The sequence below is a fragment of the Garra rufa genome, chromosome 25 (genome assembly GCF_049309525.1).
Source record: "Garra rufa chromosome 25, GarRuf1.0, whole genome shotgun sequence".
Lineage (NCBI taxonomy): Eukaryota > Metazoa > Chordata > Actinopteri > Cypriniformes > Cyprinidae > Garra > Garra rufa.
This window is the reverse complement of record NC_133385.1, coordinates 28,430,093-28,571,083: the sequence shown is the minus strand read 5'-3', so window position 1 is coordinate 28,571,083 and position 140,991 is coordinate 28,430,093. Positions and strand designations below refer to the sequence as shown.

Sequence of the window (140,991 nt, the reverse complement as noted above, 5' to 3'; positions counted from 1 at the left end):
TAATTCTAAAAAAATTTATTCTAAAAAACAAAAATTATAAGAAAATATAAGCTATTATAATGACACTATTATAATAATTTATAACAGCTAATTACATAAATATAAAAACAAATCACTAGTAATGATAAAATATTATTTTGGTAATAATTCATAACCATGAAAAAAGTAAAACATTTTTATTGTAATATTGTCAACAATAATTTATAACACAGCTAGTCACATAACTATAAAAACAATAATAATAATAATAATAAATAATATATAAAAAATTATATATATCTTATATTTGGAAAAATTCATAACATATATGTATAAAGGTATATAAAATGTATTCTAAAAATTTAATAATAATAAATAAAGTATGTAGATATGTCATTTTAACTATATAAAAACATAGGCTAGTTATATATAATGGTGTGTATATACAAAAATGTGTATTAATTAATAACATGTTATATGTGTAAATATAGGCTATATATATATATATATATATATATATATATATATATATATATATATATAATATTGTCAAATGACAAAATATCATTTTTAACTGATTACCATGTAATAAAAAAATTAAATTTAAATGTATGATTAAATAACCTTTTAAAATGTTTTTGTTATAAAATACTGTTTCATTATTATAATATTGGTATATAAACAAATCTTTTATATTATATGTACTATATGTGTAACTACCATAATTATTAAACAAAACAAAAATTATAAAATGCTACAACTAATTGTAGTAATTAATTGATAACCTAGTTATACATCTGAAAAGTATTGTGAATATATTTGTTAAAGCAATACATTCCTAAAATATTGTTTTTTATATATGTGTGTGTGTGTGTGTGTGTGTGTGTGTGTGTGTGTGTTATATATTCAATTAAATATATTTTTTAAATGTATGATTAATAAATAAACTTTTAAAATATTTTTATATAAAATATTTTATATATTATAAATATATACAAATGTACATGTATAGATATATTTAAAAAAAATGTATTATATTGTCAAATGACAAAATATCTTTAATGTATTTTTAATTAAAATAAAATATTTTTTAAATGTATAATTAATAACCTTTTAAAATATTTTGTTATATTAAATAATATATTCTTGTTATAATATTGATATATAAAAATATTATTAATAACTCGCCGTGCACCATATTTTGTGCAAACAGATTGAACTCCCAGTACACAGAGTTTAACGGAACAGATTAAACTCATCTACGTTAAATGCATTTCAAAACAGAAAGCAGTGCAAAATGATGTTAGATCATCTGTGTCAGATCTCTGACTGAAGCTGAGATTCATATTGATCTGTCTGATTTCTCTTGGGTGATTCATGTCTGTATGCAGAGACGGTTGGTTGGCCTTGTTTTTGGAATAATTGATTCATCGTGGTGCCCTGCACGCAGCAGGCGAGCGTTCCCGCAATCATTACATTTGTCAGGAGATATTGGGCCCTGATGTGCAATAACTCACCCCAGCCCTGCTGCTGCTCAATCAGATCTGTCAGAGAGACACGGACGAGTCCATAGTGTGAACATCCTATGCGCATTCACACTTCACACTGCTCATCTGCTTTCATTTAGCAGAGCGGAGATCAAATTAGAGCTTAATGTGTATGTCTTCTCAAGTCAAAGTCAGATCTACCAGTGTTTACAAGATGATAGGCAGCAGATGGTGTATTTTCAACAGTAAACAGCCCTATCTTTTGTTGATTTTACACCTACAGATATACGAATGCTTGTCGCATTCAAAATGTTGTATTTGCATACAATATTAATTATCATCTGAGGGGAACTGTCAAAACTGGTAGGTTACACACACACTCAGCTTGGTAATTGAGTGTTTTATATGTGTGTGACTCATAGTTTTTACACTCTGTATATGGTAATTGCACATTGCCTTTGTTCCAACTGTGATGTTGTGGTTTTGTGTTGCAGCACTGTAAAGTAGCGCTTTTTGTTAACCTAATATGGACGACATTTTGTTTGCATTAAGTGCCTTTTTTTGTTTCTTTTTTTTAAGAATTTGGAAACTTGTTTAAAAGCTTTTTTAAATTTGCTGCACTGGTGCTGATTCTTCGGCGCTACGTCAAAAGAAATGTGCGTTATGAATATGTTCCCAGTCTCTATTGCATCATGTAATGCGATTAAAAATAAGACCGCACTATTTGAGTTTGACTTTCGAGCTTAATGTCTCTTATGAGCCGGTTCTTTATAATGAATCCAAGTAGGCTATACAGCGCGACCAGTATAGTGCATTTTCCGAACAAATGATTGAAGTCCAAATCACAAACTGAGGAGCCGTTTTTTGCAGTGAGTCATAAACTGCGTTACTGCAGGTTTGATTTCCGAACGAATGACTCTTATAAGCCGTTTCTTACTTATGAACGAATGATTTTTTTTTTTTTTTTTGTAGTGAATTATAAACACACTGCGCTACTAAGTTTTGATTTCCGAACAAATGACTCTTTATATGTCGGTTCTTTTTTAGTGAACCATAAACAGACCGTGCTTCTGGAGTTCAAGGTTCAAACGAATGAGTCGGTTCTTTGTAGTAAATTATTTACAAAGAACCGAATCACTAAAAGTCACTTGTTCGTAAATCGCTCTCCGCTTGTCTATGATTTTAAATCATAGACCGCGCTAGTGGAGAGCGATTTACGAACAAATGACTCGTTTTTTTTTTTTTTTTACTGAATCATAAATAGAATGCTAATGGAGTGCGATTTGCGAACAAATGACTGGCCGGTTCTTTTTAGTGAATCATAAACAGACAGGCTATAGTGTTCGAATTATGAACGAATGACTCTAATGAGTCAGTTCTTTGTAGTGAATCATAAACAGATCGCGCTAGTGGAGTTCGACTTCCGAACGAATGACTCTAATGAGTCGGTTCTTTGTAGTAAATCAAACAGACAGGCTAGTGGAGTTCGATTTACGAACGAATGACTCTTCACGAACCGGTTCTTTTTTGTAAATCATAAACAGACAGCACTATTCTATTGGAGGTCGACTTCCAACGAATGACTCTAGTGAGTCGGTTCTTTTTAGAGAATCATAAACAGACCCCGCTAGTGGAGTTCGACTTCCGAACGAATCATTCTCGTCAGCCGGTTCTTTGTAGTGAATCATAAACAGACAGCGCCAGTGGAGTGTGAATTACGAATGAATGACTCTTACGGGCCAGTTCTTTGCAGTGAATCATAAACAAATAATTATACCAGTGGACTCTGATTCCCACTGCTCCGGGTGTGTGTTCACGGTGTTCACTACTGTGTGTGTGCGCACTTGGATGGGTTAAATGCAGAGCACAAATTCCTAGTATGGGTCACCATACTTGGCCTCACTTCACCTCCTTTCCCGAATGAATGATTCTTTATGATAAACATACCGTTCAATTTCCGAACAAATGAATATGAGCTAATTCTTTTCAGTAAATCATAAACAGACAGTGCATGTGGAGTTCGATTCCGAAAGAATGAACTCTTACGAATCGGTTCTTTGCAGTGAATCATAAACAAATAATTATATCAGTGGGCTCTGATTTCTGAACGAATGACTCTTTATGAGTCGGTTCTTTGTAGTGAATCCTAAACAGATAATTCTACCAATGGACTCTTATTTCTGAACTAATGATTCTCATGAGCCGGTTCTTTGTAGTGAATCATAAACAAATAATTTTACCAATGACTCTTATGAGCCGGTTCTTTTTAGTGAATCATAAACAGAACGCTCAAATGTGTTTTTTTTTTTTTTTTTTTTTGTAAATCAAAATATACAGTGTGGCAAGCAAGCCTTATTATTCTTGTAATCCGGTTCTTTTAATAGATGAACCAAAAAGATGACTTACCTGTCAGTCTGATGATTGATTTTTTTTTTCTTGTCATTTACAGATACATTTAGTGAAACTGACTAAGCTTTATCTACATGTTGGTTAAACCTCTTTCTTACATGTTCAACATTTTAAGGTATTCAACTGGTCCAGCAAGAGAAGAAGCAGAACAAGGTGTCCAACGCCAAGAGGGCACGAGCGCACTGGCAGCTCCTCTACACACTGGTCAACAACCCGTCCTTGGTGGGCACCAGGAAACACTTCCAGCGCCAGAGCTCTGAAAGCTTCATCAACGGAGCCCTCAACCGGACCTCCAAGGAGGGCAGCAAAAAGGAAGACAACATCAAGGAGCCCAGCAAAGAGGCAGAAAGCGCCGCCACCAACAATTGAGGACTGAACATCACCATGTGGAGAAGGAGATCTGCCCTCCCTGCCCCCCCCCCCCCCCCCCCCCCAAAGTCTCTTCATACTTAATGGCTGCTGGCCAGATATTGATGATAGTATTATTTGCTTTGGTGTAGCAGAGAAGCACATGTGTTTTAGCTAAGTGCACTTACAGCTCAGTGCCTCAGGAAGAACTTCATGCAGTCGTAGTTAACGGATCCTTTGCACATGTGTGTGGATGCATGGATGGATGGATGGATGGATTGTGTCTTTTGTTGCGTGTGTGTGAGACCATCTTTCCATTTTGGACTTAGCCTATCAGGAAATTTAGTTTGGCACTGAACTCCCATCTAACCGCTTGATGCGAGGTTAGTATGTGTGACTATTTATGAATGTACAGGTTCTGCTCTTTTGCAAATTGACGAATTATTCATTTCCACTCAGTGTCTTCATTTTTGCACTCGGTGGTGAGAAGCTTCTTATCATAGATGAAACCAATAATGTCCATTATGGGTTAATCTGTGTCTGTTTTCATAAAGACAGCATCTACTGTAATTGTTTTACAATTGTATGACAAAATACGAATACAATCTGTCTCACTGTTACATCGACACTTAATTTTGATATTTCCTTCTATTACGTCTTGTTCTGCTCCCTATGGCATAATTGTGATTGAAAATAAATATTATAAATAAAAGTATGTTCACTGTGTTGATTAAGGGAAATGGTGTCATCTCCTTCGTCGCGTAAAACGCATGATTTTATATTTGAATGTAACCAAATAAAGGCAATTTAAATCACAAGTATGTTAGTTTTTCAGTGCAGCGATTAAAGAAACTCAAACGTATGATTCACGAATATTTAAAATAAATATGACTAGACAGATGTTGAGAAAGCGCATCTGTCCGCAATCGCATCATTTTTGTTCTACAAAATAGTCTTCATTACAATGCCCATAACGAAAAATAAGCGCTATTACGCACTGTATTGTATTTAAATGTATAAAACACAATTTCGTTAATTTATCCTATATTCAGACTTTTTATGTAGTTGTTTTGAAATATTCGTTTCAGAAAAACAAAAAACTAAATGTATCATACATTATTCGAGTCTATTAATTTTGCAAATTAAAATAAAAGCAAAAACATATATGTTCAAATGTTTGTACCCGAGCTCTTCCTCACAAGACCTTCCCTTTCCATCGTATATCCAGCGAACGGACTTGATTTTACATATCTACTGATATGTGCAATTTCAATAGCTTGTCCCCATTCATAAAAACACTGTTCTGCGTTTTCAAACAATGTCCAAGACATTTCTTCGTTTGATATTTTATTAAGGTCACGTACATAAAATCATATCAAAATCTTTAAAAGGTTTGAGAGTATTTGAACAACATCATTGGACAGTTGGACACAAAACAAGCCACTATGCGTCAATTTACTGGACACTCGATGTCGTTTTGACGGATGGTAAAAACGGACCATTATATTTATATAAAAAAAGAGAGAACATCTTCTCAGGTTACCTGGCTTACATCACAAATCGACATTTAATATCTACACTCTATAGTATCCTAATAAAACACACTGGAAAATACTTTTGTGTGACATGCCACGAACAAGTAGGCTATCTCAAAGAGAAGAAAAGACACGTTCATAAAGGTCTGTTCATAAAGGCGAGAGATATTTTTTAAGCACCCGTTGGCAAAGAGATCAAAAATCACACATTTTGGGATCCCACATTACACTTGACAAACGTTGTTTTTTTTTTCTCAAGGTGACCTGGTTGGTTTTCCAGACACGCACATGCTGTGAGAAAGAGTAACAGGGTGATTTTAGGGTGATTTTATTTTCCCCTCAGAAGCGCGCTGTCCACTATACAATAACGTACTTCGATGACTTAAAATGAATGCTACTTGAGACGATATCCGTGCTAAAGTTAATTGTTTTATGAGGTTTTTTTAAGATAGATTTGTCCATTTAAGTCCGGTCCACTCGATATATCTTAACTCTATTTGTAATAATGAACACTCATCGCAAGCACTGCTAACTTACTGAGGTAAAAATGAGCGCGCGTTTTTCGCGCGTCTGTGTTACGTGAGATGACAGTCCGTATTCACCTTGTGTTTGAGAGTAAAGGAATAGCAAACATCTCAACGGGGTTGTTTGTAATTACCGTTGATCTCCGCAGATATGTTTACCGCTTCAGCCCCGAGCGGCAACCGATCGCTATACTCGGATCCAGCTTCAAAATCCTCCTGCGTTTTGGATTGTGATTCAGGAATAGACTCGGTCACCACGCTTCCCTCGACGTCCTCACCTTCTCCATCTCCCTCCTCGCCATCAACATCCCCTTCTTCTTCTCCAAGTTCACTCGGGTTGAAGTTCTTCTCAGATCCCACAAAAGACGCCCTAGGGTCGAAATCCGTCGCTATTTGCTTTTCCATCTGATCTGGGTTTTGCGTCTTCATAATCAACTTGTAGGTCTTTCCTTGATACTTGTAGAGTAAATGGCAGCAGGTGGCGCCCAGCAGGGGAACGGTTGCCAACGCTAGCAAAAATATGCTAACGACCACTATAATTAGCAAAGATGGGATTTTCTTTCTAGTTGTGAAGACCACTTGGACTTGACAGTCCTGGCCCCCATAGGTGAGGCACAGGGTGTAATTAGTGCCTGGCTTGAGGCCCTGGAAACGATAGGCATTGACGCCCTCCTCGATCTTGGACCATTGCACTACTGAATGTCCATTGCCAGTACTGACGCAAAGGTACAACATATCCAGGGGTGACTTTTTGGTGGAGGTCTGGAAAAGACTAAAAGGCTCCTTATTCACAGTTTGGAGGTCTTGTTGTTGGCTGAGGTGAATGTTTGACTTCGCGTTCGCCATCTGGAAAGGATTGAGCTGAACTTTCGCCTCAGTTTCGGAAACCTCCAAAGCAATAACTCCGAAATCAAACGTGTATTGTTTGAGTTCATCCAAGCTGAGGTTAAAAGCATGGTTGGAGATATACTGCGTGCCATCGTTTATTCCGCATTTGCCGGCAAATGGCAAAGTATCGGTTCCTTCTTCAACTTGCTCTTTATCCACCGTAATGAGAGATGTTCCAGTTGGAAGGCTCTTTGTCTTTTCCTCAGATTTAGGCCACATGCTAATAACGCTATTTTTGGAGCCTTTTGAACCAAGTTTGTCTTCTGGTAAATGGCTGGACGCTTTTGGGTCCAGCATGGAATTGATAGCGTGCTTTTTAGTGCTCGCAACAACAAGTCTCACCAAGCGCTCAGCTTTCCCCACGTCATTAATGGCAGAGCAGGTGTAGTTTCCATCTTCCTTCTTGCTAATGCGAGGAATGATCAAAGTGCCGTTTTGAAACACAAGGAACCTGGTGTTTGTAGGTGGCCCGTTAACCGGAACCTCAACTTTTTCAACAACAGCCGGTAAAGGAAATGTAATTAGCTGGTTTCCAGCATATATCTCCCATGTGACCTCAGGTTTTGGGGTTCCTTTTGTTTCACAGTAAAGCATGACCATATATCCCTCATAGAGTTCAGTTTTCTCTATGTTTGGCTGATATGTGATGGACACTGTCGGAGCCTTGCAGTCCATTTTGGGCATGCTAGTGACCTGAGTACCTTTCAGGTGAGAGGGAGCTTCGCAGACGATGTTGTTTTGCTCAGGAATGGAGATTGAGGATTTGATGATCCAGTCCCTGAGCCACTCAAGGTTGCAAGAGCAGGTGAAAGGGTTATGAAAGATTTGGAGGTGCGACATGGAGACCAAAGCATCAAACGTTCCTTGTACAATGGTGGTAAACTTGTTATTGTTAATACGCACCGAACGCAGTTCCTTCAGGTTGGCGAAAGTATCCTTGGGGATACTGACCATCTCATTATTGTTCATCTTCAACAGCTGCAGGGCAGTGAGATTGCTCAAGTCCTCCCATGGAAAATGCACGATTTTGTTGTAGCTAATATCCAAATTTTTCAGCTGGATCAACAGAGCAAAGGTGCCCCGCTCGACGGTGACGATTTCATTGTGAGCCAACCAAAGAGAGGTCACCTGGGTCACATTTATAAAGTTTTTGGATTTCAGCACTTTAATCTTGTTCGCTGAAAGACTCAGGGTGGTCACATTGGATGGCAAGCCCACAGGTATTTCCAGAAGGTCTTTGTAGGCACAATCTGTAAACTGGTGGTTCATTTTATCTGAGCATTTGCACTGCTCAGGGCAACTGTGCGCACTGCCAATCACTGCAGTTCCCAAGGCAATAAGCATCAGGTATTTGGTTGCCATTTTCAGCACCTGCCAAGCACACATGAAGGTGCAGATTAGTACAAATGATTTTTTTTTTTTTCATGCTGGAAAACAAATGTAGGAGTCATATAAAGTTATAACGCAAACTGACATTATTCAGTCATGCACAAAGTAACCAAAACCAAATTGTTTTATATTATCTCTCATCTTTTTTTGTGTGTGTTCAACTATTCGAGATGAATAAGAGGAAACAAAAAACATCGGACATCCCCGAAGCGCCCTGCTGTATTACCGCAAAGACTCGAGAACGGAACGCTTGGACGCGCTGTCCAGCGTTCTGAAAACGCTTTTCACTTTTTAATGAGACGTTTGTTTTGTGAACGTTTTAAACTTCTAGACATTCGCACAAAGTTTCAAGACGAAATACACTTTTACAGTTTCTCATATTTCCTTACCTGTAAGTGATATTCCTAACACTCCCGTGGATTTCAGTCAACACGACACTTGGTGAAATGTAAAAATAATATATTTAATGCTCAGATGTCAAATTATCCCAAAACATGATGCAGCATTTTATATCCCGGTGGAAATTTCTGTTGTTTTGGTTAGCAGACGGCACATGATACATTTTAGTCTCCGTGTGAAGCTGAGCAGTCCAGAGGCTGTTTTCTCCTCGCGTTTGAGTTCGGACAGAATTCACTGCGCGCTCCCGCCTCCACAGTGGAAGGGGAGGGTTTGTGAACGCGCAGCCTCTCCCTTCAATTCCGCATTGAAGCCATAGGGAGTTTGCCGTCCAGATGAAGGTTATTCATAATTTAGATACAGTTGATAATTTAGCCTATATCACATGACCTATAACCTTGTTTATCTTTTCGATGCGAGTATTACCGATGATACTTTTTCCATGTATTAACTATGTATTTTCTGTATAAATTTTACAGGTTAGTATTTTCTTAGATGGAAAAAACGCCCATTATTAAACAAAGGAAGTTAGTCATAAATATTCTTAATTTATTTCAGATTTCAAAAAATGAAAACAGAGCAGAATGACTAAAAGGAACTCTGCTAATTTTGTCTAATGACCAGGCTTATTCTTGTCTGTTTAAAAGAAACAGACAATCGTATAAATGATTGGAAATTTGCTGCTATGAGCAAAGCAGTTGGCATTAAAAAAAGAAATAAACAAGTGAACTGAGCTGCTTTAACAATGACAACGTGATGGCGCTCAGCAACAGCTGAATTTTCTGCTTGTACTAATTTTTAGTGACTTTACAGTGAAAGTTGTTTATTTGTTGACAGATCTGGAAGGAGCCTCGATCTTACTAAACGAAATACAATGAAAATCTGAATACACTTGACTTTGAAGGACACAACCCTTGTTTATGTCTCTTCATCGCCTTTTATCTTGTTGCGGTTTGCGGTGGTGACCCACGAAACCTTTTTATTTGCTGCCATCTAGTGGTCATTTTATATGCCTCTGACATTTTTGCTGTTGTTAGGCTGCAGTATTCATTTGAGCAGATACCGGAGTTCCTTCATTTCAATCAAAACATAAGCTGTTTTTAAGGCACATGGCCTTTAATTGTTTTTCTGTACTTTTCTGATGATTTATTGTAATAATACATAACATCAGACACATAAAAGTAATATGTTCAGATCACATTCAGATGTAAACGTTTAAGGACAAGTCTGGTAGCCTATAAACACACAGATCAAAAACTTTGAACTTTACAAGAAGAAGAAAAAGATTCTCCCACACCCACAGCATGTGAAAATACAGTCGAAAGCATCAACTTTTAATTTCATATTTACCACTATAATAAATGTATCAACTAGAAAACATGCAACATGAACATTCACACATATACAGAATTGGTCAGAAAGTCAGAGTTAGAAACATCTTGAAAAAAATGTATTATTACACACATTTTGTATGTATGCAAATTGTATAATATCCAAGGTACACATTTTCTAGTAATTGTGCAGTCAGTTCTCATATTGTATTTTCAGTTTCAAGTTTTAGAATATTTGTCCTCTCCCCAAATTTGTCACTACCGAAACACAGTAATAATAATTGAATTAGAAGAGTTATATTGACCTAAGATTTAGCTTATCTACCTTGTAAATATACATTTTTGCTATTTTATTAAAAAGTTTTAAGAGGAACATCAATAACAATTACAATTTTAACAATATTTCAAGTGTGATTTATGAGATTTGTAGTATTTTGAATCCATTTTTTCTTTGTAAAAGGCTGATTTCAAACGTAAGGATTCATTAGTTTGAATATACATTGAACTAACAATTAACATCTTAGTTGATATTTCAGTATAATTTATTTTTGACAAAACATCCTATGTTTTGGTTGTGACTGCACATTTTCGGTAGTGACAGTAATGTTTTGGTAGCGTCCACATCCCATTACAGAATTTTAACATACTAAAACACTACTAAACATACTAAAATACAAAAATGTGCATAACTGTACTAAAAAAAAATTTCTTTTCCCCAAATAAAGGATTATGTGTTCCCCTTTGTCATGACCAAAACATGTCATTGGGCAAATTCCAAATGGAAGTGCGCATCCCTACGCCCTACTCCCTCCGAAGGGCAGATCCCTTTGAAGTGAGTTCTTTTAAGGGAGTAGGGCATTTCTGTCTCTTTTAACCGTTTGGAACTCCCTTGGCGAAGGGAATGACTGACGAAATGTTACCTTGACAACGCTGCGCAAACGTGATCACTAACGGAAATCACTTCCGTGAAGTGACCATGGAATGTTCCCTTCGCTAACGGCCTTCTGGAAGGGCCCTTCGTGAAGGGATTAAGTTGCTCACTTTCGTTTGGAACGTCCCTACAAATGGCGTCCCCTTCTAGAAGTGCCCTAGCTAGCTCAAAGATGCTAATCTGCACATGGTTAGCTAGCACAGCTCTGAACAGCTGTACACATACAAAAACTAAATGTTATGGAATAGCTCCCAAAAAAGTGTTTAAATTATAGAAAAATGGTGTTCGGTAGTGACGCTCCTTAAAATTACACACAGATTTTTCATACTTTTGAACACATTTACCTCCAAATTATAGGGCCTATATACTCACCGTGTAGCTATGAAAGACAGTGACACATAAATATTTCCTAATCATAAATGTAGGAGTGTATAGTTAAAACCAGTCTTTTACATAAAATTTCATAATTTATAAAGAAAATGTAAAATAATTTTTTTTGAACTTCACTTTTTAAAAACAACAATGGAATAAAATATAAAAATGTTTTTAATATTGTTTTCATAAGCTGTAATGTACCCACTAAATTATGATTTTAAATATATATTAAGCTTACTGATATTTTAAATATTGGGTTTCAATAGATAATGGAAGGATCTAAGTAAACTTTAAAGGTTTCAATTCATTAATGCTTTTTTAAATGTGTTTTTTGGTTGTGGGACAGCAGTTTACACCAATTCTGTAGAGTGGCCTAAATATGTTCATTCTCACTGGAGTTACAGGAGTGACAGCATTGCACCATTGAATTTTACGTTTAGAAGTATGTTTATATTAGTTTTGGAATAGTGTTTTTTTTTTTTTTTTACTTTAGGGGAACAGGAAGTGTTTTATGTATTTGTTGTTATTTCTCACTGTATAATAAATGAGTGATTTGAGTTGAATGGGGCGCGTGAACGTTCTACGCGCGGTTTATGTCGTCACAGTGCGCTGTTGGAACTGAATCATCGACGGTTAAACTTGTGCTGCTTCAGTTTCCACATCTGTGTTTACATCTGCAGCTGCTGGTGAGTCGATGATAAACTTACTTTTCTAACGTTTTCATATTGCGGAAATGGTATTATTTGCATATCAGTCATTTTAATCGTTAATGGTGCTTTCCGTATGAACCGAATTAGAGCCAAATCACGTTTATTATTGATATGTTGATGTGTTTCCATGACACCCGATGACCCAAATCTATACGATTAACGTTAACTACTGCTATTTGTACTTTTTGTTAAACATTTTCAAATCACTTCACCTCAATCCAAAACGTTTTGTTGGTTTATAATCTTATGGCTGGATCAGTTGAAATGTATGGCTGTATTTTAAATACGTTTGCAGTATAATGATAGAGACACAAGATGGCGATCAGCGTCTTTCCATTATTACTACACAGTAAACAAACACAAAACTGATGTATTCATTTATATATTCAATATATTTATTTACCAAGTTGCACATTTTAATTCTTCTGCTGCAGGATCTTCAGAAATGTTGCTGCAAGTCAGAGATGTGCTGCTGAACACTTTGTGAGCAATTATTCTCATCCAAGATCAGGTAAGTGCTGTAGGAGAAAAGTATTTCACTACAGAAGTGCTTTTCAATCCTGAGAGAGCTTCATGAACTGAACCGAGTGTGTCAGACAAGAGACACATACAACAGGACTCGACCAGAACTGAAAACAACTGCGCTAACGGATGGAAAAAATACTAATTATTAGGGCTGGGTATTGTGACCAATTTGGCAATTCGATTTGATTCTTATTTTTATGGGTTCGATTCGATTCGAATTCGATTTCGATTCGATTCGATCAATATTTCATTTAAAATGTTAGTTTTGCAGACATGGGATCCATATTTTTGATATAAATGCTGGTAACTGAAACTCTCCTACTTTAAATGAACACTGTAACAAGAAGTCATAAATATGTGCATCCATTGTACACCATGTAAACAAACTGCAAAATGTGCAACAGTGAAATCTATTAAGAGCTTCAAACATGTTTAAGAAATAAAACATTTTTCTAAATTCAAAACGTTCAAAACAGGCCCATCATAAAGCCCTTGTCTGCGTATACAAAACATTCTAACTGTCCATAAAACTAACAGTTCTTAACTACAGGCGAATCATTTTTGATCACCAGATTTTTCTGCAAAAAGAGCAGCTGATCAACATGTTCTGATCTGATCTAAGGCAGCTCCTTTGCGCGGGATGCACTTTTTTCCAGGGGTTTCAGTACAGCGTAATCGATACTGCGTCACCAGGCAGGCGTGGCCTATTTGAGAATTTGCATAGGTCACCGATCATGCGCAGTTTCGTGCACTTCATATTCATATATCATGAAATACCTGTCCACGATCGCAGGGGTTTCGTGCACTTCATATTTATATACAGTGTCTTGAAATACCTGTCCAAGATCGCAGGGGTTTCGTGCACTTCATATTTATATTCATATACAATATCTTGAAATACCTGGCCACGATCGCAGGGGTTTCGTGCCAGATACACTTCATATTTATATTCATATACAGTATCATGAAACACCTGTCCAAGATCGCAGGGGTTTCGTGCCAGATACACTTCATATTTATATTCATAATGAAATACCTTTTCACAATCGCAGGGGTTTCATATTTATATTCATACACAGTATCATGAAAATCGCAGGGGTTTCGTGCCAGATACACTTAATATTTATATTCATAATGAAATACCTTTTCACAATCGCAGGGGTTTCATATTTATATTCATACACAGTATCATGAAACACCAAGATCGCAGGGGTTTCGTGCCAGATACACTTAATATTTATATTCATACAATATCGTGAAATACCTGTCCACGATCGCAGGGGTTTTGTGCCCTTCATATTTATATACAGTGTCTTGAAATACCTGTCCACGATCGCAGGGGTTTCGTGCCCTTCATATTTATATTCATATACAATATCTTGAAATACCTGTCCACGATCGCAGGGGTTTCGTGCACTTCATATTTATATTCATATACAATATCTTGAAATACCTGCCCACGATCGCAGGGGTTTCGTGCCCTTCATATTTATATTCATATACAATATCTTGAAATACCTGGCCACGATCGCAGGGGTTTCGTGCCAGATACACTTCATATTTATATTCATATACAGTATCATGAAACACCTGTCCAAGATCGCAGGGGTTTCGTGCCAGATACACTTCATATTTATATTCATAATGAAATACCTTTTCACAATCGCAGGGGTTTCATATTTATATTCATACACAGTATCATGAAACACCAAGATCGCAGGGGTTTCGTGCCAGATACACTTAATATTTATATTCATACAATATCGTGAAATACCTGTCCACGATCGCAGGGGTTTCGTGCACTTCATATTTATATTCATATACAATATCTTGAAATACCTGGCCACGATCTCAGGGGTTTCGTTCACTTCATATTTATATTCATATACAATATCTTGAAATACCTGTCCACGATCGCAGGGATTTCGTGCCCTTCATATTTATATTCATATACAGTATATACAATATCTTGAAATACCTGTCCACAATCGCAGGGGTTTCGTGCCCTTCATATTTATATTCATATACATATACAGTGTCTTGAAATACCTGGCCACGATACCGTTGTAAAACATGATTTATTTTCGTAAATAGACTCTACACGTTTTACATTTCTGGCTGTTTATTTGTTTTCGAAAATCGTTTAAATGTAAGATTTTAAAACATAAAAATAACCTGTATGACTGTGTTGTCCTTCATTATCCATCAGTGCTGATCCTAGGTTTTGAAATGCCCGCGCAAAAAAACTTCCTTACTGCGCATGATCGGTGACCTCTCTTAATAAATTTTTTTTTAGAAAGGGGCGTTTTCCCAACGCCCCCAGGGACGCCCATTTTACGTCGTGGTAATGAAACCCCTGGAATTTAGTGAGTCCCCCTTTGCGCTGTGATTAGATCACCAGCGATTGAGAAACTCTCTCAGCAGGAACACTAGTGACACCTTCAGGACGAGAGGTGAATATTCATATCCTCTTACATGAAGCACGTGCATTAAGAATCGATTCGAGGATTTCCCGAATCGATATCGTTGCGTTAAACTGAAGATCGATTAAAATCGGAGAATCGATATTTTTTACCCAGCCCTACTAATTATGAGTTTGCCTGTCCATCCTGTCCTGATGGATAATGGCAAACGAACTTGGCTTGCTGTCCTCAACGGAGACTACAACCTCAGGTTCAGCTTGAGGTTCGAGTTCAACGCCACATTGTGGTGCTGCATAGAGGAAGAACAACAGAAATAGAAGAGGAAACGGGGAGGTGGAGTGATACCTGAAGAATCATTGCTAAGAGTTGTGAAGAGCATAGTAAGAATAATAAAGTAAGTAAGTAAGTAAGGTAAGTGCTGTAGGAGAAAAGTATTTCACTACAGAAGTGCTTTTCAATCCTGAGAGAGCTTCATGAACTCAACCGAGTGTGTCAGACAAGAGACACATACAACAGGACTCGACCAGAACTGAAAACACTGCACTAAAGGATAGAAAACTGCTATTCACAAGTTTGCCTGTCCATCCTGTCCTGATGGATAATGGCAAACGAACTTGGCTTGCTGTCCTCAACGGAGACTACAACCTCAGGTTCAGCTTGAGGTTCGAGTTCAACGCCACATTGTGGTGCTGCATAGAGGAAGAACAACAGAAATAGAAGAGGAAACGGGGAGGTGGAGTGATACCTGAAGAATCATTGCTAAGAGTTGTGAAGAGCATAGTAAGAATAATAAAGTAAGTAAGTAAGTAAGGTAAGTGCTGTAGGAGAAAAGTATTTCACTACAGAAGTGCTTTTCAATCCTGAGAGAGCTTCATGAACTCAACCGAGTGTGTCAGACAAGAGACACATACAACAGGACTCGACCAGAACTGAAAACACTGCACTAAAGGATAGAAAACTGCTATTCACAAGTTTGCCTGTCCATCCTGTCCTGATGGATAATGGCAAACGAACTTGGCTTGCTGTCCTCAACGGAGACTACAACCTCAGGTTCAGCTTGAGGTTCGAGTTCAACGCCACATTGTGGTACTGCATAGAGGAAGAACAACAGAAATAGAAGAGGAAACGGGGAGGTGGAGTGATACCTGAAGAATCATTGCTAAGAGTTGTGAAGAGCATAGTAAGAATAATAAAGTAAGTAAGTAAGTAAGGTAAGTGCTGTAGGAGAAAAGTATTTCACTACAGAAGTGCTTTTCAATCCTGAGAGAGCTTCATGAACTCAACCGAGTCTGTCAGACAAGAGACACATACAACAGGACTCGACCAGAACTGAAAACACTGCACTAAAGGATAGAAAACTGCTATTCACAAGTTTGCCTGTCCATCCTGTCCTGATGGATAATGGCAAACGAACTTGGCATTCTGTCCTCAACGGAGACTCGAACCTCAGGATCAGCTTGAGCTTGAGTTCAACACCACATTGTGGTACTGCATAGAGGAAGAACAACAGAAATAGAAGAGGAAACGAGGCTGAGGGGTGCCTGAAGAATCGTTGCTGGGACAGCGCAATGACTGCTGCTCATAATGATGATCGACAGGACTGAATGATTTGGTTCCTCCAGAACCTATGTTTGGAACTTCACTAAGTAAGAGTTGTGGACCATAGTAGGAATAATTAAGTAAGTAAGGTAAGTGCTGTAGGAGAAAAGTATTTCACTACAGAAGTGCTTTTCAATCCTGAGAGAGCTTCATGAACTCAACCGAGTCTGTCAGACAAGAGACACATACAACAGGACTCGACCAGAACTGAAAACACTGCACTAAAGGATAGAAAACTGCTATTCACAAGTTTGCCTGTCCATCCTGTCCTGATGGATAATGGCAAACGAACTTGGCTTGCTGTCCTCAACGGAGACTACAACCTCAGGTTCAGCTTGAGGTTCGAGTTCAACGCCACATTGTGGTGCTGCATAGAGGAAGAACAACAGAAATAGAAGAGGAAACGGGGAGGTGAAGTGATACCTGAAGAATCATTGCTAAGAGTTGTGAAGAGCATAGTAAGAATAATAAAGTAAGTAAGTAAGGTAAGTGCTGTAGGAGAAAAGTATTTCACTACAGAAGTGCTTTTCAATCCTGAGAGAGCTTCATGAACTCAACCGAGTGTGTCAGACAAGAGACACATACAACAGGACTCGACCAGAACTGAAAACACTGCACTAAAGGATAGAAAAATGCTATTCACAAGTTTGCCTGTCCATCCTGTCCTGATGGATAATGGCAAACGAACTTGGCTTTCTGTCCTCAACGGAGACTACAACCTCAGGTTCAGCTTGAGGTTCGAGTTCAACGCCACATTGTGGTACTGCATAGAGGAAGAACAACAGAAATAGAAGAGGAAACGAGGCTGAGGGGTGCCTGAAGAATCGTTGCTGGGACAGTGCAACGACTGCTGCTCATAATGATGATCGACAGGACTGAATGATTTGGTTCCTCCAGAACCTATGTTTGGAACTTCACTAAGTAAGAGTTGTGGACCATAGTAAGAATAATTAAGTAAGTAAGGTAAGTGCTGTAGGAGAAAAGTATTTCACTACAGAAGTGCTTTTCAATCCTGAGAGAGCTTCATGAACTCAACCGAGTGTGTCAGACAAGAGACACATACAACAAGACTCGACCAGAACTGAAAACCCTGCACTAAAGGAAAGAAAAAGGCTATTCACAAGTTTGCCTGTCCATCTTGTCCTGATGGATAATGGCAAATTAACTTGGCTTGCTGTCCTCAACGGAGACTCGAACCATGGCTTCTGAGATACCTGTGTGGTCGCTTAACGGCTGCTGTTTGCTGAACTCCCTGTCAGGTATATTGCCTCTCTGAAGTCCCTGTCTTAGCCAACGCTCCCTGAGGTCCCTGTGACGGCCGATGCCACTTGAGGTCTCCCCTGTCATGTCCATAGTTTCTGAGGTGACATGTACATACAAACATCATTTTCTAATCTTCATAAAGTAAGATCTGCACACTTTTACTTTTACTAACTAGTTGAGAAAGAATGAGTGTAAATGCACATACTTTTTACATTTTACTGTTAATGTTAAAATATCCTTTTATGCCCAACAAAACCAGGCATAATAGTCAAATTTTGACTCAACTATGTAAAATCAGTGTAGTAAGTTGATGTTGTTGTAGTTGAATGGCTGTTGACAATGTAGTGCTGAATGTAGCGTTCCTGAGTCAATGTCACAGTTACCTGTTCTTAAGCCACTGCTAGAAAACACAGTACAAGAGCCACAACCCAGACATCCCTCAGCGCTGTGGTCAAAGTACAGGCACCCCTCAGTGCTTCGGCGTCAGTCTAGGCACCCTCAAGCCGCGGCCACAGGTACCTCTCAGTGCTCAGGTAAAACCCAAACAGCCTTTAGTTCAGCACACACAGCCACAGACCACCACAGGACCATCTCAATGCCATGGCCAACATACAGGTGCATTCAGGAAAGTTGCTAGGGGGGTTTGTAGAGTACAGGTAAGAGTTGTACACCAAAGGTAAGAGTTGTACACCAAAGGTAAGAGTTGTAGAGTACAGGTAAGAGTTGTACACCAAAGGTAAGAGTTGTACACCAAAGGTAAGAGTTGTAGAGTACAGGTAAGAGTTGTACACCAAAGGTAAGAGTTGTAGAGTACAAGTAAGAGTTGTAGAGTACAGGTAAGAGTTGTACACCAAAGGTAAGAGTTGTAAAGTACAGGTAAGAGTTGTGCACCAAAGGTAAGAGTTGTATAATTACAGGTTAGTCCTGTGAAATGCAGGTAAAATAGGCAGTATTTTTATATGTGCCGGCCAGAGGAGGATGGGTCCCCCCAGCTGAGTCTTGGTTCCTCCCAAGGTTTCTTCCTACATTTAATTTTGTAGGGAGTTTTGCCTTGCCACTGTCGCCTGTGGCTTGCTCACTGGGGGTTTAAGGCATTGTAATACTGCCTTGAGGTTTCTGTCACTATTTGCGTCTTTAAGGTGTGTCTGTTAAGGCCCATTCATAACCAGCAATATTTATTCCAATCTACAGTAACACGCCAAAAGAAATCATATATTTAATACGTATTGTGAATGCAGTCTAATTTGAATGTACTGACAAAAAAAACGCATCTTTATATTGTCTTGTGGTCATCAGTAGTTTCATTCGCTAGCAAATAACTAGATCCAATTATAAAATCATTGAAAAAAAAAATCTTGAACTTAGGAGTTACTAGTTTAGACCAGTCTGATAAATCCTTAATCAATTAATCTTAATAACTTAACCTCAGTATAACACAATAATAAATAAATTAATAGTAATTCAAAAACATACAGATCAATCAGTGTAGTCAGTGTAAATTGTTTGGAAAAAAACCCCCACAAAATTAGGAGTTACCAGTTTAAAACAGCCTGATGAGTCTTTCACTTAATGAAGTTAGTTCAGCATAATAACTTAAACTCACTATAATGTCATAACATATAGAGCACGAGCAGTGTCTGATTCACGAGCAAATGACTCTTATAATCTGGTTCTTTTAATGAACACAATGAGTCACAGCCTAAGAGCCTCACTGTCTCACTACAGGTTTAGCTCCGGTCTACAGCTGCGATCCTGCTTCACCGCAACGATTGAAATTAACAATTGAAACTGAAAATAAACAATGTGAAAATATTTCTGAATAAAGAGTGATTCTTCCACAATACACAAGTCTCCACTGTTATTTCCACCTTAAGAAGGCAGAGATGTGCTCAGATTGTTTTATTAACATGAGACAAATTCACACTAACAATGACACAGTTTCACACTGTATTACTAACTTGAGTTTATTCAGATTGTATTTTCACAGGATTTACAAATTGGTCCAGTAAATCAGTAAATGAAAGTTTAAAAAAAATCACTTTTATATTATTTTAGATTTTATTTTAATCTTAAATTGAAACAATGAGCTCTCAATAATTGCAGTCTCATAGTTATGTTGGGCATATCTCATACATTCACTCGTTGGTCTGTTATGATAAAAATCCAAATTACATTCTCTTGTGGTCATAAAAGTGTGTAACACCCTTCCATACAATGATCAAATATAAACATATGGTAAAACTCCAGCAGTAACAGATGTAAAACTCACAAAACCTTCTGAGGGATTTGACATAGAAGGTCATTTAATATATTTTCCTAAAGCAGTCTGTGGTAGCGTTAAAACAGACAGGTGCTGTAAACGGTGACTTTGTGACTGATCTCCTGAAGCAGTTCTTTCACAGCCTTCTCCAGATCCACCAGCTCATTGGCTTTGTCCTCCAGCAGCTTCTGATTTTCATCATAGCTCTTCTCAAGATCTAAAAAACACAGAAATTTAGTTTAGAAATCACTTTTAAGCAGTAATATTTGCTTCACAGAAATTAGAAATGCAGTATTGCTATACTTTTCAAAAGCTGAAGTTTGTCGCTGGCTTGTAGCAGCAGATTTTTGGCCTCCTGTTGGAGTTTCTCCGCTCTTTTCTTGGCCTCGGCCACTCCTTCAGCCTTCTGTGTGATCAGCTCCTCAACACTACTGTACTTGTCTTTCAGCTCTGAATCCAGATCCTTTTTGAGCTGCTCAGCCAGCGCGTTGATGCTCTCAGCCTCTTTCTCTGTGATGTTGGCGCTGGTGGAGGTATTGAGAGCTTTTTCTTTCAGCAGAGCTACATCGCTTTCTAACTTCAGGAGCCTTCGGGTGGCGTTACTCAGTTTTAGCTCCGAGTCTGAGGTCTCGGACTCCACCTTTTGTACAAAAGAGACATATAAAGTGGCTTGAATTATTCATTCCAAACTGTGGCAAGTTGATAATGACCAAAAGAAGCTTAAATGTAGACTTAATGTAGACTTACCGAAACCAACAAGTCTTGTGTTCCCTTGATGTCAGCGCTTGCCTGTTTCAGTGCCTCGGTTACTGTACTCTGGGCACGCTCAGCATGCTGCAAGGCCTCCTTCACCATCTCAGCTGTGTCTTTTACATCTGTCGCCTCCTTCCTGTGAAAATGTGAATATACAAACGTGTTGTTCAATGAACTGGCCACTAGGTGGCAATGCTACCACATTCCATAGATAAGGAAGTGCATAATTTCAGTGCAGTGGTTCTCAACCAGTGGCCCAAGATGTTCATGTCTTTCTTTCTTAAGTCAAAAAGAAATGAAGGTTTAAGAGGAAAACATTCCAGGATTTTTCTCCATATAGTGGGCTTCAATGGTGGCCAATGGGTTGGAGGTCCAAACTGCAGTTTCAATGCAGCTTCAAAGAGCTCTACATGATCCAAGCTGAGGAATACGGGTCTTATCTAGAGAAGCGATCTGTAATTTTCTAAAAAAAAAAAAACATTTATTTACTTTTTAACCACAAATGCTCATCCTGGATTAGCTCTGGACTCTGCACGCATTACGTAATTACGTTGGAAAAGTCACAAGCGGTTAGTTTTTCGACTGTGGGCGATTGACTTTCTTTGCACATTCGCTTTGTAATCACTGGGTCACTACTTCCACCTGCATCACGCGTGACCTTTCCAACATGATTACATAATGCGTGAAGTACATCTAGTGCAAGACGAGAATTTGTGGTTATAAAGTATATAAATTTTACATTTGTTTAAAAAAAGATCTATCGTTTCACTAAATAAGACCCTTTTTCCTCGTCTGGGATTGTGTAGAGCCTATTGAAGCTGCATTGAAACTGCAATTTGGACCTTCAACCCATTGATCCCCATTGAAGTTCACTATATGGAGAAAAATCCTGGAATGTTTTCCTCAAAAACCTTAACTTATTTTCGACTGAAGAAGGAAAGACATGAACATCTTGGATGACATGGTGTTGAGTAAATTATCAGGAAAATTTTTATTGAATAAATCTCAGACCTGGCCTTGCGGGCTTGTTCCAGAAGGCTTTCTGCTCTGAGGATGTCAGCGGCACTCTGGTTGAGGATGTCCTCGACGTCTGTCAAGCTGCCCACGCGCTCCCTGATCTCCGCGGTGAGGTTCTGGAGCTGGGCTGGTGTGGTGGGCATCTGCATCTGCAGAACTTCATTGGCCACAGCCTCAATGCTTTCCAGGTCCGCTCCATCCTCTAGAGAACCAAATAGAGTAGAAGTTAAAATTCAAGGATTTGATCATCCAAGCAACTTATCTCTAAAAAACTGAAAGTGCGTCTTACGAGTGAGGAAGTCTCTGATCTGTTTGATGAGTTGACGTAGCTCCTCGTTGCTGCCGTCCACACGTTTTTTAGTCTCATTGGTTTTTGCAAGCACTTCTTGAGCGTTAAGTTTAGCTTCATCTGCTTTTACCTTTGCCTCTGACACCTGAACATAAATGAAACACTCCTTAAAGAAAAGAAATCTTTGCAAATCCTATAATAAAATGAAATCTGCAAAGTCTACACAGAAGCATTCAGCAGTTATCAAGTGCTCAGCAGTGAGAAGATCCGAACAGAATCTTTTATCATATCAGTAGCAGATACAGTATCAGCTGAGAAACCTCACCATTTTGGAGAGCTTGTCCACTTCCTCCATAGCGCTGATAATCTCAAAGTCAAAGTCCTTGGATTTCTGCCAGGCATTGTGGGCCAGCGTGGTGAGGCCATCACATCCCTCTCCTCCACACTTCCTGTTTCCTTCCCCATCCAGACAGCTCAGGCCTCCGCACGGGGAGTCGGCACAGTTCTCTGAGCCAGCTGGACTGCCACATGTCTATCCGGAGAGAGATCACAAAGTTAAATCTAGGTTTTTATATTAAAATATGCACAACTCACTGCCATGATGCTGGAGAGTTGTGTGTGATTGCAAGAGCTTTGCTATGCATTTGTATTCTAGGTGGTCTCAATGGCATTACTATTCAGATTACTAGCGTGATCTCGGCATAGATATGCATAGGTAGAAGCCACATTCATCCACCATCTTGGAACAGTCAATATGTGGACACTCACACTAAAAATTATTGAGTTTTCGAAGATGCAACAGCATTGCACAGCCTTGGTTGTTAAAAAACACCCAAGTTTTAAATTTCTGAAGAAATGTGATAAGCTTTCACAGGTAAAAATGTCTAATTCAATATTACAGGTTTTTACACTATGGTAACTTTTTAAAGGAAACCCTGGTTAGTAGGACTTGTATGGCTTAATATAACGTAAATGATGTTTCTTACTGAAATATGTAGTAGAAAACCCATGAAAGATTTATGTTATTTTTTAAAAAATTAAAAATTTTGGACTATGGGGGCGCCATTATTTCGATGACATGAATACCTGTTGCTATTTTAACGCAACACAACTCTAAAAATAATATACTGATACAATGACCACAGCTTCTGAAAGAGCATACAAGTGGCGATGTAAATAAGTTTAGGCTTAAACCAAATGCCGTACCATTAATTTTTCCTCACAAGGAGTCTAAACGCTCACGGATATAGAGTGAAATCCGCGCTGAGAAACTGCTTTAGTGGCTGCGGCGTCATGACAAGTGTCTGCAAGTTTACATCCTGCCAGGATGGCATCTAGCGTTTCTTGTCTCTGCCATTTGTAAGCTCTTTCAGTAGCTGTGGTCTACTAAAAGCCTCAAAGGCATCAGGGCTAAAGTTGAGAGAACAAAGACACAGGTCTTTAGAAAGTTTTATTCGTCCACAGGCATCTTCCTATTCTTCTTATCACTAGGAAACTATCACTTGTTGCCCTTTAACTGAAAATGACAACCAAAACCTGTGCAATGTTGCATTGTATCAATATTTTATTTTCTGAGATGTGTTGCGGTAAAAATAGCAACAGGTAGCGCCAGTAGCTCACCAAGTGCAAATCTTTCATGGGTTTTCTACTGCATATTTCAGTAAGAGACATCAATCTGTTGACTACTTTACCTTCTCACTAAGCTCAGACAGGTCCAGAGTCTCCAGCTGTCCAGCGAGGTTGTCCAGTTTCTTCGAATAGTCATCCTGCCTTTGAATGAACTCTTCTTTAGTCTGGTTCATCAAGTCCTCTGTTTCTGTCCGGAGGGTGGCAGACTGATTAACCAGGTTATAAGGGTCAACAGTGGAAGCATTCGCACGAATCTCCGCCATCTGGGACTGCTCGTAGTATCGATTCACGCTGGCTCTAGCTCCTGTGGATCGAAAACCATGGTACATTGATGCTTTGTTTGGATTTGTTGAAGAAATGTGCTCAAGTGATGCTACTCACCTCGAATGTCTGAATTCTTCACAAAATCCACTTGTTCCTGCAGATCTTTCACCGTCTGTTCCAGTTTCTGGGCTTCTTCTTTGAGGGAGTTCAGTTTGGTGTCCGTGCTGTTGTTGTCGGATGAGATCTCTGACAAGGTTTCCTCCGTCAGATTAAGGTTGGTGTTCATTTCAGCCATCAAGGCACTTCAGAGAGAAGATAAATTCAAACAGATTATTTGAGAAGACCTGATGAGAACGATTTACACTTGCTTTCACATCCTGAGCAACTTACGTAGCTTGTTCGAGAAGTCCCTGGATCTCCGTTAGAGGCTGAGTGGCTGGATTCTGGGCCAGGATGTTGCGGATTGAGTTGGCGCTGCTTTCAACGTTATTGATGGTGGTCTGGTAGGGTCCTGTAATGCCGGTGGCTTTGATGGTATTGACCTTCTGAACCAGTCTGTGGGTCTGGTTGGTGAGGTCGCCCACGATTACATCCCATTCGGCAAAGCACTGGTGGCAGCGCTCGCAATGTGGGAACTCGCCAGTGTATCCTCGAGCGCACGTGTCACATCGGGGCCCGGAAACGCCCTCCATGCAAACACAGTGACCTGTGACCTTGTTGCACTGCTGCTCCGCGATGCCTCGTGGGTCACAATCACATGCTGAAAATATACAGGGACAAGGTGTAAGTACAGCTGTACACAGATGGACTTTTATGCAGGGTTCTTAAAGAAAATATGCAAGATGTTTAAGACAACATCTCACTAACTATGGCATTTTCTCTCAACGGGTGCAAACTTTGAGTTACTGTGACCTTATTAGGCTGGTGTTGAAAGTGTGAGCGATGGAGTCAGGGGGAGGTGGTGGGAGTGGAAGGATAAAGGAAAAGATTGTTTGCGCACTTTTAGTGCTGCACTGCTAGCGTCGTCTCAGAGTGTTTGGTGAACAAAAGGCAATAAGTGCCCCACAATGACAGACGAGACACTTAGCAAACACCACGCTAGCAATGACCTAACATGAGGCCCCAAAACAAACATACTCATCCACAGAAAATTCTAGGAGTTGCAATGCCTTGTTAACCTTCATCAAAACCCTTATATTCCAAAACCTACTTCATAATATCTTCATAAATTTGTAGCTTAAGTGACTGATTTTGAATGTTCTACATAGGCAGCAACTCCATACACCACACCAATATAGCTCCTCATGCAATGTGCAATTGCTTCCAATAGAGTTTGGCATTAGCATGTTGCTAAGCTAACAATGTTCTACTCTAATAAAGGGCTTACATCATGATTTGGTCAGTTTCCCAGATGCACAGCTATATTGGAGATACCCGGATGTAAACAACAGCAATGATTGCTCGGTTAATGTACTACTGAATACATTGTTCTGCTAATTTATGATGTCTAAACCAGGGAAAAAACATGTGGACGCTGCTAAATCATATAGAGAAGGACTTAGTAAGCAGGTAAGGGCAATATTTTGACAAATTAAAGTCAATAGGTGGAAAAGATACATACGAGCATAATTAATTAAGATATCAGCATAATATTTCACCTACCTGACTGGAAATGATAAAAACACAAATGTTGTCAAGATTCTTGCCCTGGAAATCCTGGTAATAATTACCATTTTTAGCACCAATAATCAGCTAAATTTGTGCATTTCGTTTGGTTCAGTGCAATTGTTTACGTTCAGTGCTGCCAATATGGCCGATTGATAAAATAGCACTCAAATATTGTGTAAAATAGTCAGTCAGACTGAACTAATTTATGTTCAAGCCCTACTGGGAAGTTAGTATGCATTAGAAAGTCATAATTTTGTACATGTGGGGTACCACAGGGTTCTGTTTTAGGCCCTGTTTTGTTCTCCCTCTATCTCTTTCCTTTAGCCAAGATTTTTTGTAAGCATCAGATCTCATATCTCTCCAGTCTCTGTTTGATTGTTTGAGTCAAGTTTAAATTTGGATGGCGGACAATTTTTTTTACAGTTAAATGACTCCAAAAGTGTTGATTTTTGGACAGCCTGAACGTGCCGCTACCCCTTCAAAAACCCTGCGTCCTATAACTAATACTGCAGGCACTTGTGCTCGGAATTTGTATTATTTTTGACCTGGTTCTTAAATTTGATAAACAGATTAATTCAGTTGTAAATTCAGCATAGTTTGTTTGTTTGTTTCTTTCTTTTAAGGGTCTGGAAACTATTATTCATGTGTTCATTTCAACAAGTAATTCATTGTACTTAGGGATCACTCAATCTTGTTGATCTTGGCTCCGGCTGGTCCAAAATGTTGCGGCCAGACTTTTGTCAGGGACCAGAAAGAGAGAAATATCACTCCTGTATTGATTAGCTTGCATTGGCTTCCTACCGAGTTTGGAATTCAGTTAAATTCTTTAAAGTTTGGCTAAAACAAGTGATCTTAAGGCATCTTTACACAGCTTACAAGTTAAGGCTGCTCTGTGCCTGCTCAAAAATCAACGTAAAGACATAGTGCCACATAAAAGGCAATCTAAATTATACCTGCTCTGACCCACCTCATACCCTTGTATCAAAGTATACTTCTGTAACTGCAGTGTAAATGCATTCATGCCACATCTTGATCTGCATTATGCAGTCTGTGTAAAGACACACAAATGCCAGTTCAAAAGCGCTTCTGTGTCACCTTTGCAGTGTAAATTTGTCAGGAGAATAATGCTGCCTAGGTATGTTGGTAGCTCACTAACAGAGCACATCTTTACTGGTAAATAGGTAACCAGAGACGGACACTTTTCTGACCCCCGAGGACAATACATGTGACACATATAATACGTGAATGGGGACCCTTGTCTGGACGGTTTGTTTGCTTAAAACGCATTCCAGTGTGACGTGATCACACACACATTCCTCAGAAAAAGACTCCTTCACCTAAGGCCACTAATGCATACAAGCTACTAGAGATAGGGAATTATCTCTGAGGCTAATCCCTGCTATTATCCAGGGGGCCTCAGGCGGCACCGGGGGTGTTTCTTGTTGGGACAATACTGTGAATGTGACCCCTGGAGATGGTAACAGGCGTAGGAGCTTTTGTGTTAGTGATGGGTAGTATTTAGTAGTGATTTATACTTTTACAATAGACACAAAACCTCTAGGACTGGACTTTTAGTGCCTGAGGAACACACCTGCATTTGAACCTTTGAAAAGCAGGCCTAAAATAAAATAGGCCTTCTTTTTGAAGACTGAATTCAATGCAGTCATTTACATAGACTTATATGGCTAAGGCATGGGGATGTAAATCTTTAACATCTTACACGCCAGCCGAGGAGAACCACAGACTCCCAGCTTGAACCACTTGAGAGGTACTTCTGTAATAACAAAGTCCATTTTACTGCTGTTAAACATTCATGACGGTGTTAACAAGCTCTAGGAAATTATGCCTCTAAAAACTCACCAACTTCTGGGTTGGTGATATATTTGCCAGATTCATGTAAACAGTAACCAGCCATGACAACATCCAATTTCTGTCCATTAATTTTGTCTCAAACCAAACAAGGATCTGCCGTAAATGTCAGTAGGTTTTCATTTACAAATATATGTTTGACATGGTTGTTAGATGCAGGAATCTATCCTAAAATGCAGATAAGGTTACTGTAAAAATGCACAGGAGGAAACGTCACGTCTTGGTCCAAGTTAAAACAAATATATCTGGCTATCATTCCTTTCACAGGGGCTTTTAGAGTGAAATTCAAGGAACATTTCACCTAAAAAAATCTTGACCACTAGTTTAAAGCAATAGACCGACACCTCTAGGCAAAATGTACAAGTTAAACTACAACCTACGAAATCTCTGAGGAAATCAGATGTGAAACGCAAAGCTTGAGATTTCGCAAGATTGTCAAACTAGTATTTAACAGGAAACCACACGAAGGACTGCTCGAGCTGAACTAACACTCAGTCTTGTGCTGGAAGAGCAAAGAGTCAACAAAGGAGGGTTATAGAGGGGTAACTGGATCTTAGAAGAACACAGGGGGCTTCCTGCTCTATCAGGACTCTCCAAACAAACGGAGGAGTGCGGGGGTGGAACAGATCTCTGTCAGCACACCGCTTTATCTGCTCAAAGAGAGTCAAAAACCTGCCCAAAAGGTCTATTAAAAGAATAGTTTGTGCAAAACCTTCATGTCGTTCCAAAAATGTAACATAAAAGTTGTTTATTTGACTTTTGTGGCTTTGTGTGAACAGACCAAAATGTTTCTCACTGGAAATCTCTTCCGCCAGCTTGTAAAATGTTGGAAATGCTGATGGTGGGTTGGATTTTACATGCATCACCCTTGATAATGAACTGTTAATTGGCCTGAGATTGTATTGAAGTTCTAACAAAATGCGTCACAACCAGAACTGTAGGCGCTCGTTACCATTATAATCCTGCACTTTTCTTGTGTTCAAGACCTCAAATTCTTCAAGTTCAAATAGATTTCCAAAGATATGGTCTGCATAGCCACAAATGCAGTCTGAGAGAGGACAAAGCCTCTTTTCTGAGGAGGAGCACTGCGGCGGACAGTAATGGCCCCGTAAGGGGAAAGCCCACGAATACAAAGGTGCATTGTGGGAGTAGAAGGGATATTGCGAGGCTTCGACAGATCCCCCCTCGAGCTCGTCATGGTTGTGCACATCTGGGGCGAATCAGAGAGTGGGCCGAGGGCTTCTGCATTCTGCTACACATTCCGACAAAACTGGGTTGCCTTCAGTTTTTATGGTTTGGGGTATTGACAGAACAAAATAACTGGCGTGTTTGTAATGTCAGCAAAATGGGTTTAGTTGTGTTATTTGGCTTTACTTTCTAAAGTTAAATTAAAACAACTACATCTCCTTGGTCTTATTGTGCACATTTAATTAGTGTGATATTTTCTAAATACAACATAGTTTTCAGACTACTGTCATAACCATGTGGAACCCCTTTTCCACCACTGAATAAAAATAAACACATTGCGTTTTTCTCTCACAATTTTAGATTCTCTCTCACAATTTAATTCTGACTTTCTCAGAATTGCGACATTAAATTCGCAATTGCAAATTATAAAGTCAGAATTACGAGAATTAAACTCGCAATTCTGAGAACATATCAGTCTTTTTTCCCATCAAATCTACTTTATAATTTCAAGTTTATATCACACTGAGAAAAGTCAGAATTGCGAGCTATGAACTCGTAATTAATTCCGAGTCAGTCAAACATATCAGTCTGTTTTCCCCCTAAAAACTGTACTTTAAAACTGGCAATTGCGAAATAATGTCAGAATTGTGAGATATCAATTCACATTTTTTTAAGAAAAAGTCAGAATTTAGATATAAACTCGCATTTGTGAAAAAAGTCAGAATTGCAATATAAAAACGAGAATTGTGAGAATTTCAGAATTTATATAAATCCGCATTTGCGAAAAGTCAGAATTGCCAGATATAAACTTGCAAATGTGAGTAAAAAAAGTCAGAATTGCGAGATATAAACTCACATTTGCAAGAAAAAGTCAGAATTGTGAAATAAACTAGCAATTGCAAGATACAAACTTCTGATTTTATTTCTTGCGAATGTACATTTAAATATAACGTAAAATTCAGACTTTTTTCCTCACAAATGCAAGTTTATATCTCACAATTCTGTCTTTTTTCTCGCAATTGCAAAATTTATATCACGCAATTCTGAGAAAAAAAGAATTGTGAGTTCGCTGCAAGACTGCATTTATTTGATCAAAAATACAGTAAAAACAGTAATATTGTGAAATATTATTACAGTTTTAAAGAACTGTTTTCTGTTTGAATATATTGTAAAATTGATTTTATTTCTGTGATGCAAAGCTTAATTTTTTTGCAGCATTACTCCAGTCTTCAGTGTCACATGATCCTTCAAAAATCATTCTAATATGCTGATTTGCTGCTCAATAAATATTTATTAGTATTATCAGTATTTATCATTATCAACATTTGTGCTGCTTAATATATTTTTTTAAATTGAGATTTTTTTTAAAGAACAACATTCTTTTGTAACATAATAAATATGTTTCCTGTCATTTTTAATCAATATTAAGCATCCTTGCTGAATAAAAGTATTAATTTCTTAAAATATATATATTACATTAAATAATAAAATAATTAATGTTAAAACAAGTATTACAGCCAACATGTCTAAATATACAAATACAAATAAATCAAACAAACAAAAAATCTATATAATGCACTAATAATTATTATAGGTTAATTGCATTGAAAATTATTGTCAGAAATGACTGGGTCATTTATTGCACTCATATTTTCAGGTTTTCTAAACTCACCGTGGCATTTGACCTCAGGATTCCCCCAGAACAGCTCTCTACACTCTCGGCAGGTTCTGCCACCAAACCCAGGTTTACAAGAACACTGGCCCATAATCTACATCACAGAGAATAAAAAACGAATTAATCCATGTGTACACTTTATTACGACCCCAAACATGACATATCTGTGAATGTGGTCTGACCTCATTGCATGATGAGCTGAAGGAATGGTTAAGGTCGCAGTCGCAGGCCTCGCAGCCTTTCCCGCTGGCTATATTCCACGTGTCCGGCGCACACTTATCGCAGTGCTGTCCCACCACATTAGGAAGACACTGGCACTGCCCGCTGTTCAAGTCACAGTTGCAGTTACCCGGAGAGGGGCACGTGTCCTCAGCAGTGCCCATATGATTACACACACACTCTGAGAAAGACAACAACAAAACATTAGAAACTCAGTGGCCAGGAATCAAATGCATAGATGTACAGTATTGAAACACTGATTTCTTCATAAACATACTTCTGCAGCTCTGGGTCAGTGCATTGCCGTAATAACCCAGCTTGCAGCGGTTGCAGTCCTCGCCCTCTGTGTGGTACAGGCATTTGAGACAGGCACCCGTACGGGCGTCGCAGGACTCCGGGTCCATCATGTCAATGTTGTTGCTGCACTGACAGGGCCGGCATTCTCCTCCCACCTCGTGTGGGTTTCCGTAATAACCAGGGGCGCATTCTTCACACCTGGCACCTATGGGTGACACAACAGGAAGTGTGTTGAATTATAGCTCTTACTGCTGCAAAATTACATATTGCTAAAGAAAATATCACCATAATCTTCCACATACATTATCGTTTCGCTGAAGTTCTTTTGAAAGGAGTCTCTTTTGCTCACCAAGGCTGCATTTATTTGATCAAGAATACAGTAAAAATCGAAATACTGTAAAATATTATTAAGCCAACTTACTTTCTAAGCTTCTTCTTCTGAGACAAAGTTTTAAAATGTATCTCTGCCTAGCGATTTCAAGCTACAACCACCAAACTTGGGTCAGACCTTTAGATTGGTCTGACTCGGGTTGCTGTTTCTTTTCAAACTGATCCGGCCTACGGTTTTCGTAAACCAGACTGTCAAACCACCAAAAATCAGGCCAGTTAACAAAAAAACTTTTGCACAGTGAGACTTATGGTGTATTTAAAGGATAACTATTGCCAAAATGCAACCTGGGCTGTTTTTTTTACTGTAAACGAGACAAACTTATATCTAAAAGCATAATTACGACAAATGAGCCGTTTTTGAGATTGACCGTGATTTCGTTTTGTGGTCAATGGCCGGTGAATGGGAGTACTAGGGGCATAACTTTGAGTGCATCAAAATCAATATTTTAACAACACTAAGAAGGCTTGACACACCATGAAACTTTGCTCGAAGTACCGCCTGGGTCTCTACACATGAACTCCAGCATTGAGAACATTGTTCGTGTACACAGGCTTATATGCCTAATATTAGGCTTATATGAGGCTCTTTTTACGACTAGAAGGTTAATATTGTTTTTCACTTGCGACAAAACAATGAATTAGCCGTGCATTTATATGGAAATATGCTTTAGGAGCTATCCATCTTTACTCTCCTCGCATTCGGAGACCGACACCTCTTGACTGGCAAGACGGCTGTGAGCGGAAACTCAAACAGTGAAAGTGAGTTGTTCAAAAACTTTCTTTTTAGTAAACTCTGTGTACACAAACAATGTTCTCAATGCTCGAGTGCATGTGTAGAGACCCAGGCGATACTTCGAGCAAAGTTTCATGGTGTGTCGAGCCTTCTTAGTGTTGTTAAAATATTGATTTTGATGCGCTCAAAGTTATGCCCCTAGTACTCCCATTCACCGGCCACTGACCACAAAACGAAATCACGGTCAATCTCAAAAACGGCTCGTTTGTCGTGATTATGCTTTTAGATATAAGTTTGTCTCGTTTGCAGTAAAAAAAAAAAAAAAAACAGCCCAGGTTGCATTTTGGCAATAGTTATCCTTTAAGTTGTCTATAGCTATAGCAAAGCTTGACAACTCCTTACTGAAAAATTTTTTTAGCTGCTTTTGCTAGTCTCCCAGGTTGGTTTTAAAGTGGATTTAGCCACTTTTTAGCTTGTCAGGCTGGTCAACTTGGGAGACCTGCTAACAGACCAACCAAACCTAAACCAGCTATTGTCAGCTTAAACCAGCTAAGACTAGACAACCAGCCAAGGCTGGTTTTATCTGTTTTTTTTTTACTAAATCAGCTGGTTTTAGCTGGTTTTTACCGAATCACTTGGTCTTAGCTGATTTTAGCCGGATTTTAGCTTTTTTTTTTTAAATCTGAATCCACTGGTCTTAGCTTTTTACTAAATCAGATGGTTTTACTAGATTTTAACTGTTTTTTAGCTGATTTTCAATGAATCAACTAGTTTTAGATGTTTTTGTTTGGCTTTTTGTTGAATTTTTAGCTGTTTATTTTTCGGAATCAGCTGGTCTTAGCTGGTTCAAGGTGTTTTTTACTGAGTCAGCTGATTTTACTTGGTTTTAGCCGGTTTTTAGCTGTGTTCTCAATGAATAGCTGGTTTTAGCTGTTTCTTAACTTCTTTTGCTAAATCAGCAGGTTTTAGCTGTTTTTTAGTTGGCTTTTTGTTAAATCAGCTGGTTTTAACTGTTATTAGCTGATTTAGGTGCTCTTAGCTGTTTTTTTACTGAATCAGCTGGTCTTAGCTGGTTTTAAGATGTTTTTTTCTACTAAATCAGATAGTTTTACTTGTTTGTAGCTTGTCTTTAGCTGTTTTTTAATGTTAAACTGGTTTTAGCTAGTTGTTAACTGCTTTTTTTGCTAATTTTTTTTTGCTAAGTTGGTGTTAGCTGGGTTTAACTGTTTTTTAGCTGTGGTCTTAGCTAGTTTTAAGATGTTATTTTTACTAAATCAGATGGGTTAACTTGCTTTTAGCTGTTTTTAAATGAGTCAACTAGTTTTCAGATTTTTTTTTTTTTTTTGCTAAATCAGCTGGTTTTAACTTTACTGATCTAGTTATTTAAAATAACTGTTTTCTATTTGAATATATTATAAAATGTAATTTATTCCTGTGATGCAAAGCTGAATTTTCAGCATCATTACTTGTCTTCAGTGTCACATGGTCCTTCAGAAATCATTCTAATATGATGATTTGTTGCTCAGGAAAGATTTTTTTAATAGTGTCAAACTGTTTTGAAAACAGTTTTTGCTGTTTAATTTGTTTGTCGAAATCCTACTATTCAGGAATTTAATTTTATTTAACAAGGCTGCATTAAATTGATCAGAAGTGACAGTTAAGACATATATTTAGTTTGTTACACTAGATTTCTATTTCAAATAAATGCTATGCTTTTTAATTTTCTATTAATCCAAATAAATGTGTGTGAAAAAAGTATCAGCTTCCACAAAAATATAAAGGAGCACATCTATTTTCAACATTGATAATAATAATAAATGTTTCTTGAGCATCAAATCGTCATTTTAGAATGATTTCTGAAGGATTATGTGACACTAAAGACTGGAGTAATGATGCTGAAAATTCAGCTTTGCATCACAGGAATAAATTACATTTTAAAACATGTTCAAATAGAAAACGGTAGTAATATTTCACAATATTATTGTTCTTCCTGCATATTTAATCAAATAAATGTATCCTTGGTGAGCATAAGAGACGTCAACGTTTCCAAAGTTTTGAACACTACTGTAAACTATAGGACAAGTTCTAACTTGTTTCATGATACAGGAAATTTATAGTGTTCTTGACAGATGCTCTTATAAATCAAATAAGATGTCTACTGGTTACCTTTATATCCCTGGTTGCAGACGCAGAACACCTGGCTGGAGTCGTGGCCCTTATAACACGCGCCGGAGAACTGTCTGCCACTGCCAGGACCATCCGGACACATGCAAGGGCGGCAATGATCTCCAGAGCCAAGGACAGGGTCACCATAGTAGCCGCTCAAACACCTGCAAACATGAATTTATAATTGAGGGGTTGTACTTTCATGCTAATTTCGCCTATATAGTTGAACACAGAACACAGTAACTAACCTCTCGCAGTTGTGTCCATTGGTGTGGTCCCTGCAGGACAGACACTGTCCCGTGAGTGTGTCGCACTGCTCGGCGTGGCCATTGCAAGTGCAAGGGCGACAGTTAGGGAAACCCCAGTATCCAGGCAGACAGCGGTCGCACTGGCGCCCATATGCTCCGGGAATACACTCACACTGACCGGTGGCCTCGTGGCAGAAGGAGTGGATGGACCCCTCAGGACTGCAATCACATGCTAAACAACAAGAGACCAGAATTGAATGCTTGTGCAAGACATGGTGCAATCTGTACTATTGCAACATTGATATGTTTAACTTACGCCTGCAGCCTTGCGGGCCAAAAAGGAAGGTCGCTGGGGCGCATTTGTCGCAGTTTCTGCCAACCACGTTGGGGCGACACTGGCACTGGCCACCGCTCGGGTCACAAACTGTGCTGAGAGAGCCCTGCGGGTCGCACTGACAAGCTGAGAGAAACAGAGGAGAAAAAAAAAAGAAACATAGGGTTAACTCAGGATAATTGGGTCTTTCTTCCCAGTCATTTCAAAGGCAAAAAGCTTTCATTTACCTAAATTCACCATAAATAAACTTGAACAATAGTAATGTTTTTGAAAGACACGTAGTAAAAAACCCATTAAAGATTGACTGTTATTTAAAAAATCCACATTGTTTTATACATATTTTGGACTATTTTGACATTATCTTTATGACGTCAAATGGTTGCACTCGGTGAGCTACTGGTGCTACCTGTTGCTATTTTTACCGCAACACAACTCTGAAAATAAAAACACTGATGCGATGCCACATTTAGTGGCTTTTGGTTGTAATTTTCAGTCGAATGGCAACAAGAAGAGCGATGTAAGTCTTCACTGCTTTCCTAGCAATAAGAAGAAGAGAAAAGATTGGAAATATGCCTGTGGACGAATAAAACTTTCTAAAGACCAGCGTCTTTGTTCTCTCCACTTACGCCCTGATGCCTTTGAGGCTTTTAGTAGACCACAGCTACTGAAAGAGCTTACAAGCGGCAGAGACAAGAAACGCTAGATGGCATCCTGGCAGGATGTAAACATGCCGACGCTTGTCATGACACCGCAGCCACTGAACGAGTTTTAGCGCGAGAATCTTAGCGCAGATTTCACCCGATTTGGTTTAAGCCTGCACTTATTTCCATCGCCACAACCAAATCCAAATCTTTTATAACCAGGGGTTTCCTTTAACGTTTACCATTTATTGCACTATTAAAGGAGTAGTTCACTTTCAGAATAAAAATGTACAGATAATGTACTCACCCCCTTCTCATCCAAGATGTTCATGTCTTTCTTTCTTCAGCCGTAAGGAAATTATGTTTTTTTAAGGAAAACATTTCAGGATTTCTCTCCATATAATGGACTTCTATGGTGCCCCTAAGTTTGAACTTCTAAAATGCAGCTTCAAATGGCTCTAAACGATCACAGCCGAGGAATGAAGGGTCTTATCTAGCAAAAATTTTTTTTTTTTTTACAATTTATATACTTTTTAACCTCAAATGCTCATCTTGTCTAGCTCGGCAAAAAGTATATAAGCTGTAAATGTTTTTTGAAAATAACCGATCGTTTTGCTGGATAAGACCCTTCTTCCTCAGCTGGGATCATTTAGAGCCCTTTGAAGCTGCATATAAACTGCATTTTGGAAGTTTAAGCTTGGAGGCACCATAGAAGTCCACTATATGGAGAGAAATCCTGAATTTTTTCATTAAAAAACAGTTTCTTTATGACTGAAGAAAGAAAGACATAAACATCTTGGATGACAAGGGGGTGAGTACATTATCTGTAAATTTTTGTTCTGAAAGTGAACTACTCCTTTAATAATCATCTACATACCACAAACGATACCATTTAAGTGTACATTTTTTGTAAACGCAAAGATATTCTAAAGGCAAAAAACACATTAACATGTTGATGATATGTACGTGCCATTTGCTGCCAGATAGTCTTGTCAGTGTGTTACTCACTGACTAAAATAGCACTGTCAGTTGATATTTCATAATCTAGACCAACAAAAAATATTAATAATTCAGACAACATGCCATTCAACATGCCATTCAAAATGGACTCTAATCTAATCTTTTAGTTTGACAATGTATAACTATTCCAGTATACTATTTAACCAAATAAACAACACCTAAATCCTCATATCAAACTGCAGTTTAAAACTAACGATAACATTTGTGACCCTGGACCACAAAACCAAAAAAATCTGGAATCTGGAAGAAAATTCTTCAAATCAAAAATTAAATTTTGATATATTTATGGTAGTAAATTTACAGAATATCTTCATGGAACATGATCTTTACTTTAATTATTTTTGGAATAAAATAAAAAAAAAAAAGATTAATGTTGACCCATACAATGTATTGTTGGCTATTGCTACAAATATACCTGTGCTACTTAAGACTGGTTTTGTGGTCCAGGATCACATTTATGTAATACGTTTTATCGGTTATAAAATACAACACTGGTTTATCTCTACTACTTTTATGTATATCATCCAACATATTAGTTAATAGCTGTAAAAAAAAAAGTTTGGCTTACAAATTCTCAATATCAATATTAATAGGTTGGAACTTGCATACAGTTTAGCATGGGCTCAGACCCAAAACAGCCTCTCTGGTGGATGTGCACAGCTCATAAATCACACTGAAGTTGAACTCGACACCTCAGTGGCTCCGAGTTCAAACCACCTGTGCAAAAATGCTTGTTTAGTGACTTGGCACGTCATCTCACTATGAAAGAGCCTCAAAACCCAGGAGACTCTGAGAAGTCAGTGGTGCAGGCTAAAAAAGTTTGGAAGTTTTACACAAACTTTTCAAAATAGTCAAGCTTTTAGTTACTAGCCACACCTTCCAAAATGTAGCAGGTCGCTGGCTTTTATATTAGCATCTCCTAAAATATGTCTGATGGTAAAAAAAAAAAGCTAAAAAAATGTCAACGGTTGATATTTTATACATAGTTGCTTTGAAACTATGTAGTTGCTTTTTCTATTTTTTTTTTTTTTTTTTTTTTACAAATCAGACAAATACAAATAATTTGCTTTTTCACTAAAACAAAAGAAGATTATTCAGTTATTTTCATTTATACACCACAATATCAACACATAATAAAAACATTTATTTATATTTTATTGATTTTCTTGCTAAAAATGTAAAATATGAAAAAGTACTTGATCTCAGCTACTGTAACAAAATTTTGTCACCCTACTTGAGACCCTGCTCTGATTAAATTATATAACTCTTAGATATATAAGCTGTGTGGCTTGCTACTTACACTACCAGTCAAAACTTTTTGAACAGTAAGATTTGTAATGTTTTTTAAAGAAGTCTCTTCTGCTCACCAAGCCTGCATTTATTTGATACAAAGTACAGCAAAAACTGTGAAATGTTGAAATATTTTTACTATTTAAAATAACTGTTTACTATTTGAATATATTTTAAAATGTAATTTATTCCTGTGATTTCAAAGCTGAATTTTCAGCATCATTACTCCAGTCTTCAGTGTCACATGATCCGTCAGAAATCATTCTAATATTCTGATTTGCTGCTCAAAAATATTATCATTATGTTGAAAAGAGCTTGCAAAGTAGAATTTTTTCAGGTCTTTGAAGTTCAGAACAAAAACATTGATCTGAAATAGAAATCTTTTCATCAATTCTGGAGTAATGATGCTGAAAATGTGACTTTGATCACAAGAGTAAATTACATTTTAATATGTATTAAAATAGAAAGCAGTTATTTTAAATAGTAAAAATATTTCAAAGTTTTACCGTTTTTGCTGTTCTTTGGATCAAATAAATGCAGGCTTGGTGAGCAGAAGAGAATTCTTACTGATCAAAAACTTTTGACTGGTAGTGTATTAAAGTGTTGCCTTGAAATGTGGCCTACTTTTCCTAGAAGGGAGTTTGACTGTATTTTTTTACATTATGTATCATACGAAGCTTGCCAAGTTACGCTTTCCTAAAGTATGACTTCAAGATTTCTTTCCAGGAGTGGTATGTTACGCTATGTTTGATTTCATCATGTGGAAGTCAACATTTTCACTGATATTTATAGTCAGCGAAGCTCACGTTCTGATTTATGCCTCTAGCCATGTCTTTTGCTTCCCTTCTTGTCCTGACAGTTGATGAAATTGTAAAGTCTCAGACAGGAAGCATGTAGAGCAGTATAATTATGCCAGAGGCCCCGTTACAAGCTCTGACATGAGGCAGGAAAGCACCGCTGATGAGAGACGGCAGACAGAGGAAAATGAAAGCCGAATGAACGATGACAGAATGACTGGCGCGTCTATCATAAAGGGAAAAGGAGATTCTTATGCGGTTAGAGAATGGAGATGAAGTCGTGCAATGATGACAGGCTGAGAATCTGTATGTGTGTGTGCTTTAAACAAAGTTGAAAGTCAATATGCCATAACAGAACTAGATAAAAAAAAAATCTGTCCAAACATAATTAATAATTCTATTAAGTATAGTACGAGCATTTCACATTTCATTTTCAACAAAAAATGTGTTTTTGAGAAATAAACTTGCAACTGCGAAAAGAAAGTCAGAATAGCGAGATACAAATTCGCAATTGCAAGAGAAAAAGTAAAAATTGCAAGAAAAACAGAATTGCGAGAAAAAAACTCGCAATTATAAGAAAAAAGTCAGAATTGCAAGAAAAAAAAGTCAGAATTAAATGATAAAAGTCAAAATTGCCACAAATAAACTTGTGATTGTGAGAAAAAAGTCAGAATTGTAAGAAAAAGTCAGAATTGCGAGAAAAAAAACGTATTGGGAAAATAAAGTCAGAATTGCGAGAAGGAAAACTTGCAGTTGCAAAGAAAAAATTCTGAATTGTGAGAAAAAAAGTCTGAATTACGAACAAAAAAACCCTACTGCGAAAATAAAGTCAGAATTGAGAGATACAAACTCGCAATTGCAAGAAAAAAGTTACAATTGCAAGAAATAAACTCGCAATTGTGAGAAGAAAAGTCAGAATTACAATACAAATGTCTGAATTGAGAGATACAAACTCGCAATTGCTAGAAAAAAGTTAAAATTGCAAGAACTAAACTTAATTGCAAGAAGAAAGTCAGAATGACAAGAAAAAAGTCAGAATTACGAGAAAAAAACCTACTGCGAAAAATAAAGTCAGAATCGCGAGAAATAAACTTGCAATTGCAAAGAAAAATGTCTGAATTGTGAGAAAAAACTTGTGAGAATAAAGTTGGAATTGCAAGAAAAAAGTCAGAATTGTAAGAAAAAGGTCAGAATTGAGAGATACAAACTCGCAATTGCAAGAAAAAAGTTACAATTGCAAGAAATAAACTCGCAATTGTGAGAAGAAAAGTCAGAATTACAATACAAATGTCTGAATTGAGAGATACAAACTCGCAATTGCTATAAAAAAGTTACAATTGCAAGAAATAAACTTAATTGCAAGAAGAAAGTCAGAATGACAAGAAAAAAGTCTGAATTGCAAGAAAAAAGTTTAATGAGCAGCTGAAGTGCAAGGTGATGTCATCCACATTGTTGGAAGTTAGAGATTTTAAGTTTTGAATGCTTACATCTTGTAAATGCAAATTCTGTCATTGTTTTGAAACAGACTAGCTTATAGGCAAACATATTTATACTTAAAGCCAAAAAACTTCCATTTTGATTTTATAGGGACTTTAAGGTAGGTAATTTATTATGAAGTTATAGATGTACCTTTAACTCCCTGGTGCAGAAGAGCTGACACACTGAAGATGTAATTCCTGCAGATATCAGTCATGGGGGTTTTCACCACCGCTTGGCTGTTTTCCAAACAGCGGTAGCGCTGGAAGGTTTCCCAGGCGCTGTTGGTCTCCAAGTCTCCACCCTCTGATCCAGAGCCAGAGAAAATATCCAGGTTTTTGCAGTGTGGCATGAGGACGATCTGAGGGCAAGGATAGAAATCGATTGTTCAGCATTTGAAGATTCCAATACAAATAAAATTGTCCATTTGACAGGGTAAGAGAGAGAGCCTACCGAGTCGATGAGCGTGTACGGAGACTGCACATCGCTGAGAGCCGAGTAGCGAGACAGACTCAAGCGCACGGTGTAGTTCAAGCCTTCTTCAAAACACACAGGCCTAGACAGCAGCACATACCTGATGGGCAAAACCAAGAGAATTCACTTTCTCAGATTCAACATCAGAGACATTAGCTTAATGAAACCTAGTAAACAGCCTTGTAAAGGTGCGGCCACCTTTACAAGGTGCGGAGTCGGTTTTGGTGAAAATCAGACCAACTATCTAGGAGGAGTTTGAAAAAATATATTTTTTTTAGATGAATCAAAATGGCAGACAGGAAGTTCAGTCTACTATGGAATAATTGGTATCTATATTGTCTGGATGAGCCAAGAAATATTTTGAGACCAGTTTCATTACAATAGGTTAATGCCTAATGTAAATTTATTAGCATTTTTGTACATTTCATAATTAATGGTTAATTAATGGTTGGTCACCCTTAAACCAATAGGTGTCACTAATATCAAATTGATGTGGTGTGGTCAGTGTGAGGTGAAAATGGCACATGCAAAGTTTGGTGTAAATATGTCAAAGCTTCGCAGAGATACAGCCTCAGATGCAGTTTGGCATCTTTTCAGCAAATTCATTGATGAGTTAAACGAGAACCATTTTGTATATCAACATGAAATCCATAACTTTTTGCCAGCATGGTCTAAAGATGATCTGAGTCAAATTTGGTGGAAATTGGATCAACAATCTAGGAGGAGTATTAAAAAAATAGGTTTTCAACATGAATCAAAATGGTATCAATGTTTTCGCCATGGCCCATGGAATATATTGCGATCACTTTCATTACAATAAGCCAATTAAATCAAATGTTATTAGCATATTTAGAAATTTCTTTTAGCCAAAAATTTAAATACTGTCAGGGCATTGTGTCCAAGACACATACCGAATTCATAAATTTTCCACTCAGGCTGAATTTTTTTTAACTATTGCAAATATTGCACATTTGCACGCTTAATTGGAAAATTTGCATCTATTTGTGTCTTTGCATTAACTTGCACAAATTTAATCTTTTGGTGTGCACACAACATTACAATACCAAGTTAGGAAGCACACTAGTTAGGTAGCCTAGAGCTATTCTATCATTATTGTGATGGATGAAAGGTAATGTGCATCAGGTGGTCTGTCATTCGTCTCTCATACCTGGATCCGGGATGCAAAGACACCACCTGGTTGTCATCGTCGGGCATTGTGTTTGCACAGCGGCTGTCGGCGGTAATGACACGAGGCCTGATGACAGTCATCAACACTTCTTCCCACTGCTCTGGCAGCTACACACCATGAAAGAGCAAGCAGATGATGTAATGATGTGATGTGAAGATATCTGTTTACCCTTTAACTCAAGAATGATGAAACATGTCTTTACTTAGACATTTCTAAGCTGTAGAAGAAGTCACCTGAGGTTCATATCGGATGATAATGTCATACTCCATAGAGTGGGGGATGTTGTCAATGCTGAACTCAAGGTAGGCACCTTCAGGAACGTTCACAAAACCAATGCCTGTCCACGTAGGGGATCTGTCCTGAGGCTGGGGTCTTGGGACAACCGTCACACCCTACCAATAGACAGATATATAGAGATGCATCATTCAAATACTCAAGGATTTTGACAAATGGCAATAACGAGGACACTTACAGGTCCAAACTTGGCATCCTCTGCTTCGTAAGTGTAGTGGTCCAGAGCGATGAAGTAAAAACCAGATTCCACCTGGTCGCAGCGTCTGCCAAACATGTGCTCACGACACTGACACTGACCCGTTTCAGGAGAGCAACTGGAAAAAGAAATAACGTCACAAGAAAGTTAGATGGTTCCTCTGGAAGATCTGGAGGAAAATAGCTCTGGATGACATTTTCAATGCTGAGACACACACACAAACAGTTAAGACTCAAAACCTGTGAGAAACAGCATCCATCTGTTTGTTGGACTGGAGTTTAAGCCTGCCTTTGTAACTCATGCAAATTGAGTTTTCTTATTGGATGATATTGCCAGTTCAGAACTTAATCTTAATTTCAGGCTTCCTGCCAGTAATTTCTCAACAGGCTGATTCAATTTATTGAAAGGACAGCATAGTAGGAGTATAAAGTAGATTTTACTGAAGTTTTCAGTTCTGAAGAAAATATACATTTTTAAAATCCATTTTATTGTCAAAAATCTAAGTCTGATCACAAAAAAAGTAACAAATTTAACTCTCTTCTGCAAGCGGTATGAGTAAAAGCGTCATTATTGTTAACAAAAACTATTCAAAACCGGTAACTGAAATACAATGAAAAATAAGTATTTAATAAAAAAAAAAAAAAAAAATGTTGCCTTGGCACCTAACTGAAATAAATTTGTTCAAATTGAATTGCTAAAAGTACTAAACCTGAAACTGAAATAAAAATAAATTAAAGTTTAAATACAGAAATTTTAATTAAAAAAGACTAATAGAAATTACAAGAGCATATAACAGAATTACTAAAACCTGAACTAAATTTAAAATGAAAACAAAAATTAAAGCTAATTCAAAATATGAATAAATACTGTACTAGTATATAAATAATACTGATTTAAGATCAGAGTTATAAATATAATATATATATATATATATATATATATAATTTAATAATTTTTATATATAATAATTTTATGAGTAGTAGTAGTACTATCATTACATTGAGTCATGTAACTTGGTCACAGTTTCTGCAAGTTAAACCGAACTTTTATTTTGACATATTTGTATATGATATGGCAATAATTTTTTGTGACACACGCTTCAGTATGTGTGTAGTAAACAAAACCATGCATCTACGCCATTCATTCACATTGTTTTTAAATAGTTTTTTAAAATATTATTATTATTATTATTATTATTTGCAGCTTAATATTCACAGACACTAGTCCATACTGCGTTTTGATGTAAGTGTACTGACCTACTTTTGATTTATTCATCCAAAATTTGGCAAATTCCATGACATTCCAAATTCTACAGTAAATTCCGTTTTTATGACCAGATTCCGCAAATCTGTCTGCGTTTTCCAAATCGTGGAAATCATAGAGCCCTATGACTGGTCAAATCCTTAACCCTATAAACTATAATAATAGTGATAAAAACCTCGATCTGAACTAGAACTATTCAGGCACTACAGATTGAAGCAGTTTTACTCACTTGTTGTTGATTGCACCACCATGATCACAGTCACATGGTCTGCAGCCATCCATGTCGTTACTGAGACCCCAGTGCTGAGGCTATAAGAGAAAGAGAGAGAGAGAGTAGTTAAAAGACCATTTAAACACCACAGGGTTTATGACAGACCTCACAAGAAGCTAAATGCAAACAGCAGTTCTTAAAAGCAAATGGTCACATTTTGCTATAACTGAATGCTAGAAATATGTGAAATAAATAATTAAATTAATTAATCACTTACTTAAAAAAGTGTCACATCACATAGCATAAAAGTTAAATGTCATGTTATTAAAATCATTTACAGTGATGCACAAAGAAATACGAATGAACTCATAATGTAAGCAGAACACACACCAGACACTGGTCACAGTTCCTTCCGGTAACCAGACGTTTACAGTAGCAGTTTCCTGAGTCTGTATCACATGGACTTCCTCCTGGAACCGTTCCCAAACCATTGCATGTGCATGCTGGGTAACAAAAAAACAAAAGCAACGCTCATTTGCAAACTTTTCAAACCATTTTCATATGAATTGAAGAATGATCTGGGTTTGCTTTAGTGTGTAAGGCATGGACTTACGCTGGCATCCCAGAGGGTCGTCGCTGAGTCCGTAATGACCCTGTTTGCACTGGTCACAGCGTTCGCCCTCCACATTAGGCTTACAGCGACACTGACCCGCGATCAGCCCAAGAGACACGTCTGTCAGCGCATCACAAACTCCGCCATTCAGAGAGCCAACTGGATCACAGTTACATGCTGGAAAAGACAAATCCGGACGGTGTACTTAGTGTAATTGCATTAATATTAATGAATTGTATTCCAAGTTTGGAATAAAACTTTGATGTGAAACTCATAGACCACATTTCTCCTTTGTGGTCAAAGAGTTCCAACCTCAGTCACCACAACAAAAGAGAAATGTGAAACCCTAGACGCATGTGGTTTGAGGAAGGGCAGACTACTTCAAAGCCCAGGTGTTTCTGCTCCCAAATCTGCACGAGCAGAGATGAACAAAGCAACAGCTGGACCAGACTCGCATCGCAAACTAGACCAGACAGGTAGAGGAGCAGCGGACGTCTGAAGGGGGGAAGAAAGCTGAGAGGAAATGACAGGAGAGGAAATGAGAGGGGACACGTACGCTCGCAGATGTTAGGGTCGCGGATGTCTTTCTCCGGATGTTGGTAGAAGAACGGCTTGCACTGCTCACACTTGTGACCCATGGTGTTGTGCCTGCAGTCGTCGCACACGCCGCCACTCACGTTACCCGAGGCCCGGTACAAGGCCATGTCGAAATGACAGGTATCAGAGTGATGATTGCAGTTACACTCTGTGAAGGAAGCAAGGACATATCAGTGAGGAAATAGTAGATAATGAAGTAACAACTGTACAACAAAAAATGATGACAAAGTTGTTCAGAAACTATAATGCAGTAAAATAAGTTGCTGTTATGCAGTTAACAACTGTACAACAAAAGGATTACATATAAAAACTATAATGCAGTAACAACTGCACAACACGTTTAAAAACTAATGCGGTAACAGTTGCACAACAAAGATTTACAACATTTAAAAACTATAACGTGGTAACAACTACATGACAAAGAATTACAACGTTAAAAACTATAATGCAGTCAGAAATTTCACGACCAAGAATTAGGGCGTTTAAAAAATGTAATGCAGTATCAACTACATGAAAGAATTACAATGTTTAAAAAGTAGAACACATTAACAATTGCACGACAAAGAATTACAATGTTTAAAAACTGCAACGCAGTAACAACTGCACGACAAAGACTTATGGTTTGTAAAAACTGTAATGCAGCAACTTTTGCATGACAAAGACTTATGGCATTTAAAAATTGTTACGCAGTAACTGTTGCACAACAAAGACTTAAGGTGTTTAAAAAGTGTAATGCAGTAACTATTGCATGACAAAGACTTATGACATTTAAAACCTGTGACAGACGTATGACGTTTAAAACTGTAACGCAGTAACAATTGTATGACAGACGTATGGCGTTTAAAAACTGTGACAGACGTATGGCGTTTAAAAACTGTGACAGACGTATGGCGTTTAAAAACTGTAACGCAATAACAATTGTATTACAGACGTATGGTGTTTAAAAAATGTGACAGACGTATGCCGTTTAAAAACTGTAACGCAGTAACAATTGTATGACAGACGTATGGTGTTTAAAAAATGTGACAGATGTATGGCGTTTAAAAACTGTAACGCAGTAACAATTGTATGACAGACTTATGGCTTTTAAAAACTGTGACAGACGTATGGCGTTTAAAAACTGTAACGCAGTAACAATTGTATGACAGACGTATGGTGTTTAAAAAATGTGACAGACGTATGGCGTTAAAAAACTGTAACGCAGTAACAATTGTATGACAGACGTATGGCGTTTAAAAACTGTGACAGACGTATGGCGTTTAAAACTGTAACGCAGTAACAATTGTATGACAGACTTATGGCGTTTAAAAACTGTGACAGACGTATGGCGTTTAAAACTGTAACGCAGTAACAATTGTATGACAGACGTATGGCGTTTAAAAACTGTGACAGACGTATGGCGTTTAAAAACTGTGACAGACGTATGGTGTTTAAAAACTGTAACGCAGTAACAATTGTATGACAGACGTATGGCGTTTAAAAACTGTGACAGACGTATGGCGTTTAAAAACTGTGACAGACGTATGGTGTTTAAAAACTGTAACGCAATAACAATTGTATGACAGACGTATGGTGTTTAAAAAATGTGACAGACGTATGCCGTTTAAAAACTGTAACGCAGTAACAATTGTATGACAGACGTATGGTGTTTAAAAATGTGACAGATGTATGGCGTTTAAAAACTGTAACGCAGTAACAATTGTATGACAGACTTATGGCTTTTAAAAACTGTGACAGACGTATGGCGTTTAAAAACTGTAACGCAGTAACAATTGTATGACAGACGTATGGTGTTTAAAAAATGTGACAGACGTATGGCGTTAAAAAACTGTAACGCAGTAACAATTGTATGACAGACGTATGGTGTTTAAAAAATGTGACAGATGTATGGCGTTTAAAAACTGTAACGCAGTAACAATTGTATGACAGACTTATGGCTTTTAAAAACTGTGACAGACGTATGGCGTTTAAAAACTGTAACGCAGTAACAATTGTATGACAGACGTATGGTGTTTAAAAAATGTGACAGACGTATGGCGTTAAAAAACTGTAACGCAGTAACAATTGTATGACAGACGTATGGCGTTTAAAAACTGTGACAGACGTATGGCGTTTAAAACTGTAACGCAGTAACAATTGTATGACAGACGTATGGCGTTTAAAAACTGTGACAGACGTATGGCGTTTAAAAACTGTGACAGACGTATGGCGTTTAAAAACTGTAACGCAATAACAACTGTATGACAGACGTATGGTGTTTAAAAAATGTGACAGACGTATGCCGTTTAAAAACTGTAACGCAGTAACAATTGTATGACAGACGTATGGTGTTTAAAAAATGTGACAGATGTATGGCGTTTAAAAACTGTAACGCAGTAACAATTGTATGACAGACTTATGGCTTTTAAAAACTGTGACAGACGTATGGCGTTTAAAAACTGTAACGCAGTAACAATTGTATGACAGACGTATGGTGTTTAAAAAATGTGACAGACGTATGGCGTTAAAAAACTGTAACGCAGTAACAATTGTATGACAGACGTATGGCGTTTAAAAACTGTGACAGACGTATGGCGTTAAAAAACTGTAACGCAGTAACAATTGTATGACAGACTTATGGCTTTTAAAAACTGTGACAGACGTATGGCGTTTAAAAACTGTAACGCAGTAACAATTGTATGACAGACGTATGGCGTTTAAAAAATGTGACAGACGTATGGCGTTAAAAAACTGTAACGCAGTAACAATTGTATGACAGACTTATGGCTTTTAAAAACTGTGACAGACGTATGGCGTTAAAAAACTGTGACGCAGTAACAATTGTATGACAGACGTATGGCGTTTAAAAAATGTGACAGACGTATGGCGTTAAAAAACTGTGACGCAGTAACAATTGTATGACAGACGTATGGTGTTTAAAAAATGTGACAGACATATGGCGTTTAAAAACTGTAACGCAGTAACAATTGTATGACAGACTTATGGCGTTTAAAAAATGTGACAGACGTATGGCGTTAAAAAACTGTGACGCAGTAACAATTGTATGACAGACGTATGGTGTTTAAAAAATGTGACAGACGTATGGCGTTAAAAAACTGTAACGCAGTAACAATTGTATGACAGACGTATGGTGTTTAAAAAATGTGACAGACGTATGGCGTTTAAAAACTGTAACGCAGTAACAATTGTATGACAGACGTATGGTGTTTAAAAAATGTGACAGACGTATGGCGTTTAAAAACTGTAACGCAGTAACAATTGTATGATAGTAACAATTGTATGACAGACGTATGGTGTTTAAAAAATGTGACAGACGTATGGCGTTAAAAAACTGTAACGCAGTAACAATTGTATGACAGACGTATGGCGTTTAAAAAATGTGACAGACGTATGGCGTTAAAAAACTGTGACGCAGTAACAATTGTATGACAGACGTATGGTGTTTAAAAAATGTGACAGACATATGGCGTTTAAAAACTGTAACGCAGTAACAATTGTATGACAGACTTATGGCGTTTAAAAAATGTGACAGACGTATGGCGTTAAAAAACTGTGACAGACGTATGGCGTTTAAAAACTGTAACGCAATAACAATTGTATTACAGACTTAAGGTGTTTAAAAAGTGTAATGCAGTAACTATTGCATGACAAAGACTTATGACATTTAAAAACTGTGACAGACGTATGACGTTTAAAACTGTAACGCAGTAACAATTGTATGACAGACGTATGGCGTTTAAAAACTGTGACAGACGTATGGCGTTTAAAAACTGTGACAGACGTATGGCGTTTAAAAACTGTAACGCAATAACAATTGTATTACAGACGTATGGTGTTTAAAAAATGTGACAGACGTATGCCGTTTAAAAACTGTAACGCAGTAACAATTGTATGACAGACGTATGGTGTTTAAAAAATGTGACAGATGTATGGCGTTTAAAAACTGTAACGCAGTAACAATTGTATGACAGACTTATGGCTTTTAAAAACTGTGACAGACGTATGGCGTTTAAAAACTGTAACGCAGTAACAATTGTATGACAGACGTATGGTGTTTAAAAAATGTGACAGACGTATGGCGTTAAAAAACTGTAACGCAGTAACAATTGTATGACAGACGTATGGCGTTTAAAAACTGTGACAGACGTATGGCGTTTAAAACTGTAACGCAGTAACAATTGTATGACAGACGTATGGCGTTTAAAAACTGTGACAGACGTATGGCGTTTAAAAACTGTGACAGACGTATGGCGTTTAAAAACTGTAACGCAATAACAATTGTATGACAGACGTATGGTGTTTAAAAAATGTGACAGACGTATGCCGTTTAAAAACTGTAACGCAGTAACAATTGTATGACAGACGTATGGTGTTTAAAAAATGTGACAGATGTATGGCGTTTAAAAACTGTAACGCAGTAACAATTGTATGACAGACTTATGGCTTTTAAAAACTGTGACAGACGTATGGCGTTTAAAAACTGTAACGCAGTAACAATTGTATGACAGACGTATGGTGTTTAAAAAATGTGACAGACGTATGGCGTTAAAAAACTGTAACGCAGTAACAATTGTATGACAGACGTATGGCGTTTAAAAAATGTGACAGACGTATGGCGTTAAAAAACTGTAACGCAGTAACAATTGTATGACAGACTTATGGCTTTTAAAAACTGTGACAGACGTATGGCGTTAAAAAACTGTGACGCAGTAACAATTGTATGACAGACGTATGGTTTAAAAAATGTGACAGACATATGGCGTTTAAAAACTGTAACGCAGTAACAATTGTATGACAGACTTATGGCGTTTAAAAAATGTGACAGACGTATGGCGTTAAAAAACTGTGACGCAGTAACAATTGTATGACAGACGTATGGTGTTTAAAAAATGTGACAGACGTATGGCGTTAAAAAACTGTAACGCAGTAACAATTGTATGACAGACGTATGGTGTTTAAAAAATGTGACAGACGTATGGCGTTTAAAAACTGTAACGCAGTAACAATTGTATGACAGACGTATGGTGTTTAAAAAATGTGACAGACGTATGGCGTTTAAAAACTGTAACGCAGTAACAATTGTATGATAGTAACAATTGTATGACAGACGTATGGTGTTTAAAAAATGTGACAGACGTATGGCGTTAAAAAACTGTAACGCAGTAACAATTGTATGACAGACGTATGGCGTTTAAAAAATGTGACAGACGTATGGCGTTAAAAAACTGTGACGCAGTAACAATTGTATGACAGACGTATGGTGTTTAAAAAATGTGACAGACATATGGCGTTTAAAAACTGTAACGCAGTAACAATTGTATGACAGACTTATGGCGTTTAAAAAATGTGACAGACGTATGGCGTTAAAAAACTGTGACGCAGTAACAATTGTATGACAGACGTATGGTGTTTAAAAAATGTGACAGACGTATGGCGTTAAAAAACTGTAACGCAGTAACAATTGTATGACAGACGTATGGTGTTTAAAAAATGTGACAGACGTATGGCGTTTAAAAACTGTAACGCAGTAACAATTGTATGACAGACGTATGGTGTTTAAAAAATGTGACAGACGTATGGCGTTTAAAAACTGTAACACAGTAACAATTGTATGATAGTAACAATTGTATGACAGACGTATGGTGTTTAAAAAATGTGACAGACGTATGGCGTTAAAAAACTGTAACGCAGTAACAATTGTATGACAGACGTATGGTGTTTAAAAAATGTGACAGACGTATGGCGTTAAAAAACTGTAACGCAGTAACAATTGTATGACAGACGTATGGCGTTTAAAAAATGTGACAGACGTATGGCGTTTAAAAACTGTAACGCAGTAACAATTGTATGACAGACTTATGGCTTTTAAAAACTGTAACGAAGTAACAATTGTATGACAGACTTATGGCTTTTAAAAACTGTGACAGACGTATGGCGTTTAAAAACTGTAATGCAGTAACAATTGTATGACAGACGTATGGTGTTTAAAAAATGTGACAGACGTATGGCGTTAAAAAACTGTAACGCAGTAACAATTGTATGACAGACGTATGGTGTTTAAAAAATGTGACAGACATATGGCGTTTAAAAACTGTAACGCAGTAACAATTGTATGACAGACTTATGGCGTTTAAAAAATGTGACAGACGTATGGCGTTAAAAAACTGTAACGCAGTAACAATTGTATGACAGACATATGGTGTTTAAAAAATGTGACAGACGTATGGCGTTAAAAAACTGTAACGCAGTAACAATTGTATGACAGACATATGGTGTTTAAAAAATGTGACAGACGTATGGCGTTAAAAAACTGTAACGCAGTAACAATTGTATGACAGACGTATGGTGTTTAAAAAATGTGACAGACGTATGGCGTTAAAAAACTGTAACGCAGTAACAATTGTATGACAGATGTATGGTGTTTAAAAAATGTGACAGACGTATGGCGTTAAAAAACTGTAATGCAGTAACAATTGTATGACAGACGTATGGTGTTTAAAAAATGTGACAGACGTATGGCGTTAAAAAACTGTAACGCAGTAACAATTGTATGACAGACGTATGGTGTTTAAAAACTGTGACAGACGTATGGCGTTTAAAAACTGTAACGCAGTAACAATTGTATGACAGACTTATGGCTTTTAAAAACTGTGACAGACGTATGGCGTTTAAAAACTGTAATGCAGTAACAATTGTATGACAGACTTATGGCTTTTAAAAACTGTAACGCAGTAACAATTGTATGACAGACATATGGTGTTTAAAAAATGTGACAGACGTATGGCGTTAAAAAACTGTAACGCAGTAACAATTGTATGACAGACGTATGGTGTTTAAAAAATGTGACAGAAGTATGGTGTTTAAAAACTGTAACGCAGTAACAATTGTATGACAGACTTATGGCTTTTAAAAACTGTAACGAAGTAACAATTGTATGACAGACTTATGGCTTTTAAAAACTGTGAAAGACGTATGCCGTTTAAAAACTGTAACGCAGTAACAATTTTATGACAGACGTATGGTGTTTAAAAACTGTAACGCAGTAACAATTGTATGACAGACTTATGGCTTTTAAAAACTGTGACAGATGTATGGCGTTTAAAAACTGTAACGCATTAACAATTGTACAACTTTTTTTTTTTTTACTATGTTGTTTTAAGGTGTTACAACAGTTATAAAAAACGTTTGAACCGTAACAAAGGTTTACTGTATGTTGTATGTAAGTTAGTAATGTACCAAAGTACCAATACCAAGTATTGATATCAAAACTTCATTAAAAACTACAGTGCCGTAACACTTGTACTACAGATCTCATAGAGTTTTAAAAATGTTATATTAATTAAAAAAATGTTAATGTTTAAGTTTTTAAATATATTTTTCAAGGGCATTTTTTTCTACAAATATATTTTCTCAAAAAAGAATTCTTACAAATAAATGAATAGTAGTTTATAAATAGCACTATGTTTTGGGAATATACATACTTTTTAAATAAATGACAGATCCAGAGAAAAAATTAGCATGATTTCATTGACCCATAATTGAACATTGCAAAACATCATACTTTTACAGGCGTTGGTGTTGCGTCCCTCTGCTGGCCTCCAGGGCAGGTCATGGTAAAAGTCCTGACAGCGCTCACAGTTCAGACCCATGGTGTTATGATTACACATACAATGGCCATGGACCTACGGCAAAACAGACATAACAATGATAACCAAGAACAAAATAATTGGAAACACATTGATACTATGTGTGGAACAGTGTATTCAAAGGCACCACAAATTATAAACAAAAGTCCTCAAAATGAATTTCCCTCTCAGACCCTTAAAGGGAAAAGTTTCTTCATACAACAGAAACATAGAAAAAAGACGTAGTTGCTCAGAACGGTCTACAAATCCGGCCCTAAACCAGATGGCAACAGGAAATGTTTATACTGGATGCATCTGGTCTACATTAAACAAACTCCAGTCCTGGCACAGACACAGATCTAGATGCAGGTCTATATGTGAGCTTTCACAGAACTGCTTTGTGCCTGGAGACGATCTAGAGTCACTTCAGTGCCTTTGAATGAAATCCTTGCACATAAAAATGTAGTGAGATTGAGATATGGATGTAATATCTTTTCATTACTTTTGTAAGAGCTGCAACAGACTGAGACGCATCTCAGTGCAGACAGATTGTAAACAGAGGCGACAGCAGACTAAACAGGAACCTCTTCCTTTGGTCTATTACGACTGTGGCTCTAAAAATCATTGATATAAAACCGCAGAAACACATACTACATCTTCAAGCATAAATGAAACAAAACCAAGAAACTTTTGTAAATAAGAGAGTCTGTGTGTATTTTCTCTTCCACATGATTATTTGCACTGTAAACTATTCAATAATGAAACCACGGGGCGGTCCACATACTTTCATGCTAATGTGAAACAGATCCAAACTGAATTAGCAGCAGACTGTGTTGGGACTTCAAACGATTTCTTTTCATGACAAATGTGTGTGAGATGTTTTCTTCAAACCAGAGGTTTAAAAAGCCACGAAAAGGTCTGCTTCATTTAAATGTGGCATAAATCTACATCCTATTAAATTAGCTTTATTTATCTTCAGTTCACCCTGGTATAATACTGCATTAAATTTTCATAATTTCATGCCATGCGTGATTGCTAAGTCCGTTTGTGGTGACTGGAGGGAAAAATTTTGTGTAAAAGTGTAAAAAGTCTTAAATGGAGCTTGGAATAGTAAAAAATAAATAAATAATATATATATAAATATAACATATAAACCATAGCAACCATTTTAGTATATCTTCTCAAGGGACAATACTATAGAAATAAAACTTGGATCTATTTTAGAATAGTCAGTGTGCAGCTTGTATAGCAGTATAGATTTACTGTCCTCTGAAATTTAACATAACTCAACATAACATACAGCCATTATTGTCAAAATAGCTGGCAACAAAAGTGAGTACACCCTAAGTGATAACAGCAATATGTTGTTTAACCATGCAAAGCCACATGTCCTATTCATCATGTTTATGTTTTGGTCTGCTTGAGAGGACCATACAAAGTTGTGTATCTTGTATTAGAGCAGCTAAAATTAGGTGCTTTTAGATACAATTCTCTCATACTGACCACTGGATGTTCAACGTGACATTTATGAATTTATGCTCTCCACAAAGATGGCCAAGGCTATTAGAGGTTCAGTAACACCCTGAAACAGAGTTACACTACAGTGGTCAGGGTCATACAGAGGTTTTCCTTGCAAGAGTCGATCAACAAAGTTGAGCACTCGTTCTGTGCTTCAGGTGCAGAACCTGGCTTTAAAAAACATATGCAAGAGCGCTGCCAGCATTGCTTTAAAGGTTGCAGAAGTAGAAGGTCAGTTTGTCAGTGCTCAGACCATACGCCACACACTGCAAGTCGGTTTGCATAGGCGTCGTCCCAGAAGGAAGCCTCCTCTGAAGCTGGCTCACAAGAAACAGTTTGCTGAAGACAACCAAGTTCAAGAGCATGAATTACTGGAACCATGTCCTGTGGTCTGATGAGACTAAGATAAACTTTTTTGGATCAGATGGTGTCCAGCATATGTGGCGATGCCCTGGTGAGGAGTACCATGAAAATTGTGTCTTGCCTACAGTCAAGCATAATGGTGGTAGCATCATGGTCTGGGGCTGCATGAGTGCTGCTGATGCTGGGGAGCTGCAGTTCATTGAGGGAAACATGGATTCCATTATTTACTGTACATTCTGAAGCAGAACATGATGCCTTCCCTCCAGAAACTAGGCCGAATGGCAATTTTCCAACATGATAAGGATCCTAAACACACCATCAAGATGACAACTGCCTTGCTGAGGAAGCTGAAGGTGATGGAGTGGAAGTATGTCTCCAGACCTGAACCCTATTAAGGACCTTTGGGGCATCCTCAAGCGTAGGGTGGAGAAGCACCATGTGTCTAACATCCAGAGGCTCTGTGATGTGATTATAGAGAAGATGGTCCCAGCAACAACCTGTGCAGCTCTGGTCAATTCCATGCCCAGGATGATTAAGGCAGTGCCAGATAACAATGGTGCTAACACAATATATTGACACTTTGGACAAGTTCACTTAGGGTGTGCTCACTTTTCTTGCCAGCTATATTGACAATAATGGCTGTATGTTGAGTTATTTTTAGAGGACAGTAAATCTATACTGCTATACAAGCTGCACATTGACTACTCTAAAATATATCCAAGCTTCAATTTCTATATTATTGTCTCTTGAGAAAATATACTAAAATGGTTGCTGAAATGTGAGGTGTGTACTCACTTTTGTGACATACTGTAGGTTCGTATTGCTGTGTTTTTATGACTTTGCTTCAGGTATGTATTACTTTAATGTAGTAACAATTTTATGACAAAGAATTACAATAACAAATGGCATTTGCAGGGCATAAAACTCACCATGCCATCCACAGCTTCTCCAACTCCATCGACGGGGGCGCATTCAGATGCGTGACCATAGCAAAAACAGTTTCCTCTGACCACCATATCGTAGACTGCATAGTAGTACTTCTCCTTGATCTCTATACGCGAGTCCAGAAGATTGTCTCCGAGAGTGTGCAGCTTAGTGAACTTCACCCTCAGATTAGTGATCTTCAACATGTCTGTAAATGATAGAAAGCAAAATTTTAGCAATACATTTAATGACAAGTATGTATGTTAAAATATTTTCCTTAGTGTCCTTACTTTGGATTCTGGGGCTGTAGGGATCATCAATCTTGAAAGCTGGATCCAAAACCCTGAAGATGGCCTTCAAAAGCCAAACGGAACAAGAGTCAATGGAAAATCTAGTATTTAAGCATAAGCTCACAAGGAGTGCAGTGCATTTCCAGAACTCACCTCGCCCTCAGTTGAAGGCTCGATGTCGGAGTAGCGAGAATCACAGATAACATCGTCCACTTTGGTCATGGGTCCTTGAGAAACGTAGGGGAAGGAGGACTCGCAGTCGTAGGCGAAGTAACGATACACTTGCCAAGTCTTCCCGAAGTCCGCAGAACGTTCGATTAACATTGCAGCAGGTCTGAATGTCTAGATAGGGAGCACAAGAAGACACTGTCAACTTGGGATTGATACTTCTAATATGGATGATAATACATAATATCTATACTAATTTTTTGGTTACAGTTCATTTTAATGTGAAGTTGTTACAGTGTAATTACACAAATAAGTACTGAGTAATATTAATTAACTGAATGTATGTACTATAGAGTTAAGAGTAGGACTAGTTGCATGTCATTATGCATAATGCATAATTTTTTAAGCATGTAATGTGTAATGTGTTACTCCATCACCATAAAATAAAGTGTCATTCATTTTTAAATAGTATTTGATTAGCATTAAAATTAATGTGTAGTTTTGAAGTTTTACTAAATCATGATAAAATGTGATATGCACTGATATAAAAAACTCATTATTTTTATTAGCCAACAGATAAATGGATGCAATTAAACTACTATTTTGTCTTATTTAAAATAAAACACAAAAAAGTAAAATAAATCCTATTAAACGCTACAAGTGAATTTATGCATTTTAACATCATAATTTAGTTTAAAATTGTATTTTTATTTTGAAATTTGCTTAAGAAAAATGTTATAACATTTAAGAATTAATAAATTATGCAGAAAAAAAACATAGCGAACGATATAGTTTTAATCAATTAATTTTAATATATTTTTTTATTTTACATTTTCTCTTTTCACTAATTTTAAAGTTTTAGTAATTTATATATATATATATATATATATATATATATATATATATATATATATATATATATATATAATTTTATTACAGTTAACGATTATTCAGTTTAGTTGTTTTTATGATTTTAAAAATATTAACTCTAGTTAAACATCACTAGTTTCATTATTTTGTCACAATTTTCCTTTATTTATTTATTTATTTATTTTTAATATAATGTTAAATGGCAAGACATTGAACTGTTATAAATGCTGAAAAATTCTATTTAATTTAAGTTCAATATTGGCAATACTGGTCTGGAAAGTATTTGGTACTGAATCGAAAGTAATGTTATATGTCACCCTGGACCACAAAACCATATATATAAATCTTTTATAGTAAAAAAAAAATTATATAAAATATAATTATTATTATATTTAATATAAATTGAGATTTTTACTGAGATTTATATCTGAAAGCTGATTTATTTAATATAATATTTATAAATAATAATAAGCTTTCCATTGATGTATGGTTTGTTAGGATAGGACAATATTTGGCCAAAATACAACTATTTGAAAATCTGTAATCTGAGGGTGTAAAAAAATCAAAATATTAAGAAAATCACTATTAAAGTTGTCCAAATGAAGTTCTTAGCAATGCAGATTACTAATCAAAAATTAAGTTTTGCTATATTTACGATAGGAAATTGACAAAATATCTTGAACATGATCACGATCACAAGAACATTATCTTTACTTAATATCCTAATGATTTTGGCAAATATACCCGTGTGACTTATGACTGGTTTTGTGGTCCAGGGTCACATCTTATTTTATACTACAACGAACAAACGGTAATGAAAGTTTTGTTCCTGTACAATTTCCCAACAATCTTTGAAATAAACATCCCAAGCACTATTGTTCTCTGATTTCTTTGAACTGTATTGCTGAAGTGAGATCATGCTGAAATGTAATCTTTAGCTGAAGCATTCCAGTCGTCTCAGTCGGCTGCACAGCTGGGTTGATCCCAGACCTCCCACGGCTCCCACACACTGAGCAAAACTTCCCCTCCTGCTAGTGAAATCCACATCAGCCCCCCTTCCCTTCCCACATTCTCTCCTAACGACCGCAAATCTCACCTCAGCCCCGGGACTGTGGCGACACCTTCCCCCCAAAACAAACATCACCAACCGACTGTCCCCTCAGCACTTACTTTAAAAGTCATGATGAGATGGGTAAAGTGGAACTCTGCCTCAAGGTTCAACTGGATTGTGACGTTCTCCAGGCCTGAGAAAGAGAGAGATAAAGATATGAGTTAAGAGAAATAGTTTCTCCACATTTATTAATGTGGTTCCATTTGTTAACTGCCAAACTGTTCTCTATTATGTTCTTTATTGGCATTTGTGGTTCCATGAAGAACTTTTAACATCAATAGAACCTTTCCATTCCACTAAAGGTTCTTCAAATTTTTAAAATGCTTCTCGCACACAAAAAATGGTTCTGAAGAAAGAAAGACATGAACATCTTGGATGACAAGGGGGACATAAGTACATTATCTGTAAATTTTTGTTCTGAAAGTGCACTATTCCTTTAACATCTGAAGAACTTTTCTGTTTCACAAAAGGTTCTTTGTGCTAAAGAAGGTTCTTCAGATTATAAAAAGGTAAGAAAGAGATGGTTCTTTAAAGAACCTTTGACTGAATGGTTCTTTGTGGAACCAAAAATGGTTCTTCTATGGCACTGCTTGAAGAACCTTTTAAAGCACCTTTATTTTTAAGAGTGTACCACTCTATAGTTACTCTAAACATCTGCTTTTTTAGTGGGAAAGTGCTTTGGGAGTCTATAAACATCGAAAATAAGAATAAACAGAGTCGAATCTTTAATTAAGTAGGAGGTCATCCCTTGTATTCCCAGGCTTTTGGCCCAGTTGGCTGCTGTATCTCTCATGGATACATAGTTTTCTGTCCTCCTACTCCATACTCTCTCCTAAACCTTACATTCACAGGCTTCTCTGGTTGCATTCATGGCCCCTCGTTTCCTGTCCTGCTACATTTCACACTCCTCCACTGCAATAACCAGTAAATCTCTGAATTTCCATTTCCTCTGTCTGTTCGTGTCATCGAGGAACATATGGCTTGTAGAACTGTACATTCTGATAGCTTGAAACAGCTGGACCTTGTCCATGTTGGCTGAAGATGTTTTGCAACTCAACTGTGGCTTCATTGGTTTTAGGAAAATGGGAGTGGAGTGTTCTCAAGGAAAATATGCTTTCTTAAAAATCTTCTGAACTTATATGATAGGTTTGTGTGAGGAACAGTATGAACTTTAAGTTATTATTCACCAAATATTGCCTTTTGCTGTAGGTTGTGAAACGTAACATCCAGTGACATTTGTTTAAGGGTCACACAAAAAAATAAGAGTTTCAATGATAAAAAATAAAGAAAATAAAAAAATCTTTTTTAACCATTTTACTGAAGTACTAAATATGTCATGTTTTTTAACCATTTAGTAAAAACATACTTTCCTTACACTTTGAATACATACAATTATACAATTACAAGTATATTAATAAGTGCCATAATAATAATCAATTTTAAGTTTTAAAATATATTTCAAAGTTTTAAGAGAAGTACTGACTTCCTGCTGTAGTCCTGTAATTCACTGTATTTAATATTAATAAGCTGTGAAGTACAGAGCCCCGCACATGACCCGAAAAAAAGTGAATTGTGTGCACTATTTACTAATTCGTTCCCTTTAACTAAACTGTGCACAGGAAATAATCATTTATGCCCTTGTTTCAAGTAAATTGTGTGCACGAAATAATAGAAAAAGTACAGGAAAAGGACAGGAAGTAGAATGAATTATTATTTCGTCAACACAATTTAGTAAAAAACTATAATTAAAAGGAGGGCAAATTGTTATATTGAATGCACAATTTAAGTAAAAAAAGGGAACAAATTCGTAAAACGTGCACACGATTTAGTGAAACGAGGGAACGAATTAGTAAATCGTGTGCATGATATAGAAAAACAAGGGAATGAATTAGCAAATCATGCTCACGATTTAGCAAAAACAGGTAACGAATTGGTATATCATGCGCACAATTTAGGAAAACGAGGGAATGAATTAGTAAATCGTGTGCATGATTTAGTAAAACAGGGGAACAAATAAGTAAATCATGTGCACGCTTTAGTAAAACGAGAGAATGAATTAGTAAATCGTACACACAATTAAGTCAAATAAGGGAACAAATTAGTAAATTGTGTGCACTCTTTTGTAAAACGAGGGAACAAATAAGTAAATCATGCGCACAATTTTGTAAAACAAGGGAAAGAATTAATAAATTGTGCACACTATTTTATAAAACGATGGAATTAATTAGTAAATTGTGCGCACTACTTTGTAAAACGAGGGAATTCATTAATAAACTGTGTGCACTATTTTGTAAATCGAGGGAATTAATTGGTAAATTGCACGCACTATTTTGTAAATCGAGGGAATTAATTGGTAAATTATGCGCACTATTTTGTAAAACGTAATTAATTAGTAAATTGGTTATTTAATTAGTAAATTTTGTAAAACGTAATTAATTAGTAAATGTGGAATGAATTAGTAAATTGTGGGCACTATTTTGTAAAACAAAGGAAATAATTAGTAAATTGTGTGCACTATTTTGTAAAACGAGGGAATTAATTAGTAAATTGTGCGCACTATTTTGTAAAACGAGGGAATTAATTAGTAAACTGTGTGCACTATTTTGTAAATCGAGGGAATTAATTGGTAAATTGCACGCACTATTTTGTAAATCGAGGGAATTAATTGGTAAATTGCACGCACTATTTTGTAAAACGAGGGAATTAATTAGTAAACTGTGTGCACTATTTTGTAAATCGAGGGAATTAATTGGTAAATTGCACGCACTATTTTGTAAAACGAGGGAATTAATTAGTAAACTGTGTGCACTATTTTGTAAATCGAGGGAATTAATTGGTAAATTGCACGCACTATTTTGTAAATCGAGGGAATTAATTGGTAAATTGTGCGCACTATTTTGTAAAACAAGGGAAAGAATTAATAAATTGTGCACACTATTTTGTAAAACGAGGGAATTAATTGGTAAATTGTGCGCACTATTTTGTAAAACATAATTAATTATTAAATTGGTTATTTAATTAGTAAATTTTGTAAAACGTAATTAATTAGTAAATGTGGAATGAATTAGTAAATTGTGGGCACTATTTTGTAAAACAAAGGAAATAATTAGTAAATTGTGTGCACTATTTTGTAAAACGAGGGAATTAATTAGTAAATTGTGCGCACTATTTTGTAAAACGAGGGAATTAATTAGTAAACTGTGTGCACTATTTTGTAAATCGAGGGAATTAATTGGTAAATTGCACGCACTATTTTGTAAATCGAGGGAATTAATTGGTAAATTGCACGCACTATTTTGTAAAACGAGGGAATTAATTAGTAAACTGTGTGCACTATTTTGTAAATCGAGGGAATTAATTGGTAAATTGCACGCACTATTTTGTAAAACGAGGGAATTAATTAGTAAACTGTGTGCACTATTTTGTAAATCGAGGGAATTAATTGGTAAATTGCACGCACTATTTTGTAAATCGAGGGAATTAATTGGTAAATTGTGCGCACTATTTTGTAAAACAAGGGAAAGAATTAATAAATTGTGCACACTATTTTGTAAAACGAGGGAATTAATTGGTAAATTGTGCGCACTATTTTGTAAAACATAATTAATTATTAAATTGGTTATTTAATTAGTAAATTTTGTAAAACGTAATTAATTAGTAAATGTGGAATTAATTAGTAAATTGTGCGCACTATTTTGTAAAACAAAGGAAATAATTAGTAAATTGTGTGCACTATTTTGTAAAACGAGGGAATTAATTGGTAAATTGTGCGCACTATTTTGTAAACGTAATTAATTAGTAAATTGGTTATTTAATTAGTAAATTTTGTAAAATGTAATTAATTAGTAAACATGGAATTAATTAGTAAATTGTGTGCACTATTTTGTAAAATGAGAGAATTAATTGGTACATTGTACACACTATTTTGTAAAACGTAAATAATTAGTAAAGGTGAAATTCATTAGTAAATTGTGTGCACTATTTTGTAAAACGAGGGAATGAATCTGTAAATCATGCGCACGATTTAGTAAAGGGAGGGAACAAATTTGTAAATCATGTGCAGGATATAGTTAAACAAGGGAACAAACTGGTAAACTGGGAGCACGATTTAGTAAAATGAGGGAATTAATTTTTGTTGTTTTAAATTTTTTATATTTGTATAATTTATTATAAGATTATGAGAATAAATTTGAAAAAAAAAAAATCTCTGTTTTTATATTGGTTTGAAACTGTGAGAGATAAATGACACAATCTTCAATTGGCAGGTAGAAAACTCTTTCCCAAGGGAAAAAGAGATGTCATTCCACACTTTAAAAACTGGTCATCACCTTAACTGGTCAGCAATTACTCAACTGCTTTGAAGTAGTTAGTTCCTCCATTGGTCTGATTATAGGGGAGCTAACGGACACGCTAATGAGAGAGAGTTCCCTCTAATAAGACCTCGTTTCACCACCACCCTACATTCCCATGAGAACTGCATGAATAGTGCAGCCTTTCACATCCGTGACTGAACAAACTCCTAAAATAGTACTGAATATTGAAAAGAAAGGAAGATGAGGAATTGTTTGGATTGGAGCCACCACACAACTCACCGTTTTCCGACTGCCACCAAGTCTTAAGGCGGTTTGGGGCAAATGTAGTCACGACATTTTCAATTCTATGGCTGGTTACTTGGTGCATGCTCTCATCGTAGGTTTCCGAGGAATCGCAAACAAAGCACTTCTTCTCTTCCTGTGATGGAGGGGGTGGAAAAGGCACATAATGTTAATGGCATTCTTGTGACGCAAGAACTCCTCCAAAATGAAATGAATGACTGTAAGGGCTCTAAAATACTGAAGTAAGTCAACCCACTTGGTCTGAATTACATGACACAGCTTTTTCAAAGCCTACAGAGAGCACTGGATTCATGTGTTGTCCAGATGTTGAGAGGTGCTTTGCTAAATTTTCTCTTAATATTGTGAAAATTATTCATAAAAAATGCTTTTTTCACTCAAAAAACAAGATCGAATCCAATATTTGGTGATAATAAAGAAAAATGAGAGATTTATAAGCAATTGTTTGGAGTCCGGTTATTTTTGACCGGGAACACCACAAGTGTGACTTTTGCCAATTATGTACAAAATAAAAGCATTTAAAAGCAAACTTCCTGATTAATCATTAAAGCACACTAGTGTGAGAAACAGTGCAAATTTGTATAATTTTTTGTTTAATATTGTGAAAATTATTAATAAAAAATGCTTTTTTCACTCAAAAAACAAGGTACCTACTCACAGATAAACGAGCCCTACGATTAATCAGATGCAAATAGAAACACAAAACCAGTCCTAAATGAAAGAAAACAAGTTGACAAAAAGAGCAAATCCTATATTTGTTGAAAATCTAGCATAATGAGAGATTTACAAGCAATCGTTTGGAGTCCGTCCATTTTTGACAGGGAACACCAGGAGTGTGAATGGGATCTGAACACAACCAGAGGGTTAATAGGCTATATGTCGAACGTCACCTGACCAACCCCGGAAAACAGGTCTCATTGCTTCCGCTTGTCGGAGAACGTGTTAATAGCCGTAATAAATAATGGCGATATCGACGGACTTTTAAGGTAATCAGTTAAACAAGCCAGCTGTTTATTGTGGACGTTTCATTCGATATTTATATATAAATGTTAGTGAAAAGAATAAAAATTTAAAACTTTAATATATCAATCCACATATGTGATGGACACTGGTTATGATCATTTTTAGTGTCTACTTTGAATGAATCTTGAGTAAATCATGTTCATATTTAAAGAGGGATATGCAAAACGCGTGAACCGGAAGCAACGAGACCTGTTTAGCAGAAAACGGAAGCCTGTTGGGCATAACCCCTATTAAAAACCTATTAAAGCGATTTGGCTCTATTGAGGGAAATTAGCTTGAAAATTGGCACATGCATGATGTTGTAATGTGACTAGTGCATTAAAATCAGTTCCTGTCCACCACCTTACAACTGCCATTTGACCTCAGCTCCAAAGGTTTGTCTTTGATGACACCACTAGTTTCAAATGATTAAACATGAAAAGAGATGAAGATAAACTGACGACCGCTGATCAAAAGAACTGACAACATAGTGTAGAGAAAAATTCTTTCTCTCGAGACAAAACTTGGAAGCAATTATCTCTCAATTATGGTTTGGCATGAGTGATTATCATTCAGCCATAGCATCAATGAACCCCTATAAAGCTGCAGGCTGAAGTTTTTGAAGATTCAGAAGACCCACATAATATGTTCAGTGGCCCTACGTAAAACATTTTAAGGCTTTTTGTCTAGAAGGAAGCAGTCTAGACATTCAAGAGTCACAGGAAACAAATCTCTAAAGACAAACATGTTCCAAAAACACCCACATGAAATAACAGGAGTGCAATAAAGCTCTTTCAGAGGATTTTCCAGATAAAATCCCCAAGGGGTGTTGGGAGAAATCCCACAAAGTGGAAATAAAACACATAAATTCTCAATCATGGTATTAAAATACAATTATGAAGCCAAGTATGGAGCCCACAGGGGTGTAGTTTTAATTTCCGATCAATTGACATCATGACGTTACCATAAAATTAATGCTGGTCTTTGCAACTTTTTGCAAACTGAAATATAAAGTCCTTAATGAAGTAATTTCCACCACAATGGAATGATGTTAGCATACCGTAAGTAAGTCAGTGTTTTTGAGACTTTGAAGGGCAAAATATCTGTACTTGTTCAACAATGAAGGATAATGGTTTTAATCTGCAGTAGATAGGTTACCTGCAAATGACTGACGATACAAAAAGGCTCAGGTTTCTGGACACCGCATGTGGAAGTGGCCGAAAGTTGGTGCGCTCGTCCAATGAGAAGATCTCCTGTGGCGGGATAACAGCTCCCCTCTGTGCAAACATCTCCCAGCTCAGGCACATCTGCGAGAGCCCATGCCCCTAAAACTTTGTGGAAGAAGCATAGATTTGGGTTGATTGTATTTTTCAAGGCCTTCAGTTTTAGTAAAGCTCAATTGACATACATAGTTAGATATTACATAAAATGGACCATCAAACATCTTGCTAACTATATTTAGATGGAGTTGGCATCGTGGCAGTTGATATACATAACATTTAAATGAACTACACTACCAGTCAAAAGTTTTTGAACAGTAAGATTTGTAATGTTTTTAAAGACGTCTGCTCACCAAACCTGCATTTATTTGATCCAAAGTACAGCAAAAGCAGTACAATATTTTAAATATTTCTACCAGTTTAAAATAACTGTTTTCTATTCGAATGTATTTTAAAATGTAATTTATTCCTGTGATCAAAGCTACATTTTCTGCATCATTACTCCAGTCTTCAGTATCACATGATCCGTTGGAAATCATTCTAATGCTGTTCTTCTGAACTTTCTATTCATCAAAGAAACCTAATTCTACTCAGCTGCTTTCAACATAATAATGATAATAATAAATGTTTTTGAACAGCAAATCAGAATAATGAAAAGATTTCTCAAGGATGACTGACTGGAGTACTGACATTAAAAATTCAGCTTTGAAATCGCAGAAATAAATTACATTTTAAAATAGATTCAAATAGAAAACAGTTATTTTAAATAGTAAAATTATTTCAGAATTTTACTGTGCTTTGGATCAAATAAATGCAGCATGATGGTAGAGTAAGCATATTAATTAAACCTTAAATGTAAAAAATGTTCATTTATGTGCAATAAGACATATAATTCACAAAGGTGTAAAATGGCCTACATATAATTTGTGAAATTACATAAATTATAATATTTATTTTCTTTGGAAAGTTTAAGTGATCTACTTAGTAAGTAAAGTAAATAAAATGCATAACTGTTAAAAAGTTTGAGAAACTGCTTTGTGCCATTTGAAATAAGGGCAAACCTCTATATAAAGAGACTTTGCCTCAGCAGAACTAAAATGAAACTTACTTGAAAGGGCTGCGAGCTGTAACAGCATGTTTCTAGATTCTTTCTTTAGCCGGGGTGCAGTAATCCTGGTTTTGCTTGGAAACTGCAGCGCTGAGTCTGGTCCCTGCAGACTGTGCTGCTGCTTTACTGCATCTGGAGCTGCGCTAAACTTTTTCTCCTCAGCCGCTAATCTTCCGCGCATGCGCACAACGCTTCGACTTGTCTAGCGCGCACCCTCCCCCATTCACAAAGGTGGTACTGAGGTAAGCAACGGTAGGTCATTGATTCAAAACGGATAAAATTAGTTAAAAGAGCACTGAAGTGTAAGTTTAAGTACTCGAATCGACTGTACATGTCAAATGAATACAACTTATAGCAGATATTTGCAAGTGATGAAAACGCGCCATTTGAAGGGGTTTGAACTGTTACCTCAGACTCGAATGTACGGGTTTGTGACTTAAAAAATAAGACTAAAATCTGTTGCTCCAAATAGGCAACATAGTCATATTGGCCACGTATTTTACAAGATTTACAATTTGTATATTAACGACGAAATGTCAGATGAATTTATCTTAAATTTACTTCAATTGTGGTTATACCACGTTTTAATAACGATAATTATATCAAATGCTACCAAGGACTGCTGTTAAAATGCACTCCAAGGTACTACTAGTACAACAGTGGTACATTTTCTAGAAAACCATGGTACTTACATGGTATTTGTTGTTAATGTTAAGAGAAAGAAAAAAAATTGTGGTTGCAACAGAAAATGTTTTTATTAAAAGATCAAATTCACGTTTTACATCGTAAACTAGTTTCTCAGGCACAATTACAAAGTACTAACAATTACGTTAACAGCTATTCTTACTCCCAGTGAAATGGCCTTAAATAAGGGAGGATTCCTCAGTAATTAGACAGTTTAAAGGTGAGTCAAAGAGCAGGAGGTTCATGTGGAATTGATGTGGATTTGGTGGTTGTCTTGACTGAGATAAATTAGTGTAATAATGACCAAGAAGAGACCCAGACCTCAGCCAGTTTAGACGTTAGGATTTAAACCAGAGATTTGGATTATCACTATATTCCCAAGGCAATAAAAAGGGGTCAGATATTTTGAGGCAAGTCCTCCAAAGCACACATTGTAAAAAGTGAAACACCGGACTTGGTTACATTTTAAGGTCATTTATACAACATCCTGTCACCTTTAACCAGCTCACGAAGTGTTTTTCTTTGTTTTCTCTTTGTACACTTCAGGAAGAGATTATAGGCGAGGTGACACAACAAACATCTGCAGATCCTTAAGACTGAAAGACACAGTTTAAACATTCAGGAGACCTGTCTGACCTAAAAAAGAGAAGTTCAGTCAAGTAACTTCAAGTTGTAACGCCTAAATTACCTTTTTATTCATGTTAAAAATACTACTTAATATGGCAGAATCAATCAGACTACATTAGATTACTTTTTGAAGTAAAAAGCATAATTTTTTTTAATCTGTTTTATGACTTTTTCCCTTTATCTTGACCCAATGAAGATGAAATTACCTCAGACGAAATGTGTCTCAACAACAATAAAGTAGTTAAAAGGGGGGGGGAAGATCCACTCAGACCAGTGAAATAACATCAGTGGGGCTTTACCTTTGGTTTTGCAATTCAATAGTAAACGGAGAGGCTGTTAACACCACAGGACAAAAGCACAGACCCTCCACCTCCTGCGAGAGACAAACGGACACATTCCTCAAGCAGCAGGCGTCTAAACTTGACTGTCTTATCTTAATGCATGTGGAGCAGCTGTTGAGCTCAATTCTGAAAGTAATGATGAAATAGGTTTGCAATCAAGAGGTTTTAATTACTTATCAATGAAAACAATGAAAATACTTTTGGAAGAAACATGGCTAAATAGCTCAAACATAAGCCAATTTGGAATGACATAAACAGAATTGAATTAAACAGTAATTGAACTTTCGTCAATCTGATTCAAATGAAACTCATTCGCCTTTTTGAATGGTTAATTTGAAAACCTGTCTCATAAGAATTATTGTGAATCTGTGAGAACTCAACAAAAAGATGCCTTCTTGTCATTGTTTTGCAGCACACATTCATTTTATATCATCTTATTCAATTCATCAAGCCAATAACTTGAGCAAAATATGATTTGTTTAGCAGTGCCACTTAAGATTCAAGCAGTGCAGGAAACAATGGTGCTTGGTTTTGCTTGATGTAGCTAACAATTTTAATTTTACTATTGCGACCTCTTGTGGACAGTCAGGGTTATACAATACCTAAATGAGATTCTTAAACATAAGATAGGCCCATAATTTGCTAAAAATATACTATATAAATAAAATACTTGAGATTTAAAAAACTGGACAGAACGAGAATACGATCATATGGCATTTCTGGTGCTTGATGAGAACCAGTTCGTAGCACTAGATTGTAAACAAAAAGTCAGCAAACCCATAAAGGACCAGGATGAAAGGACTGCACTTATCCCATAATCCTAGTCCATTGCCTTCGGCATTTTCCCATGGCAAACACTGAAACTGCTTCCTCTAATTTTGAGGAAGGGAAGCCCTTGCAGGCCTAAGTGGAGCACAGATTGTATTTTTCCAATTTGTCAACAATAAAGTTCCTCAAGTCATCTGCCTCCTTCTGGAGTGCCTCCAAATCTTTCATCCTTTCCTCTTTTCTCTCAGCTGCATCCAGAATCCTTTTCTCCAGGTCTGAAAAGACAAGGATAAAGAAGAATTTCCTATTGCTAACAAGAAATTAACACCTATAGGTGTTATGATACAATACCTTCAATTTCCTTCATTTTATCTTCAACATTTTTAGCCAGCGTTTCCGCATCCATTGTGATGTTCTTCAGACGTTCGTTAACCTCTTCATTAACATTCTGGCTTGTGCTATTCTGTTTTAATTTTTCAAATTGCTCTTTGAGTTCCTCAAGATCCTACCAAAGTAGAAAAGCAATGCACACTTAAAAGACCAGGTTAAAGGAGAAGTACACTTCCAGAATAAAAATGTCCTGATAATTTACACACCCCCATGTCATCCAAGATGTTCATGTCTTTCTATCTTCAGTTGCAAAGAAATTAAGTTTTTTGAGGAAAACATTCCAGTAATTTTCTCCATATACTGGACTTCAATGGTGGCCAATGGGTTGAAGGTCATTGCAGTTTCATTGCAGCTTCAAAGGGCTGTACACGATCACAGCCAAGAAATAAGGGTCTTATCTAGCAAAACAATTGGTCGTTTTCTTAAAAAAATAAAAAAGTATATGCTTTTTAACCACAAATGCTACGTAATCATTGCAAAGGTTCTTTGTCTCTGTACTTTGGTTCAGAAAGGTAGGGTAGGGCGAAAAACTCAATCTCATTTTCTCCTCTAACTTTAAAATCGTCTGACATTGTTGTTTTACCTTTTTTTTGTAAATGCCGTTTGACTTTCTTTCCACATTTACTTTGTAAACACTGGGTCGGTACTTCCACCTACGTCACACGTGACCTTTCCAACATGATTATGTAATGCGTGAGGTTTGGCTGGTGCAAGATGAGCATTTGTGGTTAAAAAGTATATACATTTTTATTGTTTTAAGAAAATGACCAATCGTTTTGCTAGACAAGACCCTTATTCCTCGGCTGGGATTGTGTAGAGGCCTTTAAAGCACTGAAACTACAATTAGGACCTTCAACCCGTTGATCCCAATGAATCCCCACTATATATAGAAATAATGGAATGTTTTCCTCAAAAAAAAATTCTTTGCGACTGATAAAAAAAGAAAGACATGAACATCTTGAATGAAATGGGGGTGAGTAAATTATCAGGACATTTTAATCTGGAAGTGAACTTCTAAGTATGCTAACTGAAATCTTTCCAGTTTAAACAGTAACCATGTTTGTACATCCAACATACTGCTTATTTAAATAAAATATGTATTTGTGCTTGTGAGACTTACCTTTTCGGTGTCTTTGGCACTGTCGACCGCTGCATTGGCAGCATCTTTGGCCTCCTTCCCCTGAGCTCTGTTCATCTCCGTTTTATCCTTCAAGGCCTTGATTTCATCCAGTAACTTTTTGGCACGAGTCGAATTCAAATTATCCTCAATATTTTTTAGTTTAGGTTCAGTCTGTTTAAAAGTGATAAGGAAAATATTCTCATAAAGCAGTTAATTAGGGCAAAAAAGTTGCAATTATCTGTCAAAACAAGTAATAATGCACTCAGAACAAAACAATAAATCAAAAAGTAAAGAAAGTTACACCATACACATCTGGATTGACATCAGTAAAAATGAAATAATTACTCACGAAAAAGCTCCTGAAAAAATGCATGTATTGTTTAGCAAAATAAACCATTACCTCATTAACATTCTCCCTGATAATGTCATTGTTTTCTGTAGCCTCGCCCAAATCATTGAATATCTTGTCATTGAGCTTTGCTGTATCACTGAGTGCTTTCTCTATCTCGCTCACATTGATAGCCTTGGATCTGTTCCTGATTTTACAACAACCAAACAGGATTAGTGACACTGTTGTCCACAGCTTTAAACAGCACAATGAAATGATAAAAACTACAGCTTTGACACATTGACTATTGATTACTGTAGCCTCACAAGATTTTTTTGGCTCTCTTTTTCATGTCTTCAGCAATTCTTGCTTGTTTTTCCAAGTGCTCTAGATCATCATCGAAGTCGGTGACATTTGCCAGGATCCTCTTGATGTTCTCTATCATGTCCTTGATCTCATCAGGGGACTTGGGCAGCTGAATGGACAACACAGCATTGGCCAGTTTGTCAATGTCCTCTGGCTTCACCAGCTCATCTGTTAAGGTACAATACTCAAATAAATGTACATTTTACCATGTAAAATGAAAACGTCTATATGAAGTCTATATTTAGCAAAATTAATTTTTTTTTTTTGTGATAATTAGCTGTCAAGCTCAATTAAAGGCCAGTTCACACTAACATAAATGTTAAGTGCAAAAATTAGTTTGATGTGAAAATATGGTGGAGCTTTCCTATGGTATAAGCTTTCCATAAAACAAACAAAACAAGCCCTGAATTTAATAATACTTATTTTAAAAACCACATACTATACAGGCACTTTATATTTAATGGTATTTTATTATTCTAATTGTATTTAATATACAAAAAGGCATTTGCATTGGGTTTGTAAATGTTGTTTTTTGCATGTTTTGGCATGAGTTTTTGTCGCATTTACACAGTTTTGACCAGCAGGCGTCACCAGTGTGTGGTGTTTTGAGCAAATCAAAATGAATTAATCTGCGAAGCAATTGGTTCAGTTGATTCAAAGCTTCGAAAATGTTGTTTCACCCATCAATAGTGTCACCAAGCTGTAAAATATGCAACAGCTGGGGCTTTGGGCATGTGATCAAAACTACAAGTCTTATTGGTTGGCCAGCTTTTTTCACAGTGTGATGTTTTTCACAGGAAAATATGTTTTTTGAAACACAAGGTTAGCACAAGTGTGAATAAGATTTGAGAGCTATAGCTGACGGCAGGATTACAGCAAATAACAACTTGAATTTCAATCTGTTCCTCGATTCACATGCTCGAGAAGTACTTTTATGGTACATTTGTCATTGACACTAGTGACTGTCTACTTTTGTTATATGAAAAAGAGAAGCTTGGGCCTTTGATTTTGTGCTTCCCAAAATGAAAACACTACTACTGATTTGCCTGAGAGTGACCTGAGGTGAGTTGACAGAATAACTATCCAGTTTCTTTTCCTGACTGGATGTGATCAAAGACCAGGCAACCTTTAACAGAAGCTACCAACCGATTTTTTACATGCAGTAGGGATGCTCATATTGATCGTTTAACCGTTAACCGACAGTAAGAATTTTAACCGATTATTACTATCAGTTAAACGGTTTAAAAGGGTTTTTTTTCTATTTTTACGTTTGCTGCATGGTGAAAGAAATAATGCTATTTGTAAGTTATCTGTTTACTCACACGCGTGTGTCGACACGTGCAGTGTGGCTGTACAGACATATTTCCCTTCACCTTTACTTAGTAAACAGATGTAGTATATGCAACTCAATTGCAAGTGGCGTTATTGGGTTATCAGAGAGTGAATCCGTGAGTGAATGTATTCAAATTCTGAATGAATTAGAAAGTGCGCAATAGGCGCTCCCGTTACAATCACTGGAAAGCTATCACTCATCCTAGAGTAGTTCATCGCAATCTCATAAAGTTATTAAAAAGTAATAAAATAACCTTTACACTGCACAATTAATCTCTTATTTATATAATGCCAACACTTTCTTGGTTTTAATAAGAGAGTTCGCGAAAGTGTAGAAATCAGCAAAACTGAAACCGGCACTTTGGTTGGTGAGTGGATTGTAACATAGCCTCCTCTGATTGGCCACAGCGATAATCAAATCAACATACATGTCTGTGATTGGCTATTGCTGAACGCTGTAAAACACGCGCTTCTCCACACGCATATGACAGTGGATGGAAGTCCCGAACCGCAAATTGAAAGGGTTTTTGTGATGGTGTTTTTTTTTGCGGATCTAAGAGTTAACAGGCAGCGGTCCTGCCTATCCGTACAGCATGTGGACATGTTAAAAACTAGGCACACTGAGGTATTGGCTGGCCTGCTATATATTTTTATGTCCGACGAGAAGAATAAGACCAGTACAGTTCTTCAAAGCGCATAAAAGAATTCAGTGTGTTTTAGTTTTGTCATCTTAATTAGGTAGTTATTTAATTTATACATATTTAGTGTAGGCCTATTTATATTATTCTTTTTTTTTTCATTCTGATTTTCTCTGTTCTCAGAAGCACTGCTGATGCGTGATAATTTAAGTATATGTCAATACAGTTTTTGTTGTTGCTCTGTATGCTGCTGTTTGCACGTTAAAATAAAACATTTGCTTGTATTTTTAATGTATCATCACAGATACTCGTGCATTCTATTTTTATTTTAAACTAATTTATTATTCTAATTTTATCAGTTAACGGTTAATGTTCGGATAACGAGCAGCGGTTGTCGGTCAGGAAAATTAACTGAAATGAGCATCCCTAACATGCAGTACCTCTCAAGTAGTTCTTGAGCTTCTCGATGAGGTTCTTGGTGTCAATCTTTTCCTTCTCATATTTGTTCTTAGTCTGATTCATTTTATTCATCAGGTCCTCAGCTTGATCTTTGATGTAATTAGTCATTTTCGATGTGCTCAAAAGCTGTAAATAGAAAAGAAAACAGAATGAGGCTTAACTTTGACATGTACTGTAAAAGATAAAATAATCCAAAAGTTGCTGTGACTTTTAATTTTTTCAAAAGAAACAGCCTAAAGTTCATCTGGAAACCCCAATATATAAAGTATATGTATTAAATTAAGTAGGAAGGTACTGAAAAAATTATTTGATCCCCTGCTGATTTTGTACGTTTGCCCACTGAAAAAGACATGATCAGTCTATAATTTTAATGGTAGGTTTATTTGAACAGTGAGAGACAGAATAACAACAACAACAAAAAACGCATTTCAAAAAAGTTGTAAAATGATTTGCATTTTAATGAGTAAAATAATGCAAAACATGAGTTAGTACTTGGTGGCAAAACCCTTGTTGGCAATCACAGAGGTCAAACTTTTCTTTGAGTTGGCCACCAGGCTTGCACACATCTCAGGGATATGGTCCCACTCCTCTTTGCAGATCTTCTCCAAGTCATTAAGGTTTCGAGGCTGACATTTGGCAACTTGATCCTTCAGCTCCCTCCAAAGATTTTCTATGGGATTAAGGTCTGAAGACTGGCTAGGCCACTCCGGGACCTTAATGTGCTTCTTCTTTGGACCTTAATTTCACTCCTTTGTTGCCTTGTCTGTGTGTTTTGAGTAATTGTCATGCTGGAATACCCATCCACAACCCATTTTCAATGCCCTGGCCCTGACAGTACACGGCCCTGTCCATTGTTCCTTTTATGCAGTGCGGTTGTCCTGTTCCCTTAGCAGAAAAAAAACCCAACGTATAATGTTTCCAATTATGTTTGATGGTGTTCTTGGGGTCATAGGCAGCATTCCTCCTCCTCCAAACATGGCAAGTTGAGTTGATGCCAGAGAGCTTGGCTTTGGTCTCATCTGTCCACAACACTTTCACCCAGTTATCCTCTGAATCATTCAGATGTTCTTTGCCAAACTTCAGATGGGCATGTACATGTGCTTTCTTGAGCAGGGGGACCTTGTGGGCACTATAGGATTTCAGTCCTTCATGGCGTAGTGTGTTACCAATTGTTTTTTGGTGACTATGGTCCCAGCTGCCTTGAGATCATTGACAAGATCCTCCTGTGTAGTGATGTCCGGTTCGCGAACGAATCGTTCTATTTAACCGGATCTTCTTAGTGAACCGGTTGAACCAGTTCACCAAATCGAACTGAATCGTTTGAAACGGTTCGCGTCTCTAGTAAGCACTAATCCACAAATTACTTAAAGGTTTTTACTTTTTAACGTGCCCGACACTCCCTCTGATTCAAAATAAATCAATTTCCCGAGTTATTCAGTTACTCAAACAGTTTTTGAACGGCTGTGAAAAGAGAGCTGATGATGCGCATGAGCAGAGCAGCTGCCAGAGCGGTTGTCGTTCTCGAGTCATGAATCGGTTGCAGCGGTTGTCGGATCACCAGTACACTGAACGAGAATCGCTTTCTTTCGGATCACCAGTACACTGAACGAGAACCGGTTTCTTTCGGATCACCAGTACACTGAACGAGAACCGGTTTCTTTCGGACGCGTCCGATTTGAGAATCGATGAGCTAATACTGTGCGCATGCGTGTCATTTTTCAAGCGGATGAAATGAAGCACGTTAGTCAAGTTGGTCTATTTTGTTAAACGTTTTGTTAAAAGTTTACTTAAGGATTCTGTTAGGTTATTGGCTAAAAGGGTTTTTATGATCTTGGTCAGGGAAGTGTCGTGGTACCATAATACATGAGATATTTGATTAAAAGAAAACATGTGATTTATGAATTAGCTGCACTGTAATAAAAGATAATGATGACATGCAAAAATTGTGTTTGTATTAAATAAACAATGTTTTAATGAAACTATACACAACTATAATTTGAACCATGTTCAAACAAAAATTATTATAAACATTTTTTATTTAACTTTTAAACGGTGGTATAATGATAAAAATGACGTAATCAAACTACTGCACAAGCAAACCAAGCGGCACGTTTCAGTCACTCTCTGTGTGAGTTCTCCAATCTCATTCTCGACTCAAGAATCGGTTACAGCGGTTGTCGGATCACCAGTACACTGAACGAGAACCGATTTCTTTCGGATCACCAGTACACTGAACGAGAACCGGTTTCTTTCGGACGCGTCCGATTCGAGAATCGATGAGCTGATACTGTGCGCATGCGTGACTCGTGCAGCTGCCAAACAAACAAGCTCCTGCTATGACTGACTCCATCTGAACCGAACTAGTTCTTTTTTTACCACTGTCTCTGTGCTAATGCTATGAGCAGTTAACTGAGGACTTGAATGAGGGGATCTAGTGAAACGTATGTTTATAACAAATAAGTCTTTATGGATTGTGCATGTTCAGTAAGCTGATCGTGTTTCTGATTAGAATTAATTTATCTTATAATTTATTAAATCAAGACTTGTAAAACTTACTCATATGATCACTGCATGTAACTGTATATGGGTGCGGGACGATAGTAATTACGTTAATGACGTCATTACGTCATAGCGTAAAAGAACTGGTGAACCGGTTTTTTGAACCGGTTCTTTGAAACGAACTGTCCGAAAGAACCGGTTCGCGGAAAAGAACCGAACTTCCCATCACTACTCCTGTGTAGTTCTGGGCTGATTCCTCGCTGTTCTCATGATCATTGAAACTCCACAAGGTGAGATCTTGCATGGAGCCCCAGACAAAGGGAGATTGACAGTCATTTTGTGTTTCATCCATTTGCAAATAATGGCACCAACTATTGTCACCTTCTCACTAAGCTGCTTGGCGATGGTCTTGTAGCCCATTCCAGCCTTGTGTAAGTCTACAATCTTGTCCCTGACATCCTGGAACAGCTCTCTGGTCTTGGCCATGGTGGAGAGCTGAAATCTGATTGATTGCTTCTGTGGACAGGTGTCTTTTATACAGGTAACAGGTGTCTTTCACTTAAATGGAGTGCTCCTAATCTCAGCTCCTTATAAAAAACACCTGGGAGCCAGAAATATTGCTGATTGATCGGGGATCAAATACTTATTTCACTCATTAAAATGTAAATCAATTTATAACTTTTTTAAATGTGTTTTTCTGGGGGGTTTTTGTTGTTGTTGTTGTTGTTATTCTGTCTCTCACTGTTAAAATAAAAATACCATTAAACTTACAGACTGATCATTTCTTTGTCAGTGGGCAAACGTACAAAATCAGCAGGGGATCAAACATTTTTTTCCCTCACTGTATGTTTTTGACGTACCTTAGCGTCAGCTTCCTTGAGTTTACTGCGCAGATCAGTAATGTTCTTCCCGGTCATCTCTGCCAGTTTGGAGGCATTGAGGCTGATGGGAAAACTCCCTGTACAGGCCAGCCCCCCACATTTCCCACACAAAGCTCCACCACATTTCGCCTTCTCACATTCTGCATCGCCTGGAGCCCCACAGACCTACAGCAGAAATATTTGTCACTGGAATTCACATATGTTCCTTTTTCAAATTACAAAAACCTAGTTTTACTCTTTATTCACCTCTTCGTTGAGGTTGGCAACACTCAGAGCTTTTACTTTTCTCTCCAGCTTATCCATTTCTCCTATGCGACACTTTGCAAGTTCCAATGTAGCATTCTCTCTCGTTTTCCTGGAGGCTTCTTGGACCTTTTTAGCTGCTTCCACTTTCTTCTCACTGTCAGTGAATTCGTCATAGAGCTTTTTGATCTTATTCAAAATATCTAGAAATGACACACAATAGTTGCATAATAGCTCATAATGCCTATAAAAGGCAAGTGTTATAATTGTATTGTTCACAAATGACTGGTGAACAAATGATTCTGCAACATTTTGTGTTGGTAATCATTAAGATTTAACTCTTTTCAGTCACAAACCATTAATAGCTTTGGAGTCTGTCACTGGAATCTCCTTTGTCTTCTCTATGAGATTCTTCAACAGTCTGTTGAACTCAAGGCGGATATTGTCGATGTCAGTGTTGAGCAGTACGGTTGGATCAATAATGATTATGTTTGGGTCAATGGTCTCTGTTTCATTCCTGAGGAGGGAGTAGAAAGACATGTAAGATAAAAGTAGTCATTGTCTCAGAAATATTGTAGTATGTCTCTTACCTAATGCGTGCCAAGAGCTCCTCTAGCTTCTTAAGCTCATCCTTGGCGGTCAAGTTAGCCAGATTCTGCAGCTTCTCCAACAAATCCATTAAGTTTTGTAGTTCAGATCTAGGCCGATCATCTTCAGGACATGGCATCATAGTTTCTGTCCTCTCGATATCCAGTCTAACATCTGACACAATATTCTCCCAGAGGTGGTAGCAGTCATGGCAGGGTTCACAAGCAGGAAAGTTTATGTCATGACCCGGGGCGCAATCGTCACAGAAAAGGCCGGTCACCCCTGGCTTACACAAGCACTCACCCGTGTAAGGGTCACAAGCTGGATAAATTGTGCCTTCCATGTTACAGTCACAAGCTGAACGAAAGATGAGATCATTTTGTTTTAGTCAGCAGACAGTGACTTGAAAGAGAACTAGATTTTCCACTTAATAACTTACACATGCACTGTATATCTGGGTTTCCAAAGTGATTCGGCCCACACTCGTCACATTTTCTGCCTCCATACTCTGGCTGGCAGAAACACTGGCCTGTGATCTGGAAGAACATAAAGTGAAGGTGTGAAGCCCCAAAAAAACGTTACAGCCGTCCATGTGATTAGACAATTTTTCTAAAATGAATTTGTTGTATAAATGATTATATAAACCCAACATATTAACCTTGTCACAGACATGGTTGAGAGCATGTTCTGGGTCACAGTCGCAGGGCTGGCACCCAGATTCTCCATCCAGGTTCCAGTATCCATCCTCACACTCATTACAAAGGGTTCCTATGACACCTGTGCGACATGGGCACTGGCCAGTTTCCTGGTCACAGAAACAGGGGCTTCCAGCTGTACACTTTGTGTCATCTGTGCCCCTTCGGTCACAAGAACACTCTAAGAATACAATAAAAACAAGACATTTGTTATTTATGAAGCCAAATAAAGACTTGTTATATAAAGACTGTTGCCAAAACAATGTGTAATTTACGTTAATTATTCTGTCCCTTATCGAAATACGTTTTTATTCCATCTATTTTGTAAATGTATGTTATTAGGTGTTATTTCTTTTTTCTTTTTTTGACTTCGTAATGTTTCATCAGAATGTCATACTGGATCTTACGATGAAAATTACAGACTTGTCCCTGGTGACATTAACAGTCATTTAGTCCACTTAAACCTCACCCCTTCCCAATCAACCTCAAGGTTGTGTTCATTTCTGAATGTAACACAGACAACTCAAACCAACCAATTAACAACCAAAATATTGCCCGCCAAGTCCAATTTTTTGATAATCAGTTATGATAATTACTTGGACGTACCTCACAATACGGAAGGAAATATCTGTTACTACTTCTCTGTTTGATTATGAATTTAATGTTAAATTTTATATGCTTCTGGGTCACATTAACAGTATTCTCTTAGTTTTCTACAGGAGCTTTTACACCAGAGGAACATTTTCATAAATCCGGAAATGATTTTAGGTACACAAACTAAATTATGGGGACTAAATTAGCTCTTACTTTAGAGTAGGGTATAACCCAGCACAACAGGAACTTCCAGTAACTAGGGCTAGGAAAATAAATTGATGCATCACGAATCAAGAAATAATTCTGCATCGATTCTGAGATTTTGCAAATGCGCCGCAGTTCTCTTTCGAATTGAGTCTGAGCCGTTTTTAACAGCAGATGGCACTGCATGCTTTAGAAACAGCCATAATTTGCTTGCTTCCAATTCCTTAATAATAGGGGCTTTCGCACCACAACGTTATAGGAACTAGCCAGCAGGGCGGTTCCTAGAGAACCAATATTTCCCTCAGCCTGTTTTCCTGGTTGCATTCGCACCGGCAGCAGGAACTCAGAAGCGGTCCTCAACAGAGATTAAAAGAGCATGAACATCTGACTAAATCTCCTATTACAACTTGCAGTGTTACATATCAACTAGGCTAAGAAAGGAACACAACGTAGCTGAATGTCATTATCGCTGTTTTCCATGTAAATATTTTTACATGGCTGTTTGAAAAATGCTGGGTAGCCAGTGTTTCATATGTGTTTGGCCAATCACGTACACTTACGTCACTGGTAGTTCCTATAAAACAGTTTTAGACCCTACTCTGAAGTAGGAGCTAATTTAGTTCCCCAAACAGAGTTCCTAGAACTAAATACGTTCCTAGTGTGCGAAAGCAAATAAATCGATGCACAGCAAATTGCATTGCGATCCTCACGATTCTGAGCTTAGTTTTTAACAGCAGATGGCACTGCATTATTTAGAAACAGCCGTACTCTGCTTGCTTCCCATTTCCAAGTTTGAAAAGGTTGAAGCAAATTACAGGAGTGTTCACAGTGGGATGTGTTTACACAAATTTTGCATCATAAAGCATTCTGACCCAAGGTGCTCGTTGGCGCTCTTCTTCATGAGCATTTGAGTATGCAGTTAAAAACTAGATTAGAGCGCCATCTTCTGTTAAAAACTAAGCTCAGAATCGATTCCAGAGACAATCACGATGCATTGGGAAAATCTCAGAATCGATCCATGAATCATGATGCATCGATGTATCACCTCAGGCCTACCAGTACGCAACTTAGCCATATGAAACACCAGTAGTTCCTGTAACCACTAAAAATGTTTTCCTTTTGCGGAGTCGTTGTTTTGTCATTAGACCTAAGAATCAAGAGTTCACAATTTCGCCTGCCGATCCATATTTGTGCCACATGAACCATTTGAGGAAAGTATTCTCTAAAACCTGTACCTTTGCAGTCTTGGGCGAGCGCATTCCCATAGTATCCACGTTTGCAGCTCTGACAGCGCGGTCCCTCTGTGTTGTGTAAGCAGCGCAAACATTCGCCAGTTACAGCATCGCATGCATCGCCGTCACGAGGATCGATGTTATTGTTGCAACAACATTCCTCACATTGGGTGTCTGGCAACCTCAGGTCACCATAATAACCAGGAGCGCAGGAGTCACAGTGTAGGCCTACAAGAGAAAAGGTAATATTCATAATTGGTGTTTTTTTATTTATTTGTTTGTTTAACAGTGTTGAATCTTTACATCTCTCACTTTGTTAGATCAAACAGGTAACTGGAAGACTGTTTGATGGTCTCAAAAGTGCTGTGTATGAAGAAGTGTATATATGTATGAAGTACCTGTATGTCCAGGCAGACATTCACAGTAGGGTGCTCCAGAGAGTGGATCCTTGTTGCAGGAAATGGCAAAGAAACGCCCACTTCCATTCAGATCTGGACATAAGCATGGCTCACATGGCTGCCCAGAGACAGGGCTACCAACATAACCATCCTTACACCTAAAACAGAAAATAACCTTAATTCTAGGGACTCATTTATTTTGCTTTAACCTCGAAACTGAAACAATTTGATCTTAGATTCTCTCTTGCCTTTCACAGTTGGGTCCCATGGAGTGTTCCCTGCAGTCCACACAGTTTCCAGTGAAAGGGTCACAGATGTCAGCCAACCCGTTGCATTGGCAGCGTCTGCACAGGGGAAACCCGTAGTAACCAGGATAACATTTATCACATCGACGACCAGTTACTCCTTCACGACACGAGCACTGACCAGTTGTCTGGTCACACAGCTCAGCGGTAGAGCCGGACGGATCACAGTTACATTCTAGAGAGGTCAATGACAAATAAAATGTCCAAGATAAAGAATCTAGTTTGCAGCAATGTTCTAAAAACATTCTGAATATGAGAATATGGCTTACGTGAGCAGCCATTGGGTCCAAGCCCATATGTCAAAGGAGCACAGGAATCACAGCAGCGACCAATAACGTTGGGTTTGCATTGACACTGTCCATCGAATTTACTGCAAGATGAGCCATGTGCTCCAAAATGATGACAGCTACAAGCTGTTGATTTACACAGATACACATGGTAGCAGTGCATCATGGAATTAAATGAATGTGTATATTTGTGATGTACATTTAGATGATACTTACACACTGCACCATTGTGAATAAAAGCTGACATACTTCCAATAAGCTTCTCACATACTTCAGGAAGGGTGTGCTCCCCTGCCTGTGCGCCCAACTCAATACAGCTGTATTGCTGAAACTCAGCTAGATATGACTGCGAGCAGAAGTTTGACAGAGAGTCCACTTTGGGAATAAGACCCATCTATGGTGAAAGTGAATGGGGTAAATAAATACAGTAAATATACTCAACAAAAGGCAGCTTCATCGTTTTAAATGATCTTGGAATAACAAGATCTGGTTGAAATCTTACAGAGTCAATAAGGATGTATGAGCTGGACTGAGGGTCACGACTGGGCTTCTTTCTAAAAGTGACGTCCACATGGTATTTATTACTATCACTGAGGCATACTGGAAGATCCAGAGTGGCTGTCCTGTATGTGAAAAGTTAAATGTAGTTAGATGATTTTACATGAACGATTTCAAGAACCTGAGCACTTAAAGAACAGCTCGTACAATAAAAGTTAAAAGATTAGTTCACTTCCAGAATGAAAATTCACAGATAATTTACTCACCCCCTTGTCATCCAAAATGTTTATGTCTTTCTTCCTTCAGTCATAAAGAAATTATGTTTTTTGAGCAAAACATTTCAAGAATTTTCTCCATATAGTGGACTTCTATTGTTCCCCGAGTTTGAAATTTCAAAATGCAGTTTTAATCTGGCTTCAAACGATCCCAAATGCGGTTGTAAACAATCCTAGTCGAGGAAGAGGGGTCTTATCTAGCTAAACGATTGTTTTGTTTTTGTTTTTTATTACAATTTATATTCTTTTTAACCTCAAATGCTCGTCTTGTCTAGCTCTGCCTGAACTCTTTTTTTTCTGGTTCAAGACAGTTAAGGTATGTCGAAAAACTCCCATTTCATTTTCTCCCTCAACTTCAAAAATAATTTCAAATTCATCCTACATCATTGCAAAAGTACTGACCCAGTGTTTGCAAAGTGAACATGCAAAGAAGATCAAACACACTTACCAAAAAAGGTAAAACAGAAAAAGAAAAAAAGTGAGAAAATGAGATGGGAGTTTTTCAACATACCCTAACCGGAAAAACAGAGTTCAGGCAGAGCAAGACGAGACGAGCATTTGAAGTTAAAAAGTATATACATTTTTTATTTTTTTTTCAAACATAAATAACCTATAGTTTCACTAGATCAGACCCTTCTTCCTCGGCTCGGATCATTTAGAGCCCTTTGAAACTGCATTTAAAGCAACACTAAAGAACTTCGCTCCCTCTACAGGTTGGAAGCGGAATTGTCCATTACCGCTGTCGTGAATAATTTAGCTTACCGTCGCGTCACATGCACGTTATTTGTTTGGAGGCTATCCAGGACCGGCTTTGGAAATAACGATGTCCAGTGACAAGGTAGAGTATGTTGCATGACTCTATGAAAGTATGAAAATATAATAATAAAAAATTAAATAATAATGACATTGTTTGCTATTTATTTTAGCCGTAAAGCAAGTCGCATTTGTAGTCTCATTTGAACTACAAAACCGCTACCCGACGACCCAAACTTACATAGTGCTATTATGGCCGATAGAGGGTCGCAAAGTGAATACGAAAGTGCCGTTTCACCCTGTTAAGAGTTGATGAACCACTGACACGAGTTATTTTTTATTATTTTAAGGTAAAAAAAACTCTTTAGTGTTGCTTTAAACTGCATTTTGGAAGTTCAAACTCGCGGGCACCATAGAAATCCACTATATGGAGAACATTCCTGAAATGTTTTCCTCAAGAAACATAATTTCTGAAGACTGAAGAAAGAAAGATATGAACATCTTGGACGACATGGGGGTGAGTAAATTATCTGTACATTTTTGTTCTGGAAGTGAACTAATCATTTAATGGGGTCCAAAACAAAATTTGACTCCAGTTTTCTCACTTTTTCTGTTCTGCAGTTTGGAACAGCATGAGCATAAGTAAACAACACCAGAATTTTCAACTTTTGGGTGAACTATCTCCTTTACTAAATTGGCACTCAGTGAAAACCTGTTAAATATATGCAAAATATACCCTACAGAAATCTCACCTTCCAGAGCCTGGAAGAGTAAACATTTTGTCATACGGGTCATATGGACAACGTCTATCTCCTGATCCAAATGATACAACATTCACGATAGCTGTCCAATCATCGGTGGACTGCAAAGATAACATTTAGAATACATAAAAGTGAAATGGACCAAAACAAACATTGACATTCAAATATTGAATGAAAAGACCGGCCAACCTCTGGTTCATAGCGGACAACTACATAGTAGTCAAGAGTAGCTGGTACATTGCTGACATTAAATCTAAGTCCAGCCCCATCCTGAACTCGCACAAAACCCGGTCCAGTCCAAGTGACGGGATGATCTGGGGCACGCTGTCGCAGGATGACCTGAAGAGGTGAGCCTGGTTCAAAGGGGATTGTCCTCTGCATGGGATCAACCAAGACAATATAAAAAGCAATACAACTTAGTTGTTAGGCAGGATGCTGTTTAACACAAGAGTAGGCAAGTTCAGTCCTAGAGAGCCACTGTCCTGCATAGTTTAGTTCCAACCTTAATCAAACACACCTGAACAAGCTAATCAGTTTCTTCAGGACTACTAAGGCTACAGTCAGGTGAGGTCTTTTTCGTGGTTGAAGCTAAACTCTGCAGGACATCGGCTCTCTAAGACTGAACTTGCCTACCCCGGTCTAACAGTTCAGGCTTTACCTGGCCTTGTCTTCGTCTTCGAGTTCTTCGTTTCTCACGCTTGACCACCACGACCCTGCCATTACTGATCTTGAAGTCATAACCCCTTTGTCTATAGTAGTGCTCACAGATGGGTAGTGTGACATGGGGGTTGTATGGCGTTGAAGATGGCTTCACCGTTGGGGGTTCGGTTACTTTATAAGGCGCTGGGGAGGGTTTTGGAGCAGAAGGGCAGAGAGGGAGCTTGGTTGGCCGTACAGGTATTTGTTCCTGGGGGTAGACCAATGGAGGGGCTTGTATAAATGGTGAAATTTCCACCTGTGGAAGCAAAATGATGGTCATGAGGGTCTCTTCATTCTAATGAATGATAAAGGATATATAATTTTGTACAAAATTCCATTTAGTCAATCCCAGTCTCTTACCACAGGTGCTGCATGCTCAGCCTCATAGATATAGAAATCAAGAGGAGCCAGGAAGTATCCAGGTGCCGGCTCACTACATTTGCGGCCTACCATGTTAGGCCTGCATTCACACTGGCCATTCTCTGAGGAACATCTGTTTGAATATGCACATACAGACTTGTAAAACAATTGATTAGTGGTTTACTGTAGAAAAGAAACTGTAGTATCATACTCAGTTCTCAATGCCCCTCCAATGTCACAGTCGCAGGGTAAGCAGCCATAGACAGTGTTTCCCAGACCCCAGTAACCTGACTAGGAAATTGGAAAACAAAGTCGAAAATTAATTAATTAAATAGGCATAAATTACTATTTAGAGAAATCACCTCAAAATTAAATTCTGTCATTAATAATCACCTTAATATCGTTCCAAACCCGTTAGACCTTCATCTTCAGAAAACAAATCGAGATATTTTTGATGAAATCTGAGAGCTTTCTGACCCTGCATAGACACCAACGCAACACATTCAAGGCCCAGAAAGGTAGTAAGGACATTAATAAAATAGTCCATGTGACATCAGTGGTTGAACCTTAAGTTTATGAAGTTACGAGAATATTTTCTGTGCACAAAAATAATTATTTAACAAAAAAAGCATTGAGGACTGACATGGGAGGAAATTGTTGAAAGTCATTATTTTTGTTTTCTTTGTGCACAAAAAGTATTCTCGTAGCTTCATAACATTACAGTTGAACCACTAATGTCACATGGACTATTTTATCGATGTCCTTACTACCTTTCTGGACCGTTGAACGTGGTAGTTGCGATGCTGTCTACGAAGGGTCAGAAAGCTCTCAGATTTCATCAAAAATATCTCAATTTGTATTTCGAAGATGAATGAAGGTCTTACAGGTTTTGGTGAGTAATTAATGACAGAATTTAAATTTTTGGGTGAACTAGCCCTTTATACACTGTGGTCTAATGGAGAGGTTCAGCTCACCAGACATTGGTCACACTGTGGGCCAAAAGCAAAAGGCTCGCAGATGCACGTTCCAGTTGTCTGATCACAAGGGTTGCCAGTGCGTATCGTTCCCATGAAATTACACCTACACACTGACCATGCATAAATGAACAAAAAAAGATTAGATAAAAAGTTTTAAGCAGATGCATACCTTCTGCAAGAAGGTCAATGCAAAAACGTATAGCTATTTAAACTTACTTTAAAACATTGAGTATGAAATGTGCCAGTTGAGTCCCATTCTGTGGGCGAATAAACACTTACACTGACAGCCATTAGGGTCCTCCCGGCTGAACCCGTAAAAACCAAACTTGCAGCGGTCACAGCGCTCTCCTTCAACGTTTTGTTTACATACACACTGACCAGTCACTGGATCACACAGACCACGGTCCACTGAGCCAGCAGGATCACATTCACAAGCTGGATGGGAAACAGAAAGATCAGGTCTTGTCCAGGCTTTGTCATTTCTACTCTGCTACTTCCACTTGCTCTTACAAGTATACATCCCCTCCATAAACATGAGTTTGGTAAGTAAGCGACACCTTGTGATACCAAAATCACTTTCTGGTGGGATGATCTTCCCACCTTCATTCATAATGCTCATAGAGACCGCTGTAGATTCATCTCTTCTGAAACTACTTAACTACATCTTAAAACGTTATTTACTTTGTTATTTGCATCTTTATGATCAATCAGTGATTGCATTGCTCATTTGAAAATCACTTTGGATAAAAGCGTCTGCTAAATGAATGAATGCAAATGTACACATCTAAGTACCCTTTCTACCAGACCTAATGGAATGATTAAAGTAGAATAATTTCATATAGTGTAGTAGAGGATTTTTATTGTTCATCAAGTCACTCACGTATACAGGCATTGGGGTCGTCCACAGAGCGTTGAGGGTCCTGGTAGTAATACGGCCCACACAGCTCACACTGGGACCCAACACGGTTGTTTCTGCAGTCATCACACACACCACCACTAACCCCACCGGTGGCCAGGTAGCGTGCTAAGTCAAAGTGACACTTCTCTGAATGACCATGACAGTTGCACCCTGAAACATTAAAGGACGAGTTATATGTGGCTTTTCATTGTTATTCCCAGTATTTTGAAGGGATAGCTCACCCAATAATGAAAATTCTGTCATTAATTACTCACCCTCATGTCGTTCCAAACTTGTAAGAACTTTGTTTATCTTTAAAGCACAAATTAAGATATTTTTGATGAAATCTGAGAGCTTTCTGACCCTGCATAGAAAGCAATGCAACTGACACGTTCAAGGCCTAGAAAGGTAGTATGGACGTCATTAAAGTAGTCCATTTGCAAGCACACTTGGCAATAAAGCTCTTTCTGATTTTGATTCTGATTCTGAAAAATGTCCTTACTACCTTTCCAGTCCTATGTGGTAGTTGCATTGTGGTCTATGCAGAGTCAGAAAGCTCTCGGATTTCATCAAAAATATCTTAATTTGTGTTCCAAAGATGAACTAAGGTCTTACAGGTTTGGAACAATATGAGGGTAAGTAATTAATGACAGAAATGTCATTTTTGGGTTAACTATCCTTTTAATGAGTTCCTCCAGCCATTTGAATTGTCTTTTGTGGTTTAAACTGTCAATAGTGATGCATACTTCTGCAAACATCCGAGTCTGTTTTGCCAGCTGGCCTCCAGGGGGCATCATGGTAGAAGTCTTGACAGCGCTCACAGTTGTACCCTGCGGTGTTGTGTTGGCAAACACATCTTCCATGCACCTTGAGCAAAGACAGAAAGAAGTGAATATCAAAGGATCATAAAAAAGACAATTATTATACATTTCTTTAAACTAAGCTACTAATTTAAGAATAAAAACAGTCTTCTATAAAAGCTGAGCAAAACCCTTTCTACTACACTGAAGCGTGACAGGTAGTAATTATTGTTAACTGCCCTATAAAGAAGAAATACATTTATACATATTTTTCAGAAATGGTGTAAAGGACAAAGAATGTGACTATACTTAAAAGTGCTTCTTCCACATTTTTGATAGGAAATGAACGGTTTCAAACTTGCTTGAGACTTTTCATGACTTTGGTAATCTGAGCACAGCATGAGACATTAAAGAATTAGTTAAGCCAAAAATGAAAATTTTGTCATTAATTACTCACCCTCATGTCGTTCCAAACCCGTACAACCTTTGTTCATCTTCGGAACACAAATTAAGATATTTTTGATGAAATCTGAAAGCTTTCTGACCCTGCATAGACAGCAACACAACTAACATGTTCAAGGCCCAGAAAGATAGTAAGGACATCGTTAAAATAGTCCATGTGACATCAGTGGTTCGTTTTTTAAACCCTGAAAACTGACACGGAAAAGAAAAAAATTGTTGAATAAAGTCATTATTTTTGTTGTCTTTGCACACAAAAAGTATTCTAGTAGCTTCATTACACTAAAGCCTCAATATACATCAAGCAAAATCAAAGAACGAACTGATGTGACATAATTTCGAATGAAATCCGGTCAAAACGAAGTTCATTTTGTGTTCGTTTTGAGAGTTCGAAACGGCTTGCAAAAGCGAACTTTCCAGAAAAGTTTGTTCCAGCTGCAAAACACCTTCGTACTACCATTGGTCCGTGATGATTACGTCACAGGAGGTGTGCGCTCAGGATTTTTGCAAACAGTATACCGCTACTCACGTATTTTGAACTTTGTTTTAACCCTAAGTGAAGAACGAAAAGGAATTTGTTTAGTATATTGGGGCCTTTATGGTTGAAACACTGATGTCACATGGACTATTTTAACAATGTCCCAACCACCTTTCTGGGCCTTGAACGTAGTAGTTGCATTGCTGTCTATCCAGGGTCAGAAAGCTTTCAGATTTAATCAAAAATATCGTAATTTGTGTTTCAAAGATGAACAAAGGTCTTATGTGTTTGGAACAGCATGAGGGTGATTTACTAATAACAGAATTTTAATTTTTGGGTGAACTATCCCTTCAAGATCTCTTCTAAAAGTGTAAAGAAGATTAATCCATTAATCTCCATTTAATTTCAATGTCTAAGAGAAACAGTTCAGATATTAAGAGGTCTCAGATGTGATTTTCTTTCTTGCAGGAGTATGCTTACCATGCCGGACTCACTGAAGGTATCTCCACGTGTGCTGTCCACAGGAATGCATTGACTGGCATGGCCATTGCAGAAGCAGCTGCCCCGAACCACCATTTCATAGAGGGCATAATAGTACTTGTCCTGTGGGTTCCTCCTCCGTCGTGTGAGCAACGTATCGCCCAGGGTGACCAAGCGGGTGAAGTTTACTCGCAGGTTCGTCAGGGTGATCAGCTCTGAGGACAATAAGAAGTAAGTGATATTCCTTGTGTTGTTTAAACTTTTATTTTATCGGTATTAGCTGTAACATCGATATCGGCCGAAATGTAAATATCAGTGCATCATTTAAGATCTGGGTCCTGAAAAAGAAAAGCAGCTGAGAACCAGTGGAACAGATCATGCTATGACAAGTCTGAACAATGTAAATTATCTTTACAGTGAATTTTTCAAAGCGTCTAGCTCACAATGAGCTCATCATTTAGTTATCAAGGCCTTTTGCTCATTGGACATGCCTTTAGGCATCATCCTGGCTTGACATTTTTATTACTGTCATTTTTCTAAAGCAAACAAAACAACTTCAAACGAGACATGAACCTTGTACAGTAGGGTCGTATGGATCATGGATGTCAAAACTGGGATCCAAGGCTTTCAACACCACCTGGATGAAAAGCACAAGCAGAATGAGTTTGAAATGTGATTGAAAAGTAATTGAGGAGGTTGGATTAATTCAGGATTGCTCTGACTTTACCTCTCCATCGGTGGACGGCTCTGTTCCAGAGTAGCGACTATCGCAGATAAGGTCATCAATACTATTTGCTGGCCCCTCAGAGATACCGGGGAATGAGTTGGCACAGTCCTCAGCAAAATAACGGAAAACCTTCCAGGTTTTCCCAAAGTCTTGTGACCTCTCGACCAACATGGCAGCAGGCCGGAAACTCTGTTTAAGAGCATTTGTTATCAAATTAAATATCAATAAGGTCTGTCATATGGAAAGCGTTGAACGTACCTTGAACGTCAATATCAGATGACTAAACTGAAACATTGATTCCAGATCCAACTGAATGCTGACTTCATGCGCACCTGGAATTTTAAAATTAAGTCTAAATTTAGTATACAAGCAGAATTTTACAATACATTAAGTTCAAAGTAGTTTGATTAAGGAACGCACCATTCTCGGACTGCCACCACCTCATCTTGCGTTCAGGTCGGAAGGTGGTGATGATGTTCTCTACGCGGTGGCTGTTAGGATTGTATTGGAGATTGTAGGGGCTCCTGGAGTCACAGATGAAGCACTTGCGCTCATTCTGAGTTTTGAGATAAGGAGAAATAATGTCTTTTAAATTGCAATATGTAATAACTAGTGTGATAAACAGAATGAAATTTGGTTTTCTGCTCCATTAACAGTTATGGCTGGTCAGTGAGCTAAACTTGAGAACCGAATCAGTCAGATTCATTAATGAATCATTCAGGGGTGCATTTCCCATTGAATAACGTAACTCGCTGATTAACTACCACAGTGCAATGCATCGTTTCCAGAAAGCGTAGTAACTTTGTTGCACATCTGTCTTTCGAACTACGTTGGTTCAACAATATAACAGGTGGTGAGATCAAATAATATCAGATTATAGCTTTAAATAACAAGCATGGCATCTGAGGACTACTTTGATAAGTTTAGTTCTCTGTTGTTTTGCTTTATTTCCAGATGTTTGATTCAATCGCAGGTTCCCTGGGTATTTTTCTATTTTCTTGACAAGCTAAAATAGTTCCAAACGTTTTTTGGAACTATGCTCTTGTGAAATAATGAATGTTGGTAATGTCAGAACTTGCAGCCATAGTAGGTTAAAGGATTAGTTCACTTCCAGAATAACATTTCCTGATAATTTACTCACCCCTATGTCATCCAAGATGTTCATGTCTTCTTTCTTTAGTCGAGAAGAAATTATAGGATTAGTTCATTTCCAGAAAATTTTTTTACAGATCACATACTTACCCCCTTGTCATCCAAGATGTTCATGTCTTTCTTTCTTCAGTCGTAAAGAAATTATGTTTGTTGAGGAAAACATTTCAGGATTTCTCTCCATATAATGAATATGTATGGTGCCCCCAAGTTTGAACTTCCAAAATGTATTTTAAATGCAGCTTCAAAGGGCTCTAACTGATCCCAGCCAAGGAAGAAGGGTATTATCTAGCGAAACGATTGGTTATTTTCGAAACAAATTGACAATTTATGTTATTTTTTAACACTTAAATGCTCATCTTGTCTCGTCTCTGTGATGCACATGCGTAGTCTGTGTAATCTGGGTCAATACAGTTAGGGTATGTGGAAAAACTTGTTTTCGTCTTCAACTTCAAAATCGTCCTACAATGCTGTTTACCTTTTTTTGTAAAGGGCGTTTGATCTTCTTTGTATGGTCACTTGTAAACACTGGGTCGGTACTTCTGCAGCGTTGTAGGGCGATTTTGAAGTTGGGGAAGAAAACAAGATTTTTTCGACATACCCTAACTGAATTGACTCGGATCACACAGGCTACACATGCGCATGGGGTAGAGCTAGACAAGACGAGCAATTAAGGGTTAAAAAGTATATAAATTGTCGAAAATAACCAATTTTCACTAAATAAGACCTTTCTTCCTCGGCTGGGATTGCTTAGAGCCCTTTGAAGTTGCATTTAAACTGCATTTTGGAAGTTCAAACTTGGGGGCACCATACATATTCATTATATGGAAAGAAATCCTGAAATGTTTTCCTCAAAAAACATAATTTCTTTACGACTGAAGAAAGAAAGACATGAACATCTTAGATGACAAGGGGGTGAGTACATTATCTGTACATTTTTGTTCTAGAAGTGAACTTAATCCTTTAAGGTTTTTGAGGAAAACATTTCAGGATTTTTTTCCATATATTGGACTTCAATGGTGGCCAACGGGTTGAAGGTCCAAACTTAAGTTTCAGTACAACTCCAAAGGGCTCTACACAATCCCAGCCGAGGAATAAGGGTTTTATCTAGTAAAGTGATTCATCATTTTCTTAAAAAAAAAAAAATCTAATTTCTATACTTTGTAACCACTAACTAGACCTCACGCATTGTGTAATGTAACACATTATGACGAAAAGGTCATGATTTAGGCGAAAGTTCTGACCCAGTGTATGCAAGTATGCAAGTCAAACGCCCTTTACAAAAAAAGGTAAAACAACGATGTCAGACGATTTTGAAGTTGGAGGAGAAAATGACATGGAATATTTTGTACCAAAGTACAGAGACAAAGAACTAATCCTACGTGACTTTTACGTAATGCATAAAGTCGCAGATGCGCATTGCAGAGCTAGTGGAAGACAAGCATTTGTGGTTAAAACGTGTTTATTTTTTTTAGAAAATTGCCAAACGCTTCGCTAGATACTACCCTTATTCCTCGCCTGGGGTCGTGTAGAGCCCTTTGAAGCTGCATTGAAACTGCATTGATATTTGGACCTTCAACCCGTTGATCCCCATTGAAGTCCACTTTATGGAGAAAAATGTTTTCCTCAAACACCTTAATTCCTTTTCAACTGAACAAAGTATGGCATGAACATCTTGGATGACATGGGAGTTAGTAAATTATCAGGAAATCTTTATTCTGAAAGTGAACTAATTCAGTTTCTCGGACCAATCTCTGATTATAAACAATGATTCGTTCGCAGATTGAGCACCACTTCTCTCATGAACTTGCCAAGAAGAATAAGGGTGGATGGCAGGATTTTAATTGAATAAGGACTTATATTTCCGTCTGTTCTTCACACAAAACCAGCGAATGGTTTCAGAAGACTTGGAATATAGAGCACAGAGACTACTTTTATTAGGTTTACTTTGGGACTCGGCAGTCTTCATTCACTTTTATTATATTGAAAAGACCCACCAGGATGTTCTTCAAAAAAAAAAAATCACCTTTTGTGTTCTATGCAAGAAAGAAATTTCTATGGATTTGGAACAACATGAGAAAATGAACAAATAAAGACGGAATTTCCTGAGTGAATTAATACAGCAGGGAGTGAGTCGCAGAAGCTCTTGCAGTAATGTATTATTCTTTGTAATTAGTGTCTCCTGGCAAAAATTCACAAGAATTTCCTGAATATCGTAGGGACAATGAGGGGGGATATGCGGGGGTATGTCTTTGTTGCGGGCATGTATGAACAAGAACTGTCCATCACATCAATAATCTCATTTTAACACCTCCGAAACCAACTTATCCAAATGCATTCAGTGTTTTTGCAGTTTCCTTTTATTTATACTGCCTGTTATTGGAAGCACCATTGCGGTGGGTTTTTCAGGCCAAGAAAGGTAGTGTAAATATACAAAACGAGTGCTGAACGACACACCCACATACCAGCTTTATCACCTGTATAGACAGGGCCAGGGGTATGAGGCGGGAGGAAAGGGGAATATGGAAACAGGCATAAATTAGTCTTGTGGCAGAGAAGAGGTAATGACCTATACGACAGCTCAGAGAGGCACATCAGAACTTGTCTGTAGTATGTATTACCCAAAGGGTCGGCCAGAGTGCTGTCAATCCACGCTGAAAAAAGAGAAAAAGGCATGCCGACTCTTTTTAATCTCAGTGTGGGTGCTGAAAAGACACCACTTTGGGATGGAACTGTATTCTGGGTAGTTTGGATTGGAAGATGTTATGCAAATATGTCTGAGAAAACTGTACTCGGAGTCCCGAGAGAAATGCATTTGCTTCAGGGTTCAAGGACTTGGGAATTTACAACCTTGAATTTGTGATCTTTTTTCAAATATTTTTTCAGAGTTTCAAAGTGATGTGTACTACCAAAATCCAGAGAAGTCTTTCCCTGTAAACCAAACAAGCAATGTTCTGGGAGCAACTCTTCGAATCTACTTCCTTTTCTGGTTTAATACTCTGAAGGCATACATATTTTAAACCACATCACTGACATTCGGACCTCTTGAAGTGTTGCGCTTTTGACAACTGACCTCTAGGTATCCCAGGATGCAATAGTTTTGTGGTCTGTAGAGTCCACAGGTTGAGGAAGCCGTGAGCTGGGAGGCGCGGCCCACCATGAGGTCACCGAGGTTAGGATAACATGAATTCCCCACGCATTCGTCTTGGAGGCGGGCTGGAGCTGCTATCACTACAAATCACAAACGTTCAGTTATACCACGTTCTGCATTAGCTAAACTTCAAGTAATAAAGTTAGCTGCATATCAATATCATCCTGTACTACAAATCGGTCTCCAATCAAATGCTCTCTAGACTGAGAATGTACAAGTGAACATGAGAGTCTTCATTTTCTCCCGACATTAGAGCCACTGAGGATGCAGTGGATTAGTTTTGTTTTTGATGATAATGTGCCACCGAATATACAAAAAATGGAAAAGAGGGAAGGAGTGAGCAGTAGCTCATTATCATTTAAAGAGTCGCGCACCGAAACAGCTCGCTGTGAACAGAGCTTTGCGAGAAAAAGTGAGAATTGCGGGACATAAACTCGCAATTGCAAGAAATAAAGTCAGAATTGCAAGATATAAACTGGTAATACTGACTTTGTTTCTCAGAATTGCGTGATACAAACTTGCAGTTGCAAATTATAAAGTCAGAATTGCAAGAAAAAAAATCTGAATTGTAGGATGTAAACTCAATTGCAAGAAATAAAGTCATAATTGCGAGTTATAGTCATAATTGCAAGATATAAACTGGCATTTCTGACTTTTTCTCAGAATTGCGTGATATAAACGTAATTGTGAGAAATAAATTCAGAATTGCAAGAAAAAAGTCTTGCCGAGAATTGCGGGATATAAGCACTCTGCGGGATATAAACCTGACTGGTTATGTCTCGCAATTGTGACTTTTTAACTCGAGTTTAAATTCTGAAATTCTGACTTTATAACTTGCATTGTGAGTTTATAGCTCACAATTCTGAGAAAAAAAAATCAGAATTGCAAGATAAAAAGTCGCAATTAACTTTTTTATTTTTCATTTAGTGGCAGAAACGGGCTTCCATATCAACAAACTTTGTCTATGCCAAAAAATATATGGAGATTTTTCTGTGGAATTTCAAAATTGAGTTTGCTTGAGAAAACATGATTTTTTTAAATGAAAACTGTGATTTTTTGGTAATTGAGATCTGGTAGCAACAGCACATTTTTCACTATGGTGAACAATTTGTGGACAGCTTTTAAGAATGAAATAATGATAAAAATAATAAAGATTTTTAGCTGCTGTGGATCCATTTCCCTGAATCCCTTCGTAACTGCCACAGATTTGCGAAAAATTACCATCTGCAAATAGATATTTCATTGACAATCACATATGTATTCACAATATTTTATTACATAAGCCTTATGTTACACCTGAAATAACTCATTCTCTCAAAAGGCCTTAATATGCAGATCATTCACAGCTTATATGGACCAAACCCCCCGGGTGTGACAATAAACAGATATATATATTTAAAATATTAAACAACTCTTTCAGTTTTAGCAACATTTTCTCTAAGTTTTAGTTAGAATAGGAAAAGAGTGTGATTATAATAAGGCTGTGCATAGACACTTGTTCCAGGCATTTAATCAAAACCCATTAAAAAAAATTAAAAGGCTAACTCGTGTCTGGATTTTAGCCTACAAAAATACAACACTACTTAAAAAACAGTTACATAAGAACATAATCTCTTGTTTCTCTTTAGAAACTAGACTTTAATTTGCAGGTTAAATGTAAGCATCGTCTACTACTTTCGTCTACTAACTACTTCACTAATTTTCCAGAATAAAAACGGGACAAAACCAAAACAAGTATGAGCCAGACGTCAAGTGACAGTGATTTGTTCAAACTGGCTTTGCTATGAAAATTAAAGAAATATGTTGAAAAATATAAGACTACTTGCATGTTAGAGGATTCAAGTGTCAACAAGTGGGGGGAAAAAATTCAATCCAAGGGTGGCAAGTGATCGCATGTTTCCCATGATTGGGCTCATGGGGTAATTTCACTGTCAGCTTGCAGCAATGTCAAAGATTTGAGCAGACTTACAGAGAATCAGGAACGCCGATGTCTCCAATCGGATCAGCATAGTTGGACCTGTAGGACAAAAGGGTGCATGAGGAGAGAGAAAGAAAGGATGGATGGATGAATGGAGGAGGAGGAATGTGATACAAACTCAATGTGAGAAATATGTCAGCGCATGCCCTAAGGTTTACTACCGCTTTAATTAAAGCGTGGTGTCAAAATGTTTTTCTCATTGAATATTCAGCAATCAAAATGTCAAGTACAAGCAATCACATAAACACCTTGAGAGCATCTTGACTGCATTCATCAGCACTTTATTTGCACTATTAATCAAAATCTGGATATTTAGGATATTTATATCTGTATGTTTTCTTATTATGTTCGTCCAATAGGAGTCTATGGCAGCTCTATAAAGGGAAAATAGAAAATTGGTTAAATTTGGCACACTTGTAGTGATGGCCATGAATAGTGATCTGACAAACTTTGGGGTCTCTAGGTCCAACTCTATAGCACCACCACTAGTTCAAAAATTCAACATTAAAATGGTAATAACTCCTGAACCCCTAATTCTAGAAAAAATAAACTTAGTACACCCAATTCCTCTCTTCTTGCTGATCAGAATGAGTTGCTTACATTAAGACTCCACCCATTACAGTAGCAGCCATTTTGAAAAGTACAGTATTCTGTTTTTTTGCTACTCCTCCTTGTAAATTGATCCAATTCTTCACAAAATTGGCTTAAGCCTGAAATACACTGTGATTTTTGCCTCGATTTTCCACTGATTTACAGTCTGGAGAAGTTGAGGCTAGTTGCTGAAAGTCAGAGCAAGTCTGCAGATTTAAGTTGAGAGATTCCATAGAAAATCGCATAGTGTATGATGGTCACAGACTCTGATATTTTAGCTTCAGACTTTGATTCCATCCAGTCAGAGGATATCAAACATGTTTAATATTTTCAGCCGATTTTAGAATGCACGTTTCTGCATGAGTTTGTTGTGATCGTCAGACTTCAACGTCTGCTAGTGTATGATCCTCAGTCGTGTAGTGTATGATGGCCAGTTTTCCTCTGTCATGTTTACAAAGTCGGTAAGTGTATGATGCCTATTGTTTAAAAAAGCTGTTCCGATTTTAAAAGTTGTGTAGTGTATTCCAGCCTTTAGATGATCTTTGGAATGAGCTGCACAGAAATGACTGAACATTTTTTTTTAAATTCATCTTTGTTTAACAGTTATGATGTCGCAAAGTTAACAAGGTCGACCCAAAATTGGTTCAGAGGCTATATCTTGGCCAAACTTTGATCAATTGAAATGAAACTTGGTATGCTTCATAAAAACCATGCTCTGAGGGACCATGCCAAAGTTGGGAACAGTGCCACCTATGGGTCGTGAGATACTAAAAATGCACATTTTTGCGTATAACTTTCGAACAGTTTGTCAGAAAATGATGTCAGAAATGCGAGAAAAAGTCAGAATTGCAGGACATAAACTCGCAATTGCGAGAAATAAAGTCAGAATTGCGTAATACAAACTTGTAATTGCGAGTTATAAAGTCAAAATTGCAAGAAAAAAGTCAGAATTGTGGGATATAAACGTGTAATTGTGAGAAATAAAGTCAGAATTGCAAGGAAAAAGTCAGAACTGCAGGATATAAACTCCCTGCACGATATAAACCTGACTGGTTATATCTTGCAATTGTGAGTTTAAATTCTGACTTTATAACTTATTAAGCATTGTGAGTTTATCTATTTGTTTTCTTATCATTTTCATCCAATGGGAGTCTATGGCAGCCCTATGAAGGGAACACAGGAAATTGGCACACTTATAGTGATGGTCATGAAATGTGATCTGACCAACTTTGGGGTCTCTAGGACCAACTCTATAGCGCCACCACTAGTTCAAAAATTCAACACTAAAATGGTAATAACTCCTGAAAAATGAAACTTAGTACATCTGATTCCTCTCTCTTCCTGCTGATCACAATCAGTTGCTTACATTAAGACTCCACCCATTACAGTAGCGGCCATTTTGAAAAGTACAGTATTCTGTTTTTGCTACTCCTCCTTGAAAATTGATCCAATTCTTCACAAAATTGGCTCAGATGATCTTTGGACTGAGCTGCACAGAAATGACTAAACATTTTTTTTATTCATCTTTGTTCAAAAGTTATAATGTCGCAAATTTAACGAAGTCGACCCAAAATTGGTTCAGAGGCTATATCTTGGCCAAACTTTGATCAATTGAAATGAAACTTGGTATGCGTCATCAAAACCATGCTCTGAGGGTCCATGCCAAAGTTGGGAACAGCGCCACCTATGGGTCGTGAGAGATTAAAAATGCAAATTTTTGCTTATAACTTTCGAACAGTTTGTCAGAAAATTATGTTTTTCCTTGGACATTTTGACATAATTTGCAATATATTTTGAACCTTTTGACATATCTAATGGTAGGGATCATCGACAGCATGTCCGAGAGGTACCTGAGAAGTTTGAACACAGCGCCACCTAGTGTTCATGCTGATTGGTTAGCGTGCTAATGTTCTAATGTAGCGCTTCAGTTATCAGGTTAACCATTAACTACTTTAGTATTAAGTTAGCTTAGCATGCTAATCTGTCTAAAATGCTAAGTCGTGCTTTTGTGAGCTCATTCTCACTCCTGAAGTTCACTTCTGGAGCCTGTTGAATGTGGGTCAACTGAGTGGACCAATACTTCTGAACTGGCTGTTTTTCATGTGCATTCAATTTCTGCTGTTTTTATACTTCCTGCTCTGCACTGCACTACAGCAGCATTTGTTTTTATAAATATGATATTTTGATTTTGATTTGTGTAGAAACATTGTAGGATTTTTGACAGCTTCACATTTTTCTGTCCACTTGACATCTGCTATAAAATCTGGGTCCTGAAGCAAAAACTATGTAAGAACTGCTCTAAAAGCCATCCATTAACCTCTGTAGTGTGAGATGAGCCTGTAATTTGATCATTTTCTGTATGTCTATGACACAAAGAGTATGTGTCGGTTTTTTAACACAGCATAGATCATTCACCACAATGCACTAGTCCAGTTTCATTCAAGAAAAGCCACAATGCATTTACGTGACAACAGCTCTGGAAGTACAGGTGGGCTTCTGTTGTGATAAAACAGCGAATTTAAAACATGCAAGAACAAGATTGTCATTATAGTATTAGAATTGCTTTTAAGCAATGCACATAGCACAATGCTACAGATGTAATGTTATTGCAACTAAGACCTATTTTCATAGCATTTGGTACTGCATTAAACTCAACCAAACTATGCCAAAGTTCACTGTAAGATTACTTATTTTATCTGTATAGGACAGCTTATCTCTGATTAACTTAATAATTTAAAAAAAATGTAAAAATAATATAATAATAAAAATGTAAAAATGTATATTTAATTTTTTTTTTTTTTAGAATTTTACAGTTTGCCACTTTTAACAGAAAAAATAAATTACTATATTACAAATAAAATAAAAGTATTTAAAACATTAGGCGAATAAATGTTTAAATACAACGAAATTGGCATATTTAAAATATAATAATCAAATAAACAAGTTAATAAAACATTAAAAACAAAATTATACAGATACTTCAGAATTACAACAAAAGTTGCTAAAAATAGCTCATCAACACTTCTAATTGTTAAAATACAAAGTAAAATGAAATAAGGAAAACTTGAAATATAAAATAAAAAGTAAAATAATAAAACGTTAAATCAAAAGGTTGTACATTAACAATGTTTATTTTGTTGATGTTATGTTCTCTCTCTATTTAAAAAAAAGACTGAGTATATTTTAATTAATATTTTTTCCATATTTTCAAAAATGTAGGATTTTTTTTATTTGATATTTTTAATACACCTAAATTAACTAAATTTAAACTTAAATCCACTAAATGTCCATATTGAAAAAAATAAAGAGTACACATTACTAAAACATTAAAAACTACATTTTATGTTACAGTAAAATTACTGTATTTAAAATTCAATAAAATAAATGATAAAAGTTGTTAACAAAAATTACTCATTAACACTTTGTTTAATGATTGTTAAAATACAAAGTCAAATACAATAATACAAATACATGTAAATTAAATTAAATAAAATAAAAAAATAGTAAACATAAAAGGTTGCACATGAACAGTTATTTTGTTGAGGTTATGTTCTCTCTCTTTAACTCTCAAAAAATATGCTGAAAATGTAAATTTAAAAAAATGTAGGATATTTAATTTTTATATTTTTAATACATATTTATAATTACTTTGTTAAGATTATTTTCTATCTCTCTCGCTTTCAAAAAAAGACCAAATATGCTGAATGAATGAATGAATTATTTTATTTTATTGAAAAAAATTTACATTTAAATTTGATATTTTTAATACACCTAACAACTAAATATAGATTATTAAAACACACTAAACTGCCATATTAAAAATAAAATAAAAAGACGTTTCTTAAACTTTAAAAACAAAATTATAAGTTACAACCAAATTAATGTATTCAAAATACAATAAAATATATTATAAAAGTTGCTCATTAACACTTCTGAGTATGGTAAAACACAAAGTTAAATAAAATTAATTAAAATAAAATGTAAAACAAATTACTAAACTATCATTAACAATTCTTATTTTATTAAGGTAATGTTCTCTCTCTCTCTTTTTCTCTCGCTCAAAAAAAGAAAAAGAAAAAATACCAAATATGCTGAATGAATGAATAAGATTAGAATAGAATAGAAATGTTTTAAATTTTGATATTATTAACACACCTAAATTACTACATTGCAAATAAATAAAAATATAGGTTACTAAAACAGACTAAATTTTAAATGTTAAAACACAAGGTCAAATAAAAAATAAAGAAAATATTAAATATAATATAGAAATTAAATTTTAATTAATTAAAACAAATGTTAAAAAAAATTCTAAATTAAAAAAAATCTTATTTTGTTGATGGTGTTCTCTCTCTCTTTCAAAATAAGCAGAAAAATAACCAAAAACAATCCCAAAAAATGACTCATAACACATTTTTTTTTTTTTTTTCATTTTGAACAAAATACTGACACACATCCCACAACTGCATATTTCCAAACACTGTAAACCAAGAAATCATTACATCAGCTGTGACAAAATATTTTCCACACATACCTCAGCAGATGAAGACAAATAGCATGTGGTTGGACAGGACTTGACTGAACAGCTTCGACTTCTACCGAAAATGATTCATCCCAGTCCAAATACTCTATAGAGGACAACAGAGCACTGACTTACAATTTGCATGCCATTGTATTACTCTTAATGCAGCAGCACAGCTGGTTACACAAAAACGACTGAACACTTACACAATATCAGCGGGATGGAGAGTTGAAGATGATTAGTCGGGGTCTTCTGCTTCTGTTGTGGTCCCAGGCTTGTGTGCACGTACCTATAGCTGCCAGCAATGGATTGTGCGGCAATAACTCTGAAAGCCGAAGCCTGTAAAGACACACCTGAGCTCCCGTGTGTGTGTGTGAGAAGGAAGAAAAGCCCCAAGGCCGTGTGAGGAAAAAAGGATTAAGTTGCATTGAGAGTTGATTTACGCTTGTCATGTACAGAATACAGCATTCTGTTTGAGAGGGAATGATGGCTAGATTCATTACAGGACACGCTCTTGTCAATGACAAATCAGAGATAGAAATGTGTTTGACAAGATCTGCTTGGATTAAACACGTCATACTGCTGCTTTAGAAGGTGTGTGTAATAAAGCATTTGCTTTGGAAGAATGAAATGAATGTTTAAGAATATGGAGTATGATACAAGCCAGAGAGAACTTTATACGGGAGTTAATATTTCAGGACATCTCCCAAGAATCGTTATACAAAGTGCATTGAGAACCAGATGTAAGAAGCAGCTATAAAGCAAATATGGATCTGAAAATGCACAGGGAAGTCACTGCGTCTACTTTTTTTAGTGTCGGTGCTAAGTTGTTGTACTAAAAGCACCAAATAATAAAAATAAATGATTTTGGGACTGTTTTGGGTGCCCGCTTGATGTCTGCTATAAAATCTGGGTCCTTGGACCAAAGTTGTTGCACTAAATACACCAAATAATACAAGTAAATGTAAGATGTGTTAGTTTAGTGGCGAGTAGAGCAGATTTAAAGAGACAGTTCACCCAAAATGAAAATTCCGTCATTGATTACTCATCTTCATGTCGTTCCAAACTCGTAAGAACACAAATTAAGATATTTTTGATGAAATCCGACCCTTTGTGACTCTTCGTAGACAGCAACGCAACTGCGACATTCAAGGCCCAGAAAGGTAGTAAAGACATTGATAAAATTGTCCATGTGACATCAGTGGTTCAACCGCAGTTTTATGAAGTTACAAGAATATGCTTGCATCGAGTACTCTTGTGAACACGCGGCAAGGACTGACCCTGAAGCAGTGTTGCAAACACTTTTTCACACAGGGCCGTGTGGGTTTGGATTTTTTTAACCTTCATAAAAAAAAACCCTTCATTTAAAAACTGCATGTTGTGCTTACTTGTGTTATCTTTGATTAATATGTAAGCTTGATTGATGATCTGAAACATTAAAGTGTGACAAACATGCAAAAAAAATAAAGTATCAGGAAGGGGGCCAACACTTTTTCACACCACTGTATATGGGAAGAAAGAAGGCGTAACTTTTTACCGGCAATAGTAGTGTTGCAGCCGCCATGTTGTGGAGACGCAGTGTGTTTCGTACTTCGTACTTTGTTTGGCCTTTCAAATGAGCTATATTTACAACACTTCTCTGGAACAGTACAACTCAAATATTTGAGCGGGTGATGCGCATTTCACGGGGGACTGTTTCCTGAACCTGGGAGAGCAGCTTACAATGCCAGCTGTACACAAAGGGTTAAGACTATAAAGAGGGGCAGTTCCAGTGTCGCGAGGACAGTCTGCGCTTCTGACTGACGGCCTGTAAGTACGTTTTCATATTAAAAGATTTCAGTACTGACTATTCAAACGTGAGTTTTGAGCAGTGTAGAGGATTGCTTTTTGTTTCTTTTTTGTTGTGTCGCATCGCTTCAACCCATTCTAAAAACTGCATTTGCGTTTGTAGAATAGCTTTACGCGACGCAACACAACAAAAAACGCGTAAAAAGACAGTATGAGTCATTATAATCAGTAGTTATGTCCCCACTGGATGCAACAAGTGCCTCGTTTATAATGGGTTTTATTGTTTCTGTCTCGTCGTGCCGAGAAACGGCATGGTAAGGGGCGTAACATTTCGGTCACATGCTTAAGGTATTCAGCCAATCACAACGCACAAGATAGCTGGCCAGTCAGAGAACACCTGGTTTCCATCAACGATGAGTTTTGTAAAGATCGAAACTTTTCAGAAAGGCGGGGCAAAGAGGAGCAACAATAATGTACAGTATGTGGAAAAATGTTTTTTAACATCAAACTGCATAAACACACTGCATTACAACGAATACACAAAATAATGCCCTTTTTAGCAACATTATATGACCCCTTAAAATTTAAATATAATTCGAATATTGATATTATTTTTAAATTTAGTTTTTTAGCCATTTTGACATCCCTAGAAGCGACACCAATAATGTGATAATTGGTGATGCAACCCTGCACGGAAGAGATGAAGTTGTTGAATAAAGTCGTTATTTTTGTTTTCTTTGTGCACAAAAAGTATTCTGATAGCTTTATAACATTATGGTTGAACCACTGATGTCACATGGACTTCTTTATCAACGTTCTTACTATTTTTCTAGCTCTTGAACGTGTCAGTTGCGTTGCTGTCTATGCAGGGTCAGAAAGCGCTCGGATTTAATCAAAAATACCTTAATTTGTTTTCTGAAGATAAAGGTCTTACAGGTTTGGCACGACATGAGGGTGAGTAATTAATGACAGATTTGTAATTTTTGCCTGAACTATCCCTATAACACCTGCTACAGCTTTTTCATGTCCGCAGGTTGAAGCGACCTGCCACCAAAACGCGATTGGAATAGTTTTAAACAGCAGTTGGGTGGGTTTTGTTGTAAAACCTGGCAATCCTGCACAGAAGAGAAGACATTTTTGAATAAAGTCATTATTTGTGACCCTGGACCACAAAACCAGTCTTAAGTCGCTGGGGTATATTTGTAGCAATAGCCAAAAATACATTGTATGGGTCAAAATGATTGATTTTTCTTTTATGCCAAAAATCATTAGGAAATTAAGTAAAGATCATGTTCCATGAAGATTCTTTGAAAAATTCCTACCGTAAACCTATCAAAATGTAATTTTTGATTAGTAGTATGCATTGTTAAGAACTTAATTTGGACAACTTTAAAGGTGATTTTCTCAGTATTTTGATTTTTTTGCACCCTCAGATTCCAGATTTCAAATAGACGTATCTCGGCCAAATATCGTCCTATCCTAACAAACCATATATCAATAGAGAGCATATTTATTGAGCTTTCATATGATGTATACATCTCAGTTTTGTAAAATTTAACCTTATGACTGGTTTTGTGGTCCAGGGTCACATTTTATTTTTTTTGCCAACAAAAAGTATTTTTGTAGCTTTATAACATTACAGTTGAACCACTGATGTCACATGGACTCTTTTAATATTGTCCTTACTACCTTTCTGGGCCTTGAACATGGTATTTGCTTTGCTTTCTTTGCAGGGTCAGAAAGCTCTCAGATTTAAAAATATCTTAATTTGTGTTCTGAAGATGAGCGAAGGTCTGATGGGTTTGCAACGAAATGAGGAGAGTAATTAATGACAGAATTTGCATTTTTGTGAGAACAATCCCTTTAATTTAGATTTAACATGGGTTTTAGGGCTTTTCTGTTTTTGCTGAAAAGAAAACATCCAAAATGCATTTCAGGATTATTTTACTACACTTTACAATTTGCATCTGCATTTAACTGTAAGTGCTGAAATTTTACTAGAATACTTAACCAAAAATTTAAGTTTCTGAAAATGTAGGAGAGAGCGGGGTGATTTGAGCCTTTGGGGAAGATGACCCACCCCTTGTTTCTAGGCAGCCTTAAACAAAATTGGTGACATGGCCACATATATGAATGGGATACATGGGATAATTGGTACTTTTTTATATTCAATTTTTATTTACAAAAAAGACAACAGTCCAACCAACAGCTGCAGTGGCGTATATTATATTTCAATAATTTTAGACCAACATTTTTTTATTTATTTTGAACTTGATTTCATTTTGAGCATTTCAAATAGGCTTTGTTTTATGAAAATTGACCATTTAGGATTTTATGAAATTGTATTTCCCTGCAAAAGTTATGATGGGATGTTACGTACTATTATCACAGTTCTGTAAGGTCAGTTGCTCCAGTCTGTTCTTTCTGTAAAATAAAAAATGCAAAGGCTTCAAAGTTGTGAACTGCATCTTTAAATAAAACATATAAGATGTCACCCATCCATCTATACCATTATCCAAACTGCTTTGACCGTTTGGGTCAAAGGAGCTGGATCCTAACTCAGCATCCTAAGCCACAGGTGGGGAAACACCATGCATGAATGGTCAGGGGCTCACACATGAATTTTAAGAAAACATTTTCATTGAATTTCTTTTCCTTTGATATAGCATGAAGCGAAAGTGATCAGTCTTACTTCAGCATAATCAGTGGCAGAGTTTAACTCCATGTGGCTCAACTTACCCTCTCCATAGGATTCACTTTATTTTGGAAAGCCATATTTTGAAAGCAGTTTATTTTAGATGCAAAATGATTATTCCACATCCTGAAATTTATGTACATATTTAAGTTGGACCCATTACTGTCATGTGAATCATATTTAAACACACCGTAAGTAAAAACTAGCTTAACTCACCTCACTCTCCCCTACTCACCTTCAGACCGTCCAAGATGTAGATGAGTTTGTTCATCAAAACAGATCTGGAGAAATTCACTATTACATCACTTGCTCACCAATGGATCCTCTGCAGTGAATGGGTGCCGTCAGAATGAGAGTCCAAACAGCTGATAAAAACATTACAAGCAATCCACAAGTAATCCACACCACTCCAGTCCATCACTTAACATCTTGTGAAGTGAAAAGCTGTGTGTTTGTAGGAAAAAGTGTTTTCAATTTAAAACCGTTGCTTCTGGGTAAAGTCCGCTATCCATAATATTGCTTTCTGAAAGTCATCTCGTCTGAATCAGAAAAGAAATATGAACAGATCAAGCATGTTTAAAAGCAAAAACAGCTCTAAACCAGCATTTCAGTGGATTTTGATGTGATAGAACAACAGATAATAGACTTTTTAACTGAAGGAAGTGTTATTATGGATCATATGGACTCATATTTTGGCTAGAATTGATGATTTGAAGCTTGAAATAACTTAATGATGGATTTGTTTCTTACAAATCTTTTCACTTTTCATGATGTTTCTTAAAGCAAAGTTCGGGAGGAGCACGTCAGATACTTAGCCTAATTAACACAGCTGGAACTCACTCAAGCCAATCTACATCATGCATAAATACAGCCGACTCACCTCTACCCATTTGACGGATTATCAGCATTCGGTTTGCACCTTTTGCCATGACATCACAGATCTTTCCCAGGATTTACAGGCTTCATCGCGGTCTCTGCTTGACCAGCCACACACGCTCTCACCAAAGCCCTTAAAACGTAATCTCGCCCCCACCGGCGTCACTTCCAAACTTCTTCCCCGGCATCCTCTTGTCATCCGGCCGGGCCAACAATTCCTCCGATCGCAAAGTGGATCGTTTTTAATGCCCGAGGCAAACGCTGATCAATTCCGACGCACCGTCCTCGCGGAGGATAAACAAAGTGAATCCGTACGATCTTAGTTATTCGTTTCCCTTCAATCAGCAAACCTCACTCTTAAATCCACTCCAGCAGGGCAGCCAATATTTCCAGCAAACTCGCAAAGCCCCGTACTCCCCTTGTTCGATACCACCATCGCCCCGCATTAGACCCGGCTCGTGCACTGGGTCTCACCGGCAGGCCTTCAACGAGCCTGGGCCGCGCCCCAGATCTCATCGCACCAGAGCCACTCACTGCCCGCTTCGGCTCAACCATTTAACGTGGCTCTCCCGGCCACAGCATCGAATGCAGCTCTCGTAGCAGACACTATAGCCTGAAGACGTCTCCGCTAGAGACACAGGTCATGTTGCAAATAAATTTTAGAAACAGTTGCAAAGGTAGGTCATTTTTGCTAAAGGCTTTAAACGATGTTGTGACATAAAATGATGTCAATGTAATTTTTGTACCTAGGAATGAAGAAACTCCGTAAAACACAACAAATTACTCAGTTTCTGAATTAATATTATTTTTATTTTAAATTTGAAATTACACATTTCACTCATAATCTGACAAAAGATCGATTTTCGAGAAATAAGTGTTTGCCTAAATGACTATAAATAAATATTAAAATAAAAATAAATAAATAAACAGAGCAAGTGCAACTAAGCACTCGTGATGTGCATATTGCAAGCACCTCTCTCCAAGTCTCTAGCGGATGTGCCACTAGGCTAGCTTTTCAACACTTATTACTTTGCATGGTTAAGAGGAAAATGTCTTTTTAGCATCTTATTTTCAAAGCATGCCTGAAGTTGCTAAAATTTTTACATTTGTAGGATATTTCACTAAATATTAGGGCTGGGTATTGTCACCAATTTGGCGATTCGATTCTTATTTTTATGGTTTCGTTTTGATATCAATATTTCATTTAAAATGTTAGTTTTGCAGACATATGATCCATATTTTGATATAAATGTTGGTAACTGAAACTCTCCTACTTAAGTTTATTACTGAAATACACATCTACATTAATAATAGGGTGCACACAGTTGTTATTTTAAACAACTTTTATTTTAAATGAACACTGTAACAAGAAGTCATAAATATGTGCATCCATTGTACACCATGTAAACAAACTGCAAAATGCACATTACTGTAAAAAAAAAAAAAAAAAGACTGTAAATGTGCAACAGTGAAATCTATTAAGAACTTCAAACATGTTTAAGAAATAAAACTTTTTTCTAAATTCAAAACACTCAAAACAGGCCCATCATAAAGCCTTTGTCTGCTTATACAAAACATTCTAACTGTCCATAAAACTAACAGTTCTTAACTACAGCCTAATCATTTTTCTGCAAAAGAAGCAGCTGATCAACATGTTCTGATCTGATCTAAGGCAGCTCCTTGCGCTGTGATTAGATCACCAGCGGTTGAGAAAACTCTCTCAGCAGGAACACTAGTGACACCTTCAGGACGAGAGGTGAATATTCATATCCTCTTACGTGAAGCACGTGCATTAAGAATAGATTCGGGGATTTCCCGAATGGATATAGTTGCATTCAACTGAAGATCGATTAAAATCGGAGAATCAATATTTTTTACCCAGCCCTACTAAATATGTTGCTATGTGCTTTGGAAAAGACGTCGCTAAGGTAATCTGAGAAGTTGCAAAATCTGGTAACAATTTGTCCAATTGGTAACACTACCATACTGCAACATAAAATCTACCCGCCCCACCTTCCCACAGCACCGCGGTTTTAAATGTGTTTTTATTCTAAGTTCACAAAGCTTGAACTTAAGAATGCAGCAATTTCTCGTGCAAGATTGTGCTTCCAGTCTTATCCATCCACATATGAATGTAAGTCTATGGAATGAAGTGGCCTCCAGCTCCTGTAGCAAACAGTACTGTGATGCTACCTCTGCTTGCAACACAGGCCCACAAATCTCAGCCTTTTTCCTGCAACTACTAATAACCCCTTTTTTCTTTTCAGTGGCCTCCAACTCCTGTAGCAGACCGTAGTTTTTACATGTCACCATGCAATTTCATTTTCGTTTGACTAAATCACATTCAGTTGAAATTACCACTTAATCTTTAATATTTGGCCATTTCTTTTCAACAGACATGTTGGAATTGCAAATCCTTGGATGCGGACATCAAAGCTGGCACTCTTCCGAATATATCATTACATTCAGTCATTTCACAAAATAACCTTCCAACATTTCCCCCCGTAGGTGGCATGAATTAAATGAGGGTTTCACATTAGCCAATCGAAGTGGCTACTAGCATAATTCTTGGGTACGAAATGCCCTCTAGTCTATCTGTCAGCTCCGCATAACTCCCTGTTTCCAAGCATTGTCGCCTAAAAAAAAAAAAAAAAAAAAACGAACGAATTCTCTCACAATAGTAGGACATTGATCGTGCAACCAATTTGTTAAATCATGGGTCTTCACACTGGCAAAAGTCGACATCACCTCAGCTTTTAAAGCTATGCCATCCATCCAGAACCATGGCACTTATTTAGGGTACGTTACCACAAGAAGCCTATGTCATGCACCTAACTTTCAGATGCAAGCAGCACCAAGATTTTCTGACGTTATCAGAAGCGGCTTTTTGGATTTGGCAAACATTTTACATAAAGTAATCCTCAAAGCATTTACCCCTTTTTAGACAACTCAAATTGAGTATCGAACTCCCTGTCAGATGCTGCTAGAGCATCCCGGTGGTGCAAATATGTTTCTTTTTCGACTCTCAACTACCGGCGAAACGTACCTGTCTGAAGCCGCGACTATTAAACTCACGTCAGACCCTGCGAGAGCCTTTCCGCTCGTAAATGTTTTCCTTCAACTACAAAAAAAAAAAAAAAAAAAAAAAAAAACCCTTTTGGATTTTCCCATCCCTAACCTTTTCCCTCCTACGGTCGGCGAGGCATTCCAGTCCGATACCGTGAGCCTTGGTCTCCTGTCAGACACCCCAGGAACCTCCCGACCACACAACTTTACCATTCTGTCGTAGGTTCGGCGGGGCCCACCCGTTCGTTACGCAGGGGCCCCCTGGCCAGACAATCTTACCTCTTCGACACCACAGTTGGTGGGGCCTACCCGTTCGATGCCGTGAGCATTGGTCTCCCGTCGGATGCTGCAGGGGCCCCCCGGCCAGTCATCCTTACTTTTCCACCCTACAGTCGGCAAGGCCTACCCGTCCGATCAAGAGCCTTGGTCTCCCATTGGATGCCGCGAGAGCCTAACCGAACTTGCAAATTTTTTCCGTTCCGTCTATGCTGTGATTATTAAACTCCTGTCAAACGCTACAACAGCCTTCCTGTCAAGCAAATCTTGGCCACTCAGTTCCGTATACCAGTTCCGTCTACCCATCTGATGCCTTGAGTATTGAACTCTCGTCGATTGCTGCAAAAAAAAAAAAAAAAAAAAAAAAAAAAAAAAAACTTTCCATCCCTGACCTTTTCCTCACTACGGTCGCCGAGGTATTCCCGTCTGATGCCGTGAGCCTTGGCCTCCCGTCAGACACCCCAGGAGCCCCCGACCCCAACTTACCTTTCCGTCTCACGTCCTGTGGGGCCCACCCGTCCGATGCCGTGAGCATTGGTCTCCCGTCGGATGCGCAGGGGCCCCCAGGTCAGACACCTAACCTTTTCGACACCACAGTCGGCGGGGCCTACCCGTCCGATGCCGTGAGCATTGGTCTCCCGTCGGACGCCGCAGGGGCCCCCGCCCGGTCAACTGCACTTTTCTTCCCTACAGTCGGCAAGGCCTACCCGTCCGATCATGAGCCTTGGTCTCCTATCGGACGCTGCGAGAGCCAAACCGACCATGCAATTTTTTCCGTTCCGTCCGACGGTCGGCGAGACTCAACCGTCCGACTCCACAAGTCTCCGCCTCCCGCCGGACACTATCTGAGCCCCTTCAGGCCAATTTCACATCTTTTTCCCCCCACCTGGCGAGGCTTACCCATTCGAGGTTCTGAGTCCTGATCTCCCCTCGTATGCCTGGCGAGAGCCCTCCCAGTTGGGTTTTCCTTTCTGCCTCCCCGGCCGGCGAGGCTTACCCGTTCGATGCCGCGAGCCTTGGTCTCCCATCGGACGCCGGCGAGAGTTCTCCCGGTCGGGTTACTTACTTGGCGCCTGCAAGCGAGACTTATCCATGCGATGCCGTTTGCCTTGGTCTCCCATCGTATGTCGCGAGAGTCGCCCGCACCAGGCGTCCCAAAATCTTTTTACCTGCCAAACCGAGAGGACCCACTCGTCTGACGTTCTGAGTCTTGATCTCCCGTCGGAGGCTTCATGGGTCCTCTCGGTCAGCACCAATAGGGGCCGATCGACCAGTAGAGCCCTAATGCCAACATCGTAAGCTGCTCCGGCCAAGGCAACCCGGGTTCTCCTGATCGGGCCCCAACCACGCTGCTCCTCCTTCGGCCGGTAGGGCTCACCCGTTCCAACGCTGTGCACATCCCGTTGAGTATCGGTTGAGCTCTCCCGACCGGACGCCCTAAATCCCGTAATCCATACAAGCAGCCGGTAGAGCCTTTCGACCTGATACAAAAACCTCTCCCATCAGAGTACGAAAGGCTCCCCCGGCCAGCTAACCAAACATCTTCTCCCAAACAACGGCCCCCGCCAGATCTCAGCGCTTTGGGGGGTCCTCTGCTGGCGGCTGTCCTACATTGCTTATTGGGGGGTACTCTAGGTTCGGGCCATTCCCGAGCTCGGAGCCCTTCCCCGGACAGCACGCCAAACATGCTTACATACTCCAGCTAATTATATGTAAGTGGGAACTCGTGAAATGATGCTTCTTAAAGCAAAGTTCGGGAGGAGCACGTCAGATACTTAGCCTAATTAACACAGCTGGAACTCACTCAAGCCAATCTACATCTTGCATAAATACAGCCGACTCACCTCTACCCATTTGACGGATTATCAGCATCCCTCCACCACCCCATCTCCTCACTCCGAGTTCCTTCTACACATATACATAGGGGGGGGGGGTACTCTAGGTTCGGGCCATTCCCGAGCTCGGAGCCCTTCCCCGGACAGCACGCCAAACATGCTTACATACTCCAGCTAATTATATGTAAGTGGGAACTCGTGAAACAGCGTTTCAGCACATAACAAACTTGGTTCTGGCAATGCAAGCTGAAACTCGGTCAGAAATTAAAATTGCAGTCTGTGCATGAATAAAACCTATTTTGCAACACAGAGAAACATATCTGAAGGTGTTAGAAGTGTTTTGCATGATTTTTGAAGTTAGAGCCTGAAATGTCAGAAAACGTCGTTTCAGCACATAACAAACTTGGTTCAGGCAATGCAAGCTGAAACTCGGTCCAAAATAAAAATTGCAGTCTGTGCATGAATGAAACGTATTTTGCAACACACAGAAACATATCTGAAGGTGTTAGAAGTGTTTTGCATGATTTTTGAAGTTAGAGCCTGAAATGTCAGAAAACATCGTTTCAGCACATAACAAACTTGGTTCTGGCAATGCAAGCTGAAACTGGGTCAGAAATTAAAATTGCAGTCTGTGCATGAATAAAACCTATTTTGCAACACAGAGAAACATATCTGAAGGTGTTAGAAGTGTTTTGCATGATTTTTGAAGTTAGAGCCTGAAATGTCAGAAAACAGCGTTTCAGCGCAGAACAAACTTGGTTCAGGCAATGCAAGCTGAAACTCGGTCTAAAATTAAAATTGCAGTCTGTGCATGAATAAAACCTATTTTGCAACACAGAGAAACATATCTGAAGGTGTTAGAAGTGTTTTGCATGATTTTTGAAGTTAGAGCCTGAAATGTCAGAAAACAGCGTTTCAGCACATAACAAACTTGGTTCTGGCAATGCAAGCTGAAACTCGGTCAGAAATTAAAATTGCAGTCTGTGCATGAATAAAACCTATTTTGCAACACAGAGAAACATATCTGAAGGTGTTAGAAGTGTTTTGCATGATTTTTGAAGTTAGAGCCTGAAATGTCAGAAAACAGCGTTTCAGCGCAGAACAAACTTGGTTCAGGTAATGCAAGCTGAAACTCGGTCTAAAATTAAAATTGCAGTCTGTGCATGAATAAAACCTATTTTGCAACACAGAGAAACATATCTGAAGGTGTTAGAAGTGTTTTGCATGATTTTTGAAGTTAGAGCCTTGTAGCGAATTTAGCTCAAAAGGGAAATGTATATAAATAATTACAATTAATCTTGATTAATTACCATTATTTATATCAGCCGCCAGTAGTAACTGTAGCGGAATCGAATCGCCATCAATTAATCTGTTCGCCTAGCGAACATACAGGGTAATTTCTTATCAACCCTAAGCAATGATATTTTCTTGGCCACAGAATAATAACATTGTTAGCGTAATAATGCATTAGAGCATGTAGCTTGATCGGAATTCGTAAAGGGACATTAATTTGCAAGGCAGAATCAGAGACCCATGTAATTTGTGCACAAGAGTTTTATTAACTAACGACTAACATATAACTAATCTAAACAAACAAAACAAACATATACTCATTCATACAGGGTAGGGTAAGAGGATGGTTAGAGCAGTATAGGAAAAGGGGGCTTGAGGCTGAGCTGACCATCTAAAGAACCATCAGTTTCTAATTCAAAGAGCCATATACGATAACTTACACTTAAACCTCTGTTTAGTGGAAGAAACGATACTTGCATCCGTACGAGAGTCTCGTGGAGCCTCTGAAGAAGTCCTGGATGGTTCCATTTGATGGCCGGAGTTGCACTTTCTTGAAGCTCTGAGGTTGTTCTTGACTCTGTTGTGGTTGAGAGAGTCTTCTCTCCCAAATGGGCTGTTCTGAGGAACAGCAGGCCGCACTTCAGAGATGGGGATCCAGAGATGGCCATGAGTGAAGAGGGAGAGAGTTCCGATGGTGTACATTTGGATAAGTTCCATAGTCGAGTGAAATTACCTCCAGTGGGAGTATTCTGTGTGGAGAGTCCACACATCTCAATATGTTGAGCCCCCCCCCCCCCCCCTCTGGGCCTGGGGAGGCCTCCCCACAGGCAGCAATCAAGTTTTCAGAAAGAGCTGGACGGAACTAGGTGTGAGCCCTTATAACATTTAGGAGATAACACCTCTCAAAGTGGACTTGACCAATGAGAGAGGCTGAAATTCCGAGCGGGGGTTTCGAAATGATGTGGGCTTTTATGGCCCTTTGTTTGAGAGCAAGGTATTTTGCATGTGGGTAAATTCATGTAAATCTACTAGGGATTTATGAAACTCTAATATGTTACCTGTGTATCAACATATAATGTGCATCATCTTTTAGATCATCAAAATACGAATTCAGAGATACTAAACATGACACGTACATAATATATCTACATGAGATATCTATCTATATCTATCTTAACACATGCATAAAACATTACACATATATAAAAAAGAAAAATAAAGACAAGGTACATAAACCACAATGATATACACAATGAATGGACCATTTGTGTGTTCATTCATAGGAAGGTTTTCCTATAAATTAGGGAAGAGTCCATTTCAGTAGGCCAAATGTCTTTCTTAAAATTGCTGCATTCCTTTGGATCGTAAAACTGGTGTTATCAGATAGTTGCCCTGGCAACTGAGCCCTTAAGGCCCAGTTGCTTTAATGTTGGTAGAACTGGGGGTTGTTTCTAGAATGCCAACCTAAAGTTGGCTTCTTGGTTTTAAGGATAATTTGTTAAATGTAACAAATAACTATGTTTGATTGATCCAGACGCTACAATTCCCCCTCTTTCGATCGTTGTTGTCTGTCCAACAGACAACAGTGAGCGACATCAAAGGTGCGGAACAATCAGGCCTGCGCCTGCCACTCATGGCTGGAAGAGAGAGGTGGCTCTCTGGTGGTTGGTGCTTCAAGGAGTGGCTGTGGTGCTGTGGTCGACATTATCAGGTGTGATAATGTAGACGGTGGCAAGGTATGGGTCCTCGAGTTTGTGCAGCAGGTGTCGAGGCAGTGTCACTTGTCATCCTGACCCGAGTTGGTCTGTGTCAGGTGGTTGTTATCTAGTATGTGGTCCCTGCAGTCTGGAATCGCTGGTTGGACTCTCACTTGTGAGAGGGCAGGTAGTTCCAGGGTTCGAAGGGAATTGTCATAAAGAGTTTCAGACGGACCCGGTTAGGGTGGCAAGAGGGCAGCAGGTGTCTGTTAGCCCTCTGTTTTGCTCAAACATCATTAGGCGTCTGATGTTGGTGGTGTCGACACTGGCTTGAGCTTGTCCAAGTTGCTGGTGGTCTGATTGAATGGGTCCTGGCTGTTGAGCCATGAGGTGTTGCACCTCTGGGCTAGAGGTGACCCAGAGCAGACGGAGTCTATCTTAGTGATTCCCACTGGTCCAAGACTGCAGGTGAAAGTCAAATGTCTCTCAGGTAGGCATGGACATCATTGTCTCCTACACGTTCTGGTGTGAATGCAGGGATGTCTCTGGCCATTCGATTGAGATAGTGTCACTTCATGTGCTGTTTCAGGACTCACCTGAATGAGTCCTTTTCCTTCTGACACTGCATAAGTTTTCAGGAAGTCGACTTGTGTCAAGCAGAGGGTTTTGCCCCTCCCCCTCTTGTATCTGTGTACCGGGATATGGGGGTCTGCACTGCTGGCTGTGTGGTGTGCAGCAGGGTGTATGCTATTTGTCTAGTCCATCTGCAGTCTGTAGGACTTTTCCAAGTCTTTCTGGACCATATTGAGCTCCTCTTTAAGGTTGCAGAATTGCTAAGTTAAGGTTTGGACTACAGCTCTGGCTGCATGCAGAAGGCCTTCTACGGCCTTGGCTCTTGTGTCTCTCTTATTAAGTTCTGTGTGCACTGTTTTAACAGTGACTTTGTGTGGAACAGTTATCTGTTTAAGTCTTGTCTGGTGGCCTTTTCAAGCTGCTACCTGTGTCTGGCAGCTGTTAAAGCCTTCGTAAAGACTGGTGATTTCCTTCCATTGCTCTGTCAGGTTCCTTGCGTCTGTCGGTTCCTCCTCTTTTCCAAAGGGTGTCGGTTCCCTTTGGAACTCTGTGACTTGCAGGTTCAGTTCATTTGCCTCCTGTCTGAGGCCCTTGAGGGTGTGGGCCAAGGAGATGATGATGCTGGTCAGTTCCTGGTTGTCCAGGCTGGAAGTGAGGCGACCACGTTGCAGTCCCGCTGTTCCTTCCTCTGCCGTTGCAGGCTGTTGGCTGCTTTAGGCTAAAGGATGTCCCTCACAGCACTCTGCCGAGTCTCCAGTTGGTCCTGGTTGTTGGCAGGGCTGGATGTCTGAGACACACTGGTTCACTTGTGGAGACACGAGAGAGAGAGGCAGAAGGCAAATGCAAGTACAAACACAAAACAGAGGTGGTAAGCTATCTTTATGGTGATTGGCTCTGTAGGCCAGATAAGGTGTGGATAGCTGTCGTGGGGCAGCTAGTGAGATTGGACCCTGAGATTTTGTGCAGGTGAGCACAAAGGGAGTGTTATGAGTAATTTTAAAACAGGATGAAAGCAAGGGTCAGCTACTGACCATGCTGTACACGTGGTCACATTTTTACTCAATGCACTGATGGTTCTCAAGTTTGGTCAATAGGATGGTGTTGAATAAAACAAAACAAAATAAAATCATAGAGGGACAGTGGAAGAAAGAAGGGCTTTCCTGATTTAGTTTAAGTCTGAGCTATGACTTAGCAGTTGTCACTCGTTCAGAGGAATGCTGCAGGAGTGTCATTAAACCTAGGGGGTGTTAGCTAGGCTAGCAGGGACACATCAAACATCTATATAAGGAGGGGTATAGAGAGGGACAGGAATTAGTCTGCTAATAACCTGCTTTGTTCATTAAGGGGACAGCGGTTTCTGGAACTGCTATAATCCTATACCGGGAGAGAGATAATGATGGTCGGACAAACTAAACTGAGGTGAAAGCTTAATGAAAGTGTCCTAATAGCTTTAGGGAACTAAAGGGAGAAGTGAATACATTGATTTAATCAAACTTCTAATTTGATTGAAATCATCTTAGCTGAATTTGTTACATTCAAGCTAAATAAAGGTTAGTAAATTAGACCAAATACAAGAGAGGCAGAATGAAGTCAAAATAAAGATAACATGGTCAAAACCCAAAGTATGTGAGGAGGGGCTACCCTGACTGATCCTAGATAGAGGGTGACAGCCAAGCAGGAAATGAATTCAAGAGAAAGGGGGGATTCAGCGGGTTCGATGCCAGGTCTCATGAACCAATGTCTAAGATTTGTATTCAATCTTGTATCAACCCTATAAATTGTACACATTTAGTGACACATTTAAAGGCAGGAGGTATACTTTAAAGTCTCATATTGCTCTGATTGGCTAAGCTTTCATTCGTTTCCTGAAATATAACTCATTAAAAGACCCTTATTCTTTAAAGGTATTAGGGATCGTTGATCACCTTTAATTAATTGCACCTTCAATAAATCATTGTTTATTGGTTTGGAAAAAGGTGTTTCATTAAGTTTCATTTTCACTACACTTCCCCTGTCCTGACCAGCAGGGGTTTCCAGCACTGGGCGTTTCACAACAGTGAATCATCTGTGGCACAAATGAATTGTTTGATTCAAAACCTCAAGCAGCTTTGTCTCTCCCATCACTAGTTAAAATCAAAATCCCTTAGTCTAAAATGTTCCAAAGTCTGTAGTCTTTGGGTTAAATGTTACACTCTACACTCACACGGGTCTAAGTGTTAGCTGAGTGCTAACAGCTCTCAGTTGAGGTGGAGGGCTTTAACTTGTATGCGTTTAGGGCTGCTAAAGAGCTAGCTTTAGCTATACGCGGTTGTTCGTTTGCCCTAAGGTCTGTGAAGTGGGTGGTGCTGTTATCAGATTAACCCAGAAGTGTCTGCTCACACTTCCGGGGTCATGTGTTGCTAGGAGACCGATGTAAGCTCACAACCCAGCCCAAGCGGAGCAGCGATTGGTCCGTGCTGTGAGCATGCACCGGGACTCACATGTGGTCAGATGAGGTGTGCTCAGTCATGACGTCACATGCAACTCGTTCACAAATCAAAACAGCATGTTCACTTCACAGATAATGGTGAATTATTAGTCAGCTACACTAGAATAACACCATTTATTTGACGTAAATGTTTCACATGAGCGGATCAATATGAATACACTGATACGTAATACATAATTAGGCCTTAAATCAGTGAAGTGAGACGCATTTCTCAGATCACCTACAGCTGTGCTGAAGTGGGGACTTCTTAGCCCAAGTTCAGACTGATCTATTCTGGGTACCATTTATACGAGCTGCTAATCTGAGATTTCTTCGTCAGAGAAGGCTTACGCTACTACCAACAAAATTGGGATTTCTTCGCCAATTTCGGGTAAATTCCTTATCGTACGATTCAAACATGCTTATAGCATTGGAAAATGTTTTTAAAACATTATTAATTTGACGTAAATGTTTCACATGAGCGGATCAATATGAATACAATTATACGTAACATAAGACGGCCGTAATCAGTGAAATGAAGAGCATCGTTCAGATCACCTACAACAGAACTGAGTTGGGGGTTTCTTCGCCCAAGTTCAGACTGATTTATTCTGGTACCATTTATACGAGCTGCTAATCTGAGATTTCTTCGTCAGAGAAGGCTTACGCTACTACCAACAAAATTGGGATTTCTTCGCCAATTTTAGGTTAGTTTCTTACTGTACGATTTAAATGCATTATAGCATTGAAGAACTTTCTACTGCTCATAGTAAGGGACCTTCAAGCTATAGTCTATCTGATTTTATCAGAAGCTGCATGTGTAGGATGTTAATAAAATTCATGTGAAAAACGCACAAGTTTGATTCTGAGTCTGCTTGCAAATAATGTTTAAACGATTGCCCGCATTCTCCACCAAAATATGTAGCGAATTTAGCTCAAAAGGGAAATGTATATAAATAATTACAATTAATCTTGATTAATTACCATTATTTATATCAGCCGCCAGTAGTAACTGTAGCGGAATCGAATCGCCATCAATTAATCTGTTCGCCTAGCGAACATACAGGGTAATTTCTTATCAACCCTAAGCAATGATATTTTCTTGGCCACAGAATAATAACATTGTTAGCGTAATAATGCATTAGAGCATGTAGCTTGATCGGAAATCGTAAAGGGACATTAATTTGCAAGGCAGAATCAGAGACCCATGTAATTTGTGCACAAGAGTTTTATTAACTAACGACTAACATATAACTAATCTAAACAAACAAAACAAACATATACTCATTCATACAGGGTAGGGTAAGAGGATGGTTAGAGCAGTATAGGAAAAGGGGGCTTGAGGCTGAGCTGACCATCTAAAGAACCATCAGTTTCTAATTCAAAGAGCCATATACGATAACTTACACTTAAACCTCTGTTTAGTGGAAGAAACGATACTTGCATCCGTACGAGAGTCTCGTGGAGCCTCTGAAGAAGTCCTGGATGGTTCCATTTGATGGCCGGAGTTGCACTTTCTTGAAGCTCTGAGGTTGTTCTTGACTCTGTTGTGGTTGAGAGAGTCTTCTCTCCCAAATGGGCTGTTCTAAGGAACAGCAGGCCGCACTTCAGAGATGGGGATCCAGAGATGGCCATGAGTGAAGAGGGAGAGAGTTCCGATGGTGTACATTTGGATAAGTTCCATAGTCGAGTGAAATTACCTCCAGTGGGAGTATTCTGTGTGGAGAGTCCACACATCTCAATATGTTGAGCCCCCCCCCCCCCCTCTGGGCCTGGGGAGGCCTCCCCACAGGCAGCAATCAAGTTTTCAGAAAGAGCTGGACGGAACTAGGTGTGAGCCCTTATAACATTTAGGAGATAACACCTCTCAAAGTGGACTTGACCAATGAGAGAGGCTGAAATTCCGAGCGGGGGTTTCGAAATGATGTGGGCTTTTATGGCCCTTTGTTTGAGAGCAAGGTATTTTGCATGTGGGTAAATTCATGTAAATCTACTAGGGATTTATGAAACTCTAATATGTTACCTGTGTATCAACATATAATGTGCATCATCTTTTAGATCATCAAAATACGAATTCAGAGATACTAAACATGACACGTACATAATATATCTACATGAGATATCTATCTATATCTATCTTAACACATGCATAAAACATTACACATATATAAAAAAGAAAAATAAAGACAAGGTACATAAACCACAATGATATACACAATGAATGGACCATTTGTGTGTTCATTCATAGGAAGGTTTTCCTATAAATTAGGGAAGAGTCCATTTCAGTAGGCAAAATGTCTTTCTTAAAATTGCTGCATTCCTTTGGATCGTAAAACTGGTGTTATCAGATAGTTGCCCTGGCAACTGAGCCCTTAAGGCCCAGTTGCTTTAATGTTGGTAGAACTGGGGGTTGTTTCTAGAATGCCAACCTAAAGTTGGCTTCTTGGTTTTAAGGATAATTTGTTAAATGTAACAAATAACTATGTTTGATTGGTCCAGACGCTACAGCCTGAAATGTCAGAAAACAGCGTTTCAGCACATAACAAACTTGGTTCTGGCAATGCAAGCTGAAACTCAGTCCAAAATTAAAATTGCAGTCTGTGCATGAATAAAACCTATTTTGCAACACAGAGAAACATATCTGAAGGTGTTAGAAGTGTTTTGCATGATTTTTGAAGTTAGAGCCTGAAATGTCAGAAAACAGCGTTTCAGCACATAACAAACTTGATTCTGGCAATGCAAGCTGAAACTCAGTCCAAAATTAAAATTGCAGTCTGTGCATGAATGAAACGTATTTTGAAACACACAGAAACATATCTGAAGGTGTTAGAAGTGTTTTGCATGATTTTTGAAGTTAGAGCCTGAAATGTCAGAAAACAGCGTTTCAGCACATAACAAACTTTGTTCTGGCAATGCAAGCTGAAACTCGGTCAGAAATTAAAATTGCAGTCTGTGCATGAATAAAACCTATTTTGCAACACAGAGAAACATATCTGAAGGTGTTAGAAGTGTTTTGCATGATTTTTGAAGTTAGAGCCTGAAATGTCAGAAAACAGCGTTTCAGCACATAACAAACTTGGTTCTGGCAATGCAAGCTGAAAATCGGTCAGAAATTAAAATTGCAATCTGTGCATGAATAAAACCTATTTTGCAACACAGAGAAACATATCTGAAGGTGTTAGAAGTGTTTTGCATGATTTTTGAAGTTAGAGCCTGAAATGTCAGAAAACGGCGTTTCAGCACCTAACAAACTTGGTTCAGGCAATGCAAGCTGAAACTTGGCCCAAAATTAAAATTCCAGTCTGTGCATGAATAAAACCTATTTTGCAACACAGAGAAACATATCTGAAGGTGTTAGAAGTGTTTTGCATGATTTTTGAAGTTAGAGCCTGAAATGTCAGAAAACGGCGTTTCAGCACATAACAAACTTGGTTCAGGCAATGCAAGCTGAAACTCGGTCCAAAATTAAAATTGCAGTCTGTGCATGAATAAAACCTATTTTGCAACACAGAGAAACATATCTGAAGGTGTTAGAAGTGTTTTGCATGATTTTTGAAGTTAGAGCCTGAAATGTCAGAAAACAGCGTTTCAGCACATAACAAACTTGATTCTGGCAATGCAAGCTGAAACTCAGTCCAAAATTAAAATTGCAGTCTGTGCATGAATGAAACGTATTTTGAAACACACAGAAACATATCTGAAGGTGTTAGAAGTGTTTTGCATGATTTTTGAAGTTAGAGCCTGAAATGTCAGAAAACAGCGTTTCAGCACATAACAAACTTGGTTCTGGCAATGCAAGCTGAAACTCGGTCAGAAATTAAAATTGCAGTCTGTGCATGAATAAAACCTATTTTGCAACACAGAGAAACATATCTGAAGGTGTTAGAAGTGTTTTGCATGATTTTTGAAGTTAGAGCCTGAAATGTCAGAAAACAGCGTTTCAGCACATAACAAACTTGGTTCTGGCAATGCAAGCTGAAAATCGGTCAGAAATTAAAATTGCAATCTGTGCATGAATAAAACCTATTTTGCAACACAGAGAAACATATCTGAAGGTGTTAGAAGTGTTTTGCATGATTTTTGAAGTTAGAGCCTGAAATGTCAGAAAACAGCGTTTCAGCACATAACAAACTTGGTTCTGGCAATGCAAGCTGAAACTCAGTCCAAAATTAAAATTGCAGTCTGTGCATGAAAGAAACGTATTTTGAAACACACAGAAACATATCTGAAGGTGTTAGAAGTGTTTTGCATGATTTTTGAAGTTAGAGCCTGAAATGTCAGAAAACAGCGTTTCAGCACATAACAAACTTGGTTCTGGCAATGCAAGCTGAAACTCGGTCAGAAATTAAAATTGCAGTCTGTGCATGAATAAAACCTATTTTGCAACACAGAGAAACATATCTGAAGGTGTTAGAAGTGTTTTGCATGATTTTTGAAGTTAGAGCCTGAAATGTCAGAAAACGGCGTTTCAGCACCTAACAAACTTGGTTTAGGCAATGCAAGCTGAAACTTGGCCCAAAATTAAAATTGCAGTCTGTGCATGAATAAAACCTATTTTGCAACACAGAGAAACATATCTGAAGGTGTTAGAAGTGTTTTGCATGATTTTTGAAGTTAGAGCCTGAAATGTCAGAAAACGGCGTTTCAGCACATAACAAACTTTGTTCAGGCAATGCAAGCTGAAACTCGGTCCAAAATTAAAATTGCAGTCTGTGCATGAATAAAACCTATTTTGCAACACAGAGAAACATATCTGAAGGTGTTAGAAGTGTTTTGCATGATTTTTGAAGTTAGAGCCTGAAATGTCAGAAAACAGCGTTTCAGCACATAACAAACTTGGTTCTGGCAATGCAAGCTGAAAATCGGTCAGAAATTAAAATTGCAATCTGTGCATGAATAAAACCTATTTTGCAACACAGAGAAACATATCTGAAGGTGTTAGAAGTGTTTTGCATGATTTTTGAAGTTAGAGCCTGAAATGTCAGAAAACAGCGTTTCAGCACATAACAAACTTGGTTCTGGCAATGCAAGCTGAAACTCAGTCCAAAATTAAAATTGCAGTCTGTGCATGAATGAAACGTATTTTGAAACACACAGAAACATATCTGAAGGTGTTAGAAGTGTTTTGCATGATTTTTGAAGTTAGAGCCTGAAATGTCAGAAAACAGCGTTTCAGCACATAACAAACTTGGTTCTGGCAATGCAAGCTGAAAATCGGTCAGAAATTAAAATTGCAATCTGTGCATGAATAAAACCTATTTTGCAACACAGAGAAACATATCTGAAGGTGTTAGAAGTGTTTTGCATGATTTTTGAAGTTAGAGCCTGAAATGTCAGAAAACAGCGTTTCAGCACATAACAAACTTGGTTCTGGCAATGCAAGCTGAAACTCAGTCCAAAATTAAAATTGCAGTCTGTGCATGAATGAAACGTATTTTGAAACACACAGAAACATATCTGAAGGTGTTAGAAGTGTTTTGCATGATTTTTGAAGTTAGAGCCTGAAATGTCAGAAAACAGCGTTTCAGCACATAACAAACTTGGTTCTGGCAATGCAAGCTGAAACTCAGTCCAAAATTAAAATTCCAGTCTGTGCATGAATGAAACGTATTTTGAAACACACAGAAACATATATGAAGGTGTTAGAAGTGTTTTGCATGATTTTTGAAGTTAGAGCCTGAAATGTCAGAAAACAGCGTTTCAGCACATAACAAACTTGGTTCTGGCAATGCAAGCTGAAAATCGGTCAGAAATTAAAATTGCAATCTGTGCATGAATAAAACCTATTTTGCAACACAGAGAAACATATCTGAAGGTGTTAGAAGTGTTTTGCATGATTTTTGAAGTTAGAGCCTGAAATGTCAGAAAACAGCGTTTCAGCACATAACAAACTTGGTTCTGGCAATGCAAGCTGAAACTCAGTCCAAAATTAAAATTGCAGTCTGTGCATGAATGAAACGTATTTTGAAACACACAGAAACATATCTGAAGGTGTTAGAAGTGTTTTGCATGATTTTTGAAGTTAGAGCCTGAAATGTCAGAAAACAGCGTTTCAGCACATAACAAACTTGGTTCTGGCAATGCAAGCTGAAACTCGGTCAGAAATTAAAATTCCAGTCTGTGCATGAATAAAACCTATTTTGCAACACAGAGAAACATATCTGAAGGTGTTAGAAGTGTTTTGCATGATTTTTGAAGTTAGAGCCTGAAATGTCAGAAAACGGCGTTTCAGCACCTAACAAACTTGGTTCAGGCAATGCAAGCTGAAACTTGGCCCAAAATTAAAATTCCAGTCTGTGCATGAATAAAACCTATTTTGCAACACAGAGAAACATATCTGAAGGTGTTAGAAGTGTTTTGCATGATTTTTGAAGTTAGAGCCTGAAATGTCAGAAAACGGCGTTTCAGCACATAACAAACTTGGTTCAGGCAATGCAAGCTGAAACTCGGTCCAAAATTAAAATTGCAGTCTGTGCATGAATAAAACCTATTTTGCAACACAGAGAAACATATCTGAAGGTGTTAGAAGTGTTTTGCATGATTTTTGAAGTTAGAGCCTGAAATGTCAGAAAACAGCGTTTCAGCACATAACAAACTTGGTTCTGGCAATGCAAGCTGAAAATCGGTCAGAAATTAAAATTGCAATCTGTGCATGAATAAAACCTATTTTGCAACACAGAGAAACATATCTGAAGGTGTTAGAAGTGTTTTGCATGATTTTTGAAGTTAGAGCCTGAAATGTCAGAAAACAGCGTTTCAGCACATAACAAACTTGGTTCAGGCAATGCAAGCTGAAACTCGGTCCAAAATTAAAATTGCAGTCTGTGCATGAATGAAACGTATTTTGAAACACACAGAAACATATCTGAAGGTGTTAGAAGTGTTTTGCATGATTTTTGAAGTTAGAGCCTTAAATGTCAGAAAACAGCGTTTCAGCACATAACAAACTTTGTTCTGGCAATGCAAGCTGAAACTCGGTCAGAAATTAAAATTGCAGTCTGTGCATGAATAAAACCTATTTTGCAACACAGAGAAACATATCTGAAGGTGTTAGAAGTGTTTTGCATGATTTTTGAAGTTAGAGCCTGAAATGTCAGAAAACAGCGTTTCAGCATATAACAAACTTGGTTCTGGCAATGCAAGCTGAAACTCAGTCCAAAATTAAAATTCCAGTCTGTGCATGAATGAAACGTATTTTGAAACACACAGAAACATATCTGAAGGTGTTAGAAGTGTTTTGCATGATTTTTGAAGTTAGAGCCTGAAATGTCAGAAAACAGCGTTTCAGCACATAACAAACTTGGTTCTGGCAATGCAAGCTGAAACTCGGTCAGAAATTAAAATTCCAGTCTGTGCATGAATAAAACCTATTTTGCAACACAGAGAAACATATCTGAAGGTGTAAGAAGTGTTTTGCATGATTTTTGAAGTTAGAGCCTGAAATGTCAGAAAACGGCGTTTCAGCACATAACAAACTTGGTTCAGGCAATGCAAGCTGAAACTCGGTCCAAAATTAAAATTGCAGTCTGTGCATGAATAAAACCTATTTTGCAACACAGAGAAACATATCTGAAGGTGTTAGAAGTGTTTTGCATGATTTTTGAAGTTAGAGCCTGAAATGTCAGAAAACAGCGTTTCAGCACATAACAAACTTGGTTCTGGCAATGCAAGCTGAAACTCAGTCCAAAATTAAAATTGCAGTCTGTGCATGAATGAAACGTATTTTGAAACACACAGAAACATATCTGAAGGTGTTAGAAGTGTTTTGCATGATTTTTGAAGTTAGAGCCTGAAATGTCAGAAAACAGCGTTTCAGCACATAACAAACTTTGTTCTGGCAATGCAAGCTGAAACTCGGTCAGAAATTAAAATTGCAGTCTGTGCATGAATAAAACCTATTTTGCAACACAGAGAAACATATCTGAAGGTGTTAGAAGTGTTTTGCATGATTTTTGAAGTTAGAGCCTGAAATGTCAGAAAACGGCGTTTCAGCACGTAACAAACTTGGTTCAGGCAATGCAAGCTGAAACTTGGCCCAAAATTAAAATTCCAGTCTGTGCATGAATAAAACCTATTTTGCAACACAGAGAAACATATCTGAAGGTGTTAGAAGTGTTTTGCATGATTTTTGAAGTTAGAGCCTGAAATGTCAGAAAACAGCGTTTCAGCACATAACAAACTTGGTTCTGGCAATGCAAGCTGAAACTCAGTCCAAAATTAAAATTGCAGTCTGTGCATGAAAGAAACGTATTTTGAAACACACAGAAACATATCTGAAGGTGTTAGAAGTGTTTTGCATGATTTTTGAAGTTAGAGCCTGAAATGTCAGAAAACAGCGTTTCAGCACATAACAAACTTGGTTCTGGCAATGCAAGCTGAAACTCGGTCAGAAATTAAAATTGCAGTCTGTGCATGAATAAAACCTATTTTGCAACACAGAGAAACATATCTGAAGGTGTTAGAAGTGTTTTGCATGATTTTTGAAGTTAGAGCCTGAAATGTCAGAAAACGGCGTTTCAGCACCTAACAAACTTGGTTTAGGCAATGCAAGCTGAAACTTGGCCCAAAATTAAAATTGCAGTCTGTGCATGAATAAAACCTATTTTGCAACACAGAGAAACATATCTGAAGGTGTTAGAAGTGTTTTGCATGATTTTTGAAGTTAGAGCCTGAAATGTCAGAAAACGGCGTTTCAGCACATAACAAACTTTGTTCAGGCAATGCAAGCTGAAACTCGGTCCAAAATTAAAATTGCAGTCTGTGCATGAATAAAACCTATTTTGCAACACAGAGAAACATATCTGAAGGTGTTAGAAGTGTTTTGCATGATTTTTGAAGTTAGAGCCTGAAATGTCAGAAAACAGCGTTTCAGCACATAACAAACTTGGTTCTGGCAATGCAAGCTGAAAATCGGTCAGAAATTAAAATTGCAATCTGTGCATGAATAAAACCTATTTTGCAACACAGAGAAACATATCTGAAGGTGTTAGAAGTGTTTTGCATGATTTTTGAAGTTAGAGCCTGAAATGTCAGAAAACAGCGTTTCAGCACATAACAAACTTGGTTCTGGCAATGCAAGCTGAAACTCAGTCCAAAATTAAAATTGCAGTCTGTGCATGAATGAAACGTATTTTGAAACACACAGAAACATATCTGAAGGTGTTAGAAGTGTTTTGCATGATTTTTGAAGTTAGAGCCTGAAATGTCAGAAAACAGCGTTTCAGCACATAACAAACTTGGTTCTGGCAATGCAAGCTGAAACTCAGTCCAAAATTAAAATTCCAGTCTGTGCATGAATGAAACGTATTTTGAAACACACAGAAACATATATGAAGGTGTTAGAAGTGTTTTGCATGATTTTTGAAGTTAGAGCCTGAAATGTCAGAAAACAGCGTTTCAGCACATAACAAACTTGGTTCTGGCAATGCAAGCTGAAAATCGGTCAGAAATTAAAATTGCAATCTGTGCATGAATAAAACCTATTTTGCAACACAGAGAAACATATCTGAAGGTGTTAGAAGTGTTTTGCATGATTTTTGAAGTTAGAGCCTGAAATGTCAGAAAACAGCGTTTCAGCACATAACAAACTTGGTTCTGGCAATGCAAGCTGAAACTCAGTCCAAAATTAAAATTCCAGTCTGTGCATGAATGAAACGTATTTTGAAACACACAGAAACATATCTGAAGGTGTTAGAAGTGTTTTGCATGATTTTTGAAGTTAGAGCCTGAAATGTCAGAAAACAGCGTTTCAGCACATAACAAACTTGGTTCTGGCAATGCAAGCTGAAACTCGGTCAGAAATTAAAATTGCAGTCTGTGCATGAATAAAACCTATTTTGCAACACAGAGAAACATATCTGAAGGTGTTAGAAGTGTTTTGCATGATTTTTGAAGTTAGAGCCTGAAATGTCAGAAAACAGCGTTTCAGCACATAACAAACTTGGTTCTGGCAATGCAAGCTGAAAATCGGTCAGAAATTAAAATTGCAATCTGTGCATGAATAAAACCTATTTTGCAACACAGAGAAACATATCTGAAGGTGTTAGAAGTGTTTTGCATGATTTTTGAAGTTAGAGCCTGAAATGTCAGAAAACAGCGTTTCAGCACATAACAAACTTGGTTCTGGCAATGCAAGCTGAAACTCAGTCCAAAATTAAAATTGCAGTCTGTGCATGAAAGAAACGTATTTTGAAACACACAGAAACATATCTGAAGGTGTTAGAAGTGTTTTGCATGATTTTTGAAGTTAGAGCCTGAAATGTCAGAAAACAGCGTTTCAGCACATAACAAACTTGGTTCTGGCAATGCAAGCTGAAACTCGGTCAGAAATTAAAATTGCAGTCTGTGCATGAATAAAACCTATTTTGCAACACAGAGAAACATATCTGAAGGTGTTAGAAGTGTTTTGCATGATTTTTGAAGTTAGAGCCTGAAATGTCAGAAAACGGCGTTTCAGCACCTAACAAACTTGGTTTAGGCAATGCAAGCTGAAACTTGGCCCAAAATTAAAATTGCAGTCTGTGCATGAATAAAACCTATTTTGCAACACAGAGAAACATATCTGAAGGTGTTAGAAGTGTTTTGCATGATTTTTGAAGTTAGAGCCTGAAATGTCAGAAAACGGCGTTTCAGCACATAACAAACTTTGTTCAGGCAATGCAAGCTGAAACTCGGTCCAAAATTAAAATTGCAGTCTGTGCATGAATAAAACCTATTTTGCAACACAGAGAAACATATCTGAAGGTGTTAGAAGTGTTTTGCATGATTTTTGAAGTTAGAGCCTGAAATGTCAGAAAACAGCGTTTCAGCACATAACAAACTTGGTTCTGGCAATGCAAGCTGAAAATCGGTCAGAAATTAAAATTGCAATCTGTGCATGAATAAAACCTATTTTGCAACACAGAGAAACATATCTGAAGGTGTTAGAAGTGTTTTGCATGATTTTTGAAGTTAGAGCCTGAAATGTCAGAAAACAGCGTTTCAGCACATAACAAACTTGGTTCTGGCAATGCAAGCTGAAACTCAGTCCAAAATTAAAATTGCAGTCTGTGCATGAATGAAACGTATTTTGAAACACACAGAAACATATCTGAAGGTGTTAGAAGTGTTTTGCATGATTTTTGAAGTTAGAGCCTGAAATGTCAGAAAACAGCGTTTCAGCACATAACAAACTTGGTTCTGGCAATGCAAGCTGAAACTCAGTCCAAAATTAAAATTCCAGTCTGTGCATGAATGAAACGTATTTTGAAACACACAGAAACATATATGAAGGTGTTAGAAGTGTTTTGCATGATTTTTGAAGTTAGAGCCTGAAATGTCAGAAAACAGCGTTTCAGCACATAACAAACTTGGTTCTGGCAATGCAAGCTGAAAATCGGTCAGAAATTAAAATTGCAATCTGTGCATGAATAAAACCTATTTTGCAACACAGAGAAACATATCTGAAGGTGTTAGAAGTGTTTTGCATGATTTTTGAAGTTAGAGCCTGAAATGTCAGAAAACAGCGTTTCAGCACATAACAAACTTGGTTCTGGCAATGCAAGCTGAAACTCAGTCCAAAATTAAAATTGCAGTCTGTGCATGAATGAAACGTATTTTGAAACACACAGAAACATATCTGAAGGTGTTAGAAGTGTTTTGCATGATTTTTGAAGTTAGAGCCTGAAATGTCAGAAAACAGCGTTTCAGCACATAACAAACTTGGTTCTGGCAATGCAAGCTGAAACTCGGTCAGAAATTAAAATTCCAGTCTGTGCATGAATAAAACCTATTTTGCAACACAGAGAAACATATCTGAAGGTGTTAGAAGTGTTTTGCATGATTTTTGAAGTTAGAGCCTGAAATGTCAGAAAACGGCGTTTCAGCACCTAACAAACTTGGTTCAGGCAATGCAAGCTGAAACTTGGCCCAAAATTAAAATTCCAGTCTGTGCATGAATAAAACCTATTTTGCAACACAGAGAAACATATCTGAAGGTGTTAGAAGTGTTTTGCATGATTTTTGAAGTTAGAGCCTGAAATGTCAGAAAACGGCGTTTCAGCACATAACAAACTTGGTTCAGGCAATGCAAGCTGAAACTCGGTCCAAAATTAAAATTGCAGTCTGTGCATGAATAAAACCTATTTTGCAACACAGAGAAACATATCTGAAGGTGTTAGAAGTGTTTTGCATGATTTTTGAAGTTAGAGCCTGAAATGTCAGAAAACAGCGTTTCAGCACATAACAAACTTGGTTCTGGCAATGCAAGCTGAAAATCGGTCAGAAATTAAAATTGCAATCTGTGCATGAATAAAACCTATTTTGCAACACAGAGAAACATATCTGAAGGTGTTAGAAGTGTTTTGCATGATTTTTGAAGTTAGAGCCTGAAATGTCAGAAAACAGCGTTTCAGCACATAACAAACTTGGTTCAGGCAATGCAAGCTGAAACTCGGTCCAAAATTAAAATTGCAGTCTGTGCATGAATGAAACGTATTTTGAAACACACAGAAACATATCTGAAGGTGTTAGAAGTGTTTTGCATGATTTTTGAAGTTAGAGCCTTAAATGTCAGAAAACAGCGTTTCAGCACATAACAAACTTTGTTCTGGCAATGCAAGCTGAAACTCGGTCAGAAATTAAAATTGCAGTCTGTGCATGAATAAAACCTATTTTGCAACACAGAGAAACATATCTGAAGGTGTTAGAAGTGTTTTGCATGATTTTTGAAGTTAGAGCCTGAAATGTCAGAAAACAGCGTTTCAGCATATAACAAACTTGGTTCTGGCAATGCAAGCTGAAACTCAGTCCAAAATTAAAATTCCAGTCTGTGCATGAATGAAACGTATTTTGAAACACACAGAAACATATCTGAAGGTGTTAGAAGTGTTTTGCATGATTTTTGAAGTTAGAGCCTGAAATGTCAGAAAACAGCGTTTCAGCACATAACAAACTTGGTTCTGGCAATGCAAGCTGAAACTCGGTCAGAAATTAAAATTCCAGTCTGTGCATGAATAAAACCTATTTTGCAACACAGAGAAACATATCTGAAGGTGTAAGAAGTGTTTTGCATGATTTTTGAAGTTAGAGCCTGAAATGTCAGAAAACGGCGTTTCAGCACATAACAAACTTGGTTCAGGCAATGCAAGCTGAAACTCGGTCCAAAATTAAAATTGCAGTCTGTGCATGAATAAAACCTATTTTGCAACACAGAGAAACATATCTGAAGGTGTTAGAAGTGTTTTGCATGATTTTTGAAGTTAGAGCCTGAAATGTCAGAAAACAGCGTTTCAGCACATAACAAACTTGGTTCTGGCAATGCAAGCTGAAACTCAGTCCAAAATTAAAATTGCAGTCTGTGCATGAATGAAACGTATTTTGAAACACACAGAAACATATCTGAAGGTGTTAGAAGTGTTTTGCATGATTTTTGAAGTTAGAGCCTGAAATGTCAGAAAACAGCGTTTCAGCACATAACAAACTTTGTTCTGGCAATGCAAGCTGAAACTCGGTCAGAAATTAAAATTGCAGTCTGTGCATGAATAAAACCTATTTTGCAACACAGAGAAACATATCTGAAGGTGTTAGAAGTGTTTTGCATGATTTTTGAAGTTAGAGCCTGAAATGTCAGAAAACGGCGTTTCAGCACGTAACAAACTTGGTTCAGGCAATGCAAGCTGAAACTTGGCCCAAAATTAAAATTCCAGTCTGTGCATGAATAAAACCTATTTTGCAACACAGAGAAACATATCTGAAGGTGTTAGAAGTGTTTTGCATGATTTTTGAAGTTAGAGCCTGAAATGTCAGAAAACAGCGTTTCAGCACATAACAAACTTGGTTCTGGCAATGCAAGCTGAAACTCAGTCCAAAATTAAAATTGCAGTCTGTGCATGAAAGAAACGTATTTTGAAACACACAGAAACATATCTGAAGGTGTTAGAAGTGTTTTGCATGATTTTTGAAGTTAGAGCCTGAAATGTCAGAAAACAGCGTTTCAGCACATAACAAACTTGGTTCTGGCAATGCAAGCTGAAACTCGGTCAGAAATTAAAATTGCAGTCTGTGCATGAATAAAACCTATTTTGCAACACAGAGAAACATATCTGAAGGTGTTAGAAGTGTTTTGCATGATTTTTGAAGTTAGAGCCTGAAATGTCAGAAAACGGCGTTTCAGCACCTAACAAACTTGGTTTAGGCAATGCAAGCTGAAACTTGGCCCAAAATTAAAATTGCAGTCTGTGCATGAATAAAACCTATTTTGCAACACAGAGAAACATATCTGAAGGTGTTAGAAGTGTTTTGCATGATTTTTGAAGTTAGAGCCTGAAATGTCAGAAAACGGCGTTTCAGCACATAACAAACTTTGTTCAGGCAATGCAAGCTGAAACTCGGTCCAAAATTAAAATTGCAGTCTGTGCATGAATAAAACCTATTTTGCAACACAGAGAAACATATCTGAAGGTGTTAGAAGTGTTTTGCATGATTTTTGAAGTTAGAGCCTGAAATGTCAGAAAACAGCGTTTCAGCACATAACAAACTTGGTTCTGGCAATGCAAGCTGAAAATCGGTCAGAAATTAAAATTGCAATCTGTGCATGAATAAAACCTATTTTGCAACACAGAGAAACATATCTGAAGGTGTTAGAAGTGTTTTGCATGATTTTTGAAGTTAGAGCCTGAAATGTCAGAAAACAGCGTTTCAGCACATAACAAACTTGGTTCTGGCAATGCAAGCTGAAACTCAGTCCAAAATTAAAATTGCAGTCTGTGCATGAATGAAACGTATTTTGAAACACACAGAAACATATCTGAAGGTGTTAGAAGTGTTTTGCATGATTTTTGAAGTTAGAGCCTGAAATGTCAGAAAACAGCGTTTCAGCACATAACAAACTTGGTTCTGGCAATGCAAGCTGAAACTCAGTCCAAAATTAAAATTCCAGTCTGTGCATGAATGAAACGTATTTTGAAACACACAGAAACATATATGAAGGTGTTAGAAGTGTTTTGCATGATTTTTGAAGTTAGAGCCTGAAATGTCAGAAAACAGCGTTTCAGCACATAACAAACTTGGTTCTGGCAATGCAAGCTGAAAATCGGTCAGAAATTAAAATTGCAATCTGTGCATGAATAAAACCTATTTTGCAACACAGAGAAACATATCTGAAGGTGTTAGAAGTGTTTTGCATGATTTTTGAAGTTAGAGCCTGAAATGTCAGAAAACAGCGTTTCAGCACATAACAAACTTGGTTCTGGCAATGCAAGCTGAAACTCAGTCCAAAATTAAAATTGCAGTCTGTGCATGAATGAAACGTATTTTGAAACACACAGAAACATATCTGAAGGTGTTAGAAGTGTTTTGCATGATTTTTGAAGTTAGAGCCTGAAATGTCAGAAAACAGCGTTTCAGCACATAACAAACTTGGTTCTGGCAATGCAAGCTGAAACTCGGTCAGAAATTAAAATTCCAGTCTGTGCATGAATAAAACCTATTTTGCAACACAGAGAAACATATCTGAAGGTGTTAGAAGTGTTTTGCATGATTTTTGAAGTTAGAGCCTGAAATGTCAGAAAACGGCGTTTCAGCACCTAACAAACTTGGTTCAGGCAATGCAAGCTGAAACTTGGCCCAAAATTAAAATTCCAGTCTGTGCATGAATAAAACCTATTTTGCAACACAGAGAAACATATCTGAAGGTGTTAGAAGTGTTTTGCATGATTTTTGAAGTTAGAGCCTGAAATGTCAGAAAACGGCGTTTCAGCACATAACAAACTTGGTTCAGGCAATGCAAGCTGAAACTCGGTCCAAAATTAAAATTGCAGTCTGTGCATGAATAAAACCTATTTTGCAACACAGAGAAACATATCTGAAGGTGTTAGAAGTGTTTTGCATGATTTTTGAAGTTAGAGCCTGAAATGTCAGAAAACAGCGTTTCAGCACATAACAAACTTGGTTCTGGCAATGCAAGCTGAAAATCGGTCAGAAATTAAAATTGCAATCTGTGCATGAATAAAACCTATTTTGCAACACAGAGAAACATATCTGAAGGTGTTAGAAGTGTTTTGCATGATTTTTGAAGTTAGAGCCTGAAATGTCAGAAAACAGCGTTTCAGCACATAACAAACTTGGTTCAGGCAATGCAAGCTGAAACTCGGTCCAAAATTAAAATTGCAGTCTGTGCATGAATGAAACGTATTTTGAAACACACAGAAACATATCTGAAGGTGTTAGAAGTGTTTTGCATGATTTTTGAAGTTAGAGCCTTAAATGTCAGAAAACAGCGTTTCAGCACATAACAAACTTTGTTCTGGCAATGCAAGCTGAAACTCGGTCAGAAATTAAAATTGCAGTCTGTGCATGAATAAAACCTATTTTGCAACACAGAGAAACATATCTGAAGGTGTTAGAAGTGTTTTGCATGATTTTTGAAGTTAGAGCCTGAAATGTCAGAAAACAGCGTTTCAGCATATAACAAACTTGGTTCTGGCAATGCAAGCTGAAACTCAGTCCAAAATTAAAATTCCAGTCTGTGCATGAATGAAACGTATTTTGAAACACACAGAAACATATCTGAAGGTGTTAGAAGTGTTTTGCATGATTTTTGAAGTTAGAGCCTGAAATGTCAGAAAACAGCGTTTCAGCACATAACAAACTTGGTTCTGGCAATGCAAGCTGAAACTCGGTCAGAAATTAAAATTCCAGTCTGTGCATGAATAAAACCTATTTTGCAACACAGAGAAACATATCTGAAGGTGTAAGAAGTGTTTTGCATGATTTTTGAAGTTAGAGCCTGAAATGTCAGAAAACGGCGTTTCAGCACATAACAAACTTGGTTCAGGCAATGCAAGCTGAAACTCGGTCCAAAATTAAAATTGCAGTCTGTGCATGAATAAAACCTATTTTGCAACACAGAGAAACATATCTGAAGGTGTTAGAAGTGTTTTGCATGATTTTTGAAGTTAGAGCCTGAAATGTCAGAAAACAGCGTTTCAGCACATAACAAACTTGGTTCTGGCAATGCAAGCTGAAACTCAGTCCAAAATTAAAATTGCAGTCTGTGCATGAATGAAACGTATTTTGAAACACACAGAAACATATCTGAAGGTGTTAGAAGTGTTTTGCATGATTTTTGAAGTTAGAGCCTGAAATGTCAGAAAACAGCGTTTCAGCACATAACAAACTTTGTTCTGGCAATGCAAGCTGAAACTCGGTCAGAAATTAAAATTGCAGTCTGTGCATGAATAAAACCTATTTTGCAACACAGAGAAACATATCTGAAGGTGTTAGAAGTGTTTTGCATGATTTTTGAAGTTAGAGCCTGAAATGTCAGAAAACGGCGTTTCAGCACGTAACAAACTTGGTTCAGGCAATGCAAGCTGAAACTTGGCCCAAAATTAAAATTCCAGTCTGTGCATGAATAAAACCTATTTTGCAACACAGAGAAACATATCTGAAGGTGTTAGAAGCGTTTTGCATGATTTTTGAAGTTAGAGCCTGAAATGTCAGAAAACAGCGTTTCAGCACATAACAAACTTGGTTCTGGCAATGCAAGCTGAAACTCAGTCCAAAATTAAAATTCCAGTCTGTGCATGAATGAAACGTATTTTGAAACACACAGAAACATATCTGAAGGTGTTAGAAGTGTTTTGCATGATTTTTGAAGTTAGAGCCTGAAATGTCAGAAAACAGCGTTTCAGCACATAAGAAACTTGGTTCTGGCAATGCAAGCTGAAACTCGGTCAGAAATTAAAATTCCAGTCTGTGCATGAATAAAACCTATTTTGCAACACAGAGAAACATATCTGAAGGTGTTAGAAGTGTTTTGCATGATTTTTGAAGTTAGAGCCTGAAATGTCAGAAAACGGCGTTTCAGCACCTAACAAACTTGGTTCTGGCAATGCAAGCTGAAACTTGGCCCAAAATTAAAATTCCAGTCTGTGCATGAATAAAACCTATTTTGCAACACAGAGAAACATATCTGAAGGTGTTAGAAGTGTTTTGCATGGTTTTTGAAGTTAGAGCCTGAAATGTCAGAAAACGGCGTTTCAGCACATAACAAACTTGGTTCAGGCAATGCAAGCTGAAACTCGGTCCAAAATTAAAATTGCAGTCTGTGCATGAATAAAACCTATTTTGCAACACAGAGAAACATATCTGAAGGTGTTAGAAGTGTTTTGCATGATTTTTGAAGTTAGAGCCTGAAATGTCAGAAAACAGCGTTTCAGCACATAACAAACTTGGTTCTGGCAATGCAAGCTGAAAATCGGTCAGAAATTAAAATTGCAATCTGTGCATGAATAAAACCTATTTTGCAACACAGAGAAACATATCTGAAGGTGTTAGAAGTGTTTTGCATGATTTTTGAAGTTAGAGCCTGAAATGTCAGAAAACAGCGTTTCAGCACATAACAAACTTGATTCTGGCAATGCAAGCTGAAACTCAGTCCAAAATTAAAATTGCAGTCTGTGCATGAATGAAACGTATTTTGAAACACACAGAAACATATCTGAAGGTGTTAGAAGTGTTTTGCATGATTTTTGAAGTTAGAGCCTGAAATGTCAGAAAACGGCGTTTCAGCACATAACAAACTTGGTTCAGGCAATGCAAGCTGAAACTCGGTCCAAAATTAAAATTGCAGTCTGTGCATGAATAAAACCTATTTTGCAACACAGAGAAACATATCTGAAGGTGTTAGAAGTGTTTTGCATGATTTTTGAAGTTAGAGCCTGAAATGTCAGAAAACAGCGTTTCAGCACATAACAAACTTGGTTCTGGCAATGCAAGCTGAAAATCGGTCAGAAATTAAAATTGCAATCTGTGCATGAATAAAACCTATTTTGCAACACAGAGAAACATATCTGAAGGTGTTAGAAGTGTTTTGCATGATTTTTGAAGTTAGAGCCTGAAATGTCAGAAAACAGCGTTTCAGCACATAACAAACTTGGTTCAGGCAATGCAAGCTGAAACTCGGTCCAAAATTAAAATTGCAGTCTGTGCATGAATGAAACGTATTTTGAAACACACAGAAACATATCTGAAGGTGTTAGAAGTGTTTTGCATGATTTTTGAAGTTAGAGCCTTAAATGTCAGAAAACAGCGTTTCAGCACATAACAAACTTTGTTCTGGCAATGCAAGCTGAAACTCGGTCAGAAATTAAAATTGCAGTCTGTGCATGAATAAAACCTATTTTGCAACACAGAGAAACATATCTGAAGGTGTTAGAAGTGTTTTGCATGATTTTTGAAGTTAGAGCCTGAAATGTCAGAAAACAGCGTTTCAGCATATAACAAACTTGGTTCTGGCAATGCAAGCTGAAACTCAGTCCAAAATTAAAATTCCAGTCTGTGCATGAATGAAACGTATTTTGAAACACACAGAAACATATCTGAAGGTGTTAGAAGTGTTTTGCATGATTTTTGAAGTTAGAGCCTGAAATGTCAGAAAACAGCGTTTCAGCACATAACAAACTTGGTTCTGGCAATGCAAGCTGAAACTCGGTCAGAAATTAAAATTCCAGTCTGTGCATGAATAAAACCTATTTTGCAACACAGAGAAACATATCTGAAGGTGTAAGAAGTGTTTTGCATGATTTTTGAAGTTAGAGCCTGAAATGTCAGAAAACGGCGTTTCAGCACATAACAAACTTGGTTCAGGCAATGCAAGCTGAAACTCGGTCCAAAATTAAAATTGCAGTCTGTGCATGAATAAAACCTATTTTGCAACACAGAGAAACATATCTGAAGGTGTTAGAAGTGTTTTGCATGATTTTTGAAGTTAGAGCCTGAAATGTCAGAAAACAGCGTTTCAGCACATAACAAACTTGGTTCTGGCAATGCAAGCTGAAACTCAGTCCAAAATTAAAATTGCAGTCTGTGCATGAATGAAACGTATTTTGAAACACACAGAAACATATCTGAAGGTGTTAGAAGTGTTTTGCATGATTTTTGAAGTTAGAGCCTGAAATGTCAGAAAACAGCGTTTCAGCACATAACAAACTTTGTTCTGGCAATGCAAGCTGAAACTCGGTCAGAAATTAAAATTGCAGTCTGTGCATGAATAAAACCTATTTTGCAACACAGAGAAACATATCTGAAGGTGTTAGAAGTGTTTTGCATGATTTTTGAAGTTAGAGCCTGAAATGTCAGAAAACGGCGTTTCAGCACGTAACAAACTTGGTTCAGGCAATGCAAGCTGAAACTTGGCCCAAAATTAAAATTCCAGTCTGTGCATGAATAAAACCTATTTTGCAACACAGAGAAACATATCTGAAGGTGTTAGAAGCGTTTTGCATGATTTTTGAAGTTAGAGCCTGAAATGTCAGAAAACAGCGTTTCAGCACATAACAAACTTGGTTCTGGCAATGCAAGCTGAAACTCATTCCAAAATTAAAATTCCAGTCTGTGCATGAATGAAACGTATTTTGAAACACACAGAAACATATCTGAAGGTGTTAGAAGTGTTTTGCATGATTTTTGAAGTTAGAGCCTGAAATGTCAGAAAACAGCGTTTCAGCACATAACAAACTTGGTTCTGGCAATGCAAGCTGAAACTCGGTCAGAAATTAAAATTCCAGTCTGTGCATGAATAAAACCTATTTTGCAACACAGAGAAACATATCTGAAGGTGTTAGAAGTGTTTTGCATGATTTTTGAAGTTAGAGCCTGAAATGTCAGAAAACGGCGTTTCAGCACCTAACAAACTTGGTTCTGGCAATGCAAGCTGAAACTTGGCCCAAAATTAAAATTCCAGTCTGTGCATGAATAAAACCTATTTTGCAACACAGAGAAACATATCTGAAGGTGTTAGAAGTGTTTTGCATGGTTTTTGAAGTTAGAGCCTGAAATGTCAGAAAACGGCGTTTCAGCACATAACAAACTTGGTTCAGGCAATGCAAGCTGAAACTCGGTCCAAAATTAAAATTGCAGTCTGTGCATGAATAAAACCTATTTTGCAACACAGAGAAACATATCTGAAGGTGTTAGAAGTGTTTTGCATGATTTTTGAAGTTAGAGCCTGAAATGTCAGAAAACAGCGTTTCAGCACATAACAAACTTGGTTCTGGCAATGCAAGCTGAAAATCGGTCAGAAATTAAAATTGCAATCTGTGCATGAATAAAACCTATTTTGCAACACAGAGAAACATATCTGAAGGTGTTAGAAGTGTTTTGCATGATTTTTGAAGTTAGAGCCTGAAATGTCAGAAAACAGCGTTTCAGCACATAACAAACTTGATTCTGGCAATGCAAGCTGAAACTCAGTCCAAAATTAAAATTGCAGTCTGTGCATGAATGAAACGTATTTTGAAACACACAGAAACATATCTGAAGGTGTTAGAAGTGTTTTGCATGATTTTTGAAGTTAGAGCCTGAAATGTCAGAAAACAGCGTTTCAGCACATAACAAACTTTGTTCTGGCAATGCAAGCTGAAACTCGGTCAGAAATAAAAATTGCAGTCTGTGCATGAATAAAACCTATTTTGCAACACAGAGAAACATATCTGAAGGTGTTAGAAGTGTTTTGCATGATTTTTGAAGTTAGAGCCTGAAATGTCAGAAAACTGCGTTTCAGCACCTAACAAACTTGGTTCAGGCAATGCAAGCTGAAACTTGGCCCAAAATTAAAATTCCAGTCTGTGCATGAATAAAACCTATTTTGCAACACAGAGAAACATATCTGAAGGTGTTAGAAGTGTTTTGCATGATTTTTGAAGTTAGAGCCTGAAATGTCAGAAAACAGCGTTTCAGCACCTAACAAACTTGGTTCAGGCAATGCAAGCTGAAACTTGGCCCAAAATTAAAATTCCAGTCTGTGCATGAATAAAACCTATTTTGCAACACAGAGAAACATATCTGAAGGTGTTAGAAGTGTTTTGCATGATTTTTGAAGTTAGAGCCTGAAATGTCAGAAAACAGCGTTTCAGCACATAACAAACTTGGTTCTGGCAATGCAAGCTGAAACTCGGTCAGAAATTAAAATTGCAGTCTGTGCATGAATAAAACCTATTTTGCAACACAGAGAAACATATCTGAAGGTGTTAGAAGTGTTTTGCATGATTTTTGAAGTTAGAGCCTGAAATGTCAGAAAACAGCGTTTCAGCACATAACTTGGTTCTGGCAATGCAAGCTGAAAATCGGTCAGAAATTAAAATTGCAATCTGTGCATGAATAAAACCTATTTTGCAACACAGAGAAACATATCTGAAGGTGTTAGAAGTGTTTTGCATGATTTTTGAAGTTAGAGCCTGAAATGTCAGAAAACAGCGTTTCAGCACATAACAAACTTGGTTCTGGCAATGCAAGCTGAAACTCAGTCCAAAATTAAAATTGCAGTCTGTGCATGAATGAAACGTATTTTGAAACACACAGAAACATATCTGAAGGTGTTAGAAGTGTTTTGCATGATTTTTGAAGTTAGAGCCTGAAATGTCAGAAAACAGCGTTTCAGCACATAACAAACTTGGTTCTGGCAATGCAAGCTGAAACTCGGTCAGAAATTAAAATTGCAGTCTGTGCATGAATAAAACCTATTTTGCAACACAGAGAAACATATCTGAAGGTGTTAGAAGTGTTTTGCATGATTTTTGAAGTTAGAGCCTGAAATGTCAGAAAACGGCGTTTCAGCACGTAACAAACTTGGTTCAGGCAATGCAAGCTGAAACTTGGCCCAAAATTAAAATTCCAGTCTGTGCATGAATAAAACCTATTTTGCAACACAGAGAAACATATCTGAAGGTGTTAGAAGTGTTTTGCATGATTTTTGAAGTTAGAGCCTGAAATGTCAGAAAACAGCGTTTCAGCACATAACAAACTTGGTTCTGGCAATGCAAGCTGAAACTCAGTCCAAAATTAAAATTCCAGTCTGTGCATGAATGAAACGTATTTTGAAACACACAGAAACATATCTGAAGGTGTTAGAAGTGTTTTGCATGATTTTTGAAGTTAGAGCCTGAAATGTCAGAAAACAGCGTTTCAGCACATAACAAACTTGGTTCTGGCAATGCAAGCTGAAACTCGGTCAGAAATTAAAATTCCAGTCTGTGCATGAATAAAACCTATTTTGCAACACAGAGAAACATATCTGAAGGTGTTAGAAGTGTTTTGCATGATTTTTGAAGTTAGAGCCTGAAATGTCAGAAAACGGCGTTTCAGCACCTAACAAACTTGGTTCAGGCAATGCAAGCTGAAACTTGGCCCAAAATTAAAATTCCAGTCTGTGCATGAATAAAACCTATTTTGCAACACAGAGAAACATATCTGAAGGTGTTAGAAGTGTTTTGCATGATTTTTGAAGTTAGAGCCTGAAATGTCAGAAAACGGCGTTTCAGCACATAACAAATTTGGTTCAGGCAATGCAAGCTGAAACTCGGTCCAAAATTAAAATTGCAGTCTGTGCATGAATAAAACCTATTTTGCAACACAGAGAAACATATCTGAAGGTGTTAGAAGTGTTTTGCATGATTTTTGAAGTTAGAGCCTGAAATGTCAGAAAACAGCGTTTCAGCACATAACAAACTTGGTTCTGGCAATGCAAGCTGAAAATCGGTCAGAAATTAAAATTGCAATCTGTGCATGAATAAAACCTATTTTGCAACACAGAGAAACATATCTGAAGGTGTTAGAAGTGTTTTGCATGATTTTTGAAGTTAGAGCCTGAAATGTCAGAAAACAGCGTTTCAGCACATAACAAACTTGATTCTGGCAATGCAAGCTGAAACTCAGTCCAAAATTAAAATTGCAGTCTGTGCATGAATGAAACGTATTTTGAAACACACAGAAACATATCTGAAGGTGTTAGAAGTGTTTTGCATGATTTTTGAAGTTAGAGCCTGAAATGTCAGAAAACAGCGTTTCAGCACATAACAAACTTTGTTCTGGCAATGCAAGCTGAAACTCGGTCAGAAATTAAAATTGCAGTCTGTGCATGAATAAAA

The 140,991-nt window shown here is 37.7% G+C and overlaps 4 protein-coding genes across 5 annotated transcripts in view; 1 reads left to right on the top strand and 3 right to left on the bottom strand.

Moving 5' to 3' along the window:
* stra6 (signaling receptor and transporter of retinol STRA6) overlaps positions 1-4,953 on the top strand; it is a 38,999-nt gene extending 34,046 nt beyond the window's left edge. For both annotated transcript variants that reach the window (XM_073831815.1, XM_073831814.1), the window contains one exon: positions 3,991-4,953. In XM_073831815.1, coding sequence (XP_073687916.1) covers positions 3,991-4,244 — 254 coding nt within the window. In that variant the 3' untranslated portion in view covers positions 4,245-4,953. The remainder of the gene's footprint in view (positions 1-3,990) is intronic.
* A 606-nt stretch (positions 4,954-5,559) lies between these two features.
* Positions 5,560-9,198, bottom strand: islr2 (immunoglobulin superfamily containing leucine-rich repeat 2). The gene is made up of 2 exons (XM_073831941.1): positions 8,949-9,198; positions 5,560-8,541 (listed from the first exon to the last, which is right to left on the bottom strand). The coding sequence occupies exon 2, from the start codon at positions 8,530-8,532 to the stop codon at positions 6,394-6,396; it is 2,139 nt and encodes a 712-aa protein (XP_073688042.1). The 5' UTR covers positions 8,533-8,541; positions 8,949-9,198; the 3' UTR covers positions 5,560-6,393.
* Positions 9,199-20,058: 10,860 nt separating this feature from the next.
* lamb1a (laminin, beta 1a) lies at positions 20,059-66,096 on the bottom strand. Its single transcript, XM_073831884.1, has 32 exons — positions 65,985-66,096; positions 64,815-64,987; positions 62,634-62,772; positions 58,101-58,174; positions 56,046-56,234; positions 55,893-55,956; positions 55,608-55,810; positions 52,734-52,854; positions 45,132-45,320; positions 44,576-44,752; positions 44,353-44,465; positions 43,981-44,060; positions 42,471-42,606; positions 42,232-42,390; positions 41,978-42,105; positions 40,789-40,909; positions 40,489-40,696; positions 35,094-35,237; positions 34,778-35,009; positions 34,530-34,693; positions 31,221-31,445; positions 30,907-31,124; positions 30,722-30,818; positions 24,715-25,084; positions 24,442-24,626; positions 24,123-24,364; positions 22,757-22,963; positions 22,432-22,576; positions 22,137-22,344; positions 21,120-21,261; positions 20,676-21,012; positions 20,059-20,589 (listed from the first exon to the last, which is right to left on the bottom strand). The coding sequence occupies exons 1-32, from the start codon at positions 66,010-66,012 to the stop codon at positions 20,450-20,452; spliced, it is 5,358 nt and encodes a 1,785-aa protein (XP_073687985.1). The 5' UTR covers positions 66,013-66,096; the 3' UTR covers positions 20,059-20,449.
* Positions 66,097-66,720: 624 nt separating this feature from the next.
* LOC141301430 (laminin subunit beta-4-like) lies at positions 66,721-110,341 on the bottom strand. Its single transcript, XM_073831660.1, has 34 exons — positions 110,287-110,341; positions 93,351-93,508; positions 89,549-89,684; positions 89,387-89,460; positions 89,129-89,317; positions 88,975-89,038; positions 88,402-88,616; positions 86,931-87,051; positions 86,167-86,355; positions 85,566-85,721; positions 85,284-85,396; positions 84,521-84,600; positions 84,310-84,442; positions 83,909-84,205; positions 83,440-83,625; positions 83,242-83,351; positions 81,466-81,586; positions 81,180-81,357; positions 80,946-81,089; positions 80,620-80,851; positions 80,372-80,529; positions 79,977-80,201; positions 77,907-78,124; positions 77,688-77,784; positions 77,251-77,605; positions 77,017-77,177; positions 76,664-76,863; positions 76,397-76,582; positions 73,019-73,163; positions 70,569-70,776; positions 70,315-70,450; positions 69,915-70,085; positions 68,756-68,909; positions 66,721-68,679 (listed from the first exon to the last, which is right to left on the bottom strand). The coding sequence occupies exons 1-34, from the start codon at positions 110,339-110,341 to the stop codon at positions 68,540-68,542; spliced, it is 5,505 nt and encodes a 1,834-aa protein (XP_073687761.1). The 3' UTR covers positions 66,721-68,539.
* Between the last annotated feature and the right edge of the window lie 30,650 nt (positions 110,342-140,991).

Bases quoted from the DNA above. Each gene is read 5' to 3' on its own strand.
- islr2 (XM_073831941.1), bottom strand. From the start codon at position 8,532: ATGGCAACCAAATACCTGATGCTTATTGCCTTGGGAACTGCAGTGATT.
- lamb1a (XM_073831884.1), bottom strand. From the start codon at position 66,012: ATGCTGTTACAGCTCGCAGCCCTTTCAA. The intron at 44,753-45,131 runs GTACGTGTCCCC...TGTCTTTTCCAG, and splicing joins CGACCCTAACATCTGCGAGC to CATGTAACTGTGATCCAGTT. The intron at 30,819-30,906 runs GTCAGACCACAT...TCTGTGATGTAG, and splicing joins TCAGCTCATCATGCAATGAG to ATTATGGGCCAGTGTTCTTG.
- LOC141301430 (XM_073831660.1), bottom strand. From the start codon at position 110,341: ATGGGAGACCAAGGCAAACGGCATCGCATGGATAAGTCTCGCTTGCAG. The intron at 85,722-86,166 runs GTGAGTGACTTG...TTTCCCATCCAG, and splicing joins CGACCCCAATGCCTGTATAC to CTTGTGAATGTGATCCTGCT. The intron at 77,178-77,250 runs GTAAGAGACATA...CTCCCTCCTCAG, and splicing joins GAGCTCTTGGCACGCATTAG to GAATGAAACAGAGACCATTG.